This window comes from Bacillus rossius, assembly GCF_032445375.1.
Source record: "Bacillus rossius redtenbacheri isolate Brsri chromosome 4 unlocalized genomic scaffold, Brsri_v3 Brsri_v3_scf4_2, whole genome shotgun sequence".
NCBI lineage: Eukaryota > Metazoa > Arthropoda > Insecta > Phasmatodea > Bacillidae > Bacillus > Bacillus rossius.
Window position 1 is genome coordinate 27,598,705 of NW_026962011.1, and position 119,411 is coordinate 27,718,115.

Genomic DNA, 119,411 nt, shown 5'->3' on the forward strand with positions numbered 1-119,411 from the left:
AACCGAAAAGTTCATGTCCCTATTCATTACATAACAGTGGGGACTCTGAGTTGGACATCTGTATTCCACAAGGCGTACCGCCAACTCAGGATGATGCAGACTGCTTGTTTTGTAGACAACAATTTTCAATGGACTGCAATCAAGAAATGTGAATTCAGTGCGGGATTGTAGCTTGTGGACACACGAAGAGTGCACGGGAAATGAAAGAAATATTTACATCTGTGATTTCTGCCGTAAGTGTCATAAACAGAGGATTGTGGCACTAATAAGTTTCTCACTGCATAATATAATTTACGTTTTTCTAACTATCTGCCATTATTTATGTATTCTTAATGATTTTTCTTTGAATGTTTTCAAGGGGTCCGACTTAGGCAACATTTTGTCAGGCACTCAATATATCACTTTTTTTAAAAAAGTTTATAGAAGATTTATCATGTGTTTTAGATTCACTAAACACTGTAAATCACTTGGCAATGTACGAAGATGATATGTTAAATAAAAATTGAATGTTTTGTTATGTAAAATAAAATGTGGCAAGCAAATAACAAAATGGGGGTCCGACTTTGGTCACTTTCCTCTTAATGTTAAACCATTGCAGGATCATCACAAGAGATATTTTTTTGGGGGGGTACATTTACCATTTAACCTATCCACCTGGATTAATTTATTAAAAAAGGTTTATAAATACAAAATTTTTGCTTTTATTTTGCTTTGTAGGAAGTTTATCAGATTTACAACAAGCACTAATGATAGGTGCATTAAACTTCTCCCAATTCTGCTTACACACGACTGTTCTCACCGAGCTTGGTGCGGGCTGCATCTAGCCGGTGGACATACACACTGTCCGTGGTGAAGCCTGTGCAGCAGGGAGCCAGTCGGGTATGATCTTTTCGTGTATCCTCCAGAGACCGTACTGATTGGCCAGATGCTTCTCGAACACCACATACTCCAGCACGTCCTTCGCCACCAGCTCACTGCCCTGCATCAGCCGGCCGAACCTGTCGTATACTGCCAGCACCTGCAGCACACGCTGACCCTCGGTGTTCTGGCCGTAGTGACATCTGAACTGTTACTAAACGTAAAACATTTAGTTGGTACCTGAAGATATTTACAGTAGAATCTAATCCGACACCCTCCGCTCTCACCCCTCCCTACATCACGCACCACGTATGTGCGCTGTCATCATCGGGCAGTCTAACCTCAAAACGTATCACGTGCGTATATCCTTCCTTGCTGTTTTCAAGTGAGAATAGTCTAGTTAAAAATGTCAAGTAAACGGAAACACAAGACTCTTCTAGCTTTGAAAGACAAATTGGCCATTAGATTATTAAGAAAACATGTGCAAATTGGCAAAAGAATATGGCGTTGGGCGTACTACAATACATGGAATCTGGACCAGGACAGCATAAAACATTAAGAGTTAATAATTGTCCAATAATGAAAAATGCTCTCTACATGTGATTCATGCAACAGCGTTCTAAACACACTCCTGTATCTGAAGAAATTCTGAAAGGAAAAGTAATCAAATTTAATAAAAAAATTACCAGAAAAGATTATTTGTACCAATTAAACAGTTGGGTCATGAGAGAGGTATTCAGTGAATGGTTCCATAAAGACTTTGTCCCAGACGTGAAAAAGTTTATGAAAAAATCTATCTTGCCCATAAAAGCTTTACTCAAACTTAACAATGCTCCAGGCCACCCAAATGAACAGATTTTTAGGTAAACATACCTATTTTGGGTTAATGTTTTCAGGTTGTGCAGTAATTACGGGCTGCACATGTTACGACAGATGTTTTTGGAATGTTCTATAGCACAAGATGGTGCCCATCGTATCTAGTTTCTTTTACAAAAACATTAATGTAGGTTATACAGTACTTCCTTGCTGTGATTATTTTTTTCAGTTTAGACAAACGGTTCCGCGAGTTATGTTATTTACATTTTAAACACAAATTATTATGTGAAAATCGCCGACCACCTGGAAACTAGAGGTACGTCTGTAAGCCGTTTTACGAAAAGGGAAAGAGAATTCAATGACAAAAACTTCAAGATGATGGTAATAAAGTATGCTGCAAGTACAAACAATTGCGCTGCTGCAAGGAAATACAAGAAAAATTGGCAAGTTGTAAATCCACCAGGAAATCGTTTAGTGGGCCAAAGCACTGCCGATTCCACGAAACTGAAAAACAAGTGGTGGACTTTGTGAAAGTTCAACGTGCAAATGGGATGCCGAATTCGTGTGATGCGATTCAACATAAGGCCCGTGAAATCGCAAAGACCTTTAACCTTACGCAACGTGATTTTAAAGCAAGTATAGGATGGTGTGTAAGGATGATGAGAAGAAACGGCTTTTGTCTGCGGCGAAGAACTTCTCTCTGCCAAAAATTGCCTTCAGATTTTGAAGAAAAACTTGTTGCTTTTCAAAGGTATATTATTAAACTCAGAAAGCAAAATGATTATCTTGGCCAAATCGCAAATGCTGATGAAACGCCTGTATATTTTGATATGCCTTCAAATTATACAGTGAATGCTGTTGGAACTAAAACAGTTAATGTGAAGACAAGTGGCAATGAGAAAATGAGGATAACAGTGATGCTTACAGTGTTAGCTGATGGTAGAAAATTGTCCCCTTTTGACATTCTTAACCGTAAAACTGTGCCAAAAGAAAAATTGCCTTCTGGGTTAATAGTGAGATGTCAAGAAAAAGGTTGGATGACAAGTGAGTTGATACAAGACTGGTTAAAGGCAGTTTGGGATAGAAGGCCTGGGGCACTTTTAAAGAAGAAAGGGATGTTAGTGTTAGATGCATTCAAAGGACATTTAACGCCAGAGATGAAATCATGTATTAAAGGTATGAACACCGACCTTGTTAATATTCCTGGAGGCATGACTTCAAAGCTGCAGGTATTAGATGTGTGTGTCAACAAACCATTTAAAGACTGTCTATAAGTGCTGTACTCTGAAAGGCTCTTGGCAGGCAACCACGCTCTTAACACCAACAGGCAAAATCAGAAAACCAAGTGTAGCAGTCTTGTGTCAGTGGATTAAGGCTGCATCATCAAAGGCTTCAATAAATGTGCATTTCTAATGCATTGGATAACAGTGAAGATAGTGTAATGTGGGAAGAAGATGCAATTGAAGCTGAAGTCAACAGCAGTGAAGATGACAACAATGAAGATGATGCATCAGCATAATGAAACTCTTAAAAGTTTCCAACAGTTACAGTACCAGCCATATAGGTATTTATTTCTGTTTGTACATAAACTGTTAACAGTATTTCAAAAGTGGTGGTTGAAATCTTTTGTAACATTCATATTTTCAATTTTATATCTAATTTGTTGGCATGTGTTTAATACAATAAAAATTTTTTTCCCTGAAAACATGAGGCTGTAGTTTGGGGGTCGTCTTAGATTCGGGTATATACGGTAGATCAAGTGATGGGAATATCTAAACCATCTTTCTACCACCAAACTGCACACTTCTATTGCAGCCGATGGATCAAAATGTAATCCAGAAAGTAAAGTCCTTGTATAAAAACAAATTGCTCATCCATATTATTTCTCAGGATGGTGACATAACGCAAAGCCTTAAAGAATTGAATTTGAAGGATGTTGTATTCTCTCTACCTCATGCATGGAACTCTGTCCAATCATCATGGAAAAAGCTATGGCCTACAATGAATGCTGTATCACAGGAAACAGAAGAATGGGATCCAGAAGATAATCTACCTATTGCCGATTGGTTGCAAAATTTATCAGAAAGAGGATTCGAGATAAGTGAAGAATATTTAAATTCTTGGTTTGAAGGGACCAAAGAAACAGAGCAAATTATGACAGATGAACTATGTGAAGCAGTACAAGAAGAAGAAAGCCTTGTAGAAATATTGGAGTCACCTACTACTACAACTGTAAAAGTAAAACCAGATACGGCATTTATTTGTTTCAATACTTGCATAACATGGGCTGAAGAAAACAGCTAAGGATATTATATTATAATTCTTCAAAACATAGGAGAAAAGGTTAACAAGGACTACAAGTTGCAGAAAAACCTACCTTAATCAAGGATTATTTAAAACTATGTAAATTATGTAGTTTTGAGATATGTTTGAGATATAAAAAAATGTGTAGAACAAGAATACAAATACATTATATTCTTTTTATGAAATACTTCATTTTATTTATTATGAATTTTTCTATATAGTAATACAGTAATCCAAACATTCCAATAATCCAGCACCCTCTGGTTTTTAATAGTGCTGGATTAGTGAGATTCTACTATACTTTAAAATGAGAAATCCTTTATAGTATGGTACTTTATAACGAGGTTACACTGTATATTGTTATAACAGTATTCAACACAATTCAAGAGAAAAGAAATAGTTCTAATTACTGATTCATCTCCTACTTTTCTATGCATTAAAGTTCTCTATTCTTTACTTAATCACCTGCAGATTAAGTTGCATATTCCTACAACCCAGCAATAGCAACAGATTAGATAATTGCATCCAGATGCCTTGGGTGAATACTCTAGGGCATAAAGGGCGTGGCCTGACTACCTACGTACCTGCTGCGTGTGGAAGCGCACCGTCAGCTGCGCAAAGACGTTCTCCTTGCTGACGACATCGGTGCAGCGAGCGTGCACCACCCGCGCGGGCTCCAGTGACTGCACAAACTTCCAGTGGATCGTCTTGTCCTTGATGTTGTGCAACATCTCCTGACGCACACAGCCAACAACACCGTGACGCTTCTCTCACAGCTTGAGACATGAACTGCACTCTACAATCCAAATCTGTGGCACATGGCCTGTCTCGAGAGGAATACACAGAGTCCGAGTGTCAAAACTTTCCCGGGGTGTGGAGGAGAGAATTCTCTCGTCCCTGGCTATAATATAAGCAATGATGTACGTAATAAACTGCCAAAACCTTGATACGTTAAATTATGTGTAGTTACAGACACCGACTTACACATTGTTCTACTATCACGATGCTGAAATTAGCTATGGAGAATTATAGACAGTGGTTTTTTTCTGGACTCAGGCTAGCACAGCCATTGTTTATCACAGAATGTAGGAACCATTGGAATGTGTAAAATAAATTCAGTAACTTTGCTAATACGTGAAAGCCAAAGGCACTTCCTAGTGTGTGATCTCTTAACAGTAGGGGTAGTCAAATTTCGTTAATGACGAAATCGCGAAATTTAAAAAAAATCACTTGCACATGAAGTGTAATACAAATAACCTTACTTGGTAGTGATAAGACGTTAATATACTGCATTTCGTTTTAACGAAATTTGCTGTGATGCGCGAAATCCGTAGTTTTTCACGAAATATGACGAAATCGCGATATTCGCGCGAAATTAACATTTTTTATCGCGAAAAATCACGTTGAAACATTCTGGAACCTGCACAAAATGTTTATTATTCCAAGAGGTTATATGTGAGACGCCATCTTTGCTTTTGTTTTTCTCTAGCACCCATAGAGTAGAGTGTAGAAATAAACATTATCACTTAGCTACTGGTGGACAAATCACAGATGGCGTTGGTAGTTACGAGTGTCGAAATGTTCTATGATTTTGTTTTCACGAGTGTGTGTCTGTCGAGTTTAAGTTCTTTATTTCCGAGTGGATGCAATATGTCTCTCTTCCGCATCTATGATCGTTTTCCGTTAAAGTTTTTGTCATTTTGGTCATATTACCATGGTCACTGGATAAAAAACATATAAAATGCCGAAAGTTGTGTTTTCGAAAGAGCTAAAGAATATGACGACAAAGGATTTTACGTGTTCAGTAAAGAAAAAGGCATCATGATGTGCAAGTTCTGTAATGTGCAAGTCGATTGGAAAATAAAATACACGTGTGAAAAACACTGTAAATTTCGAGCATCGCACTGGAACTAAGCGTCAAGTTACTCTAGAACCATATATTTCACGAATGAAAATTATTACATCCAGACGTACGCCTACTCAGTCTCCGTCGTCGCATACGTTCCTACGAGACGTAATAGGCCATAAAACGGCAAAAATTACATTATTTTGCCGACCGCAAATGCGTCTGGTGACGCAATCGTCGATAGGCCTTAACTCAATCTTTGTTCCTTTCTCTGAATCGGCCAAACGCAGTCCAGAAAAATAGCGTCACTTCCATATTAGCCAATCAAATCATAACTGTCAAAATGCTAATTGTTGTATATGGGCGTCCTAGCCGAGGCGACTATTTATTTTCGTAGTTGTCACGGCAATGCACGAAAATAAATGCCGGCCAAGAGTGCCAACATATACATGAACAAATACCGCACACGCAGTTGAGACGGTGAAAAATGTAAACAAAAAAAAAAAACAATACTCTGTAATGTTGAATAAGTACAGTGTTTTGGTGGGGACTAGTTTGCAGGAAATATATAATAGCTGATTTTCAGAGATAGTCAAAATGGACTTGAGACACTAACGTTTCTGATCAGTTTCCGATTTTTTTTGTATGTAATCTTGAGAATTTTAATTACAAATGCAGCGTGCTAAATTTTAGATGTGAATGTACTTCAAAACAATGTTTTTGATAAAATTTGACCAAATAAAGCAATTATTCCATCAAACATATACATGTGTATAAAATTATAATGACGAAATAGTTATTTTTTCTAACTAAACAATTTTTTTTTTCACCGAAATAACTCTTTTTATTCACCGAAATGGGCCTTTTTTATTTACCATTTTTCATTGGCCCTACTTAACAGTTATGGCCAATGATAGCAAAGCTGCTTGTTCTCTCAATTTAGGATCATGATCACTAATGAAACACTCTTCTGTTGCACAAGGCATGAAGTGCCGAAGATCAAAGATGTATTCCCAGCATTTGTCCACTCCCAGTGCTCTGACACGCATCACTCTTTTTCCCTCCCCTTTTCTGGCTTAGCACATGCGTACTGTCATGCCTGCCTATTAAAGGCTGTTTTAGGCATTGTCTGGGCTTCTTTTGGCTTAAGATTTATAGTTGACATTAGTCCTGTGTGAGTCCTGAGGTCGCACTGAGGCAAGTCATGGCAGTACCGTCTCGCACTTAAGTTTGTGGCCTAGCACGTGGTGGACCTGTCCGTAACATAATCTCTGATATCCTTGTGTCTTGTCTAAATTTTGTTCTGTTGCCGCCTTCTAAATTTCAGATAGGCTTAGTGTCGTTTAAACTTGCGTGCGTCAATGTAATATTTTTTTGGCTATTTCTCATCCTGGGTGTGCCTCACGGGGTTGCCCTCAAGAATTTTGAATTGCAGCTTAATAAATACTGTTTGGTTCGCTTTAACAGTTAACCGTGTTAACTACCGATCATAATTTGCTGATCCTCCCATTGTGATAGTTCTTTTTCGTAAAGTATCTTTTAGAACTATAATTTTCTCTCTAGATGTGGGGGCACACATTGTATGATCTTTGTTCACGTATTTTTAGTAAATATCAATTTATGTAATTTTTAACGTTTCAAGTATAATTTTCATTAAGTCCATCTATAACATTCTTTGTGCATTTACTGAGCTTCAACCAAAACTCTATTTAATCTTTTTTTGTTATTATTTGCATGATGAATATGGTAACTATTACTGTCTGTTTTTTTTTCTACTTAACAGAGTTTGCCGCATTATTACATAATAGTTTTGTTAACCAATGCTCTTGTTCTGATGAAAATATTGACTAAAGCAGAACTTATAACCTACTGAGTTTGGAGTAAACCCAGTACACTGCACTTTAAGCTTGCGAGTTTTAGTTATGTCATGCAGAGATGATTTACAAGTAAAACCTACATTTCCTTCTTTAAACAAGACTTATAACATTTTTACTAAAGGAACATGACTTAACCTATTGTAACTAATTACACTTATGTTACATCGTGTAGAATTGCAGAATCCTGTAATTTTTTTTGAGACAAATAAATGATGTTACACTGGGCATTCAGGCTGGTTCAAGGTCATCGTGGTCCCAGTTTCTTTTAATTCATTTTTATATGTTTTTCTCTAGGTTGACTAAATTACTATTTATAGAGTTGTGATTTTCACCATTTCATTTACTAAATGTCATTTTTATAGCTATATGTTTTACATGTGCATTTCATTGTCTGTAATGTTTATTTAACATAAGATAGAGTTCTGATTAAGGAAGGACAGATTTACGATGCTCTAGCACCTACAGAAAAACAGCTTTATCAGTTAAAATAGATATTCTTGGCCTTTTTTTTTTGCATATATTGTTATGATGGGAAAAGCAAGTGTTTGCTCCTATGGGAGACAGCAAATTTATCAGGGACTGTATCAGGATGAACTTTATACTTGTGTTGTTGGTTAATTCTTATAAGTACAATGTATTTTATATGGTATAATGTCCTTGTGCGAAGTAAATGTTTGGTGATTGGCTGACGGAGCCAGGCAGCTCTTTTCCTCCTGTGTGGTTGGACAATGTCGCGTTGCCTTGATAGTTCTCTGCTCGATGTGGGCTACGTAGTCACATTAGGCACAAATTAATAGTTATGCATTAAGAACTAACTTTATAGCTGTGATCCGGGCAGCCCTGATTATAGAACTTTTTTCCTTCAAAAATATTAACTATAAATTTTGTGACAACAGTCAGCACTCAGCCCATGACAGAGCTTTATTAATGTTGCAGCTGCCATCTTAAGGACATGTTTGTCACTGGTTGTACCATGCAAAGTGACCACGGGACTTATTTGAGAGAGATGATTTTATGACAGTATTCAGAATGCTTTTTGCCATCAAAATTAATAAAAATTCCAATTTCAAGCAGGAAAAATTCAATTATGTTGTTGCTATGAAAACTGTGTGGAACTGTATGTAAGCATTGTGTAATGGCAGACAATGTTTTGTTTTTAGGTCGAAACCTAAAAATTAATATGCATTAACATTCTACTAAACTTTTTCTTCAGTACAAATAGTCTACCTGAATTCAAAAAGTAGCATCAAAATTCAAAATATCTATACAAATAAATTTGGTGGTTTATTGTCGTTTAGCAACGCCAATCTACCGTATATACTCGTGTATAGCGCGCCCTTTTTTCCCCTCAAGTAAAGGAAAAAAATAAGGATGCGCGCTATACACGGAAAAAAAAAAATTTGGGGGGGGGGGGGGGAGGCGGGGAGGAGTGGAATTCGTTAACTGACGGGTGACGTTTCTGGCCAGCCCCCACACATACGCACAAGCAACAAGGCCTCTCTTTCACACACACACACGCACGCACACAACCTGGTCTCTCTCTCTCACACACACACACACACACACACACGTGCGCGCGCAAGCACGCAGGTCTCTTGTTTATTTTTAGACCTCCCCCTCTACAGCTAGTAAAATAAAAGAGAGAGAGAGAGAGAGAGAAAATGTTGACACCAGTCCCCCCCCTACCACTTCCTTCGCTTCGTCGCAGCTGCTACCGGTGAGTCATCTAGTCCGTGTCACATTCCTGCCTGCCTCCCTTCCTCCCGCCCACGTACCAGTTGTGACGATACAGCGCTTCATTATCTTGCGTCTACACAGCAGAGTTTAAGTATTTTCCTGACGCATCACCACACATCAATTTAAATAATCAGGTACCACAAAATGTTAGTAAAATTTATTTATGGGAAAAAAAATTTCAAATTTTTTTTTCTTTGGAATTTGTTGCAAAAATCGTGGTGCGCGCTATACACGAGGGCGCGCTATACACGAGTAAATACGGTAACTTGTAAAACTAAGTCTTTAAAAGTTTTCTGCCAGTTTGTGTGGTTTAAGAAATGTTAGCATATGGTAATGGTATATGAAACTGGGGTGCACTTGTGGCAAGGACAGTGAGGTGCACACGCCCCGTCCCGAGGCTGCAGTGGCCGTGTTGATGTCGCTCACCGGGAAGGCTCGCTCCGTCACGAACTCATGCAGCTTATCTTCCTCCTTGCTGTGAACAAGTCACAGTCGCCCGTCACAAGCCGCCCTCCAGCACACTGCATCTAGCTGGACACTGCTTTGTTCCGGTGAAATCTAAATGATAAACCCGGGAGCAGTATTTCATGTACTGTAAGGAGGTTAGACACTGACCTACCCTAACATTGATTCTTTAGCATGGGGTTTTGAGAAGTTAAAAAAAATATTTATTCTTGTGTTATGTTTTGTATGGAAATATTTGTCTCTGCATTCCTTAAATGTTTTCTATAACTCCTTTGTTTCTGTCGGTGATTTCTGGCAGAGATGATTTATAAATTTAAGTTTAAGCCGGGTTTTGGGAAGAAGGAGTAAGGAAGGGCCGTCCAGCTGGCGCCAGGTGTTTGAAAGCATTGTGGCGTGACCTAGTTAGCTGTGATTGGCCAAGTGACGTTTCACTTTATTTGAGACAAAATCGCTGTATGCTGCCGCCATATTGTGCCGGAACTATTTCTTTATAGGTTGCCAGAAGTTATTGTAAGCTGTTAAATAATGGTAAAGTAAATGAATTTGTGGTTTAAAATCTTGTATCTTTTTTTGTTAAACTTATGTTACTTTGAAGTGTATAGTATTTGGTTGAAGTAAGTGCAAATATTGACCGCGGAAGGATATGGAACTTTGTCTTTGGAGGGAGAGAGAGGCTTGTAACGGTGATTTTGGAAGGAGCTGTGAAACATGTGGTGAAAATAAAGTTTTCTTTGTAGTTGGGCGTTATTAAATTATTACTGGAGAGTTACCCACTACAGTACTTTCTTTCTAGCAACACATAAATTAAATTCTACAAATCTAAATGTTAGCTATCGATTACTGAAAAGTCTTTTCTATTAACAACTGTCGTCAACATATTCCAGCTCACAAGTTAAAGCAAGACTCGAAAAAAACTCAAAAGTATTCGGACTAGCTGAAACGTTTGTAGCTTGGGTTAATATCAAATAAGAAATAACTATGAGCACTAGTATAAAAACTAAAAAGAAAACAAAAGCTATTATCTAGCATCTAGTATTCACACTGTGGAGTGTCCAACTGGCGAATGGCGACACCGCTATCTCAGTCCCCAACCTGGCACAAGTCACGCATAGTAAAACAAGTAAGCACTCGAGGTGGAAATGGTTTTAATAAGGCAATATTTTAAAGTAGTAAACACTGCCCTATTTTTTATAAAAGCCAATTTAGGCAACCAGTTAAAAGTGTAAAATAACAATCAATTGCTAGTACTCGAACGACATGCAAAAATAAAACAACTGTGCACAAATGTGATGCTACCTCTGTACCAGCTGGACCAACTTGGTCGAGCATGTGAGTTCCAAATAATGCATTATTTACTTTTAATAGTTTAAGTTAATAACACATGTGTCAGTTGGTAATTTCTTGCACTTTAAATAAAAATAAATGTTTCAAAAGCAAGGAAAATAAGTACCCGTACATTTTCTTGTATATAAGAGTTCAATATAGCACTTGATGGATTTTAATGTTAACAGTAAAGATGAGGATTGTTAACTTAAATAAATAATACTACCTTTAAAGTTTAATAAAAATAGAATTAATTTTTTTTCCCAGCAAGCAAGAGATAACTGCATGGCAAGCCACCAGTGTCTAAATTCAAGTACCATACTCCTCACAGAAGGGTCACACCTGCGTGTGGGTTGCATCTATAATTTTAGGCATAAAAATCTAACATTTTCAGCATTAGGGTCATCATTTATGTCTTCAGTAGAGTTCCATGGATACATGTGAAGTCTTAGTGTTCCGTGCGTGATAAATCAGGCGCTTTACAAGCCCTCTGTCCTTTGTGTGTTTACAATGAGAAGGTGTGAGGCAACAGACTTGAGTCCCCCACCCGCGCCCAAACTATAGTTACCACCACTCCCATTCATGCACTAACTAACAAAAGTGATAAAGGAGAAAACTGCCATTTTTTACAACCCTCTCCTTACCACAGAGAGAGTGGTGGCACAATCGCTTGCCAGCACCGACTGGTCGGTGGCGGACACAGAATAACTGCACTGTTCACAGGGCTTCACACTACTGCTGATATATTTTAGTTAAATAAATTATTATACTAACTTATGGAGTTATATTTATAAAATATCCAACATTGGCTAGTTATTTACCCAATTATTCAAACATACAGTAAAAATGTCAATTTTTATTTTCCAAAAAGATTAAAAAAACTCGCATTAGGGTCACACTATGTTTTACTAATCTAAAAATTCGACACAAAATGTGCAACCCATAATCAGGTGAATATGGTACAACACGTGTGGCTCTCGGAACATTCAGCCATGTTTCCTACTTGCTGGAATGGACCCAGCTGAGAATAGCCGTGCCAGCTGTGGTGACTGCATCGACCACCGTGCACTACGACTGCGCAGCACAGTACCCTTCAGGACTGGCGGTGGACAGTACAGCGCAGTTGGGCAAGATAGACAGCAAACATTTACATGCAAGTCCATGAGTGCTGCTACAACATGTATCTGGGAAGGAGACTAAACTAACCACTAGTTATAATCACTTACCTTAATCATATTTCAGCTACATTAGTTTATGAAGGCACCTTTTGTTAGTGACCATGGCCAACAAATAGTTCTTATTCATTAGAGGAACTTTACATTCAGTAATGTAATACAAATACTAAAAACTAAATTTATCAACACATATGTGTTTTAAGTCTGATTTGGCCATTCCATTTTAATCCAATATAAAGCATAAGTAGAGATGGTGATCTATAGCATTTAAAATAATAACATTTAGCATTTTGAATTTGAAATTTAGCATTTTGTAGCATTTTTAAAAACAAGATTTAGCCAATTCTCTCATTTTACATTACTGAAGAAAAGTATATTTTTAAAAAACATTAAATAATACATATATTCATTATTAACAACCACAGAAATAAAGATCTAGCACAACTACAAAGATAGCCTATCTTGGCAGGTTTCCAAACAACTTTTTAGCACTTATGAGTGCAATAAATTGAATACTTAAAATTACAATAAATATTTTTTAGCCGTGTTCATGGCCATAGTTGATGTAGAGTGCACAAATAATGTTATTGAAACTCGTTTTTTTCAATTTTCACCTTCTTTTGGTTTTCGATCATGCCAGAAACCGTTGCTTGCCGTTTTACCGACTTTTTTTCTTCATCCGATTTCTCGGTGAATCTTTTTATTTTTTTGCAGCCTGATGTCCCTCAGATTTAATGTGCTTTTCAAGTACATCTTTATTTTTCCACTCCAGACGGCGATTACATAAATTGCACATTAAAATATTTGTATCACTTTCGTAGAACTGTTCACTTTTGTATTCATTTATGCAATCGCGAATGGAAATTACGTTTCGTCCCATTTTTACCACGAGAAATAACAGTATACAACACATTCACGAGTATGCACGTATTTGTAAACACACCACCTTCCACAGACTACACAGGAACGCGGCTTTCACGTGAAACACAGCCAGAAAATGGGCGCTGCGAACAAAACTTGTGCTCTGCAAGATGACGGACACTCTTCCAGCTAGTTGTTCTTTGCTTTGTTTACAATCGCGAGGCACGGATGGCCATTTTTCATTCAATATTTACGAACAATAGTGTTGTGAATGACTTGACAATAAGATACCTGTGCTGAATACGCCATAAAATGATGGTTTCTTTTAATACTGAACTGAAACTAAATACAATCGGTAAATAAATTGTGTAGAGTGAAGACGAATCTACGTTTTTTACCTCGATTTCACATTTATCTCGGAATAGTCTAGATTTCGCATTTTAAGCCGAAAAAATATAATTTAGCATATTTTCGCATCTACTTCGCGAAAACGAAAAATCACCATCCCTAAGCATAAGTGTTTATATCAAGTCTATGTATAAAAATTATCTTGGTTAGCCAATCACTTTGGATTTTTATCCAAAACAACTTACCAGTAGGTGCCAAATTTCCTTAATACTGTTTTTACAGATATTTTTCAAACACAATTTGGTTGAAAGCATGGTGCGTGAGACTTTTCAGCAAAATGCTCACTTTCACCGTGTACTTAAAGTACATTAAGGTGATTGGTATGCCTGACTGCAGTTTATTCTGGTGGGGAAAAAAAAAAGCAAGAGAAGAAACCTGGGGCAGGTATGTGTTATCCGTAGGGATGGTGATTTTTCGTTTTCGTGAAATAGATGTGAAAATATGCTAAATTATATTTATCCGCTATAAAATGCGAAATCTAGACTATTCCGAGATAAATGCGAAATCAAGGTAAAAAACGTAAATTCGTCTTCACTCTACACGATTTATTTACAGATTGTATTTCGTTTCAGTTCAGTAACAAAAAAAACCCATCATTTTATGGCGTATTCAGCACAAGTATCTTATTGTCACGTCATTCACAACACTATTGTTCGTAAATATTGAATGAAAAATGGCCATCCGTGCCACGGGATTGAAAACAAAGTAAAGAACAACTAGCTGGAAGAGTGTCCGTCATCTTGCAGAGTACAAGTTTTTAGGCCGCCATATTGCGACATCTCTGCTTCACCACGCTAACAATTCCCATTTTCTGGCTGTATTTCACGTGAAAGCCGCGTTCTTGTGTAGTCTGTGGAAAATGGTGTGTTTACAAATACGTGCATACTCGTGAATGTGTTGTATACTGTTATTTCTCGCGGTAAAAATGGGACGAAACGTAATTTCCATTCGCGATCGCATAAATGAATACAAAAGTGAACAGTTCTACGAAAGTGATACGAATATTTTAATGCGCAATTTATGTAATCGCCGTCTGGAGTGGAAAAAAAAGATGTACTTGAAAAGCACATTAAATCTGAGGGACATCAGGCTGCAAAAAAATAAAAAGATTCACAGAGAAATCGGATGAAGAAAAAAAGTCGGTAAAACGGCAAGCAACGGTTTCTGGCATGATCGAAAACTAAAAGAAGGCGAAAATTGAAAAAACAAAAAAAAATATTGAAAAAACGAGTTTCAATAACATTATTTGTGCACTCTACATCAACTATGGCCATGAACACGGCTAAAAAATATTTATTGTAATTTTAAGTATTCAATTTATTGCACTCATAAGTGCTAAAAAGTTGTTTGGAAACCTGCCAAGATAGGCTATCTTTGTAGTTGTGCTAGATCTTTATTTCTGTGGTTGTTAATAATTAATATGTGTATTATTTAATGATTTTTATAAATATACTTTTCTTTGGTAATGTAAAATGAGAGAATTGGCTAAATTTTGATTTTAAAAATGCTACAAAATGCTAAATATCAAATTCAAAATGCTAAATGTTATTATTTTAAATGCTATAAATCACCATCTCTAGTTATCCGTATCACATTTGCGGTGTCATTTTTAGAGTCTTGAGAACATCAGTCAAAAGTAGCATGAGTGATGCAGTTTGTTGTTCACTGTGTAGTTTTTCAACTAAGCTATAATTTTGCAGGACAGAGATTTCAAAAATTCACAGGTTTCTCAAGGATTTCCTGACGGCAATAAAAAAACCATAGCTTTTCAGGGTTTCTCGGAATGGCCAGCAGGATGGCCACCCTGTTGGATGTTACGGAGTTTTACTGTTGCACCGGGCTCACAGGGGTCTCGAGTCAGCACGGACGGTGTGCGGAGCTAGGGTCCCGGCCGCCGCCAGACACTTGCCTGGCGAGCAACTCGTGTGCCTTCACGTAGATGTCGTGCGCTGCCACCACAAAGTCCCGTGTCTCAAAGTCCTCGTCGAAGGAGCGTATCTTGCGCACTGCCAGCATGCTCTTGCTCTTCTTCTCTAGCAACTCAAACTTCTGCTTCGCGCCCTGAAGCATCCACACACACACACAAACATACGCGTCACTGCTGGCAGTGTTCCTACCTTGCATGAGCATACCTGCCAACTTGTTAGGAGTGCAAGCAGTAAGATTTCCAAATTAACAAATCTATAGCGTAAATCAGGTACGATGTTTAAAATAAGTGATCTGGAAAGCACATGTTTATTTTGCATTGATAACAGCACATTTCTACCCAAAATACGAAAGTTAAATAAAAATTTACTGTAATTTATTAAAACTTAACAGCTTGAATGCAAAATAAATGATTTAATACACATGTACACAAGTTAATGTACGTATATATATATTTTTTTTTCTTACAGAGATAGACCTTTATCATAAGTCCTTTAGTTTCTTCTCTTTGCTTTTCTTTTAATACAGAAATAACATCATTTTTAACTCCAACCATAACTGCTGCATTATCACAGCCAAAACCTATACAATTATGAATTGGCACAATCATACTTTCAAGTTCTGATAGCAATAACTGCCCAATATTTTTACCAGTAGAAGCACCTTCCAATGAAGGTATGGCCAAAACACAACTAGTTACTAGCCTGCAGTCAGGGTTGTAATAAGTTACCACGAGAGGATATAACTTATTACTTGTGTCATTGCTTCCATCAGTAGTAAGTGTATATGGGCCACTTTTCAAGCACTTTACTACTGAAGTAGTAGTATTGGAAGCCATTTCTTTTACTATTGCTGCAGTTTTAGTGTTTTAGTGCGCCCACAGCTGTACATTTTTGCGATATCAGACCCTGGGAACATTTTTCGAAACAAATGCCTGGCGTGGTCGGCGACGCTGAATGGAAGGTTATGTTCCACTAAAAAGCTTGTAAAATAGCATTCCGCCCTAATCACATCACTGTCACTGTTACGGTTCACGGAAAAGAAACAACTGATTTTTCTGTTTTCTTCTGCAAGCTTCGCATTATTTGCATGTTTCAAGCTCTTGGCGTGATAGGAAATATCGTGCTTGCCACCATGGGAAACAATAATGTCGCAACGACAAACACTACAAAACGCAAAAATTAGAGCATTTTTCACTCTTAGTAATGAAAGGAAATAATTCTGAGTAAGATGACCGAAACACCTGTCCATATTGTTTTTACTACTCGTAGCCATTATGAAATCATATTATCTTACATTTCGTACAAGCACTAACTTACAAAATATTTACCGCACTCCTACATAAACGGTTAAAGTCCTTATCACTCGTCTCCAGCCAACCTGCTGTGTACCAACAAAACTCACAACAATTACTTTCATGACTCTTCCGCACAAAAGATTAGCAAGATCAGTTGCCAACCAGCCTGCTGTGTACCAACGAAACTTACAAAAATTACTTTCTTTTCGGAACGATTTTTCTCTGACTCCATTATTCTCATATTATCGCGGACGCCATGTTGTTAAACAATAACAAATGCTGCTCAAACTGTATTTTTATATGGGCACTAAAATATTGAAAATAATATACTGCATTTTTGAACAGACAAAAATCGTAAGATGTTCCGAATTTCCGTACAATCGTAATATGAATTATTTTCCGTACAAATTACGGGAAAATCGTACAAGTTGGCAGATATGCATGAGTACCAACCAACATAAACAGACATTTCAAATTTCCCAAGCTCAATAACAATGGCCAGAGCCTGCCTGTGCTCGGCACTCGTCACACAAGTCTGCACTCCCCAATCATTCAGCCTTCGGATGGTACAGCTGCCTTGATTGCTCGAGGGGTTGGAAAAGATAGCTTCTATCATTTTGTCAATTAGCATCTATTATTGTAAAATTGTCATTTTTTCTTCAACTTGTTTAAAACTTAATATTTACAGTCTAAATTTTTGTAGACCAAATATTCATACCTACAAATACCTACAAATAAAACACTAGTTAATTGGTGTACAAAATTTTTTTTTCCATGTTTTTTGGATTAAAACATTTTAATGCTTATTTTACTTAAAATAAATTGGTAGTGCAATATACTAGCAAATATAAAGTTGCAGGTTTAATTCAGAGAATAATACAAAATTCAAATGGATAATTACATGCGGCTTCAATTTTGAAGTTATTTTAGGATACATGGCAATATCACACATGCTGCTTATGAAAACTAGTGTACATAACTACATATTACCAGAAAATCACCCCATGTTTCAAGAGAAAACATTTAGAAGAACACCAAGTACCTGTAGTCCTGCTCTGGTTTGCTTCACAATAGGCTAAATCAAGATGCAAGAGTGCACCAGTTTTGTTTTTATCTTATTAGCAAATCACCTGAGAAATAAGAAAATCTATGGCAACTGGATTACATGCTGTATTAACTGAGGTACTGGTATAAATAAATAGCACCAAGTGTAAATTAGCAAAAAAATAAAATCCATAGCAAGATGCAAAATTTTTGCAGCTCCTACTAATTGTTCCGTCTCTGTCTCTCACGATCCCTGCTGCTCAGCAGTCGGGCTCTTGAACTAAGCAGGATGCATCTACTTTGCAATAATTGGCACTGGTTTATGCAACAAAATTACCTCACGTTTCCTGACAATCTACACAGCACGACAGAAACTCAGCGAGCACACACATTAAAAACCAGCCCTACTTGTGCAGCGTCATGATCTCTGTGAAAATGCACGCAGTCCGAAAGGCAAGGTCACAGCGAGCGTGGTCGATGCACTCACAGAGGTGGTGATGGGAGACATCTTGCCATCCCCCTCAGGCGGCACGTACGGCTCGAACACGCCCCCCGTGGAGCTGATGTAGACGGGGCGCTCCGTCCACGGACGCACCGGCTGGATGCCCCTCTCCTTCATCTTGCTGCGGACCTGCTCCTGAGTCATGTCCTCCTCCGGCAGCTCGTCGAAGTCTGGCAGCTCCACCTTCACCACCTGCGCTCCCCGCGTGCTCTCTGTCAGGTGGGACGGCAGGTCTCACCCTCGTGCGCAGTGCGCATTTCTCTCTCTCTCTCCCATGCATGTGCGCTCTGATGCTAGATATTCCCAGAGACGAGAGCACGGAAGTTTTAGACAACTTCATATGTAATAAAATGAAAAATTTTAAATTTACTTAAAATATTTTTTATTTTGTTAAGGAAAATTAGGAATGAGAATTTCAAAAATACATTTTCTTACTGGATTTCATCAAGTGAATAATCTAATAATATTCAATTTTTAACTTCTAAAGATAATTATCTGAAAGATGCCATATTGGTTTCAACATTTGTCACGTAATTATTTTTATACCTTTTAATATTAAAATTTTTTGCCTCTGTTCAACCATAGCAATTAATGGAATGCATAGTCATTAACGGTGACCAATTGCAACAAATAGTTTCTCCTGTGAAATACTAATAAATGTTTGAAATCAATATTTTTTCTTTCACATGTATACACTGTAATAATCTCGTGTGACAAGTCACAATTGTGCCCGGCTAAGATGATGACTGTTTCTTGCACAAACATAAACACTTGAAAAAAAATTCTAAAATTGCAAGTAGTCAGGGGTTAAGTTATGTCTATGACTGTTACATGACTCGAAACTGTTAGTAATAATTTTCAAATAAAATTAATTTAGTAATTTATTCTTCTCACAACGCAACCTTACAATTTTTCCGAGCCGAAACAGCACAACCACTCGGCCCAGCTCGCAAACAAGGACTGACGAATCAAAGCACAGAACAAAAACACACAAAAGAGTACAAACTGTCGACTTCCCTGGAAAAGCTGCCTTCCTATCTTACAACTACTATTCTGCGATACCCTAGTCATCTGCTCTGCATGTCTCCAAGCGTGAGACAAGACTGTACCTCTACCACCGAGGGGGGAGAGGGTGTTCACTGACCTTGAGCTTACGGAGTCGCTTGAACTTGGGGTTCCAGTGCTTGTTGATGTGTCTGACAGGCTGGAGGCCCAACGCCGGCAGCACCTGAGGGCGTACACGTCACTACTTCACTGTCACCACTCGGTCCACACCACACACATACCACATGCCCGGCGACAATCAGACAAGACACAAATAAAGCCACAAATGGTGTTGCGGGTGTTGGCGGAAAAGAGCACTCTCTCAGACGTTAGGCGGTTCTGCGGCCTGGCGATTCGTCAGCGCTTTACTCCCTCGACTTGCCGATATTATTTCTACCGGCTGAACAATAACAAATACACACCAACCAGGTGGCAACACTGTTCTGCTTCACAGGATTCCAACCCCCTTTCCAAACCATTATAACGCACATTTTTACTAGCTATTTTAAAAACACATAACTAATGTGGAATCATCCAAGATAAAGGTGCATCTTGAAAGAAAGCAATTAAATAATTAATTTGCATTTTATAATTCCCTGCATTTTTTTCCTCATCATTGCGATAAGAGGCAAAGTTGTTATTGTGGTAAATATTTACTTGGGCGGTATTTCCGAAAAAAAATGTTAAAAATCCGAAAATACCTTTATTTTATGCTCTTCAACTTCCTCTTTTCATTAAAAGTGGTGGAGGTAAGAAATTCCAAATACTTTAGGAGATATCGAATTTTTAAATTTCATCATATGTAGTTGAGCGGTATTTGCGAAAATAAATTTTAAAAATCCGAAAATACCTTTATTTAATGCTCTTCAACTTCCTCTTTTCATTAAAAGCGGCGGAGATAAGAAATTCCAAATACTTTAGGAGATATCGAATTTTTTAATTTTGCAATACAAGACCTGTGGAACCATTCGAGCGGCGCCATTTTTATTTTGCCGTGTGTTCGTGAATACGTGAATCGTGAATGCGTAATTAATAAAATGGTTGATTAGGTCAGGTCAGTTACATTATTAATACTTTCAAACTAAGCCGACATTAAAAATTATTTTGTGAACTAATTTTAATGGCTGTTTAGTTTTGAAATATTTATAATGTAACTGACCTGACCAAACAAACCCGGACAGAGGGTGAACAGTTAATGGTCGATTAGGTCAGGTCAGTTACATTATAAATACTTTCAAACTAAGGTGATATTAAAAATAATGTGAATTAATTTTAATTATTCTTTAGTTTTAAATTATTTATAATGTAACTGACCTTACCTAACAAACCCGTAACAAAGGATGTACAGTAACAACTCACGTAAATTTTTTTGTTACTTATTATTTGCGCAACAATATCAAAATAACAAATAAGACTTTAAAATTAGAAACGTTAAAAACTCACCTAAGTTGGAGGCGGTAATTAAACACCGTTTTAAACAATAATTGAACTAAATAATCACGTATTAGTTCATTTGAATTCTGGCCTATCACGAACAATCACGTGACATCATTTTCCAATAAAAATATAGATACTCGTACGTAAACAAGAAACAATGGTGCATGCACACCACAGGAATGCGCTGGTTTTGTGCTGAAATTTAAAAATTCGATATCTCCTAAAGTATTTGGAATTTCTAATCTCCGCCGCTTTTAATGAAAAGAGGAATTTGAAGAGCATATAATAAAGGTATTTTCGGATTTTTAACATTTTTTTTCGCAATTACTGCTCAACTACATATGAAGAAATTTAAAAATTCGATATATCCTAAAGTATTTGGAATTTCTAATCTCTGCCGATTTTAATGAAAAGAGGAAGTTGAAGAGCATAAATTAAAGGTCTTTTCGGATTTTTAACATTTATTTTCGGAAATACCGCCCAAGTAAATATTTACCGTTATTGTATTATTTTATAACCTGAGAAACAATTATTTTCCAGTAGCATTTTCTCCATGTTGAATACTTGGAACAAGACTTTCACGTATCGTTTTAAATTTGGATATTGTAAAAGGTTGTACATTATTACAAAGGAAAGTTATTTTTTAAAATATGTGTCATCTAAAAAAATAATAATCTAGATTAGTTGCTTCAGTGGAAAAAAAAAAAAAAAAAAAAAGAATTTTAAATATGTTCCAATTCAGTTACACTCAACATTGTAGTGGTAATGTTGAGGCAGGAGCACAAGATTGTGAGAGTTTAATTACCTGCAAACATTTTACAATTAAAGTGTTGTATGTTGCACCTAGGTATGTGTATGTTTTGGCAGTAGTTATATCAAGTGTGGTAATTTATTAATTATGGAAATAGTTTAGGTATGATGTTTTACCCTTGTGTGAATGTTATTTTAGTTTACTTGCATTTGAATGAATTTAAATTGTACAATAATTTGTACTACTGCAAATTTTTGTTTGTATTTTAAAAAGTATTTTGAATCATTAAGTGCTACAACAGCAAGAATCATCAAATTAAATTTGTGGTATGCGTATAATTTGGTATGTTGATAGCAAAGCGAAAGCATCAATTTTCTGGGATCAGAAATGTATGGTCATTCATTCATAGAGAATTTGTTGATTTTGTACTGTTGTATTTTCTGATGTCTGCGTGGCTGGTGTTTCAGTGCGTGTTGCATAACGTGTGCAGAATGTGCATCGTGTGTTTGGCCGAAGTTGAGTACCTACATCACGCAATTCATGTTATGTGAATATCTCCATTTTCTGCTCACAGGAAAGATTTACATGCCTGTGACATAAGCGAAAGATCAATGTTTTAGTTTTGTTTTTAATGTAATACCCAGATCCTGTGCATTTGATTTTGATGGAATGATATCAGAGAAATCTGGGTAAAGGAAAGAGTCTTTTTTATGATAGATGATGCAAAAAGGGCTCTTTTCCTAGGGTAGGTTAGTTCTGCAAATGCTGAATTGATAAAATCAAAGTGCAGGAATAAATTCTCGCGTCGCTGGTTTTCCATAAATACAATAATAAAATTCGGAAAATACATTTTTCTAACACTAAAGACGTTCCCCTATTACCCTGAAAACAGTATTTCTAAGATATCACTGTTCATAGTTCATATTATGCTTTTACAGTAACGTAAACTAGACTATTATCCCCCCCACCACCACGGCAATATTATACTTTACGATACCGTGGTATCGCAAAATAGAATATACTGTATGATACCTGTGACTTTTTTTTTAAATAAAAATAATATTTCATAACCTTAAAATTCAATCTCATTTGTTGCTATTTGTTACGGTTCCATGCATTCAAATGCAGTCAAATTTTTCAGGAGATCCGTCTCTATTTCTGTGTCATAGTAGATCGGGCCTAAACTCACCTGTAACACTTTAAAAGCTGATTTAATTCCCGTAAAGGTAACACCCGCCATTTCCGGCTGTTAGCTTCACAGATATAAGCATAGATATAATCAAACATTCTAGTACGACAATATACGAAAGTCACAAAAATCGGGAGACACGTTACACAGCGTATTCTAGCGGCAGCGCCTGATTCTAACGCATTATCACATAAGTGATATGGGTGTTTGACAATTATAAAAGTATGTTTTTTCCCAGTTTTAAGAAGTTTAGATTATTTATTTTGCCTGGAAAAATGCTTGCAATGTTTAGTTACAACAAATTACGATGTTGCTAACTGCTTTAAGTCATTTTTGAAGTAAAATTTCTTTAGGCGCGTTGGTGACGAAATCATAGAAGTATTGACGGCAACAAAATATTTTATATTCTCTTACATGAACACAAAATAAATCTCTGTAAAAATATCCTGAAGAAAATTTTACAGACATTAAAGGCCCGTCTACAATAGCAATGTCCTAAACTGTGTCCGAAAGACACTCGTCGTTGATTGGTCCACGTGACCCTTTGACGTCATGCGTCAAGTGGACGAAGATCCGAACCTACCTGGTCCGAAGACATTCGTCAATTTGAACTTTTTGTCCCAACCTGTGTACTTCGGACACAGAAAAGAAACAGAACACTCACGATATTTGAATTTCCAGTTCTCGTTTGAAAACGTGGTGTTTGTTTTTGTTATTGAAGGAAATGGAAGGTGTTGTAATTCAAGAAGAGCAAGACGACATTTAAATTAGTGCTGTTCGATTGCTGTGATATGAGTTCATTTTTTAGCATTTACGTTTGCCACTTTGCCTTACTGAATAAATATATAAAATTAAACTCCCACAACTTTCAAAAGTTCAATCTCAAACTACAAAGCATCAAAACAATAAACAAAAACATTTGGTTTGGCACATTTACTGCGCTCTGGTAGCAACTTTATAAATCAATACATTCGGACATCGGACATCGCAATTGTAGACAGGGCAGTTTTCGTTGCGACAATGTGACGTCACTCACATTCGGATAAGGACACGGACCACGCACAGGTTCGGACTATTGTAGACGGTTACGTAGTGCCTACTGGCTGCCTCGTGCAGGCTAAAACTTAGTAGCCGACTGGCTAGGATATCGCGTGAGGCGCCGACGGACCATCTCACAGTCCTTACACAGTACTTACATATGCCGTAGTGCGCTCGTCTTGAAGCACTAATTAATTAAGTTACATACCACACAATAAATCAAAACCGACTACGGGACTGAAGGAAAAGGTTTTAAAAGTTGATTAATCATGGTAAACTACATGTGGGTGAAATTAAAGAAAATGCTGGTCCTGTGATGTGCGGAGGCTGCTGGCCTCTGTGTGCTACGGAAGGATACTGCCACCCTCACCGCGCGCGACCCCCCCCCTCCCCGTCAACCCTCCAGCGGAAAATGCGTGATTTTCGTGGGAAACTGAACCGGCCAGGTTCGGGACAAGGTGCATGGTGAAACATAATTTTGAACGATATAAAGTGTTAAACAATGAAAATAAAGTCTAATACGTCCCTGTGGAAAAAATAAATAAACACTCTTGTAGATCGGCGGAGGGATATGCCACACCCAACAACTGGTCTCCTCCGCCGACGTGGCACTAATTGCGTGGCGTTTGCCTCGTTGCACTTTCTACACTTCGTTGCGCGCCCCAGCGCGTTCGGTGCACACACTTTCGCGAGACGTTGATGAGGCATAGCGGTCTATGCGACATAGAGGAGCATTGGCGGTCGGCTTCATTACATTTAAATATTTTAAGCAAAAATAGTGTAAATCGCTCCCAATTTTTCTGTCCTTATGCAGATAGTTTTGAAATATATTACCATGTTTTTTGTTTGTTCAGGTTAAATCATAAAATTAAATAAAAAAATTTTACGATTTTTTAAGTAATTATTTTACCTTATGATATTTTCAATAATGTTTGATTATTTAGCTGTCACAATAATTTAATCTTTGTTGCAGTTTTTAAGTTACTGCTAAAATAATTTATATTTGCTTTTTGCGCAAATTATTATTAATTTTTTACTGGAGAACTATTCGAACAAGCAGCAATGTTCTCTTCGTGACCTTTATTTTATTTCCGGTTTCTTCATCACATGTTGCTCAATACTCTCTGTAACTGCAAGCGCCTTCCAAGGGGTTACGTGCGTAAAAGTTTAACAGGTTATTTTGTAAGTATTCCAAATATTTTGTTCTTTATTCGAAATTAAACTTTAAACTTAAAAATATAATGTATTAGGTAAATGTTTTTAATTTTGATGCATTTTAAGCGTTATATTTTGTTTTATAATGAAGTATCTAAGTTAGCGTTTCACAAGGTTGTTTTCAACCATTTTCTAGGGTATGTTTTTCATTAAAAATATATGGTTACGGGTATTATTAGCGATGTATTTACGTGTGGATATTTTATTTTGTCTTTGGTACTGCAATTCTGTGTTGCGTGTGACAGCTGGGCATTGACCTTTGTTGGGGAAAACGCCTTTTGTCACTTGTTATATTTGTTTGTTTCTTTTCTATTTTTTTTATTCCCTACATTTTTCTTAAATTTTCTGTTTGCAGCTATTTATTGTATGAGTCAGAAAACAGAAAAGCCAGTGCTGTCAGGTCAACGCATCAAGACCAGGAAAAGAGGTATGTTTACATTGCCACATGCAGTACTTTATTTATACTATAATTTGCGCTAATAGTTTTTAACATCCAGACAGTTTGAAGAATATTTATGGATCTGACTTTCTAAGCCTTTGACTTTAGGGGGTTTTACTTTAGGAGTAAACTGCTTGTAGAATTTTTTTAATATTTTTATTTTGAAATCACTGAGAATATATCAGATGCTTCACATGTACAGCTGTAATTAAGATATTTTAGTTGTAAAAGTGAATGCTTTTATGAATGTAGGCATACTTAAGGAAAAACAAACTAGTTCTGTTAAGATATTGTTTAGCAGTGGTGTAGTGACTGTTGGGAGGGGGGATGGTACAATTTATTTATTTTATTTATTTATTAAAATCCACCACTAGATCCCCTCACAAGCATTACACTTGGGGATATGGGCTTAGTCGAATTAATATAAGTATACATATTTACTATATATACATACATTCCTTTTTCAATACTCATAACAAATTACAGTCACAAATTAAAATTAAAGAATAAAATTTCCCATATTATAGATGTATCAAAAGGCCTGTGTTTCATAATACACTTGGGGATATGGGCTTAGTCAAATTAATAAAAGTATGCATATTTACAATATATACATAAATTCCTTTTTCAACACTCATTACAAATTACAATCACAGATTAAAATCAATGAATAAAGTTTCCTACCTATATTATCAATATATCAAAAGGCCTGTATTACATAATAATAGCATGTTAAAAATCATTGATATCTGATATTGAATAAAAATTTTTTTTAATTATAAAATTTCTAAGTTCTTTCTTAAATACATTATGATTGTTTAGAAGTAATATGTTTTTAGGCAACTTATTAAAAAGCGTAATACCGTTATGTTGAACTCCCTTTGCATATAACGTAGTTTTAAAACACTTAGGTTTGAGTTTATATTGATACCTAGTTTCATAATAATCGATAAAATGAGTTTCTTTAAAATTTTCCACATTTTCTTTTGTAAATAACAGTAAACGATAAACATATTCGGAGTACAACAGAGGAGGAGACAAGCGCATGTCTCTTGTGAGGGCTGGACAAGAGTGGAGTGGGCTTGAAGGAAGGTATTGGAAGTGAGGTGGTTCGGGAAGATCCTACAGAAGAACATAAAAGGAATGTGGTAGTCAAGTAGATGAAAGACTACTTGCTACTGGGTGAAAGCTCATTTGCAGATCAATGTCATTTAAAGTGGACTCGAAGGAGCCAGGCACAATATTTATGTATTGTGCTTCTCAGATCATGCACTAAGGCTACTGCAGTTATTGTCTAATATTATCAAATAAACACATTTGCTTTAAATCAAATTAGGACCTTACTTGCAAAATGATTTTGTGTGTTTTAGATTGTAACACTGGATTTCTTTTTGAATTGATGTACCTATTAATGGCTGATATTTTTACTCAAAATATTATGAACTAATTAGGCCTACAGGTTTTTTTTTGTTAAATAAGCATGCTATTATTGTATAGTATAATTATTAAGGTAAATATGTAGTGTACGGATTAGCGCCAAAACAAATCGTAAAAATATGAAATAACTTTTATTATATGCTCTTTTACGTCCTCTTTTCATAACCGCCTGCTGAGATAAAAAATTCCAATTACTTTTGTAGATATCGCCGTTCTTATTTTGCAATACAAGACGTACATAATCATTCGACCGTCGCCATTTTATATTTTGCCGTGTGCGCATGAATGCCTAAATAACACAAATTTTCCATTAGGTAAGGTTAGTTACATTATAAATACTTCAAATGGAAATTAAAAATAATATCAATTAATTTTACTTGTATAGTTTTAAGTATTTATAATGTAACTGACCTGACATAACAAAACGGGACAAAGGTAGATTAGGTCAGGTCAGCAACATTATAAATACTTTGAAACTGAACGGAAAATAAAAATAATAAAATTAATTTTAATGGTTGTTTAGTTTTAAAGTACCTATTTATAATGTAGCTGACGTGACCTAACAAACCGGGACAAAGGATGAACAGTAGGAACTCACGCAATTTTCTTTTTACATGATGTAGTCGTTCACGTGGGAGATCTAAGATACACATAAAGTTCTGCCATTCCCGATTACACCCGAACATTTAACCTTCAGCCAACTTCGGGATTTGTTTTATTTTTGCGCAGGAAAAATGAATTCAAATATTAAAAGTGGTTGGTTAGGTTAGCTAGATTAAAACACTTTAAAACACTATGGACGGTTAGTTAGGTAAGTATAGCTACATTAAAATAAACAGGTTGAGAAATATAAATATTAATAAATAAACCCGAGGTTGGCCGAAGGTGAATTGTTCGGGTGTAATCGGGGATGGCAGAACTTTATGTGCATCTTAGGTTTCACGTACGTCGCAAAAAAAAATTATACTTGTAAACAAGCAACAATGAACGCCGCACAAGTGCACAGGATGAAAATTAAAAAATTCAATATCTCCTAAAGTATTTGGAATTTCTTATCTCCGCCGGGTTTAATGAAAAGAGAAAATTAAAGAGCACAGAATAAAAGTATCTTCGGAATTTTAAAATTTTTTTTTAACATATTTCGCCCAAATATGATAATTAAAAAATTCGATATCTCCTAAAGTATTTGGAATTTCTTATCTCTGCAGGCGGTTATGAAAAGAGGACGTAAAAGAGCATATAATGAAAGTTATTTCATATTTGTACAATTTTTTTTGGCGCTAATCCGTACACTACATATTTACCATTATTAATTTTTATCAACTCAACAATATTACTTTGCAAAAGGACTTGTCACAGTTCTAATAAAACATCAAAAGAAACATTTTTGTTAATTCTTAATAGCAAGGTTTGGAAGATGCATTGAACAAACAGTAGAAAGAAGTTAAATCCAAAAAATGTTCCAGTAACTGGCCTAATGGTACAAGCTAAAGCAAAACATTTTGCATTGCTTATGGACATTAAAGACTTCCAAGCTAGTTCTGGGTGGTTGCACTGCTTACGGGAACGACATGGTATATCATGGAAGGTTGTGTGTACTGTGTGCGGAGGATAAAGATGCAGATACAGAGGCAGCAACCAGTGGTAGGAAGAAATGCTGGAGAGTATTTTTAAGTCATACTCATTAGACAATATTTTCAATGCTAATGTAACTGCCTTTTTTTCTACAAGCTTCTGCTTAACAGGACAATGGCATATAAAGGTGAAAAATTCACTGGAGGGAAAAAAGCAGAGGTACGGTTGTCTGTGTTGTTCTGTTGCAATGCCACAGGATCAAAAATATTGAGCCCATTAATCATTGATAAATGCAAGACACCCAGGTGCTTCAAGGGTGTTTCTTGTCCTGCGGATTATGCTAGTAACACCCATGCATGGATGTTAAGAGAACGTTTCTCAAATTGGCTAGTGAAAACTGATGAGGATATGAAAAAAGAAGGGAAAAAAATTAATAGACAACTGCGTAGCACACATTGTAGATGTTCGACTGGCAAACTTCAAACTTATGTTTCTGCCACCGAACTGCACATCTTAGTTGCAGCCCCTTGATCAAGGCATTATTCAGAATGCCAAGGTTACATCTTCGAAAACACTTTGTTGAGAGGTTGCGCATTGACATTAGGTTGAAACTGCCCACCAACATCAATGTTCGTCAGCCAATTGAGATAATCACAGGTGGATGGTGGAGTGTTCAACAAGAAACTGTTGCCAACTGCTGGAGAAAGCCTGGCATTGTAAACTGTAATGCTGACCAGCTCACTGCAACTTCAACAGACCAAGATGCAAGCCACACTACAGCACAAACATGAGGAAACATTGACATTGACCCTGAAGTATGACAAAAAGTGTCAGCCTCCATGCAGTTTGATGCTTTTTCATTCACAGACTATGTTTTTGTGGACAATGAAACAACACCAGCATTGACTGACAGCGACATCATTAGTGAAGTCATTCAATCAGTCATTAAAAGCTGAATCAGATGATGATTCTGACCGTGAGGATTCGCCTGTGACAGTTACGGAAGCTATTCTGAGATCCGGAAATGTTTCTATGACACAAAACATTTTATTCAACAGAGAATCATTCAAACTCAAAAACAAACTGATATAACAGATTTATGCAGACACACCAATATTTAAACTGATGTCAGATGTTCGTCAAATGATAATGTTTTATCTTTTAATAATGCTATGTTTGATTTAATTTATGATTTTTCTCTTTGTAATGATGATTGTATTTTTCAGTAATAAGTACTTGCAGTACTAAGTACAATAACCTTGAGGTCCCTGTAAGTACTTATAATGTGATTCTACTGTATAGATTAATCTAAAATATTCTAGGAGTAACATCATTTAACAAAATGACATCCAGAGTGATTCACTACAAAAACAAAATAAATTATAGCTACAGTACCTATACAATAAGTTAGACAACTACTAAACTAGGTAATTGCTAAACAAATATGAGTAAACAAAGTAAAATGTATAACTAATTACAGTTCAAATTTATTGGAAAAATAAAGAATTCAATATTATTAAAGACTAAGTGTACAGCAAAGATTATCCACCTACGGAAAGATGGGAAACTCAATGTTATTTATTATGCTACTAGTTCTACACTAGCGCTCCAAGTTGTCACTCGCGGAACTAACAAAAAAAAACACCCGGCGGCGGGAAATTTGAATGTGGACATATGTGTGGTCTATTTAAAATAATTTTTTTTATGGAAATATTTCAACTAACATGTTTACTTTGACTGATGAATATCTTTTACAAAGGAAACTAAACAAGCAATTCTACAAGTAGAACTATTTGTATAGTTATTTATATGAATATTCAACTGTTAAAGTAAAATTGTTAGTTTTATTTCCTCTAAAAGTTTTGCTTTGTAACATAGTGTGTGTGGAATATAAAAATACGTATACACACATACATTTAATTAAATTTCTAAATTTATAATATATACTCGTTTTAATTACAGTAAATAAACCAAATGTAAAAAATATCAAATAAAAAAATTGCCACCTACTATTAGCTTACCTCATATAAAAAATTAAGATTTTGAATTAAAGCTTTACATTAATTGTTATGAAAAACAAATTTGTATTACTGGGTTATAACTAGGTAAAGGCAAATGGAAAACTATTTTACAAAATGAAAGCACTGATAAAAATATACCAGTATCAAGTCCATTGTTTCTATGCTAGGCAAACAGATGAATCACAGGAATATGTTGTCAATGTATTGCATCTTCAAAATTGGACAAATTAAAAATATAAGAACAATGTGTTCAATTTTTATTACAACTTAAATTGAATAAAAAAACACATTTTTTGAATCTTTATTTATTAACAGCTTTATAATTTGCTAAAGGAAAGAAAATACAAAATAAACATTTGTGCATGTTTAACACCACAATTTACTAGGACTTCATAATTCTCTCCAGTCTCCACTATTACTTTCTTGAGTATCCTATTTAAAATTTGAGAACACCTGATTCGGAATATCTTAAGGAACATTAGTTGTTAACAAAAACACCATTTTCAGAATTTTCAATAAATTTCCTTGGTTGAGCACCTACTCTAGAAAATTACCCACTAAATTTTCAGGGAAGTAGCATTGCTGAGTGTTTATTGCTAAACACTCCCTAGACAGGTATGTTATACACTCTCATAACAGATATAGAGTTAGTTTTCCTAGGCATGACTTATTCAACAAGAATGGTATAATGATATATAGCAAGTGATATAATACATGGTTCTTACAAGTATACATTAAAAAATATATGTATATATAAATTGGTTCTGAGTTAATTCCTCAAACAAAACCAAAATCAAAAACTGAGTGCCTGCAGTTGCATCCTGAATTCTGATGGTAATAGAAAAAAAAATGTATACCTAGTTTTATTCAAACATTGTTTTCATTCAAATTAAAATAGTGGTATCAAGGATGGTAACTAAAGTAAGAACAACTTGTAAAGACAGGCATTTGTTTGTTCTGTCCCACCACAATAATGTTTTCAAAAATAATGACTAGATACTTTATGGCCATCTGTGTTTGTGGTTGTATTGGATACTGTAAGTTTATTTATCATGTGTGCTTATTGGCTGCATTTGGAAGCATCATTTAGTGCAGACCCTGACATCGGCTAATAATATAATAATCCTATCAGCGACATTGCTGAAATACCTTGTTACTCATCCTGGTTTACATGATATAGTAGAAATATAAATGTAGGTATTCTAAAAAAATAAAAATACAATGTGCATAAACATAACAAAAACAGCCAAAATACAAGGGTATACAAATTCTTTGCATTCAAATAACATTTTGAAGAAGTATTACTAAATCAAAATAGCTGCTTCAAAAGCACTAGTATATGGTTATTTCATTTATTGCTCTGAAGTCTAAAGTATCCACCATCCTGTTATTACTAAATTATTATAAAAAAAAACATGTTTTTTCTCACACACACATATATCATTTGAAGCAATGGCAAATGTATGGTGTGATGGCTTCTAATCACTAATATAACCCCTGCTTTACAAATAGATTTTTAATGCTAAAACATTTACAAACAATTTAAAACGTGAATCTTTCCTAATCTATTTCACACACAAAACAGAATTATGATTCTCATGTTCTAAAATACCAAAAAATCAGATACAAAAATGAGAGTTGCTTGCAGCATAGGATTAATAAGTGTTTCACTCTAATATTGTGAGATGTTACATAGGTATTCAATTTGTACAATTCACATCTACTGTAAATTTTTTCAAAGTATTAAGTTTTCATACGCCTAGAAAAATTAAATTAACACTACATTGTGATTATGACTTCTGAGTTATCACGTATATATGCACTGCTGTAATATTTTAATTATAATTTACAATACCTATCATTGCTGTTCAGCATCTTTAAATAATGACATAAGAGACACAAAAAATTAAATATCAATCCTTGTGAACAGTGCTTAAGTTTATGGGATAGTACTATGTGAAAAATATTAAATAATAATAAAGTAAAATAAGATAACACTTCAAATGCAAAACCTCCATCAACTATAAATTACTTTGTGAGAACCGTAACTAATAATATCATTAGCGTAAACCATGTCTTTTAATCAGCTGGTGGCAGCAGAAATGATTGTAAGGATTTAGTACTTGTTTTAGACAACACTAATTTTGGTCAACACATTATATATGTTTGGATGTGCTAAAACATTACAAATGTGGCTTTTCTAAAAATAAATAAAATTTTAAAATGGAATTTTGAAATTAAGACTGTAACCCAAACAAGAATGCCATTTTTGGCCAATATTGTTTTCCTATCACAATGCCAAAGCATTTAAAATGTAGCTGACCTAACCTAACCAACCTTTCACTTCAATTTTGTAGCACAACTTTGCTTGTTTCTTGGCGTTGAATGTGTCCACGAGTCCGAGACGACACTATTTGCAGGGAGAAAATCATCATCCAAGTAGCCAGAATTGTCCTTTGCGACAGGTACTGCTCCAAAAATCAGAGTTGTCTGGTTCTCGTCTCGAAACTGATTCCTTGCAAAGTGGTTCCCACAAAGGTACGAAGATGTCATACTTTGTACATCAAGTTTAGGATTCTTTGCAACGCCAGCCCATTTCTGGTACCTAAAAATATATATTTATACATTGTTAAATGATTACAATTTTGTCATAAAACATAATTTACAGGGGTAAAATTTTATGAGTGAAACTTTCAGCAAAAAAGTTTTAAAAAATTCTCAGAAATGTTTAATGTGCTGGTGGAAGGACATTGCAATATTTAGAGTACTTCATTAATTAAATAACTTTTTTTATGTAAAAGTGATGTTGATTGCTAAGTAGCATGTTTATTAATGTATTTAAAGTGAAGAGTTTGATTAGGTACAGTCAGTGTCAGTAACATTTGAATGCTATTGTCTTATGCTAGACATACCGGAAAAATGCTTAAGTTAGGTGAAGTAAAATGCTTATGCTAGAAAATAGAAGATCTACCCCAACCCGACAAATTTTAATTTCCATGTAACCCACCAATTTTTCCTTTTCATAGAACCTTAAACAACAGCATTCTTAATGTAACTGACCATACATAACCAAACATTTCTCTCTAATGTAAATAAAAAAAAACATAACTATCGAAGAATTGTTATGCCGGAAATAAAATGTACGTCAAGTAAAGAAGTACTGGAAATATTGTGTTACCCTCCGACAAAAAGCATTGACGGTAAGTACAGAAACATAACTGAGGTGAAGTTAGATTCGAATCTCATACGTTTCCGTAGGTACGTAAACAGTTTTCAGATTATTTGGAAATATTTCACCCGAAGTTGGTTTAAAATCAACATTAATTCACTTTTAACATGCGTTAACTTATTCTCGATACCCTCTTAAAGTGAACATACAATCATGAGTTTCACGAGACATTTAGTTTTGTTACCTCTCTTTCGAATTCCTAGGAAAACGAAATAATTTCTAATTCCTGGAAGTGGATGGACATCCCAAAGCAGCACACTTCCTACCATCCAAATAATTATTTTTCATTTCGCTTGAATAGAAAAGAAGGTTAACCCTTTTAAACTACTTAACCTAACATGAAAACCCGCCATTTTCAAATATCAACAGAAATAATAATAATAATAATAAATCGTTGACAGTAAGCGCTCCAAGTTGTCACTCAAGGAAACACAACATCGTGCACAAATTGCACATATAAGTTTCACGGGGCTGGTGTACAGTAAGATGACGTGTAGAAAATAAAAGTAAATTCTAATATTATTTATCTAAATTGCATGTTTATTCTATTAAAGTTTGAAATTAAATAAGATCATTTTTGTTGTGTAGGGTACAAGGAGAAGATAACAGGTGACTTAAATTGGGGGACTATTTATGCCAGTATTCATAAGGACATAATTTCATTTGATTTTATAATTATAACACTTTTGAACACAACAAGCATCTAGTTGAATCCTACAATCTGAAAGAAGAGTACCTAAGAGTTTGTTGTGGAAGCTTCTTTATATTAATTAGTTTAATTTTTTTTTAATGCTTTCTAGTTTGGTGCAATCTGTTGTATTGATATTAAGTAAATATGTAGTTTAGCGGTATTTGCGGGAAAAAAAATGGTAAAAATCCGAAAATACTTTTATTAGGCTATATGCTCTTTAACTTCCTCTTTTCATTAAACCCGGCGGAGATAAGAATTTCCAATTACTTTAGGAGATATCAAATTTTTTAAATTTCATATTTGGCCGATATTTGTTAAAAAAAAATTTAAAATTCCAAAAATACTTTTATTCTATGCTCTTTAACCTCCTCTTTTCATGAAACCCGGCGGAGATGAGAAATTCCAAATACTTTAGGAGATATCGAATTTTTTAATTTCCATCAATACCTGTGCATTCATGCTGCGTGTACCATTGTTTCTTGTTTACGAGTATGAATTTTTTTTTCGTGACATAAGGTGAACAACTACCTCATTTTCTACTAATGGCAAAGGAATTGTACCCGCTTCTAACTTAGGTGAGTTTTTAACGTTTCAAATTTTAATGTTTTATTTGTTATTTGGATATTGTTGCGCAAGTAATAGTAAAAAAAAATATATATTACGTGAGTTGTTACTGTTCATGCTTTGTCCCGGTTTGTTAGGTCAGGTCAGTTACATTATAAATACTTTAAAACTAAAGAACCATTAAAATTAATTCACATTATTTTTAATGTCAGCTTAGTTTGAAAGTATTTAAAATGTAACTGACCTGACCTAATTGACCATTTTAATTAATTAGGCATTCACGAACACATGGCAATAAAAAAAAATAGTGACGGTCGAATGATTGCACAGGACTTGTATATCGAAATAAGAACGGCAATATCTCCTAAAGTATTTGGAATTTCTTATCTCCGCCGGGTTTAATGAAAAGAGGAAGTTAAAGAGCATAGAATAAAAGTATTTCAGATTTTTTACATTTTTTTCTTTGCAAATACCGCTAAACTACATATTTACCTGATATTATTCCAAATAATAGAGCAATATTCTAACTAGGTTCAAATAAATCAAAGTAAAGTAATAGGATTGAATCAGAAGTATTATCATAAAAATTAATGTATTTTAATAGGGCATTTAATAGGTCATAGATTCTATGGGAGGAAAAATGTAAATAGTCAAAATGTTTATGAAAGTATAATTTTGAGTCTACAATGGTTCCAAGATCTTTAATGCACTGTGTTATAGAGATTTTAAAGTTGTTTAGATGATAGTTATAATTGATCGGATGAAGTTTTCTAGTAAATGTAATTATCTTAGTTTTGTTTGTATATAGAGTAACCAGATTTCTAGAACACCAATTATTAACTTGAGTAATGTCATTCTGGAGTAAAATGAAATCATTGAGTGAAGTAATTTTCATGTAGATTTTAAGATTGTCAGCAGAAAGAACGCCTGTTGAGTGATCGAGGACAAATGTGTCATTAATAAAGATGTTAAAATAGAGAGGTGAAAGTGTACCAGCCTGCGGAACACTAGAACTCGCAAGAAATGGAGAGGAATTATGATTATTTAAGGATACACCTATCCCTCACTTAGCACGTCTTCAGATTGCGCGGATTCATTTAGCGCGATGTTAATTTTACTGCCCCAGTCTTGAATAGCACGTCTGTAAATTTCAGTTAACACGAAATCTCCGCGTCATGAAGGCCATTCTTATGTTGGTCGCACTTTAGTTTTTAGCAAGTCAACTGTGCGCACAATGGTACGAAATGACTCATCAAAATTTTATATAAGTCTGATGCTGTTGGTTGTATTAGCAGGAATATATTTGACATTAGATTCCAGATCAGAAATTAACAGATGATTCACATGTAAAAGGTTGTTAAATGAATGTTGCAATGAAAAAAAGTAATCATTGGCCTGACAGGATTGGTGTGAACCAGGTGGTGATACACGAATAAGCACTTTAATTTTTGAAAAAATAAAATGTCATTATCAGGACAGTAATATCGGTTTCACTGTCAGTAAAGGATTGTTTGGAAAGTTACGCGACGTGAGTTGGTCACACCCAGGCGGGCAAGTCAGCCAGCCGACTGACGATAAAGTACATAACCACGTATCTCCTGTTACTCGGTGTCGTATTTGTCATACAAAGTGTGATGGGAGGCATATAAAGATAAATGGTGTGACATATTTATAGTTGAGTTTTATTCTACGCATTAATTTACATAAAGTATATTTTCCTACACAATTTTGGAACACATTAAATAAATTAGCCTTGCTATTTATGGAAACTAATGCTTCAGAATATGCGATTTCGAATAACACAAGCATTTTTAAGAACGAATTAGTCGTGTACATATTGATTTCTATTCTCAAGAAAACTGGAGAAACAACTAACATAATTAACACTTAAATCAAAGTTACTTAGCTTTTGGATTAGCGATGAATGATATATTGTATCAGAAGCCTTGGCTAGATCGAAATAGCAAACATCGGCGTAACCTCTGTTTGTAACTTCACTATAAATGGGATTTAGGAATGTAATAATATTAGAAGAGGTTGCCATTCCAGGTATAAAACCATATTGAGTACTAGATATTTTATTACAGAGTTCAAAATTTAAGAATTAAAATATAATAATAAAAAAATAATAAAAACCATTAAAGAAATTTGTCTATAATTTAAAATAGGTGATTTTGTTTAATTGTTTTTGTAAATATGAATAGTTTTTGCAATTTTCCATTTACAAGGAAACATTTGAGATTTTAGACTAGAATTGTATATATGTGTTAAAAGAGGGACAAGTAAATGATAACCTTTTAGAATGAAATTGGGAATCCCTTCGGGACCGGCTGGTCTAAAAGATTTTAAAGCCCTAATACCCCATAGTGCAAGACTTTGGGTAATATTAGGAACAAATATAGTATCAAGACATGTGTCCATTATAGGAACTTCGTGATTGCAACCAGAAGGTAGAGAAATATAGAGCAAACATATTGATTACACTGCAGAATCACTGATAGTAGCACCACTGGAGTTCAGTGATATCTGTTCATAATAACCATCAGTCATTAATTTTACGTAACACCAACATTTTTTGTGATTATACTTGATATTGTTGGTCGACATTGGATTTTGTGTCTATTAATTGAAAATTTCACTTGTTTGTGAAAATGAGAAAAAAACAGTATTAGTACATGTTACTTTTTGGAGTTAATGAAAATTCTTCTTTGATTTCAAAGCTTGGATTAATTCATTAGATGCAAGATGGTTATTTATTTATTTTTTAATATAAAGAGGGAAGAAGCTGTTTATATTACTGATAATACAAGTATATAATTAATCGAGTTCATTGACATCATTACACTGATAAAAAAATTTGACCAATCATGGTTTTTAATTGAAATGTAAAAACCAAGAAAATTGACATTTTTATAATTATTAGCACAGGAGATATGTTAATGATACAGGGAAACTGTCCACTGTTATGTTGATGGATAAAGGTGTACGATGCGCTTGTGACGAACCACCTCCCGTCAGTTTTCCCGTTGAACTCAAAGGCGTTCTCAGATTTCATTGTGACTGTTTCGTGTGTAGTTTGTTGGTTTTCCGTCTAGCTGAAGGTGTGTGTGTGTGTGTGTGGGGGGGGGGGGGGGGCACCTCCTGGGGAGAGCCAGACTGTATGGATTATATTACATTCCTTATGACCATTTTTTATGTCATGTTCTGTACATTAACCATGAACACAATATGTGGCAAGGATATATGATCCTAAATATAAGTATTATTTAAAAAAATATATAAGAAGATGCTTAAATGAGGAAAGGGTTCTGATATGAATATATTTGTGGAACAATATCGTATAATTTTCTTCTCACAAAGAGGTTTTGAAGACTGTGTCCAGTGGCCAATGAGTGAATGCTGGTGGTTCCGATTATTTCGTTAATTTCCTATGGTTGCGAAAATAATTCCAGCAGGCGGTTCAGCTCACAAATGTGTAGGCACCTTAGGTTTTACTGTTCCCAGTTTCACTCATATGACTAGCACACTTGACCTTCATAACTGCACCGGCCCTCTTTGTGGCAGTGTTCCTATTAAAAGTTCTTGTACGCTGGCTTTCTGCGCCGCTGAGGAAAACTTTGGGAGAGAGAAGTAAGAAAAGTTAAATAAACACAAAATCTTAAAAACATTTTAATAATTGACACTAACTGCCTCTAAAGTGGTATATTTCACTGAATATTTTAGTGTTATATTTGCAATAAAACACTATTATGATAAAATAATTATCAAAATTTTTCTGGGTTAGGACCCCCGGATGACCTGGTTGCACACCATCAAAATCAGTCATAGGTAACTTGGGGGGGGGGGGGGAGGGGGGAATTCACCATCACCATCGGGAGGATGACCACAAGTCACCATCCCAGTCAATTAAGCTCCAGTGTAGTGTAGGGCGGGGCCGTCACTGGTGGTAGTGAGTTGTTGGAATCAATCAGCCATCACTATTCAGCAGTGCGTGACGCTAGTTAATAAGTCAGGGATGCTGCAGTCCTGCAATGTGATTATTTAAAGTTGGTGCCATTTTCACAATGAGGCAATTTTGGCACAATATGGAGAAGATTGTGTACAAATCAGCAACTAAGTTAAACAAATGATCGTCAGCATTTTGGAGAGAGTTTAGTTTGAATGTCTTGGGCCTTGAGTGTTTGAAAGTCTGCGATGGCCATGGTAACCGGCACGAGGTACGCTGGGGCCGCGGGCATGTCTGTGCCCTCAAGTGCCATCACTGGCCATTTCCCTGGCATCGAAAATACATGTGTCTCACAGCTTTGTGGCAATCTGTGTGAAGCTTAGAGATCCTTACGTGCTTGAATATACATGTACTTTAGAAACCATTCTGCCATTGGCCAAGCAACACTCGGGGTGGTGTGGACGTGGTTTGTGGTTTGTGATGCAGATGAAAAAGAGAAGTATGATCCGACGGGCTTCCGAGACGCCATCGTGCAGGGGCTCAACAAGACGGGGAAAGACCTAGATGCTGTGTCCAAGTTCCTTGACTCGGCCGGATCCAAACTCGACTACAGGCGTTACGGCGAAGCTCTCTTTGACATCCTCATAGCCGGCGGACTGCTCAGTGAGTTGCGACTGCTCCCCTAAACACGACCGGCACCACGTCTGTTGTGTTTGTGAATTATTTCATTTGGTTCCTATTTTAATAATTGCAGTTGAGTTCTTACAGTAAATAATCAAAATTGAGTGAGCTTGTTTTTAAAAATTATTTTATTGCAAAAAAAAAATTCAAGATTTTAGTAATATAATCAATTGTTGCCACTTAGTGGCGTGTATGTTTATTGCAGACAACTCATTTTCCGATACTAATAAAGCTAGGATGTATTAATGTTAATGCTAATGCTGTAGCAATGACATTATTGTATCTAGACCTTCATCAAAATTTTTAGTAGGAAAGTTTAGCATTTCCTTTGTTCCTAGTTAGGTGCACATGGATTTTCTGCTAGATGCATAGCCAAACTAATTTCGGTATTAATCTTGCAGTTAACTAAAGTTAATAAACTTCAAGTAGGTTTGAAACTGTTATGTAGTTTCTGCTATTGATATCTAGGCAAGATTGTATAGTGAATAGGGATTAAACTTGACGTCGTCCGGGCCTGCGGCCCCTTTGAGCCCGATATGACACCGCCCAACCACCGTTTCAGTTCAAACCTCCCGCTCGTGCGTGCGTGTGTGCGTGTGTGTCTAGCCCGGCAAGAGGGCGCTTAGCTGCAGTGCGCCGCACCCCTAATTTGCTACGTTTTAATATTATTTGTAAACCCTTTTTGTTTTCATTCGTCTTTGCCCCAGTGTTGTGCAATTTACTTGTGTTTTCTGTAATTTAAATAGGTTACCTTAAATAACTATAGACGTTGCCCGGGCGGACCCGAACAGGCACGGACTTGGACGAGGATAGGAATGCTTTTATATGAATTATCATTAAATAAGTAAATAGTAACAAACTTTCCATTGTCAGTAATTTTTATATATTTTTAATGTTTATCTGTAATTTACTCAACTTTCGCCGGGGCACGGAGTCGTAGAATACAGTAACGGTAATTGTGTTGGCGCGAAGGGCGCCATGTTGCCACCTGCGAGCGATGAGCTCAGCCCAGTCCATCTTCATCACTGACCGAGAGCAGACGCGCCAGCACCCCGGGGACCTCAACCTTTGTTCATCACTGACCAAGTAATTTCTGTATCGTTAATTCTTTTTAAATCGCTTTCGTTCGTCATCCTCGGGGCAGCTCTCGGTCAGCGGGCTGTTTAATTAATTAATTGTCTCAGTCGAGTTTTTTTTCATCACCGTGTAATAAGTATACTTTGCAGCATGGCCACGTGTGTGGACCATGCCCTCACCTAAACCGATTCGTGCCTCAGGCTTTTTAACCGTGTAATGTGTAACGTGTAACGGGCGTGTAGAGAGACGTGTTAGTGAAATTAAATCTGGAGAATAAATATAAAGTGAGTACTTATTTAATCACGTGGTGAGTGAGTCTAGGAGTGTGGCGTGCCCGACGCCTAGAGCGGGCCAGGTCTGGGTAGCTAGGATAGAAAGGGCTGGTAACTCGTCCCCACTTGGGCTACGTCACGCCCTGAGTGAGAGACTCCGCCGGGTCCACGTGCCCTTCCACGTGGTGGCGCCCATAGTTAACATCTCGAAATCACCGGCAATGCGCGATCAGCCCTCAAACTAAAATAACAGCGAAATGAAAGTCAAGAAGCGCAATAACACCATTATACATGGAAAAAAGCAAAAGGCAGCAAAAATTCACCTGAATTACTTAATTATGTGTATTACTATGTAAAATTTAGTTTATTTAATCTTTAGCCAAGGTTTTTATTTAAAAACCTAAATAATTAAATAGTGTATACATACATTTTTATAGTTTATAGGCCTGTGCTAATATCAGTTTTTTAGTTCAAATTGAATACGAACACTAAATTAATTTCGAACATGAATATGAAATTCTAATAGCAAGAATGATACTTAGAATCCTACTAAAAAAGTTTTCACATCAATTGTTGAAGCATTTGGCCAATTCAGGTGTGCTTGATAAGAACTTTATTATTACATGCATTTTAACTTTTAATGACAAAAATGAATTTACAATTTTTAATGAGTGTATTTGCTTTTTTAAAACGCCATAAAATCTATGCTGTAGCTATTATCTGCATAGCCAGGCGACGTGCAGTGACCGTGCGTGCTGTAGTTCCAGGTGGCTCTGTCGTCCAAGATGGCGACAAGACGTGCAAGACAGATGCGTGCGTGTTTGAGTCGGCCGAGGACATGGAGAGCCTGCACAACTTCGAGCAGGTGAGTCGGCACGGTGGTCGCGCTGCTCTGTCACCTCCGTGCCTTAGTTGGGCGCATGGTGGCATTCCATACATACTAGCCTGCGTGGCCAGACAACCACCGACCATGGTTTGGTTTTGTTTACAATGTTCTGTGTTAACGAACTGCGCATGAGGTTATTGAATAAGTTATAGCAAGTTGAAATACTACTCCGTGACTCCGACTAACATCAACATCTGACAAAGCTGTTTTTTTTTACTGTTTGCAAAAAAAATTAGTTTAGTTGAAAACTAAAATAAAAATGACATTTTTTAAGTTAGAGGCTGGAATTGTTAAAAAATATAATGCACAAGTGCATATTACAAATAATGATAAACAATACTGCGATCAAATGTGTGTGTACTTGGCATAATTTACTTTTTATAAGTTTATGTGATTTTAGGTAATGAAATGCTAATACTGTACCTGTTAGACATGTTTATGTATAAAAGGATGTGCAAGAGATACAAATGTGAGCAAAGATTGACTGGCTCCTAACACACTCGACAACTTTCGTAACCCAAACTACGCGCTACCAGCATGTTGCGAGGTGTTGTATGTTGTGTTGGTGAACCGCGCCTCGTGCGCAGGTTTTCATCAAGCTGATGCGGCGCTACAAGTATCTGGAGAAGATGTTTGAAGACGAGATGAAGAAGGTGCTGGTGTTCATCAAGGGCTTCTCGGAGTCTGACCGGGTGAAGCTGGCGCGCATGACTGCGTTGTGGATCTCCAACGGCTCCGTGCCGCCCACCGTGCTGCTCGTGCTCATCAACGTGAGTGACGGGAAGACGTGTAGCACATCCCTATTCCTTACTTTTCTAGCCTAATGCTGGTAGGAATGTTTCTGAACAAATTTCTTTTTATTTATTTAAATTTATGTTTCTAACATAGCAGAAAATAAGAAACCACCTCATAAATAACTAAAAAAATAAAAACCTGAAATTATTGTGAAGGAAACCATAGTGATCCCATAGTTTGTCCTAAATCTTGGGATCCTGCACAGCCCTATTATTTTGGTATTAGTATTTGTTTTATCCCATGCTCTAGTAGCTGGGAAAAAATAAACAAATATCTACTCCCAGGGATCACGACAGAAAAAAAAAACTCCCAATTGCACGCCTCCTTGATCCTGCATCTTTCATCTGTCCCGCCTGTGCAGAGGTTCAGGGAGTCTCGGACTAAAGTGGCATGAGTGATCCTGTTTACAGGCGGAGCTAAGTGGAGGTTCAGGTCATTAACAGCTGTCTAAAGTGATACGTTTAAGAGGCAGAGGCTAAAGTTTTTCATCTAAGCTGTTCCCAATGGCAAAATACAAGTTTGCTATTATAATGCGACCCCAACTTTTAGTTTCCACTGTTTTAGTAAATATCATACCGTTATATTCAGGTAATTACAGTATATCCAGAGATTAATCATGAATACCCAAAGCGCAAATAATTTCATTATTGGACTGTTTACTTATAGAAATACGTAATCGGTGCCTGAATTATTGCAGGAATAGTTGTGGCTCGGTCAACACTAGCAATAGAAATGGTTTGTCGTGGCCAGTGATGAGATGCCGAGGTGTGGATGTGGAGTTGGTGGACGGGCGTGTTGCAGGAACACTTGATCAAGGACAACCTGGCCCTGGACTTCCTCATGGAGGTGTTTGTGACGTGGAAGCAGGAGAAGGGGCTCACCAGCCTCATGACGGCCCTCAAGAGGTCCGGCATCGAGGGCAGGTGCGCCGCTCCACCCTCATCCCACCCCCCGTCCTAGTGTGTGCAGGGGGGGGGGGGACCGGGACCGGGTAGTCGGGGAGATGCACATTGCAGGGAGATGTGTTTTGTTAAGTTTGTGTGATTTTGCTGTTATCCATAAGAAATAACATCCATGCAAATTTCTTGATTCAGCCTCTAATTTAATTAATAGTCGCAGTATTTTTCGAGAATTTATGTCTTAAAAGTAGAGATGTGCGAGAAGTCCTTTTCAAAAACCGAGACGAGATCGAGACACAAATACTAAAATTCTCGAGAACCGAGACGAGATCGAGAATACAGTTTTTTTTTTCTTATTTCAAAATTGCAATTTGGTGTCAGTGAAGTTTTCCTCAACGAGATTTTAGATGCAATAAATTGGGCCCACCCTACTCTTTCCTCTTGAGTTCTTTGTAATTCTTGATGTGCAAATATCAACAGTTTTACATGCATAAGCTATTTAATGAAAGAAATGAAAGGACTACATATATGCTATAAAATATACATTTACAAAAATGAATCCACAAAAATAAATAGTCCTGCACTGTAGTCACATGATCATTTCAATAGCCTATTATTGAAAACAGTCAACTTTATTTGGTAGGTCACATTTAAAATCTGCTGTTTAAAAAGACAAGCTGCTCTATATTTTCGGCCAACAGATTCTCTCTTCTGGATGTAACAGTGTTACCAGCACTGCTGAAAAGCCTTTCGCTTTCCACCTGCGTGGCTGGTATGGCTAAATATTTTCTTGCGACTCTGGCAAGCGCAGGGAAACGTGACTGGTTCTGCTGCCACCACATAAGAGGGTCACTTGATCGGGGGATAACATTTTCACCAAGATAAATGGTAAGTTCATTTTCAACTCTTGGTGACTTTACTGAGGAACAGCTTGATTTCTTCAGATGTTCAAAAGTATTCCACAGAGAACAGCTGGCTTCAACTGTATCTGATGGATTTTCTTCTGGAACAGATGCTGTTTTTTTATCAACAACCACTTTGAGATCTGAAGTAATACGCTGCACACAAATAAGATTTTCGTGATCTTGCAGCAAAATGTTTTTGAAGCGTGGGTCAAGTACCATTGCAATCATGTCTTCTTTTACTGTTGTGTACAACGGAAACCTAGATTTAATACTTTTCTGAAGAAAAATAGCAAATGCAATTCCAGGGTTACTTTGTTCTTCAACATAGTTAGAAAGTGTTGCCTCAATGCCATACAGCAAAGGTATTTTGGAAGAGATAGTGGGAAATTTAGAATAACACAGCTCTCTTGTGGCTTGTTCTATTGGCTGTAACACACTTACTACATTAGCAGCAAGTTTCCACTCACTCAATGTAAAATTTTCTACTGCCATTGAATCTCCTAGATCTGCAGATAAGGGTACCTGTTGCTCAACAAGGCGGGAGAGCATTGTAAACTCACTGTTCCATCTTGTCGGCACCATTGGTAACAGCTCGTGTACAGGTTTGCTCAACTTTAGCTGCAGAGCATGAAGCCTTTCTCGAGCAATATTGCTGTGGCGATAATGTCCCACGATTGCCCGGCCTTTTGCTAGAAGGTCTGCAACATTGTGTTCACTTTTAGCATCTTGAACTGCCAACTGTAGTGTGTGGGCAAAACATCGTGTGTGAATCCATGATGTTTTGTTTATGGCAGCTGTGAAATTCTTAGCATTATCTGTAACTACGTACAATGGAATTGAATTGGTGGGAAAATTCCATTCCTCTATAGCTGCTGTCAACTTCTCTTGGATTGCCAGAGCAGTGTGCGAACTTGAAAAGTGGTAATTTCCAAGGACATGATATTTCAACTCAAAGTCTTTTGTCAAATACAGTAGAACCCGTTTATAGTGAACCCGCCTATAATGAATTCCCGTTTATTGTGAATTTCCGTCTCGGTCCCGGCAAAATGATGTGAGGTTATGTATTAATTTATTGGATATAGCGCACAACTTTTGTCAATGTTGATACGTTTTCCCGTGTACCACGAACAAATTTTGCCGACATAATGCACATTTATCTCAAATATTTTCATATAATTACAAGTATTTTCACAAAACGTCTATTTTGGATCACATTAACGTTTTTCATCGCAATATGCTACTCGATTGTCCACTGTTCATATTATAAACAAGTCGTAATCGAGTGGCCTCGGTAGGCTACGTGTAGCCAGAAATGGTGCTCAGTTTGGTGAAAATAAAAATAGTTTTCCCTGCATAGTTAAATAATGGGCGAACGCGTGTACATTTAATAAGTTATCAAAATTAAACATAAATTACCGCCACACAAATAAGTATGTACATTATAGCAGCAAATTCACGTCTAATTTTTATCGTTCACGTTTCGGACATTTTGATCGAGTAAGGTTCGTAAGACTACCACTAGATAGAACTCTGTGGACAAAATTTTTCCATAGAAAGTAAGAAATTTTCGTTCCAGCTTTAGCAACTGCGATACTAAATGATACGTAGTGATCTTTGATGCGCCAGACTCGTTATTTTTCGTTTATTTACTTTTGACGGTAAAAAGAATTTCGTGTTATTAAGCTGCAAATGTGCTTCAATAAGAAATACGTACATAAAAAAGGGTGAAAAACGCGTTAAAAAATGTAAGGCATTATCTGTGCGAGATAAACTGGACATTATTAAAAAGGTAGACTCCAACCCCACTGTCCCGCACGTGTTCATAGCAAAGGAACTGGGAATTGCAACATCCACATTAAATACAATATTAAACAAGCTGAACAATCTTCTTTCTCAAGCTGCGAATACGTCACAGAGTATTAAACGCCTGAAAAAGGGAAAATACGCCGATGTCGAAGAACCATTAAGAGAAAGTTTGTACATGTGTAGTGTATTAAAAATAATATCTGCATTTGCTCATAAAACTGTTGCTTTGAGTATTTCCATTCGTTCTTTTCTTGGCTTAGGTCTATGTGTAGTTAAGATTATGCTTTTGAGTATGTATTGCCAATATAAAAGTTTTCCCAGATATAAAGTTTCCCCTCTATAGTGAACATATAAACTACTCCCTTCAGATTCATTATAACAGGGTTCTACTGTAGTGACTTGTGAGAGAAATAAAACTGTCCTGCCTTGCCGATGACCACATGTCAGTAGTAAATGAAACAGACTGAAGTCCATCATCAACATCTGTCTTTATTTCTTCTGCAAGTTTGGCTTTTTCTTCACGGTAAATTTTTGGTACAATAGACCTGGAAAATGTAGTGCGAGATGGTACTTCATAACCTGGTTCTAGTTCATTGAGCAGTCCTTTAAATCCGCGATCCTCTACAATGCTGTATGGCTGAAAATCACATGCCATCATTACACCAATTTTCCTGTCAATTATGGTTTTTCTAGCTTCGCTAACTTTTTGTTTCTTTGTGACACAGTCTTGAATTGATAACTGTCTATAAGAATTTTCTTTTTGTTTTGTAGCTTTTTCCTTTGTTAAATCCAAATAATTCTTTTCGGCGGCTGGATGAAGTTTCAAGTGTCATAAGAGACCACTTGTTGAACCAGTAGGCGTCTGAATACGTTTTTTGCACACTTTGCACTCACCCTCACCCTTTCGTTTTTCATAAAATTTCCAAATGTGCGACAATTTACGGTCTTGAACATTTCCAGAACTATCAGCCATTCTAATAATTACATGTATTAGCGCTGAAAATAATAATAAAAAAACTGGCACGATCTTTTATTTCCCGGTAATTTAAACTAAACTTAACCCCAAAAAGAAAATAAACAAAGTATTGAGCTCTTTCCATAGATTACGGGACACACAAACAGTGAGTGTTCACTTCTTGCCGTATCCGTGCCGTTGTTGCTAGCGATCCAAGCGACGTTCTTTCAAAATATGATATATTTTTAAAGTGCGACATGTATTGGTGTTCGTTTGTATTGTGAAACGTCACTGTTTCGAAAAAAATTTACGTGAACGTGGAAAATAAACAATAGAACATACACTGTTTTATGTCGGCATGTGGTGACTAATTCAAGTTTTTATTTTAAGTACCTAGTAGCTCTTTTTTTACGTGTAAGTAAAAACTTTGTTTTATTTAAATGCATAAGTAGACAATCAGAGCTAAGCAATACAAATTCTCGAAATTCTCGGAAATTCTAAAATGTTCTCGAGACGAAATCGAGAATATTTTGATCTCGATAATTTCTCGATATTAACGAGACTCGCACGTCTCTACTTAAAAGTGTGTTTAGAAACCTCAGAAATACTGAAGTGAAAAAGGAAATAGTAGTAGGGCTGGGCCGATTTTAACACATCGGTATTCGTACCGATCTGCAAATTATTTACCGATCACTAGAGATGGTGATTTATAGCATTTAAAATAATATTTAGCATTTTGAATTTGAAATTTAGCATTTTGTAGCATTTTCAAAAACAAGATTTAGCAATTTCTCTTATTTTACATTACTGAAGAAAATATATTTTTAAAAAGCATTAAATAATACACATTAATTATTAACAACCACAGAAATAAATATCTAGCACAACTACGAATACGCCTATCGTTGCAGATTTACAAACAACGTTTTAGCACTTATAAATGCAATACATTGAATATTTAAAATTACAATAAATGTTTTTTAGCTGTGTTCATGGCCATAGTTGATGTAGGGTGCACAAATAATGTTATTCCACTGGAATAGCAGCATTGAAACTTAGCATGGAACAAGTTTCCACAGTTTCTTCTTTCATCCTATTGCGGCGATCAGTCACAATAAGGTTGTATCTGCTGAAGTACCGCTCCGCATCCACACTGTTGGTCGGAGTCCACAAACATTTCAGGGCAGCAGGAGAAAACTTCTCATGCTGCAGCTTTACAGCTAGCAACATTTGCAGACAATCAACTTCAGAACCGTTTCTGATGTTGGTCACAAGGTGAGCATGAAATTTTTCATAGCCTTCAAAAAATTCTTCTCTGTACAACCTTGTGAAAAATGGAATTTTGGTCTTACCGGTACATTCCTCCAAAGATGACAGATTTAAGTTTAACATCTGGCCAGCAATTGTTGGGTCAAACAAGCTACTCACTGCCATGAAGCAATTGTTAGTCTTGTTTCTCACCATGTGCTTTGCTAGTTTTGCTGAGCACTTCTTCATGCACTCTCTCAGTTCTTTTATTTTTTACATGCTTTATATTAGCTTCACCTGTATGTTTGTTTGTCTGTCCGTCTGTAACTCTTTCGACTAAGAGTGAGTGGCTCATCACTGTAAAATGTCCCACCAATTTCATTACGTTCGTTAACCGAGCGGTCTAAGGCGCGCGACTTCTGTGATGTCAGCTTTCGGATTCAGTGATCGTGGGTTCTACTCCCGGCCACGCTGAAAAAAAAAAATGGTTTTTTTTCCGGTAAATTCTAAGATTATATCCATACATCTAACTGTAAATGATTCGGAGAGACTTTACCATTTCTTTGTGACGTTGCAACTCCAAATAGTTATCTCAGATGGTAATACGTAGTGTCGGTAACTCATTTCCCTATGATAATTATACATAAATATAGTTTAAAAAACTAAAAAAAACATGCTTTTAAAGAATATCAAACTAAAAAGTTAAAAATAAATATAGTTAAAAAACTAAAGAAACATGCTTTTAAAGATTATCAAACTAAAAAGTTAAAAATAATTTTAAAATTTAATTTATGACAATAGTATCAGTGGCGAGGCGTGAGGTTTACATTAGGGGAAGCAACAACTCCGTTCACATCAAAACATGGAGGGGGGGGGGGGGAATATGGATTTCAAGGTACAAAATGGTGTTATTTAAGTAGTTTTCTTAAATGAACTTTGACTATTCCACAGGTAGAAAAATTGACATTTTTTTTAAAATAAATTAATTTAAAAAAATAATGTTTGACTTACATTATGCTGATAGTAAAATACCTACTCTACATTACTTATATACTAAGTGGGAGTGTAGTATCATCGATATCAGGTACAAAATATATAAACAGACAACACATGGAAAAGTAAGTTCTTAAGAACCTCAATAAAAATGTACTAGAATAGTACAAATTAAATCTTGGTATTTTTCGTACCAACACAAAAGAAATTATCTTCATGCATGATCAGAAACTCGGTTAACTGGTACGTGTACCATGAAACTGGCACGTCAATCATTCCTGAAACGCCACGATTTTTTTTCCTAGCCTAAATTATTCTAAGTGTGTAAGGGAGGGTCCAGGTTAGGGGAGGACCTAAGTGTGTCTCAGGCCGAAGCCTATACACTCTACCATGCGGGTTTTTAACCATGCGGGACAAGGGCGCGTGCATCGTGTGCTATTGGGGTTTACTGGCCAGCCATGGCTGCGATTGGTGCCATGACTGACGCCCCATTGGTCGCCTAGCTTAAAAGCTAGCTAATGTGACCCAGGTAAAACCTGCATTGACACAGGGAAAACCCTGGGCCGGGTCATGCGGGGATCAATTAACATGCATTAAGCAAGCAGGTAACTACTGGACAAGAGGGAAGAAGGGTCCAGGTAAGAAGAGTTGGAGGGGCTGAAAAATCAACCATGCTGGAGTTGGGTGCTTGGGCCTTGCGGCCCGCATTTAAATGTTGGGTACTCCTGGGTTATTATTAGCCAGGGGCGCATGCGCCCCCAGGGGCGGGCGACTTCACTCGTCAGCCCAGCCCAGCTGCCCAGACAGCCACAGTTAAGACAGATGTGGGAAGACGAGCCAGTAAACCAGCTCGTGTTCAGTTCCGTTGCGCGCGCGGCAGTTCATAGCTCCGCAATTTCCAGCCCGCAGTTCGTCTACACTTCGTATCTAGGGCACATCGAGCTCCCCTGTGGTGCCTTCGCCGACGGAACTGCTTTCTGCCACGCGCCGAGCTGCATTCAGGCTACCTTTCACCCCGATAGCCGTAATAACGACTCCACAGGCCGGCCATTGGTCCGCGGACTGCTATTGGTTATTCACAGTCACCCCAGCGAGATTGCAACTCTCGGGCTGGGATCCCGTATCCGCCAACCGCGGGACGCATACGCCCACAAATCCCCCACGCACTGCCAGCCAACAGCCCGCGGGAGAGATGCGCGCGCCCCGAGAGACGACCGCCGACTGAAACGCGACCTCGCCACCTGCCCTGCCGAACTGTGGCGGACATAGCCGAAGCAGTCGGCGGAAGAATTCTACCGTCTGCTTCGGCCATGTTCGCTTCAGTTCGGCAAGAAAGCGCTACCTTCGTAGCTTCTACCACGTGTTTTTACAGCCAATCCCCTCCCTGAACCTTTGTACCATGCCACCCCCTCTTCCGAAAGAAAACTACTGCGGCAGCCTTCCTGCTGAAAGCGGTCCTACCAGCGCTTCTAAACCTAGCAACGCTTCTAAAACAGCATGTTTTGTGTGTCAACGAGTTCTTTTCTTATAGCGCACAGCGCACAGTACTGGGTCCCAAGAAGATAGTGTAAAAAATACATACACCTAACGGCACGAGCCAAAGTAAAATACTATTCTGAATAAAATAGTTATTTAAAAAATACAATGTCTGGAAACTGCCTGGGCAAGCACTGCTTGCCTTGCTTGCCCTGACGAGACACCACTGAATAGTATATAAGCAATACTAGTATAAATGAGAAAAAAGCATGGGGCGCTTAATATACAAAAAATATGGCACAAAGTGCCTCAAGCTTTTTTCTCATTTATACTAGTATTGCTTATATACTATTGTCATAAATTAAATTTTAAAATTATTTTTAACTTTTTAGTTTGATAATCTTTAAAAGCATGTTTCTTTAGTTTTTAAAACTATATTTATTCTTTGGTGGTTACATTAGTGCATGTGCATGCCTTGACCAACCGCTCAGTTTCTAATGGCAGACAGCCATGAGCATATCTATCTAATGCAGAACTAAGAGCCTTGAGTTCATCCCAAATTTTGTGCCCATATGGATACTTAGACCCTTCAAGTGTATTTATCAATGCAGAAATCTTTAAAGAAACCTCAGATACAAATGAAATCTCTATTTTGAACTGTGCAGCTGACTGTCTGTCTTGGAACATTGAAATCACACTAGCAGTACTGCTGCTGTGACACTCATCTTGAAAAAAGTCAACAAGCACATCAACGTATGTGTTTAAGAACTGCACAGCCTTAAACCATGAGTTCCAGCGAGTTATTACTGGTGCAGGAAACAAGATGGATGGGAGGGAAGGATAGTTCTCCTTAATAAAGTTTAAGTACTTGTTTCTCAATTTCCTGGAGTGCAAAAATGACATCTTAAGTTTTGATACAAGTAGATTTAAACTATGTAATTCCTTCAAAAATATGTCCCCAATTAAGTTCAGTTTGTGAGCAAAACCCTGAAAATGGAGCAGATGATCCCCAACAATGGTTTGTAGTGCTTGGATACTTTTTCCCATATATCTTGCTGAATCAGAAACAAAACCTAGGATATTACTGTACTCAATGCCATACTCCTTGATGCAGTCAATAATCGACTGACTGCATGTTGTTCCATTTGCCTTCTCCAGGAACGAGCAACTCGCCAAATAAACCTCTTGTTCAGCTGTTGGTGTCATAGTCCTAAATTAAATGGCAAATACGCACCTGCCTTTGTTATCAGAAGTTTCATCTGCCACTATTACAACTGGCTTGTCTTTTAGTGCAGCTTTGATTTTGAGCTTCATCTCTTCTCCACAAGCTGGCACATAATTGCTTCTCAGCGTGCTTGCACCAGGCAAGTCTCCTGAACCGAATTCTCTATTGGGACCATTCCGTTTATAAGCCAGTTATTCCGGAAACCGTGAGGGGTCGCATCAGCGGGATTATACTGTAATCCTTTTATAATGTGCACTAATTTTTGTGCCGTTTTTGTCATTAACTCTTGATTTATTGCTTTGAAAATGCTGCAAATGTTTACGATTTTTGAATTTATTCCTGTATCAGCCCAATAGCAGTGCCTGCCTGTTGCATGTAAGTAGCCCAGTTGCACATGCACAACATATACAGTAGAACCCCTGTCATACACTTTTCAACGGAGGGCACAAAAATGGTGTATGATGCGGGAAAGTGTATGAAAAGGGAATGGCAATAATAAAAAAAAATTTCAATCTAGCATACCAGCCCAATGTCAGATTAAACTTAAATACATAATGTGTAAATAATTGCATCATATTAATGAAAGATATGAATTCATCATTATATATACATATAATAACACTACCAGAAATGTAAAATACAGTCCATAATCAAGTAAAGCAGTCCTTTCTTGGAGAGGGGAAAAGTCACCAAGCCTAAATTAGAAATAAAAAAATTAGGCTATTGTAAAAAGAAAAACAGAAATTTTTGCTGGTTTGTTTCATTTTACAAACAACTTTATGCAACAGAACAATTTTCAATAAAATTTTAACTTGAGAAACGTAAAATATAAAACAATCCGATCGTAAGAAAACAATAACAAACAAGTATATTCAGTTCAAAGATTAATGAATGCACAAAATATGAGATCCGTGCCTTGGTAAATCGTGTGCACCATTTTCAATATCATTCGCGCCACTAGTCTCTCTTGGTGCTGGCCATAGATGCTAATAGCGAAGTGCACAGTCTTCCCGATACTATCCATATCTATGGTGCGATAAAGTTATTTTCTTACGTTTGCAAAGGTAAACAATGAACGTTTTTCAAAATAAAAGCATTAAAACGTAGTTTATCAGGAGGAATATAACAAAAAAATTTGTGAATTTTAGGACTTTTCCGCTTCGTAAAAACGTATTGTTACGATTTACCTGCGGGTTCGTAAGGATAGCCCAATTAATAGATTTTATTTCACACACACAGTTTTATTTATTACCACTACTTGACACTTACAAATAATCTTCTAAATTAGCAAATAATTAATTACAATTAAAGAAATGTCAATTCCCCAGTCACTTGTTTCACACACCTCGCTGGGCCGCACTTCCGGCGCAACTCTCGCCGCAGCACCCCTCGTGGGTCTCCGCCGCGGGACTCCGTCGCCGCTCTCCGCCGCCGCCGTCACACCCTTCGCCGAGATCCCACATGACGACTCGCTCGCAACTTCACTCGGTACTCCGTCGCGCCCGCGACTCTATCGCCCGGAAACTCCCGACTCCACTAAACTCACTCACTCCCTGCCATGGAACCTTCGTCCAAGGACTTCGCCACTCTGCCGCACCCGCGGCACTATCGCCCGGAAACTCCGCCGTGGGAGAACTCCCCACTCAGACTCTCTGCCCTGGAACCTTCGTCCAAGGACTTCGCCACTCTGCCGCACCCGCGGCACTATCGCCCGGAAACTCCGCCGCGGGAGAACTCCCCACTGAACTCATCTCGAAGGTCGGCCCAACCTCCTTATATAGCCCTTGGGTTCCCGTCCAGAACAATCGGGCATGTCTCCGAGATATCGCGCGACCTTCGCCGTCGAAATGCCCAGAAACGCGTCGTGAGTCCTCGAAGGACGCGGCGGCTGCTCAAAGAACGCCGATAAACGCAACATGCATTGGGTTCCCACAAAACGCGCCGATAAACATGTCCAAGTCCTTTTATTCCGCAGTGCGGCCTCTTTTAAGTAATTCTATCTGAGGCAGGTGCGCGCTGCGACGGTCAGGATGTTGCGAGACAGTATGACACGAGATACCAGGGAGAGGATGCGGGTGGAAGGGGGCGCAGACAGGCCGAACGAGCGCGGCGACGCCAAGCACTGCAGCCAAGCGCGATCGTAACATTGCCCCCTCCTTAAACCTGTTCGTCCCGAACAGGTAATGCATCTCCTTCTGGAGATGCTACTCCAGGAGACGCCCATGCTACTCGAAGTTTAGGCCTCCTGCCTTTCCTCCATCGCGGGCTGTACAGTCTCACCAGATAACCCTCTCTCTCATTAGATGTAGCTACTCTTGTCACCCGGCGACACTTCTGCGTCGCAGATGCCCCATGTCGTTCAGCCAGCTGCCCGAGACGGGCCGACCATTGCCTTGGACGGACTCGATACTCTTGAGAGCATTGCTCGTTGCCTCCCAATGGTTCGCTTGTTTCTTCCCTTTTTCTCTCTGTTTGTTCTCTCGTAGCTACTCGTTCACAAAGCATTTCTTCCCAGCTCTTCTTCGTCTCTTCTTGGTTCCTCATTCCCTCTTTGTTCTTATGAATATCGTCTGGACTGCACTCAGTTACTCCTTGCACCATCTTCTTCACTCTTTGTGTTCTCATTTTCTCTTCTCGGTCTTTCTTCCCCTGTTCTTGGTCCTTCTTCACCTCTTCTTGGTCTTCCTGTGTCTCTTCTTGGTCTTCCTTCGTTTCTTCTTTGCACTTCTCTATCTCTTCTTGACTCATGTACATCTCTTCTTGGCTTTTCTTCAGCTCTTCTGTGCATTTAGCCCTCTCTCTTTGGTTTATCTTCATTTCTTCTTGTTCAATATTCCTTACTTTGTAACTCATCTTCACTACTTCTATGCTATTCTTCAGCTCTTCTTTCATCTTCATGTCCCGGCTGTTCTCCTCTCCTTGGCTAATGTCCTCTTCACAGTGTTCTTCGCTGTTCTCTTCGCTGTTCTTTTCACTGTTCTCTTGACTAGTCTCCTCTCGGCAGGTCTTCTCTTCGCTAGTCTTCTCTTCACTGTATTTCTCTTCGCTGTTCTCTTCTTGGCTGGCCTCTTCTTGGCTGGTCTCTTCTTGGCTGGTCTCTTCTTGGCTGGTCTCCTCTTGGCTGGTCTTCATTTCTCTGTTCTTCTCTTCGCTGTTCTTCTCCTGACCGGTCTTCTGTTCGCCGTTCTTCTCTTCGCGGTTTTTCTCTTGGCTGTTCTTCTCTTCTATGCTTATCTTCACTTCGGTCTTCATTTCATTCCTCATTCCTTCTTGGCCATGCTTCAGTTCATCCTGACCCTTCTTCATTTCCTCTAGGCTATTATTTGACCTGCTCTTCTTTTCTTCATGGTGGTTCTTACTCTCCTTCCTTCCACTCTTCATTTCTTCTGTAAAGTTCCCGATTTTGGGTACCATTTCTTCCGTATAGTTCTTTATACTGGCTAACATTTCTTTGTTATAGTTCTCCCAAGTGGCTCTTATTTCTTCTAGGGCAACCATTATCTCCTTGTATTGCTCGTCAGTAAGCTCTTCAGTAGCCATCTCTCTTTAAATCATTTACTAATAATTAAACAACCTAAATAATTATAATTTTTTGAATACTGTTCTTAATTTTAAATGACTTAGACGAACCTTCTAATTAAAATAACAATAACTCTATTACATTCAAAACTATCACTGACTACAGTAAACTCAAACCAGCTCTAGAAAATTACAAATTCACTAAATTTCTAAATGCTAACTTTACTCTCGAAAAACTAAATCCTATTTCTTAACTGAATCCTAAATCTATTAATTAGGGCTATCCCACTTCTGACACCAAAATGTTACGATTTACCTGCGGGTTCGTAAGGATAGCCCAATTAATAGATTTTATTTCACACACACAGTTTTATTTATTACCACTACTTGACACTTACAAATAATCTTCTAAATTAGCAAATAATTAATTACACTTAAAGAAATGTCAATTCCCCAGTCACTTGTTTCACACACCTCGCTGGGCCGCACTTCCGGCGCAACTCTCGCCGCAGCACCCCTCGTGGGTCTCCGCCGCGGGACTCCGTCGCCGCTCTCCGCCGCCGCCGTCACACCCTTCGCCGAGATCCCACATGACGACTCGCTCGCAACTTCACTCGGTACTCCGTCGCGCCCGCGACTCTATCGCCCGGAAACTCCCGACTCCACTAAACTCACTCACTCCCTGCCATGGAACCTTCGTCCAAGGACTTCGCCACTCTGCCGCACCCGCGGCACTATCGCCCGGAAACTCCGCCGTGGGAGAACTCCCCACTCAGACTCTCTGCCCTGGAACCTTCGTCCAAGGACTTCGCCACTCTGCCGCACCCGCGGCACTATCGCCCGGAAACTCCGCCGCGGGAGAACTCCCCACTGAACTCATCTCGAAGGTCGGCCCAACCTCCTTATATAGCCCTTGGGTTCCCGTCCAGAACAATCGGGCATGTCTCCGAGATATCGCGCGACCTTCGCCGTCGAAATGCCCAGAAACGCGTCGTGAGTCCTCGAAGGACGCGGCGGCTGCTCAAAGAACGCCGATAAACGCAACATGCATTGGGTTCCCACAAAACGCGCCGATAAACATGTCCAAGTCCTTTTATTCCGCAGTGCGGCCTCTTTTAAGTAATTCTATCTGAGGCAGGTGCGCGCTGCGACGGTCAGGATGTTGCGAGACAGTATGACACGAGATACCAGGGAGAGGATGCGGGTGGAAGGGGGCGCAGACAGGCCGAACGAGCGCGGCGACGCCAAGCACTGCAGCCAAGTGCGATCGTAACAGTATGAAACGGGAAATTAAAGATTTTATAAGTGTATGTTCCGGGAAAGTAAACCATTGTAAATATAGAACTTTCGGCGGGACCAAAATTAATCGGCGTATGACACGGGAAAATGTATGAAACGGGAACGTATCATCGAGGTTCTACTGTACATAGGGCCTGGAAAATTTCGGTGTTTTCAGTATGCAAAAAGCGGTACTTTCAAATTAGAAAAGCGGTGGTTTAAAGTCGGTATTTTCGTTATGCAATGGAAATTTTACGGGTATTTTAAATGTTGACTAAATTGTGCAGTTATTGAATATAATAGTTTACATATTTAATAAACAATCCATGTATACTAGGAATAGACTAATATGCATAATAACAGCCAATTAAATCCAAAACAGTTACACAAAACAGACACGTTGCTATAGATGTTTGTAACTACAAATTTTCTTCTTTTTTTTCGGCTGCCGATGCCACATGCTTATACGACTTTAGGTGTTTGTCAATGGAATCTTTTCTTTCCCATGAAACTTTACAGTTGCAAAATTTGCACATCACTGTGCTATTGTCAGTACAATAAAATCCGTGTTTCTGATACTGATATGCTCGTATTTAATGGAGTGGAGGAACACGGGGTTGCCACTTGAACAAACCCCAGCGCACAAATGAGAAGAAACTTAGTGCGAACTATACCCCAGATCAATTTTGAGCATCAAAACCATACACGAACACGGCTTATGTAAAAATAAGGTAATTATGCTGAAACACAAGACTTGGGTTAAAGGATACTTTAACCTTGTGTGGATCAGGTAGAAAACATTCGGCTATAAATGAAAGAAATAAGAACAATGCTATCCTGAAATGCTGTGACATGTTTTTGGAGTAGATAATCACAGCGACAGACCGACAGGATACGCTCCTGCCCTTGCTGTCAGCGATGTTTATTTTGACAGCTCAAGCCATTATCTTTTCCACGTCCCTTCGCAGCGTAAAAAAAAAAAAAAAAACACCCTGACAGTTTCTCACGCAGAAGGTTGAAATTAGGGAGGGAATGTGTTGAAATGTTAGTTGGAAAAGGAAGGGGGGGGGGTGTGTTGTTTTTACATGGTTTGTGGCTCTGGGAGGGATGAGCCTTGAAGAATTAGCAGGGGATGGGAGAGGCAAGCGTCACGTCACGTATGACGTCAAGCCGCCGGGCGGGTAAGATAACATGACAGCTGAGACGGCTTTTCGCGAGCTCGGCTAGACACTGCCGCGTGGACAGTCTAGAGGGGTGGTATCTATTTTTAGACGTCTATTGTATGCCTGCCTGCCTGCTTACAGTACAGCTCTCGCCAAGATAAACGTGAACACAGTGCCCAACAAAGTGTAACAGACTTGTTTTTCAGCCGATTTTACTCAAATTTTCGACTTTCTCTGCTCAAATTTTTCATGTTTTCTCAAAAAACGGTCAAAAAAACGGAATGTACGCATCAGAGGGGGGGGTCGCATCGGCGGGATTCTACTGTAATGGTACTTTTCGGGGATATATTCGCAGTGTAATATAGAAATGTTGTGGTTTTCGCGAATGTACTTACTTTTCGCGTTTTCATGCGAAATTCGCGCGAATTTTCGCAAAATTCGCGATCGCGAAAAATTCCAGGCCCTACATATACATAATTGTAAGCTACGTTTGAACACAACACAAGGCATGAGCGCAGATTCTGGAATCGGAAAACCCTTCACTGTGTGTTTGAGATGAAAACATTTCAACTCTCTCTCTCTCTCTCTCTCTTTCTCTCTATCTCTCTCTCTCTCTCTTTCTCTCTATCTCTCTCTCTCTCTCTCTCTCTCTCTCTCTCCCTCCCTATCTCCCCCCCCCCCTCTTTCACCATGCATTATTTCCTGCTGTCAACATGTTCAGTTTCAAGCATGAATATTTTAACTACCTATTATATGAAGCAACTGTATACCTAATTTCAAGCATTTAATTACTCTTTGTTTTTACAAACTGCATTTTTTTGTAGATTATTGCCCTCTTAGCATTAACTTGCATAATAAGTAGGGGTGTGCGGGATCCCGACGCTTCGGGAAAAAAGTCGGGAAAATAGGCTTCCCGAAAGGCCGGGCGGGAATTTTATTACTCCCGAATTTTTCGGGAAATTGTTTAAAAATTTACAAATGTTTATTAATCATGTGAAAATGTTTTCTATCAATTCGAACTGTTTTTACAACAATATTTTTTATGGATTCGTACATTTTTGAAGGCTTTCCGTACTATTTAAACGCAAAACATCCTTTAAACGTATGCCGATCGTAGCAACAGCTGTGGTGTGCAGTGAATTATGATGATCGTTTACACATATCTAATTGGAATATAAAAAACGTACATGGAGTACCTTAAATATTGTATGCGTTCATAAATATATTTCTTCAAGGGTACAAATTTGCAAGATACGTGAATAGTCAGTTATATAACGTTATTGCCGTCACCATCGAATACTTAACCTAAAACCAGTGTGTGTCCTTAGACACAAACAAAACACATGCGCAATCAAACCTTATCGCCAAAGATATAAGAAATACTAGACTTGCGTTACATAACAAAGCGTAACCGTTCTCATTACTTGATATCAGTGGCAATGTAGAGAACTGTATTGGCACTTTGAAAAATATGAAATCACGTAGTTTCACACAACTGCTCACGAGTATCTAAACATCTATGATTTTGCTTTGGGAGAAAAAAATAGTTGTTTACTGTTTAGTTTGGCGGGCTTTGTCGGCTGACGTTACGTTATTAAGGCTTGTGCAAAGTATCTGTTCCTATTTTCGATGCCGTTGAATATTAAAACAAACTAGCAGCTTACAAATAATGGATGTCGCAACCGATCAGCTTGTTACTTGTAAACCATCTTCTCATATTATAATTAAAATTTTGTTTTTTTTTTTAATTGTCCTATTTCCCGCGGGAATAATTTATTTTTCCCGAAAATTTCTCGCAGCACAAAAACCTATTCCCGCACACCCATAATAATAAGAAATAACTTGATTCAATTTATGGTGCAGTAAGCTAAAATTTTATTTTCTGGAAAATAACGGAAGTGTCAGGAAATTAATTAGGAGAACTTCTTTCGTCACCCTGACCGTCCAAACAATGCTTTTTGTTCGTATTTTATTGATACTTATTAATACTGTTGCACAACTAAATTGTGGTTTTTATCAAATAAAACATATTATAGTATCTTGTAGGAAGTTTCAAAAGCCTGTCATCCCGTCTCAAATATTTTGAAATGATAAACTGTATTCCAGATGATATTTATTTTATTTATTTATTTATTTAATATTTGTTGCATGCCTACCTACAGCTTATGGCCTTGGGTGGTAGGCACGATACAAACAACACATATACATACAGACAGAACAAAACAATACAAAATACAAGACAACAAAACAAAACAAAATGATACACACAACATGCAACATTTAATAATTAGTAAATAATTTATTTGTAAATTTTATAATGTAGAAAATAAGAATAACACAAAAAAAAAACTAACTTGAAACAATATGATTATTCACCACAAGAGAAAAAAAAAATTAAGTTAGGAATAGTTGTATTTTTTTAAATTTAATTTTGCTATCAAATTCAGGAAATAACCTTGCATATTTATTGTAATTTTTAGTTATTCTGTTTAATAGATCATTAGTTTTATTTAACGTACAAATTAAAGATTGATTACGACTATTGAAAGTAGGTATTCTAATTCCATTGTTGTGAAGAAAATAGTTACAATTAATTGTATTTTTGTAACAATTGTGTACAAATAATGCATCTAATACTTCTCTTCTTAATGGTAAGGAACCAAGAAGGGAGTGTAAATCTACATTTAGATTAATGTTACTTTTTAGGTTTATAATTTTGATCAGTTTGAATTGTATTTTATCCAATTTGTCACTATCTGATTTATTAATGTTATTCCAAATCAAAGAACTATATTCAAATTTAGATCTCACCAAGGATATATAAAGACTAAGTGTTGAATCTAAATTAGATGCATTAAATGTGATATATTTAATCAACGCTAACATTTTATTAGCATTTGATCTAAGTGTTTCAATATGATTGTGAAAGAATAATTTTGAATCTAGCAAAATACCTAAGTCTCTGACACAGTTTGATTTTGCAATAGTACGATTGTCTAGTTTATATTCAAATACAATAGGATGATATTTTCTTGAGAAGGTTATTGTGGTGGTTTTACTGTAGTTAAGTTTAACGAGATTAGTCTTACACCATGCAACAACAGAAGAAATGTCATGTTGAAGTAAGTGACAGTCATTTAATGAAGTAATTTTTCTATATATTTTTAGGTCATCTGCAAATAACAGACCAACAGAATAATTTAGTGCTTTGGTTATATCATCAATAAAAATGTTGAAAAGAAGGGGAGAAAGGGTACCACCTTGAGGTACTCCAGAGTTTGCCATATGTAAATCAGATTTAGTTTTATTAATAGAAACAAAGTATTTCCTATCTTTTAAATAGCCGCCAAACCATTTGATATATTTGTCGCTCAATCCCATAATGGATAATTTGCTAAGTAATATCTGATGGTTTACTGTATCAAAAGCCTTTGCTAAATCAAAATAGCAAGCATCCACTTGGCCTCGGGTTATCACTTCAGAATAAATTGGATTTATGAAAGTTATCAGATTGGTAGTAGTAGATTTTCCAATTCTGAAACCATGTTGACAATCAGATAGTTTATTTTTGAGATTGAAATCAAGGTCCTTAAATATTATTTTATCAAAAACTTTAGCAAATCCATTTAAAAGCGAAATAGGCAGTTTATTTTTGAGATTGAAATCAAGGTCCTTAAATATTATTTTATCAAAAACTTTAGCAAATCCATTTAAAAGCGAAATAGGCCTATAATTTGTGACATTAAATTTACTACCTTTTTTATGTATAGGAATGACCTTGGCAGTTTTCCATATATTGGGGTAGATGCTGTTTTTAATACTGCTATTGAATATAAACTGAAGGATAGGAACAAGAACCAGAGAGCATCCTTTTATTATGAAATTAGGAATACTATCTGGACCTGTTGACATAGTAGATTTCAAGGATTTGATCCCCCAAAGTACAAGACTCTCAGTAAAAGTGGACATAGGAATGGAGCAAGCAGTATTATCAGATATCAAAGGAGTGCTGTTATTGGCTGGAGTTACATATTGTAACACAGCTGTAGGTCCCCTTGCCTGGAGATGCATTAACAGGATTAATGTCATGTTTCTGCTGCGTTACCGCAGCATTAGTGAGCTGCGATAATTCACTTCTTGTGTCATTCAATAATGTTTTTAAAATACAATTTTCATTTCTCACTTCTTCCATTTGTACTGTGAGTACATCCAGCTTGGCGCATATTTTTTCTAGTAAAGATTTCGTTCCAGGAATTACATTATTCAAAGAATCATCAGTCTGAACGCCTATCTCACAAGCAGTTACACACATCTTGAAAGATAAATTTAGGTCAGTGCCCTTTGCAGCGGCTGACTTCTGTTTCGATCCTTTATCTTTAGTAGAAAATAAAGCAGAAAGCGATCCAGCAGTGGAACTTGGATTCATGGTTTGAACAGTATTAGTAGTTTGGCATTGAGAGCATAAAAACGTCTTTAAACCGTTATTTATATTAAGAGTCCCTGCTCGTTCAGCACAGTTTTCATGACATTTAACTGAAGTGCAGCCCGCACAATTGATGAAAGGATTATATTTACCTTTTCTATTGGTGTTGCAAACACAACATATCAGTTCATTTTCACATGAAAACCCCCGGAAATCTAGCGAATCATCGCACAAACTAACGTTGAGCATGAATTGCCAGTAACCTAATTGCGTAACACGAGCTAGAAGCAACAATACCGTGGAGCTCGCACTAAACACGTCCGTCCGCTTGGGACACACGGCCGCGACTATGAGAACTCTGAAATACTCTGTTACAGCGACGTACTGTTATTTAGTTAGTTGTCGAGCGTAGAACGCACGACAAGGTTGTGTAGCTGGAGCTCCCGTGCTTGCAGACTGATGGAGTTCGTGCCTATAAACAAGCGGACGGAGGAGAACTTCCGTGCTGCCTTCGAGGAGAAGGGACTGGCGGACATCGTGAAGCTGCACAAGGCTCAGGTGAGCGTCGTGACTCGATCCCGAGACCCTGCGAACTGCACGTGAGCAAACGAGCATTTGGAGGGGTGTTCGTGCGGCATGCCACTCTGCCGTCACTGAGTCGTCGCACTGCTGTTCCAAAACCAAAAAAAAATGTTGTCTTTTATGTTTATGTTAGGTTGATGTAAGCTGGGATTGGATGTAAACTTGGCAGTAAAATAACATTGTGGTAAACAGTAATGCAAAATTTATATCGTTGAGCCTTGCTATTGCAATTCTACCAATCATTAATATATGAATGAATAAAAATGTAGTCAGTCAGTTTAAAGAGAGTAGAAATGAAAACAAAAATAAAAAAATTTAGCTCTTCATCTAAATACCTAAAATTTTACCCTTTTTTATATAAAATTATTCTGTTAATAAGTCTAAAATACTAAGTACCTTGAGAACTTCTTAACAGCAAATTTATGTATATTCTTAAGAAAGGTTTACTGTATCTTACCTGTGATAAAAAATAGTTGTGTCAGAGAAGTACCAGCAGTGGTGTACACATTGGTGGGAGGGGGATATGCCCCCTCTTTCCAAAATCTGTCATTCCCCGCCCACGAAAGAAAACGAAATGAATGCAAAACAGTGAGCAAAGTGGTTTTACTCCCCTCCCCCTCTCCGAAATTAACTTATGTACGGGCTCCATTGTACCAATATGACACGTGCTGAGATGTACATACCATACATGCTGTAGTTACTGAGTGGCTATGAATAAACCTGGTATGTCATAATTATCAGGCGATGGTCGATGGTTCATACAGAGAATGTGAGGACTATTAGTTTCTGAACCAGAATCTGTATAAAATTCTTCCTATTTGTAAGAACCATTGCTATTGCCGCGGCGGTGTGAGCTCACGCCCACGGGCGGGTTGCAGGCGAGCCAGGAGGCCAAGAAGGACCTGCAGTCGCAGCTGGAGGAGCAGCTGGCCGAGAGCCGTCCCATCAAAGACATCGTCCTGGAGCTGAAGGAGGTCGCCCTGAAGAACGCCATCCCGGAACACGAGGTCACCCCGCTGGTCAGTTCTCGCTCCCTCTCCGAGCCGGCCCTGTACTTGTTCGCCTCCGGAGTGGGTACTTGATGCGGGGGTGTCTGCGCAGGTGTGGACCACGGTGATGTCCCAGGTGGAGTGGAACAAGAAGGAGGAGCTTGTGGCAGAGCAGGCTCTGAAGCACCTCAAGCAGTTCACACCGCTCTTCGAGGCCTTCACCACCAACGCTCGCTCCGAGCTCGTGCTGATGCTCAAGATACAGGAGTTCTGCTACGGCAACATGAACTTCATGAAGGTGTTCCAGAAGATCGTCCTGCTCTTCTACAAGAGTGAGTGCCGTCACACGACGTTGGTCCGTTTGCAGATGCATTTCGGTCAGACAGGACAAAGTACAGCTGTGTAAAATATGTTTTCAAGTTACAATATTCAGTTTATATTTACTTCGGAGAATTTAAGGAGAATGTCGGTAACCAAAACACACATACCGTGTTTTCTCGCATAATCGTCGCACAATTTATTCTAAAATCAAGTTTGAAAAATGTTCTCTTTATCCTCTCTCACCGAGCCCTCTTGGGTGAGAGCCAGGTATCCTGTAGAGAAGGTCGAGCTGGTCTTGCGGCAGGATTCACATTCTCTTGACGGTGGATGCACTGATGCTCGGAAGTGCGGTCTGCTGGCGTAGGTGAGTGGCGAGAGGGGTGAGGGACGGGGCTAGACTATTCATTGAGAATGGCGGTATTTTTACAAGAAAACTTTAATTGACCTGAATGTCAAACAGTTCAATTGGTCGCCTGCGTCAGCTTTCACAACATACACTGAATTATACACAGTGCACCCTATCGTCAAGGAAGGGGGGGGGGGGGGACAAATTCCCTATGCCGAGATAGGTACTCGGATGCCCTGACTTGCGAAGGAGGGGTGCGAGCTGCAGAAAACGGATAGCCAGTTGTTCTGCTAGGATCGTCCTGTGGTCAGTGGGCGGATTCCAGCCTCACTGGCCGTCGGCCGATCAACTGACTTTAGGTGGATGACCTCGCCTTTATATAGGGAGAACGAAGAAAAGGAAGGGCGGGGCGCACTAACTCCTCTTTGGAAGGGATGAGATGCGCGCGCATAAATCTCGCCGAAATTTCCCTGCCCTGGTGGTGGAAGTATAAACTAGATATTAATAATTAAAAAGAAAAGATAAATGTGGCATAAATAATTATATGTACATACATATATATTAGAGGTGGACGGGAATAGCATTTTTACTTCGGGACGGGATTCGGTCGGGAAATACATTAAATTATCGGGATCGGGAGCAAGATCAGTTAATTGTCTCTTGTACAGAAAATTACATTTACTTTTAAAATGTGCGTATTTTAAAGTATTTTTCTTAATAAACCATCCACATTTATAGTCCAAATCAGTGGAAATGGCACTGCCTATTTTAGCATTCAAACTGTTGACAGTTTCTTCGTACAACTCTGGAATTATTTTCCTGCTGAATGTTTTGCATGATGGCAGACTGTACAGAGGCTTAACCAATTTTAAAACACTTTTTAGGCCTCTTTCATCAACAATGCTGTATGGATGGCAACCATTTACTAACCATTTACCTACTTCTTTTGTCAAATCCTTTTACTTGGGGTGGTCAATACCCCAGGTGACAAAATTAGCTAGCTTGGGCTGATTTGTTTGTACATCTGATTTAACTGACTTTTTCTCACTTCTGCTTGATAATTTGAAGGATATTCTTCCTGAAGAATGGCCAACTCATTTTTTGCCTTCGGATGTTGTGTTAAGTGTCTGTGCATACCTGTTGTGGAACCATATTCCGTTTTCAGGACAGAAGGGCACAAAGTACATTGCACCTTGTTATTTAGTAATTTCTTAATGAACTTCCAAATAGGCGCAGAAGGCACACCTGGTTCACTTTTGCTACTGCCTGGAATGCCAGGCTCCATCATTCACATACGTGTATAAACTACCCTTTTTTATTAAATGGAATTTACTGGAAATAATTATCTCGTTTACTTTAAAAATACCACTTGTTTTTAATTGTTCACTTTCATTCTTACATAATGACCAACTACTAAAACGTAAAACCCTCTGATGTTTATGAAAGACGTTTATTATGGCATAAACATGTGAAACCAAGATGGCGTCTTTCAGTTTATTAGCGTTTCGAATATTACGCGATTGGCAACACTGCTTATTGTTGCTCTTGTTAATTTTCAAGACAAACCTACAAATACGGCAAAGACGTTAACATTCGCCAAACTTAAAAATAATATTCAACATTGAGTTCTTTAATTAGTCAGAGATTTATTTTAAACTATGTTTATGAACGAGTGTTGAATTTACGTTAATATTTATAATTAATATGCAATTTATTTTTTGTGATGTCTTTGTACTTTGTTTAATACGTACGTATACGAAGTTTTTACGGGACGTATGTATACATGACGTAATTTTATAATATAAAAATTAGTACGACGATGGTTTTTACTATTTAAAAAAACTTGTTTTCCCGAGATATTATCCCGAAGAGAAAAATTATTTTCCCGAAGTTCGGGAATGGTTTTTTTCCCGACTTTTATCCCGAATTTCGGGATCCCGTCCACCCCTAATATATATTCAATCCTATGTATTAAAAAGTATTTAAACTTGCTTTCACAACTTAATTTTATACTTTTATAAAATATAAATATAGTTGGTAGATCGCCGTTTACAAGATGGCGTCCCAATGTACATGTTCAGCTGTGGCGAAAGAAAAATATCCATTTGTATACATAACTCATTCATATTTACTATTATGTTCCGAAATAATTAAATATGTGTGGTTATAGCGACGTGAAAAATAAAGGGCGAAGATGGTTGGTTGCTTTAATGAATTATTCTATTGTTCGTCGCTTTGTTTATAACCTACGACGTCACACAGATTCCTCGCCGCATATTACATGAGGAGGCCTATTGCCGAAATACCTTCTTCCCTGAATTGCTTCTGAGCTTATTAAAACTCGTTTTGGGTTTACATGGTTGCTACAGGACTAGAAAACCGGGAAAACCGGGAAATGTTAGGGAAATTAAAATGGTCAGGGAATTCCGGGAAATGTCAGGGAAAATTCTACGAATTCTGGAAATTTTAAAGTTGCTTATAATTCAAACAAAGCTTTGTTTTGATGCGCTCGTACCGCTACCGAACGACTCCGCTGAAAAGCTGCTGCTTAAGTCACACGGCAACTGCAACTTTTTGTTTACATGGTCTACGATTGTCCGTTGCAATAGGCTGTTATAACCACCCACTATACCTTCTGGCCAATCCAGGCACTCGTTTGTTCACTAGCGTACCCGGCCTTCATTTGTTCGTGTTTTGATCCTTTTTAATTTGCCCTTGAGACTTTGTGTTTTGTTCCGTTCCATGCAGTGAGTTACAGAACGGGCATGGCGTCGTTTATCTTTTGAAGGCTATTTTCACGTGGAATAAGATGAGTACAAAGCTTATTACGTGAATTTAAAGGCGTTGTTTCAGGTGAAGTTAGTTTTTGATGCGATCATAAGAAAATAAAGTGCATTTTGATAAAGAAGCATTACCAATTCTCATTTTGAAAACTACCAAGCTGATTTGAAAACACGTGGCTTTTGTGTGCGGTTATGTTTTTGCATTTTTTCTAACTATTTTTTTTAATTACTTTTTTTTTTTCAACCGTTATACCGTGAGTTCTGTTGTGTGACACTTACATTGTGTATAAAAAAAAAATGCATAACTGAACATGTTTTTCCCCAGAATCATTAGTTAACATTGTAAGAATGTAAGAGTATTGCATGTTGTAATGCTGCTATTGTAATTCTCTAAGTAGGCCCGTTGTATTGCTTGGTGTGAATTTGTAATAGTTTTTGTATTTGTGTAGTAATATTTTTTTAAGAATTCATAAACAATAATTTTTTAACCTAACCTGAAAATATTATGTACTTTTTTTTAGCTTAGAGATGTCGAAGAAAATTACTTTTAAGGAGAATTGGCTCAAGGAGTTACAGTTTCAGCATATCAAACCCTCTGCTAAAGACATAAATTCTGCGTACTGCTTTTTGTGCTACAAAAGTATTCAACTCAGCAATATGGGCCGAAGAGCTCTCACCAGCCATGTCGAAGGAAAAAAAACACATTCGCAATTCTGCCGTCAAAATAACACAATAAAAAAACCTTATTTTACCTCATGTTGAAAGTTTTATATTACATTTAATCATATGCACGTTAATATTTATGGTATGTACTTCATAAGAAAATCAGGGAATTTTTCTCTTAAATTTCTGGAAAACAGGGAAAAGTCAGGGAATTCTAAGATTCTATTTCTGTAGCAACCATGCTTTAATTATAACGTAAAGTAACGTGATAGTTTATATAGAGAGGGTGGGCAAGCGTCAAAAATAGGGGTGCAACGATTATGCAGAAAAAAATTTTTTTTTGTTGGATAAAGTATTCATAAAAACAAAATGCATTCATGGAAAGTACGTTTATTTACAAAGTGAAGTATAAAAGAGCACGCCAAACAATTTAATTTAATAAGTCATGGAACAAAACCTTTCTTCAACTTCAAATAGAAAAACAAAATATGTGATCCAAATGCAAGCCGAAAGAACGCGTAACTACCATAGTAAACACCACGATAGAGCGGAATATCAAATGTAGTTAAGTTGTTACCGGATAGAGAGCGCGCGTTGCATGCAATTGGCGAGATATCGATATTCGACTACGTGTGAGTGCTCTATAAGGGAAGCATAATAACCAAACAGTAATGATTGCAACGAGCGCTGGCTACATTTTTGTAAGCAGTACACTGCGGTGACGCAGACGAACAATGAAGGTTACGACATTTAACAAGTCTTTAAAAGAAAATTTACACATCAGACAGCTTCGTATTTCTGTTATTTAAATAAGTACACGGTAATTTCTTAATAAATATTATATTTATACTTTAAAATACATTTTTTATATCGAAAGATACGTACACAAAGCGCTTGGCATCTAATAGTGGGACCAAAAACATCATGTAATGTTTACGCGATAGGTTTTTTTTATCCAAATTTTGACGTCCTAAAATATGGGTGCGACGATTATGCGAGTGTGACGATTATGCGATAAAAGAGGGTAAGCTGAAGTATTATGTGTATAAATGTATATAGATAGTTAGGACCTGGAATTTTTCACGATCACAAATTTTGCATGAAAACGCGAAAAGTAAGTACATTCGCGAAAACCACACCATTTCTATATTACACTGCGAATATATCCCCGAAAAGTACCATTACAGTAGAATCCCGCAGATGCGACCCCCCTCTTATGGGTCCATTCCGTTTATACGACCGTTTTTTGAGAAACCGTGAAAATTTTGAGCAGAGAGTGTCGAAAATTTGAGTAAAATCGGCTGAAAAACAAGTCTGTTACACTTTGTTGGGCGCTATGTGTTCACGTTTATCTTGGCGAGAGCTGTACCATAAGCAGGCAGGCATACAAAAGAGGCTAAAAATAGATACCACCCCTCTAGACTGTCACGCAGCAGTGTCTAGCTGAGCTCGGCGCGTCACTATCGCACGAAAAGCCGTCTCAGCTGTCATGTTATCTTACCCGCCAGCACGAAAAGCCGCTGTGGTAGCTTCTGCGAGAGCGTAAGAAACTCGTCCGGCCAGGCTGGCGGTAGCGGCGGCTTGACGTCATATGTGACGCGACGCTTACCTCTCCATCCCCTGCTAATTCTTCAAGGCTCATCCCTCCCAGAGCCACAAACCATGTAAAAACACCCCCCCCCCCCCCCCCTTTTTCCCTTTCCCAACTAACATTTCAACACATTCCCTCCCTTATTTCAACCTTCTGCGTGAGAAACTGTCAGCATCTTCCTCCCCTCCCACACCACGTGCGTCAAAAGCCAGGTTGTGTAGTCCATTCACGGTAAAATAAATATTTTAATGGGCTTATAAGACTGTCCTTCGCCGTTAATAAATACTTTAAGTTATTATGATACAATTTGTTTATTAGTCGCACAGCAGTTTCTGCTGAAAAATAACTAATACCTCGAATTTTATTGAATAGAAAAATTTAGCAGGGCCGTAAATATATCTATTTTACTGCATAGTTACTTTTCCATCTGCATTCGACGTGTTTTTTTTTTCCTCTTTTTTTTTACGCTGTGAAGGGATGTGGAAAAGATAATTGCTTGAGCTGTCAAAATAAACATCGCTGACGGCAAGGGCGGGAGCGCATTCTGTCGGTCTGTCGCTGTGATTATCTACTCCAAAAACATGTCACAGCATTTCAGGATAGCATTGTTCTTATATCTTTCGTTTATAGCCGAATGTTTTCTACCTGATCCACACAAGTTCCTTCGCCATGTTTTGAGCGAAAATAACCACCAGCCGGCTAGCATAGCCGAACTCACATGACGCAAATTCACTTAGCGCGAGTATTTATCGGAACCCATTGCTCGGGGTATGCAAGTCTGAGGTGTAATATGAATTTAAAAAGTTGTCTTTTTTAAACCATAGACTATTTGAATATGAAATCTATGCGAACAAAGGCGATTTTTTATGTATTTGGATATATTTGTGTGAGGGGGGGGGGGGGGGGATTGGTCCGAATTCTCTATTGCGACCATTCCGTTTATCCGTTTTTTCGGAAACCGTGAACCGTGAGGGGTCGCATGAGTGGGATTCTACTGTATTTGCAGATCACTAATACTCACGCAAGGTTAAAGTATCCTTTAACCCAAGTCTTGATTTTCAGCATAATTACTGTGTTTTATCGCAGAATCGTCGCACGCGCGTAATTGTCGCAACCATATTTTAGGCTGTCAAAATTGGGATAAAAAAATTCTCGCGTAAACCTCGCATGAAATTTTTGGTCCCGCTAGTAGATGCCGAATGCTTTGTGTAGGTATCTTTTCTGTATAAAACAATGTATTTTAAAGTATAAATCTAATATTTATTCGGTCATTACCACTTAATAAATTAACGGAAAAATACGACGTTCTTTGGCGTGTAAATTTTCTTATAAAGACGTTTTTAAAAGTTATTTCCTTTATCTGATCGTCTGCGTCGCCGCGGTGTAGGTGTAATCTAAAATTTAATTTCGGTCATTACCACTTATTTATTTAATAAACGGAAATACAAAGTTGTCTGGCGTGTAAATTTTCTTTTAAAGACTTTTTAAACGGTATTTCCTTTATCTGATTGTCTGCGTTACCGCGGCGTACCGCTTATAAAAATGTAGCCAGCGCATCATTCATGTTTGGTTTTGGTTATGTTGCTTCCCGTATAGAGCGCGCGCACATAGTCGAATATCGATATCTAGCCAATTGGATTCAACACGCACTCTCTGTCAGGTGCCGAGTTAACTACATTTGATAGCCCGCATTCTTTCGTGGCAAGTATGTACGACACGTCAGATTCTAGTGGCTTGCGTTCGCGTTAGAGTTTTTAATGTTGAAGAAAGGTTTTTGTTTAAGGAATTATTAATATAGATTGTTTGGCGTGCTCTTGTATACTCCGCCTTTTTGTAAATAAACGTACTTTCCATGAACGGGTTTTGTTTTTATGTATAACTTTACCTATCAAAAAAAATTTTTCCCACACTACTTTTCAAACTTGATTTTAGAAAAAAATCTGCAACGATTATGCGAGAAAACACGGTACCTTATTTTTACATAAGCCGTGTTCGTGTATGGTTTTGATGCTCAAAATTGATCTCGGGTATGGTTCACACTAAGTTTCTTCTCATTTGTGCGCCGGGGTTTGTTCAAGTGGCAACCCCGTGTTCCTCCACTCCATTATGCCAATACCGTATTTATTGAATGCAAGCAAACTCAAACTTTTGCACTCTACGAAGAATAAAAATAATATGATGCCGAATTCTAAACTACCGTGCACACTTGGCCGGATATGGTAAAGCGTTTATTGTATTTTGCGAAAAGTGTATAAAATATTATATCAAAGCAAAAGAATAATCTAATATCTTGTATTTATCCAAGTTGCGTCATATACCGTAAAATGTAAACAAAACAAACCTGGTCCGTCCAGGTTAGCCAACATAGCTTCTACTAACTTCTCACGTAAGCGAATGCTTCCTTAACGAAGATCATACATTTCCCAGACTGTGAGAAGTTTTGTTTTGTGTAAAGCTAAACACATATGTTAGCGGCTAACGAATTTATCTTACCGTAGTTGTTTATTTTGTGTAACTTCGTAAATAGCAAGAGAAAAAGCAAATAATGATTTTGCAGGTACAAAATTAGTCTGCTCAGCGAGACTGGGAGTGTGCGGGCATGCGTGACTATCATGCAGCCAGCATCTGTTGTTGACGTCACGAGCCGCGACAGCGTTTCCAACGTAGTGGCATTCCACTGCTGATATTTATTCGCGCGCCAAGTTTAGTTGATTGTTTTCGTAACAGCCTGTATGTAGTATGTTGCAACATATTTCTGGTTAGAGTTTGAAAATGCCGAATAATACTTTGAGTGCTCGAGACTGAGCATCTCAGTATCAGAAACATGGGTTTTATTGTACTGACAATAGCACAGTGATGTGCAAATTTTGCAACTGTAAAGTTTCATGGGAAAGAAAAGATTCCATTGACAAACACCTAAAGTCAGCTAAGCATGTGGCATCGGCAGCCGAAAAAAAAGAAAATTTGTAGTTGCACACATCTATAGCAATGTGTCTGTTTTGTGTAACTGTTTTGGATTTAATTGGCTGTTGTTATGCATATTAGTCTATTCCTAGTATACATGGATTGTTTATTAAATATGTAAACTATTATATTCAATAACTGCACAATTTAGTCAACATTTAAAATACAGGTAAAATTTCTATTGCATAACGAAAATACAGACTTTAAACCACCGTTTTTCTAATTTGAAAGTACGTACCGCTTTTTGCATACTGAAAACACAGAAATTTTCCAGGCCCTATGGATAGTTTATTTATGTTGATTGCAGGATTTCACAGCCATTGTTTAATGAACTACCTTGGCTTCCAAGGTTGACCCGCGTCGCTGTGTTAACAAAGTCAGCCCCACACAATACCCATTTCCTTAGCAGTTTTCATACCTCTTTTCTTTCAGTGCACCTACTCTCGTGTAGGTAATATTCCAGCTCCCTTCAAAGGGGTCAGGCTCTGGGTATGAAAGTTTTTATACCCTAAATCTTAGCCGAGACCGTAATAGAATGTATTCTATTTTCATGTTGTACTCACGAGCCAATGTCGTCAAGATGGTGGACCCACATGTAGTATCATAAACCTATATATAGTCATCACTTCGTGAACATTGCGGAACACACCAAACGCATTGGTGCACCAAATGATACTTTGATAGTAAAACTACTCTAACATATGTACTTTTGTTAAATTAAACAGTCATAGAAACAAATAGTAAAAAGTAGGGATGGGCCGGTCGAATCCTCGAATCTCTAGATTCGAAATTCGAGGGAAATGATTTGGGATTCGAGGAAAAATATTTATGTAAACGTAGTACTTTAAAAACTTAAATGCTTACAATTTACTTGGCCTGTTTACGTTTTCCTTGGAACACATCCTATTGAGGTACAGTAGAACCTCGTTAATACGTGATGGTCAGGACCGAGATAATCACAGATTACTGAATTTCACGGACTAGCGATTAAAATCCCGGAAGGTCTTGTCAAGCTTCTCAGACACCGGCGTGCAGCTGGGTTAAGGCCAAGGTCATGTGTCGTAACATCTCTCGAGGCTTACTGCGCCTTGGCAGCAGATGGATAAAAAATAGTAAATTCCCCATTATTCGTGTTAATTGGGACCCGCCGATGCCCGGATAGTCGAAATCCTGTAAAAAAATTAATAAACCCGGATAATCCGTTCACGGTAAGGGCCGGGCGTCTTCGAATTAGTGTCTCGGCTTAATAATATACAGCACTGCCTATCCATTAGTTCACGGTCATTTACAACAGCCGAAGAGAGAAAGATAAGATTGTGTGAACCTTGCACACATAAAATTTGGGTAGTCCCCCCCCTCCCCCTCGTACAGCCGAATGCCAGCCAGACACGTCACTCGCCAGGCGCCTGCCGTGGGTTGGCGGGTGGCAACAAACAGAGGGAAATGAGAAGCAGAATTCAGGACATCCCCCTCAAGTTTAAAGAGTGACAAATGTGACAGCTGAATGGGGGGAGACACAAAGGGTCGGTACAGACAGCGTTGCAGAGTTTGGCGGCCCACGTGATGGCTTGCAGTGTTCGCCGGCCCGCGTGACGTTAATTTTAAGCGCTGACAATTTTTACTTCTCTTTTAAATCGTCCCGGATTATCCGATTCCTGAATTAGCGCATCACGGAATAACGAGGTTCTACTTTATTGTACTTTTAATTCGTTATTATATAAAAAAAATATGAAGCATGTACTGATTTGGGAAACTTACTTTATATTCATGAACATGGATGCATTGTCGCTACATTAGCATTAAATAAGGCATAAATCACAGATGTATTCTCAGAATATGCTAAAAAATAAATTAAATCACATTTAGGATATAGACTAGTAATATGAATCTTGTTTTTTTTTTATTAATAACTTTACCGAGAAATCTGTTACTTAGTAATACAACAATAATGCTGACTTTCATCACAACTTACGGTCGCACATGTAGTAATAACAATAAAATTATGAATGACAAAAATTAATACATTATACAATTATTATTTTAATCGTGATTCAATTTTAAATATTCTGATACACGTTCTATTTATGAATTTTTTTAGGACCAAGTTTGGTTTGTGTAGACTACCAATGTTAAAATAATGTATTATCTGATAATTCCATGATGGCCAACCAATGAATTTGTTAGCCAATCATTTTGAGCAACACAAAAAATAACTAATATTAATATAAGGAATTTTAATGGGTAAACTAGGGAAAACACCCCGTCACTTTTAACTTTGGGCATGTTAATCACTATGCTTTAGTGAGGCTTAATTTTAAAAGACGCACAACAATATTTCTTATTGCCTAAAACCATTGAAACCAAGATGGCGCCTTTCAGTTTCCATTAAATATTTCAGGAAAGCGTTTATCTTCATTTGGGACTTTAAACAAATATCAAGTTGGTAACTACAAAATATTGTTCCGTCGGATGTTGAATTTTTTTTTCTGGTTTCCGTGGATACATGAATCACTGTACTCGCAGATAATGCCTGGATGCCTTAAATCCACCAAGTCGGATTCTACAGCAATTGATGAAGTGACCAGATTGTTTCATGATCCTACAGTTAATCCAGAAATAAACATCCTCGAATACTGGAAAACTCAGTCTGCGTGTTCACCCAGGCTACATAAACTGTCCAAAAAATATTTGTGTTCACCACCTGCGACAGTGTTCTCTGAACATTTGTTCAGCACTGCAGGAAACATGTGTGACCAAAAACGTAATCGTCTTGGTCCAGACAGTGTCAAAATCCTTGTTTTTTTAAATAAAAATTTAAAGGGTTAAATAATTATGCATAATGTTTAATTTTTTCTCTTAACTTATAAATTATTTTATAATTAACCCTTGAGATCTGGATTCGGATTCGAGGTACTGTTTGGGATTCAAATTCAAGATTCGGATTTGGGAAAAATGGGATTCGACCCATCACTAGTAAAAAGTTTTAAAATACCTAAAACAATGGCTTTACACTGTTATTTTATAGACTACAATCTAAGTCTGTGTAGCGCTGTGAAGCTCAAGGGTTACTTACCGACATGGTTTAGATCTCATCACTGGAAAAACTACTGTCTTTTCTATTGATAACAGTTTCCTGGTTTTTTATACAAATTGTGCTTTAAGCAAATATGTATTAATGCAATATATTTGTTTATATAATTGCTATTATATTATTAAATACATAGCTAAATCCATTGGATATATTATTTCTAACTAGGTGTTATAGGCGGGAAAATGTTACAAACGGGAATGTTATAACCGAGTTGTACTGTATATATATTGTTCGATTTAGCTTGTTGAACTGAGTAATATAATATTATATCGTAAACTACATTAAACCAAACCCATATTCCCTTGTATTCTTTAAATTTTATGTTACTACATTATGAAAATAACCTACCAATCTCATTTGATCTCATTAATTTCAAAATTGCTCTGTATTTGTTAGTGAAGTGTAGAAGATAAAATATCAAAAATCATTCACTAGGCTACATAATTTCAAAATAAACGTCTGGATTTTCATGTAAATTTAGTTAAATGGACAGTAAGATGTTTATCCTTCCCCAATGTGCTTGTTTTTGTTGCCTGTTAACATTCTAGGTGTTGTGTGTGGAGTAACAAACTCTTCTTTTCTGTTGCTATACAAACTTGTATGCCCACTTTTATACCCGTGGGTATCATGTGGGATGGGCTTATTTCACTCTGCTTTACAACAGCCATCTTTCCCATCTTCAGAGTGGAGTGCTGTGAGGTGTAGGGCCGGGGGTTTCAGGTCGCTTATCACGAGAGCACTCCTGTTAGCTCTTGTCTCATTGGCTGTTATGGGCGAATAAGAGTTAGACCTTGTGTGGATTCTCTCCTGCTTTCTGCTAATAATTTTTTTCTTCTTTTTAATGAGTGGTTTCCATGTTTTATTCAGCTTATAACAGTTATTGGTTGTTTTAATATATCTCTCTATGCTTCTCCGACTGTCCTGTTCCGTAATTCTCTCTGTTGGGTATGTATGCAAGTTCAGATAGAAGCGATTTGTGGTTGTCTGGTTTGAAATACATGAATGGTCTTTGATTTCTTGCAGTTACCCTTCTTCCTATCAGGAATGTGCAAACAAAGCCACGGAAAAAAATGGTACTTTGTAAATTCCAGCAAGTTGTTTGGCTGGAGTTTAATTCTTTAGTGAGGTTAGACATTTAGTAGTTTTCTTTTTGTTTTGTGTGGGACTTGCCGGTTGGCGACTCTTGCACTATGGCATCAGGCCTGTCGGTAGCTTTTATGGTGAGTTTGTTTAAGGTCCCCTGTTTCTAAAAGTATAACTTCTTTAAAGGTGGAAATTATACTTTAAAAGTAAAAAGTACTCTAGATTGAAGTACTTTTTTGATTTTTTACTGTTGGTATTTTTCCAAGGATTATGCTTAGTTATTTCATTTTGGTTGTTTGGTGTGAAAATAAACTTTGATAGAAGATGGATAAGTGGGATGTATTTTAATATATGTCTTAAGGTGTAGAAATAAGGGAGCAGGCGTTGACGAGGTGACATTTGACGTGTTGCAGCTGACGTTCTGTCAGAGGAGGTGATCCTCAAGTGGTACAAGGAAGGTCACTCTGTCAAGGGCAAGATGATGTTCCTGGACCAGATGAAGAAGTTTATAGAGTGGCTGCAGAACGCAGAGGAAGGTAAGTTCCTTCGTTGTTCGTGCTCAGAACCACGGATTGTGGTGTCGTTGACGTACTGACATTGTCTTGTTGTTGCAGAGTCGGAGTCCGGGGAGGACGAGGACTAGATGCCGGTGCCTCTGGTGTGTGCTAGGTCAGTGAAGCTGCTGATTGGTCCACTGGTCACCCGCGTCTGTGCCGTGCAGTGTCTCACAGCTGTCTGTGTCTGTTGCAGTTGCTCGTGAGCGCTGCAGTGTCCGCGCGAGCCACCGTCATGAAAGCCTTTTTTTATTGTGCATTTTACTTTTTTTTAATGTGGCTGGGGAGGCAGTAATATCATGTGTATGACAGAAGCAGGACTTAAAAACTCTTTGATAGTTGATCATCATTAAATGAAACACATGAAATATATATATTTACCAATTTTTTATCAGCAGGGGGCTTCTTCTTTTCATTTCTTGTTTAGCTGTGGCTGATGAGACAACGATACAGGTAGAGTCACCTCTGGCCGCCCTGGTGCCTTATTCGTCCTCAGACCGAATCGGACAAGCGTCGAGAACAGGTCCTTCCCACTGATCGTGCTCCGTCAGCGACCTTTGGGTCGCCGTTCATTTTTGGGGAAAAAAACTGAATAGAATGAGTTGGAAAAAAAAAATAATTCACAGCCAGAGGTGGTTCTACTCCAAAATGTTCCATGTTTAATGGTGTAGTTTTAGAGTAACCTCTTTCACTTAGGGCGATGGATGATCCACTAATTTCTCACTCACATAAAGTGTTTAATTGTATTGATTAATTTATTAACTTCTCATTTGTTTGCCTGTTTACTTTTCAAGTACATATTTAAAAGAGTTGTTTGTTATTGTGCTGGTGTTGTCAATGATGCTGCCAAATAGTTCACAACATAATGAAAATAAAATAACCTTTTTCAAAATAAAATTTATTTTATCTACAAGGGGTTGGGCCAGATTCCCCACTCCTCTGCATCAAGTAACAGTAAATTAAACAAAATGATTTCTGAGGATCAGTGCAGTTGTACATGTGCATTGAAATGTTGAAATCTCTTGAGCTGTAGGTGTTTTATCAAGCTGTCATGTGGTGCATTGTCCCTGGAGACTTTTTATATGTATGTATGTAATTGGTTTCTCGTATGTTGAAAAAAAAAAAATTGAATAAACTGAACTGAATGAAGTATCTGTTGAGAAAGGAAGTGTTTGATATTGTCTCCTGCATGTTGATCAGTAATTTTGAATTATATTATGAATGTTAAGTGGTTGCTAACAATTTGTTGGTGAAATTTTAATAATTTAAAAATACGGTACTGTTTCCCAACAAACTATTTAATACTGTAGAGAGAGATACATATCTACAATGTCTTTCATGGCCAAACGAAGCTTAGACATTGAGTCTTTACTGATTTATAGTCTGTTGCAAGAAAACAAGTGATTTTTTTACTCTTATCATTCACATCTTCTGAACAAAAAGAATAATATTGTTGCTAAAAACTATCTAGATTAGACAGTTACATAGTTTCATAGGCTTCGAATATAAACTTTAATCTAGTTTTTAGAGAAGTCATAATATAGGCAAGTCATCATTTTTCAATTTTTTCACCTGCTTTGACTTGTTTTGTTAGTGGTTGCATATTTATCTATCTTGTTTGTTGAGGTTTCTTATGAATAGGGCCACCTGAAAGTGATAAATAAAAATGAGGAATTTGATTATTATAAACAGGTAAAAGCAGTATAAAATAATGTCAAAAACAAAAACATTTTCTGGCAGTGTTAAAAATTTGCAAGAAAAATTACCAACAAAAAAAAAGATTCATCTTGTTTGAATACTCATGTATACACTTTATTGAATTTAGAATATCATGGTAAAACAAAACACTCAAGTATAGAATGTATTTACATATATTTGAGCAACTTTAGTGAACATGGCTTGCAGTAAATGAAAAAATTGTGTCCCTAATTTATTTTATATGTGTATTCCCTAGAATGCTTGAAATGTTTGGCCTGTATAATCAGCCTGCAGTTTACAAGATTTAAATTGTTTTAGCTCTTTTCATTTATATCTTTACACATTTTCGAAATAATGATAAAATTAAGCACAGCCATTGAAATATTGAGCCGGAATAATTTTAATGTAGCTGATTTTTAAACCACTAGGCAGGTTGAAAATATCTGATCATATAATAAAAATGCCAGCTCACTGTTTTTATTAGAAACCAGTATCCATGGCACTGCTAAAGTTTGTGACACAAAGTTGCTGTGTTCAGTTTGCAATCCTTACAAGATCTGGCAGATCGTCCAAAACATTGGAAACTTGCATCTGCTGTGCAAGATAACCTAAAAATTCCTTCTTGGTAATAGTATTGATAAGGCAATATGATTAGCAGTTGCTAACAGCTTCTCATCAACATTATTGCTTGCAATGTTTCAAGCAGCAGACAGTTTCCAAACTGTGCTAAAGAACTCTTTACCTTTATCTTTTTCTCTAAGGTTTTGTAGCTTGGTGAGACATTTCACTCCTAATCTCTTCAGTTCATCTTTCCTATCACTGCTTACAGCTGAAGGGAGTTTTGAAAGGGCAGCAGATGTTTTGTCTCCAAAAACCCCCTGCTAACCAACAAGAAGTTTTTTTATAAGTCATACAACTTAAACTAGAATTTATAACTAAGAGTAACAAGAATCTTCAAGCTCCAGGATGTTATGAGTTTTTTTGCAGTGTTCCACGAGAAATTCAGCAGATCACAGAATAATTGTAGGCTGGCAGTCACTCAAGTTCTTAAACTAGTCTGTTGAAACACCTCTATCTTCTCTGTTGAGAAATTCCATCAGATCATCTACCGTATTTACTCGCATATAGGTCGCACCCATAATTTGAGGTCTTGAATTTGGTATTTAAGATTCCCCCCATATAGGTCGCACCGGTAATTTAATGACGCGAACGGCCGGCGCGCCGTGCACGAAATAATAAAAAAAATAACAAAATAATAATAAAAGTTTTAGTAAATTTAATTACGAATAAAAAAGGCCTATTATGATTTTTTTATATCTACAGTGGTTTTCATTATGGGTTCCGATAAATACTCACGCTAAGTGAATTCACGTCAAGCGAGTTCGGCTATGCTAGCCGGCTGGTTATTTTCGTTCAAAACGTGGCGAAGGAACTTGTGTGGATCAGGTAGAAAACATTCGGCTATAAACGAAAGATATAAGAACAATGCTATCCTGAAATGCTGTGACATGTTTTTGGAGTAGATAATCACAGCGACAGACCCGACAGGATGCGCTCCCGCCCTTGCCGTCAGCTATGTTTATTTTGACAGCTCAAGCAATTATCTTTTCCACGACCCTTCACAGCGTAAAAAAAGAAAAAAGAAAAAAACACGTTCGAATGCAGATGGAAAAGTAACTAAGCAGTAAAATAAATATATTTACGGCCTTGCTAAATTTTTCTATTCAATAAAGTTTGAGGTATTAGTGATTTTTCTGCAGAAACTGCTGTGTGACTAATAAACAAATTGTATCATAATAACTTAAACTTATTAAGTATTTATTAACGGCGAAGGACAGTCTTATAAGCCCATTAAAATATTTATTTTACCGAGAATGGACTATACAAACTGGCTTTTGCCGCACGCGGTGTGGGAGGGGAGGAGGATGCTGACAGTTTCTCACGCAGAAGGTTGAAATAGGGAGGGAATGTGTTGAAATGTTAGTTGGAAAAGGAGGGGGGGGGGGGGGTGTTTTTACATGGTTTGTGGCTCTGGGAGGGATGAGCCTTGAAGAATTAGCAGGGGATGGGAGAGGTAAGCGTCACTTCACGTCACTTCACGTATGAAGTCAAGCCGCTGCTACCGCCAGCCTGGCCGGACGAGTTTCTTATGCTCTCGCAGAAGCTACCACAGTGGATTTTCGTGCGGGCGGTTAAGATATTAGACAGCTGAGACGGCTTTTCGTGCGAGTGGACGCGCCGAGCTCGGCTGCCGCGTGGACAGTCTAGAGGGGTGGTATCTATTTTTAGCCGTCTTTTGTATGCCTGCCTGCTTACAGTACAGCTCTCGCGAACGTGAACACATAGCGCCCAACAAAGTGTAACAGACTTTTTTTCAGCCGATTTTACTCAAATTTTCGACTTTCTCTGCTCAAATTTTTCACGGTTTCTCAAAAAACGGTCATATAAACGGAATGGACGCTCAGAGGGGGGTCGCATCGGCGGGATTTTACTGTATTGCAAAAAAAATTCCTCAAAAATTTTTCTTCACATATAGGTCGCACTTCATTTTTCCCCCATCAAATCTGGTAAAATTGCAGCAACCTATATGCGAGTAAATACTATGTATTCCACAGTATATTCTACAGACTGGAACCAGGAATTCCACCTGGTCATAACAGGTGCTGGGAATATTCTGACACCTTGTTCTTGGTAATTTTTTTTTCAGATGTGTGGCATATGTGTGTTTTAGTTTTATTGAATTCAAAAATACATGCTTGACATTACTAACAAATGTATTCAGCTCTGACAGAGAGCAATGACCAATGAGCAATTCACAACAGCAACTACATTTCCAAACTTGATGTTGAGTTGTGCAACAATTGATAAATTTGTGCGGGAGCATTCCGTGCTATTTGCACTGTCCAGTTCTTTCACACCAGCCACAAACCACTTCTGGTCACTGGGACTTGCGAGAATACAAATTAAAAAACCTTGTCCCTTGTCAGTACATATGTAGTTTCATCAAACACAAGTGCAACTTTCTGGTTTTCCACTGCTTTTTTCACCTTGTCAGAACTGGCCTCACCAATTCTGGGTAGATATACAGTAAATCTCTTAATGCCTGAGCAGTACCTGTAATTATGAAGGAATAAATGTAATGTTGCAACATTTAAGTACAATAAAAATATTTTTATGATATGAACAGTTTGGACTAAATCAAATATTTTAAGAAAAATCTTTGTCTTACCATAGTTAAACACATTATGCATATCTATACCCACTTACTAAGTACATATTATTGAAGCCAAACACAGTCAGTCATTATCTGCCTTTTCTAGTGGTATGTTGGCAACTATAACATGTTCGTGAGGTCCACAATTCATTATTGTTTATTTTCCTCAATGTATTCAATTGCATTAATAATCCTCAACTGCTTCACGTTGTATTATTTTTCAAGTCTACTTCCTTTTTCTGTTTGTGGGATTCTCTGTGAACATAGTTCTTGCAGTGTCTGCAGCCACTGTACATGACTGTGGCAATACTTGCACATCATTATTTTACTTCATCAGATATAAAAATACTAAAAATAGCCATCACTTTTAAATTCCTTCACATGTTCATATAATGTTAAAAATTTGGGCTTGTTCGACTAATCAACAATTATCTGCAGTAAAACATACATTCACTTGTGATACAATGTAGCTAAATTATAAAGATAAAAAGTGTTGAGTTTGTTGTCAACACTTAACATTCTCACAACAGCGCTATTTTGGAATGGTGGCAATATTGCCTTCTTAAAAACATTGAGCTGTATCTGATGGGGTAACATACAGTTCAAAGCAATAAAAGCAACAGTTCACAAGTAAAAGTTTAAATTGTCAATGTAGTAAATTATAGTTTTTTTTTGTCTGGGAGGAACTAATATGAAAGATTAGTTATATAAATCCTATATCCTTACGGTATGGTGTTTTTTCACAAGTGATTGGTAAATTAACAGAGGTCTGTTGGAATAGTATATTAACACACTAATTTAGTTTTAGTGATGTAGGGCTACAAAAGTACTTGGAAATACCTACTGTTAATTTTAGATGAGTTTGTAAAGTGTATTAAGCCTGTGTTATTTTTCCCTACTACACGCCCAAGCCAACTGTGTTCCCGGGAAAAATGTGAACTACCCAAGGTCATACGGACCCCTCCCTCCGCCGTAATCCTTTACGCCACACTGTCCCCTCCCTTTCCCTAGTCCGCCTCAAGGGTCGAAGCGCGTCATGTCGCGGGTGGGACGGCAAGTAGAGTTGTTACCATAAGTCACGACACAGTGCGCGGATACGGGAGTATCGCTGTTCAAGTATTTCACGGATCCTTTGAAAGCGGAGCAAGGTTTCGAAGCGTGCGTGACTGTAATATAACGTGTATTGACAAATGGCATCGGGCAGTACAACAAAACACAAAACTATACATAGCCAGTGCAGGGAAGTGATTAGCAATGTGATTGCATTTTGTGATCAGGAGAAGGCATCAGGCAAACTTACCCATCCATTATGTAATGCAACAAAGCGTGCGGCCGCAGCGACAGGGAAATCAAAAGGAACAATATGCAAAATTAGAAAAGAAAGTGAAGAAGCCGCTATCAGTGGGGGAATTTTGCGCACACCAGGAAAGAAAAGAAAAGCAAATAGTAACAAGATATCCGTTGATGAGTTTGAACTTGGGGTAATACGGCGCACCGTACAACAGTTTTATACAGTGAAAGAAGAGATTCCAACACTTAATAAGCTTCTTACAGTGTTACAAGAAGAAATAAATTTCCCTGGACAAAAAGAAACTTTGAGAAAAATCCTGCATAAATTGGGTTTCCGGTTCAAAAAATGCAAGAATAAAAGGAAAATATTAATGGAACACAATGACATTGTTGCTTGTAGGGGCAAATATTTACGTCGAATGAAAGCAAATGAGCAGGCTGGTGAAAAGAAAAAAACAGTTGTGTACATTGACGAAACCTGGATTCACCCGACGTACACAGTAAGCAAGTGTTGGCAAGACAACGAAACACCCGGTGTTTTGAAGAATGACAGCGCTGGTCAACGTTGGATAATCGTACATGCAGGTTGCGATCTAGGTTTCATTCCAGGTGCATATCTCATTTTCAAGTCCAAAGGTAAAAGTGGCGATTATCACGACGAGATAAACTTCGCAAACTTTTCTAGATGGGTGCAAGACAAGCTTATTCCAAATCTGCCTGCTAATTCGTTGGTTGTAATGGATAATGCCCCTTATCATTCTGTTCAGTTAAATAAGCCACCAGCAGCCGGTACAAGAAAACAAGATATCATCCAATGGTTACAGAACAACATTCCGCATGACAATGATATGACAAAATGTGAACTCCTCCAGCTCGTTCGTGGTCGACGTCCACCTCCCAGGTTTCACATAGATGAGATGTTAGAAGAACATGGGCATGAAGTAATAAGATTACCACCATACCACTGTGAGCTTAATGCTATTGAGTATGTATGGAACATTGTGAAATCACATGTTGCTGGAAAAAATGTCGCTCAATCATCACGTACCATTGAAAACATCACAACAGAAGCAATAAATAGAGTCACCAAAGAAGAATGGCAAAAATGCTATTTTACATGTAAAACATACAGAAGCAGAGTACTGGAAAGGTGACTATCTAATGGAGCACGAAATTGAGAAAATTGTTGGCGAGTCCAGCTCAGACAGTGAATGGGACTTTTCGGCAGCACATATTCCAATGGTAACATATCAGGAATTGAAGAACTAAATGGCTGAGTGGGCGTTTGTTACGTGCACTATGCACAAAACTGTGTTGAAATGTTTCTTGTATTTTTTTCATTAATAATCACACAAACAATATTTTCTTTGATTATAGGCAAATGTATACCGACATAAATGTTAAATATGGTTGAGTGAAATAATTATTATAACACAAACGGTACGATGTGATGCTGTGACACACTTTGGTACACACTGTGACATCTTCGTAGACACTGTGTTTCGCTGTTTAATACGACTGTACCTTCACCTTATCACAACATTTCTTACTGCACGACTGCGCTTCATGGCCATCGTTTCATCCAGGTAATCATGCTTACATGTTGCGTACACTTATGAACGCATGTGTATACTCCTTGCTTCCACAGCTAACGGTATTCCCCTACTGCCAACCCCTCCTCATTCCCCACCCCTCTCTCACTGCGACACTAGCGCTCCCGTCACTCCCCTCCTTGGGACCATAGAAGGCTTGGGCGTGTAGTAGACAGGGTGTCTACTGACCCTGGAAAACCTGGAAAAATCAGGGAATATTGTAATCAGGGAAAAATCAGGGCATTTTTGTTTGGTAGGTTGTAGTTGGCAATACATTTTTTGTTTATCGATCTGCTTGCATTGACGCAGCATCAAGTGTATCGCGTCCCATTTTTTTATATTTTTGGATGGAAAATAACGAACAGTTCCCACGTCCATTTTCTTTTATTTACCATCGGATTCGGAAGTGGCGTTAAATCACGTGATACAAACTGGTTCAAGCTGGTCTGTTATCCTGCTGACGTACGTACTGCAGCATGTGCTTCCCATGTTCGGATTATACCGACAGGTGCATTTAATTTTAAGTATCTATGGATGCCCTCAACGTACAGTGGGCATTTTTGTTAGCTTTGAAAATACATATCACAGACACTTTTGGTGAAGCTTCGCCATCGTTGCTAGAAATTGGTAGATGTGGGCTTCATACGGTCCATGGTGCTTTCAAAACTGGAATTTCTGCTATACAATTGGACATTGTTAGTTTTTTCAGGCACAGTTACTATTTGTTTATGCATGTACCTGCAAGGAGGGCAGATTACATTAGAATAACTGGATCAGAGCTTTTTTCCCAAGAAATTTTGTGCAATCAGATGGAATACTGCAGTTGCTGAGCGTGCCATGAAAATGTTACCCCACCTAAAGAAATTTGTTAGTGAAGTTTCTATTTCATCTGTGTCTTTCAGTGTAGTGAAAAGTGCTCTTGAAGATAATCTTCTAGAAGTAAAATTGACATTCTTCTACTCTTTGGCATCAGAGCTGGAATTGTTTCTCACAATGTTCGAAAGTGAAGCACCCATGGCACATTTTCTCTATGATTTACTGGTAGACATATTATTAGCTTTGGCAGGAAAGTTTTTGAAACCAGAGGTACTGAAGAGCTTTAGGGAGAAACGCAATGTATCTCGATTGGATGTAGATAACCAGGAAAATCTATTAACTGCTAACAATATCAAGTTGGGTTATGCAGTACGCCATGCCATCAAGAAAGAGAAAGTACCAGTAAAGTCTGTCCTGTTACTGAAAAATGATGTTAGGACTTGTCTAAAGGTTATGGTAAAACAACTTCAAGACAAAAGTCCCCTGAAGTACAAACTTACCAAGGGAATTTCCTGCTTATGTTCGTCTGTGGCTTTCAATTCGGGTGTGAGGAAACAGCGTGTGAATTACAGTTTAGAATGTTGTCTTCAAAACAAGTGGCTATAAGGACAAGAAGCTGATAACATTGAGTGATCATATCAGTTGGTATGTTCCTCGCAAGATTCTGAAGCACTGTTCTCGTCTTTTTCTCGAGAAGACTGGCGCCTTGATCACTTGTGGATGCTCATTCTTAAGGCACATACAGTAGCTGCCAAAACAGGCCTTCTAAAGTTTGTGAGGATGATGTTGGTACTTTCCCATGGAAATGCATCATTGGAAAGAGGATTTTCAGTGAATTCTAATCTGCTGACTGAAAACATGCAGGAAGAAATACTGACCTCACAAAGACAGATATACGACTTTGTTCAACGTTCTGGAGGTGTAGAGCATGTTGATATCACCAAGTCCATGTTACAGTATGTAAGAAATGCTAGTTGTAGTCGTAAGGAAGCCCTGCAAACAAAACAAAAAGAAAAGGATGCTACAGACAAGAAGGCAGAAAAAGAAGAGTTGAAGAAGGCTCGAGTGTTGGATTTGGCTCGTTCTGAAGCAAGTGCAATAGACGCAAAAGTTGAGTCACTGCGAAATTGATGGGAGCTTCCTTTTACTTATGTTTTTGCAAAATTAAGTGTGTGAAATATTTGTAGCAGCATGTTTTATTTGCCATCAATTGAGTTACTTAGGCCACGTCTGGAAGAAGGTATTTTTTTTTACTAATTTAAGTGAGTTGAAATACTTTGAAACACGTCAATGCACTGTTAAGCAGTTTTTTCAGTTTCGTGGAATGTCGTAATTGTGTTACAGAAAACCTGGAAAAGTTCAGGTTTAGACCTGGAAAACCTGGAAAAATCAGGGAATTTCATTTACTAGATCTGGTAGACACCCTGAGTAGATCTATTTTTACTTGAAATGATCATGTATCTGCCAGTGAAAAAAAAAAAGTGGGTAGGTGGGACCTCTGCACAAAGAAAGAAGTCTTTACTGTACATTTCGACACTTTTTGCCCGTGTTACTTCTCCATCTGGGCAGGCAAACCTGTTGATGTTGCCAGCAATTTTCAAAGATTTATGAAATTTCACTTGTCACACAAGACTTTCAGTAAAGTTAAAAAAGACGTGTGAATATTGGTAGCCTGCAATATATCATGGTTTTTACTGTAAGTCCATGGTTCTGGTACCGCGATCAAATTTACGGTTCTCGGTGCCATTTAATTTGCTAATGGGACTGAAGACAGGGACAACACATCGCTCTGCTTTTAGAATACACTACAATCATACTGCGTACACAACACACTCATACAAAAATATTTCCTAATTGGAGGATAAAATACTTTTTTTTTTACATTTTATTTTTAAAAAAAGTAAATATTCTGTACATACATTGCCAAACAACATGAATGCAAACACAAAAAAAAAGTATGGTTGTATTGATACCACAAACCTAGTTTAACAATACAGAAACAGCAGTACTGATATTTCTGCAGCTAATTTTTTCCAGTCAGCGTCACCTGTGACGCATGCATGCACACGGCCTTCGACACCCATTTCACGGAGCCATTCAGTATCCTATATTCAGCCATACCTGCCAACTTTTATAGTTTTCCCGTAATTTGTATGGAAAATAATCTACATTACGGTTGCACAGACATTCTGAACATCTTAAGCTTTTCAAGCTTACAATTTATTTTGGCCTATTTTTCCCTGGTTTATTTTTATTGTTTGCTATAATATAGCAGCTCAACTTGATGTATTTTGTCACATAAACAAGTAAAGGTGAAAAATATTGAATGGAACTAAATCGAGCTAACCAACCATACCATTCCGCCCCTCTTTTTTTCTCTCCGTTAAATAACCTAAAGGAAATTTATTCTTATCTTGGCGAAAATGGCAGCGTGTTTTGTTAGGTTGTATTGTTATCCATGTCTTCGAAAGTTTAATGCTTGTGTATGAAGATATTTAGTATTCGGTGAGTTTGCTTGTGCATACCAACATAATGTTTAAAAAACAAAACAAAAAAAACAGTATGAACATGTGCTTAGATCAGCATATTTGGAAATGTTTCCGTGTATCAGAGTGAAATGGCCCAAACTATGCGTTTAGCAGCGTGTACCATTGTGATTTAAATGTTTCACATTATGTAGAGTATGTGAAACATGTTAGTACTGTAAAATCTTCAGAGAGAATTAATCAACCGTTTCTTTTCAACGAGCTGTGCCAGTATCACAGTTATGATTCAAGCAGAATTCTATTTCACCCCCCCCCCCTCTTTTAATAATAATAATAATAATAATAATTTAGTGTAGCAGATGATGCTATAAATTTTTTTTTTCGATTAATGCTCCTGACTTCAGACAGAGTAAAAAAGTATAGTTGAGAGAAAATTACTTCGTCTCTTGACTGCAATTTCTTAAGAGACCAGTAAGAATTTACAAACGCTGTGAAGTGTGTCTTTAGTATTAAAATAAATATTTTTAGAATTTTATTATTTTATTCACGGAAAAGCAGCTACATAAGAATGTTACCATAGACTTAAACAATATAGATTCCACTTTTTTTTTGTTGTACTTGTGTACATGCATGTGACTTTTTAAAAATATATATTTTAATTGTAATCCAAAGCAATTGATAATATCTCTTGGTAAGTTCACCTATATTTGAATCAATTACGCTCTGGTTTTCTATAGTTTTGTTTCTTTTAATATGTACTTTAATTAGTCCTTTAGGTTTTAAGTTGATTTAATACAGGTACGCATCCATTAAACTATTGATGTGTTTAGGATGTTGCTTTATTTAGGGTGCATGTTTCACTAACACTGATTGAATCAATGCATATTTTGAGTTTTATTCAAATATTACTGAAGGTGTTCTTGTAAAGTTGGCAGGTATATTGCGCTGTCTGTATTTGGTTTTCAAAGTAACATTAACATCAGTAAAAATTTAAGAAAGTACTGATAATAATACTATCAATTTTAGTGATAATTAGTATAGGTGCAACCCAACTGAAAAATTGGTAACTATCTGGCAGTTTCAGTAACAATATCATACACTGAAAAGTTATAGTGTAAAAGAAAAACCCATGTTTAGAAAAAACACTAAAAATTAACGAAAAAAAAAAAAAAAAAAAAAAAAACATTTTTGCGCATAACGTAAATAAATAAAAACTACAATAATTCAGAAATACGTAAGTATTCAGTGACCAAGTAAAACTAATGCTTGCATATTTCTTTAGTGTTTGAGTTTATAATACCTCAAAAGGTGAAATCTTTGTAGCAACTTGAGCGTATTTTGCCCGAAACCACCCACACTAATCGTCATCGTGTGAAAATCACTATATCGCTTCAGTAAAAATGCAGTTTCCCATCTCGCACTGCGAGCCGGAGTCAGGAGCCAGCAGGCGTCACGCGCTGGTGCGCTGGTCAGGGGCTAACAAGCGTCGCGCGTCGGTGCGCTAGTCAGGGGCCGACCCGGGTCAGGGCGCTCAGAGGCCCAGGTCAAACAGGTTGAGAGGCTCCTCCGAGTCGCTCGCCAGCGACAAGTCCTTCTTGTCTTCGTCCCCGGAGCTGGCCTCCCAGTCCTCAGCCGGTTCGTCCTTCAGCTCCAAGTCGTCGGTGCTGCAACACAACGTGCTTCTTGACGTTTTCACCATTTTGGTACAAAATTTGAAAGAAGGCAACTTTTTCTGTCTGGACTGCAATATTTTGATAGTGCTGCTCACTGCAGTTTATGTACAGAGGGCGGTGCACAGTGTCACTGACTCTCCTACCCACAACCGTGACTGCTTCACGACTTCGCAACACACGGAGGGATGGAGGTGGATCTCCTTCACACAGTCATTAAGGACTATGTCTGTGACGAGATGAGTGGGAAAAGGAAGGAAGTATCCTGAGATGACCGCTGCTACGTTTCCCATTTTCAAAATAATTAATGCTTAACTCCAGATAGCCTCGGTGGGAGGCAAGTATACAAACTCCAAATATAGTGAAATTCCGTTACAACGTACTTCAGAATAACGTATCTTTCAGTTCAACGTATGATTTTAAATTCCCGCTCAAAACACCAATGTAAACAATGTAAAAATATTTCACTTTAACATTAAAAACGTATCGTACCTTTCATTACAACCATTCTTTTCCAGTTATCAGGAAAATTTTACATAATTGTTACTGTGTTTGCGGCGGGGTTCTTTAATATAAATGTACACTATGATCGCTTTCAAGAATTGTTAACAAGTACAATTGTTTTTAGCTGCGCAGCTTTTGGTTATTTGTAAAGCACATTCTAAAAGTTTTTATTAACGCAGATACAAACGTTAAATAAAAATTATATTTTAACCTCTTGCATGGTTGCTACAGAAATAGAATCTTAGAATTCCCTGACTTTTCCCTGTTTTCCAGAAATTTAAGAGAAAAATTCCCTGACTTTCTTATGAAGTACATACCATAAATATTATCGTGCATATGATAAATGTAATATAAAAAATTCAACATGAGGTAAAATAAGGTTTTTTTACTGTGTTATTTTGACGGCAGAATTGCGAATGTGTTTTTTTTCCTTCGACATGGCTGGAGAGAGTTCTCCGGCCCATATTGCTGAGTTGAATACTTTTGTAGCACAAAGTGCAGTACGCAGAATTTATGTTTGTAGCAGAGGGTTTGATATGCTGAAACTGTGACTCCTTGAGCCAATTCTCCTTAAAAGTAGTTTTCTTCGACATCTCTAAGCTAAAAAAAAAAAGAACATATTAATATTTTCAAGTTAGGTTAAAAAATTATTGTTTATGAATTCTTAAAAAAATATTACTAACAAATACAAAAACTATTACAAATTCACACCTAGCAATATAACGGGCCTACTTAGAGAATTACAATAGCAGCATTACAACATGCAATACTCTTACATTCTTACAATGTTAACTTACAATTCTGGGGGGGAAAATGTTCAGTTATGCATATTTTTTTTATACACAATGTAAGTGTCACGCAACAGAACTCACGGATTATAACGGTTGGAAAAAAAGTAATTAAAAAAAATAGTTAGAAAAAATGTAAAAACATAACCGCACACAAAAGCCACGTGTTTTCGTATCAGCTTGGTAGTTTTCAAAATGAGAATTGGTATTGCTTCTTTATCAAAATGCACTTTATTTTCTTATGATCACATCAAAAACTAACTTCACCTGAAACAACGCCTTTAAATTCACGTAATAAGCTTTGTACTCATCTTATTCCACGTGAAAATAGCCTTCAACAGATAAACGACGCCATGCCCGTTCTGTAGTACACTGCATGGAACGGAACAAAACACAAAGTCTCAAGGGCAAATTAAAAAGGATCAAAACACAAACAAATGAAGGCCGGGTTGGCTAGTGAACAAACGAGTGCCTGGATTGGCCAGAAGTTATGGTGGGTGGTTGTAACAGCCTATTGCAACGGACAATCGTAGACCAAGTAAAAAATAGTTGCAATTGCTGTGTGCCTTAAGCAGCAGCCTTTTAGCGGAGTCGTTCGGTAGCGGTACGAGCGCATCAAAACAAAGCTTTGTTTGAATTTATAAGCAACTTTAAAATTTCCAGGATTCGTAGAATTTTCCCTGACGTTTCCCGGAATTCCCTGACCATTTTAATTTCCCTGACATTTCCCGGTTTTCTAGTCCTGTAGCAACCATGGTTTGGTATCACAACATGGCCGACACGCTTTATTTGTACTGCCATGAAGATAGGAATGTTGTCTGGCATAGCCATGCTCGCGACGCGCGCGACTAATGTGGTGCTATCGTTATCTATGGATGCGAGGTTTGCTTACGTTTGACATGGCACAAGGCAAACAATAGGTATTGTTGATTGAATATTTTAATCAGGATGGATAGCAAAAAAGATAAAAAGAAACACAAGCAGTTTACTTTGAAAGAAAAAAAGTGGAAATTTTAAAGGAAGTTGACAAAGGCAGGAAAAATGCAGATGTGGCACGGTCGTTTGGTTTGGTGCCCACTGCACTGTCAACAATAATAAAAGACTACGAAAAAATTATTAAATTGTATGAACAGTCATCTTTATCTGCTGGTCGCAAGAGACTTCGCCTAGGAGATGACGAGGGAATTCTATCCCAATAAATGTACATATCAGCAAAATAGTTTAACCCATTTGTCATTTTGTGTTCGACAGATATAAATTTTGTATATGAAGGCCTAGAATTTAGACTACTGTATTAAGTTCAGTATTTTTTTTTTAATTCTTGTTGTTTTAAAATAATTTGCTTCCAAGCTAATATAACATTTGATCCCCTACTACACTTTATTTTTAAAAATTCAAAAATACTACGTTTTAAAGGTAACTTTCAGAATAAAGTACTTTCATTACTAAGTATAAAAGTGGAGGCTTTATTGATGTACTTTATAACAAGAATCTACTGTAATACTATCTAGAATACAAGCTGACTTCAGTGCACGGGTGGTCCCAGTTTAGAGCTGAGTTAAGTACTAGTCTCCAGCCTTATTTTAAAACTCAAAAAATCCAAGCAGTCCACAAAAACACCAAAACAAGACCCCACTGATACAAACCTGGAATAAATGTAGATTGATAAATGCAGATTGGAAGAAACAGTGCTTTGTTGATGCAGAAATGGTTTTAAAAAAAGGGCATTCATTACAATTTAAGTACTTCAAAATAGGAAGCTTTCTTGTCCCACCATTTCATTCTTACAATAAATAATGTAGAAAGTTAAACATTAAAGTTGTTAGCAATGTTAGTTGGATTGCATTATCTTGTACTGTAATTATGATATTCATTTTGTTCAGAGAAACATATGTTTCGTGTTATTTGTTATTTAACATATCTTTCTCATATTTTGCTAACTCATACTGCAGACACAAAAGTTCAAATCCTTTTTAAGTGCTAACTCAAAATTTTGTATAATTCAATGCCTTAACAACTGTTTCTTAAAATAGGCTACAAATATCCTTGTTACACGTAAACATTATTTGAACAGAACATTTTTAAAGAGTTACAACAGAATCACCTCTAGTTGGAAATAATGGCACAAGTGAAGTGACAGACTAACTCAGATTGCAGCACACAGTTACCACAAAAGGCCATATATGTATCAGGTGAGTTAAATGATATGGCACTGCCGCTTGATGCAACAAGCATACACCCTGGATTGGCGTACAAACACTCCGAATATTCTTGTACCAAGAGTATAAACTATAGTTGGGCAGTTTACAGGCAATGGCAAACTTTAATATTTAAAATTGCAACTCAATGTTAGCACTGTCAAAAATTTAATTAAGTGTTGTTTATAAACCTAAATTAAACATTTATAACTGCAAAGCAAATACACAAATAGAGTTTGGTTTCCTTGTGTTCCATGTTACATTTGGAGTAGTTAATTCAATTATTTATTTATACAGTAAAGAATCTAAGCAGGAATATAAATATTCAAAAAGACATAACTACAAAAAAGCAAATTTTAAAAAAACTTTCGGTCCTACATTTACACACACACATATATAGAAGACAAAAACATCTTAAGATTTTTGAAAAAAATTATGAACAATGAACTTTAAAGATATAACCATATTAAAAAAAAATTATCGAAAGGCCATGAGTACAAAATTAAAAAATCATTAAAAAAAATTCCCAGTGACGCAACCTTGGAATCCTAAAAAGGAAACTATTTCCAACATTTTTGTTTAGAGCCAAACTTTCATATATACAGTAGAACCCTGTTATAATGAATCTGAAGGGAGTAGTTTATATGTTCACTATAGAGGGGAAACTTTATATCTGGGAAAACTTTTATATTGGCAATACATCCTCAAAAGCAAAATCTTAACTACACATAGGCCTAAGCCAAGAAAAGAACGAATGAAAATACTCAAAGCAACAGTTTTATGAGCAAATGCAGATATTATTTTTAATGCACTACACATGTACAAACTTTTGTTTGAAATTTCATCTGTACTTAAATATAAATGGAATAAGTACATGTATATACTGTATGTATGTGTATTTCTGAATTAGTTGCATTTACAAATCAAAAATTAATTGTAAGTGTTCACGTTTATTGTGTAACATGTTCATCATTCTTTTTTATTTTTTAAAAGTCACCTTTTTTCTTCTGTTTGGCAGTTTTCAATGACTGTGAAAACAGAAACTGCTCCAAATTGAAAATACTTTTCCACACATGATCTCGAACATTACTAACTGCCTCTATATAACTTTGGACAATCCCCAAACTGTCCAGAGCATTTGCACTTGTTGGTCGTGGTGTTTCTTGCTCTTCTTCATCCTCTTCTTCTGCTTCACTTTGGTTCTTCTGTCCATCACACAGCTCTTCAACAGTCTGCTCGTCACATGGCAAAAGATTATCATCAACTGCCACATAAGCCTGGAAGCTGCAAACATAATTCAAGTTTTCTTGCAATCTATTCCATGCAACAGTATGATCACCATCTTCTCCATCAGCATCATCATCATCCTCATTGTCACTATCAGGTTCACTTACAGACGAAGAAACTATGTGAAAGCCAGCCTTCCTAAAACAATTAGCAATTGTTGCTTCTTCAATGGAATTCCAGCTAGCGACTATGTAGTGCATTGCATCAAGTATTGACAGTTTGTACAGAGAGGATCCAGGTTTCATCTTTAGAATTACTTTGCATACAAGCCTTTTGCGATATTGTTGCTTCAACACTTTAATGATCCCTTGGTCCATTGGTTGAAGAACTGATGTTGAGTTTGCTGGAAGAAACCAAACTGTAACATTTCGCAATCCAGGAACTGATGCTGGGTGGGCAGGGCAGTGGTCCATGAACAACAAGATTTTTCTATTCTCGCACCCCATTTTCACATCGAGAGATCGCAAGTACTGTTCAAAAATAGCACACGTCATCCAGGCAGTCTTGTTACTTTCATACTTGCATGGCAAGGCTCCCGTATTTTTGAAGCACCTTGAACTCTTTGGTTTACCAATGACCAGGAGTGGCAACTTCTCAGAACCATCCATGTTGGCTCCAGCCAAAACAGTTAATCGCTCTTTGCTCCTTTTCCCATCATGGCTAGTTTCTCCTTTAAAAGCAAAAGTCTTGTCTGGGAGTAGATTGTAAAACAAGCCAAATTCATCTACATTAAAAATGTCTTTCTGCTCATAGTCTGAAAGTAGGCCTGGTAGTAACTTTTTCCACACATCAACCTCTTCCTGCCTTACACTTCCTGCCTCTCCACTTATTGTTTTGTACACAATATTGAACCTGTTTTTAAAGCGATCAAGCCAGCCATTAGAAGGACGAAAGTCAATGTTGAGTCTCAGTGCGATTTGTTGCGCTTTTTCCCGTATAATGCAACCATTCAAAGGTATATTTAGTGCTCTTTGTTGTTTGAACCATTCTATTAATGGTTCTTCGACATCGGCGTATTTTCCTTTTTTCAGGCGTTTGATATTCTGTGACGTATTCGCAGCTTGAGAAAGAAGATTGTTCCGCTTGTTTAATATTGAACTCAATGTGGATGTTGCAATTCCCAGTTCCTTTGCTATTATCACGTGCGGGACAGCAGGGTTGGAGTCTACCTTTTCAATTATGTCCAGTTTATCTCGCACAGATAATGCCTTAGGTTTTTTACCGTGTTTTTCATCCATTTTAATGTATACTTATTTCTTATTGAAGCACATTTGCAGCTTAATAACACAGAATTATTTTTACAGACAAAAGTAAATAAACGAAAAATAACGAGTCTGGCGCATCAAGATCACTACGTATCATTTAGTATTGCAGTTGCTAAAGCTGGAACAAAATTTTCTCACTTTCTATGGAAAAATTCACAGAGTTCTATCTAGTGGTAGTCTTACGAACCTTACTCGATCAAAATGTCCGAAACGTGAACGATAAAATGAGACGTAAAAATATTGAATTGGCTGCTATAATGTACATACGTATTTGTGTGGCGGTAATTTATGATTAATTTTGATAACATATTAAATGTACACGCGTTCGCCCATTCTTTAACTATGCAGGGAAAACTATTTTTTATTTTCACCCAACTGATCACCATTTTTAGCAACACATAGCCTACCGAGACCACTCGAATACGACTTGTTTATATTATGAACAATGGACAATCGAGTAGCGTATTGCGGAGAAAAACTTCAATGTGATACAGAATAGACTTTTTTGAAAAAAGTTGTAATTATATGAAAATATTTGAGATAAATGTGCATTATGTTGACAAAATTTTTTCGTGGTACACGGGAAAACGTATCAACATTGACAAAAGTTGTGCGCTATATCCAATAAATTAATACATAACCTCACATCATTTTGCCGGGACTGAGACGGAAATTCAAAATAAACAGGAATTATTTATAGGCGGGTTCACTATAAATGGGTTCTACTGTATGCCTGTTTAGTAACTATAAGCAAAGTTATTTGTAAGGCAGTACTTTAATTTAATAATTAAGGTATTTTCCACTTATGTAAATGTATTTCAAATGTTACTCTATTGATACACTTCCATTTTATGTTTTATACACATCTCTATGGAGTAAGCTCATATTTGTGCTTCATGATGTTGCTCCAGGCATACATATCTCTCAATGAATGAGTGACGAGCGTAACTACATGAAGGATAAAGATTTTTTAAATTAACAGATATCGCTATATTTATCATATACAATATTTTTTAAATGTATAATCCTTGGCATCCTATGTCAATCCAAGATGTTAAAAAATGTGCTTTACTCCTAGCACATAACAAAGTAATTGGTACCTTTTGATATTTACATTGAAGTTTACAATTTAGGTTTTTTTAAATTTAAATGTGGTATACTTAAGCAGTTAAAATTTTTAAATTTAACTGTGGTACCTTTTACTATTAACTTTTTTTTTATTTAAATGGGGAGACATTTACCAGTTACGTTTTTTAAAAGTTAAATTGTGGTGACTTTTAGATGTTTGTATTTGGCTCCAGCAACTAGTAATATATATAAAAAAAATAGTGGTCTCAGACACACTAGCAGACGATCACATGATTTGGGCCCTCTGGTTATTTTGAATTTATAACCAGTGTTAAAATTAAAAAAACGGTGGCTTCATTATTTTGAATACCGCCAGCAACTATAAAAAAAATATGGCAGCCTCTGACACCCTAGCAGACGACAGTATTTCATAATTTAAACATAGCTTTTTAAATTTGGTGCCACAAGTATAAAAAACGATAGCGGTGTCTGACTGTAGCAGACTACAAAGTCATTGGTACCCACTAGTTTATTTTGAATTTACTGTCAATACAAAAAATAAATATAAATAAATATGGCGGTGTTTTAACTTGGTGCGCTTCTGGTGTTCGAATTTTGTGCCAGCAACTATAAAAAAGAGATGGTGGCCTCTTTCTCCCCAGCAAACAACAGTATTTTAGAATTTTTTTTTTCACAGCCGAATATGTATAGTATATATTCTTTTTTTAGTTCTTTATCCCCCAACAAGTCACTCTGGTCTAGTTGCTAACGTCGCGGCTTGAGGATTTGTGACCTTTGAGTCGGCTGCTCGCCCGCCGCAATACAGATTTTTATTAGTAAAAATAACACCAGTGCTACCTAGTTACCAAAACATGAACCCAGATGGCCACCGCCGACCGTGACGTCAACTGCAGAGGGCACTCCCCGCCACGTGGTATTTAAAGAACCACCACCACCTGATGACCTCACACGTGGCCGGGCGGCCATGCTCACCTGTAGAGTAACTCACCTGTTGCTTCGTTGTGGTTATTACTAGAGCTGTAGCAAACCGTATGTATTCGTTACTGAGTAACGGGTGCGCCGTCTATATACGAGTAACGAAACGTTACACACGGCTGCATTTCGTTACTCGCATGTTTCGTATGTTTCACGCATGCGCGTGCATATTCGATGAATTTACGTTACAAAGAACGATGTTTGTTTATTAAGTAAAGCATATATTTGGAAATTCGTCGTCCAAGTTTTTTACTGTTTATTAAAGGTATTGTGTGTGTAGACAAACTTTGAGATTGGAACAGAAACAACGAAAGAAAGTATTTTTTACAAATTAGAAATGTGTACGTTTTTGTTTTTTATTATCGCGAATTTTCACGTTTTTTTTTTATCTTAAAAGAGATAATATAATAAAGCCGCTCTAATGAGATTTAATTGTTTCTTGGTTAACAATAACTGTTAATTATCAAATATTGTTAATTGTATATATTCTATTTATTATTATTTACGCTACGTCATACTGTACGCGTACGCAATACGACTCGATTCGTTGCATGTTATGCGGTACCAGAAGTAACGAGTAACGATACGACAGTAACGAGTACTGATAGTTATAGTAACGAATACATACGAGTACGCTTTTTTTCGTTACTTTTACACCTCTAGTTATTACCTCGTTCTCCCCTTGTGACTGATGCAGTATTCCCCCGCTCCCCTTACCCACGACAATTCAATTAATTGAATAGGTTTGTGTTGAGGGCCGGAGACAGACAGGCGCACTCACGTGTTCTCGGAGGGGGAGTCCCAGAGGTGCAGCTGCTGACGCCAGATCCTCACCATGCCGTCCCACGCCCGCCGGCTGTACTTCATGTACTTGGGCGGCGTCCTGGGGTGCTGCCGCGTCCGGCTCTGCCTGCCACAGCCACAACCACGACCACTCTCTGGAGAAGTTCCACGTACACGTCCAAGTACCATGCCAACTAACACACAATTCAACTTCAAAATCATCATAAAATATTCAGGTAGGCGTGTCAATTAGCAAATCCCTAGCTCCAACTCTACCTCGTTTCCGCTCTTCCCCGTGTGTCTTCCAGCTCACATGGACTGTGTACCGCACACACGCAAGGGCTTGCGAGTGTGGCCAGGCCTCCGGCCAAAATTTTCCATTGGCTGTTTAAGACCATTTGGTTTTAAAGCCTTTTACTTGTAAACAATTTGTTGTTAAAAATTTGTTTGTTAATAATTTTGTGGCTGCGGTCCGGGCGGCACCAATTGATAAAACATTTTCTGACTTTTTACCTAGAACTCGTTGACTGCATCCCATAACGAGGTAAACATGAGTCATATCGTCGTCGTCCAAGTATATAAGCACTTGACTTGTACCATGAGTTCATGTGAAATTATGGTATTTAATAGCAGTAATAAATAATCTTTTCATCAAACATTTTGGTACCATTTATTTTAAAGTAAACTGTCTTTCTAGAAGCAACGAGCTTTTGTTTATGTTTTTACTATTTTTTGTGAATTATCTGGAACAGTGTTGTGGTCGGAAGATGGCGGCCTTTTGTGCTAATGTGAAATTTCATTAAAGGATAATAAAAAGCAGTAAAAATTTGTTTCTTCTTGAGAAACTTTTATCACATATAATTTAGATTCATGTTTTTTTCAAAACTTAAACAGTATTTTCGAACCAACAAATTCAGGTACGTATTTTTATGTACTGCAATTCAGACAAAATTTGAGCTAGTCAGAAAGAACTGGGTTGTAACAACTGCATTAAAATTTTTTTACTATGAAAGGATCTTTGTTGGTTTGATTGTCTGCATCAGAGTAGACATTGTTTGCATTGGTACATCTGCACACATTCATTTGCCGAAGCACATGATTGGACCCACACATCCCCTACTGGTTCTCTGTACGTATCGACTGCACTAGTCACGGGGCAGTAAATGTTATAACATTTCATTATTTAAACAATTGGCACCTGTTTACTAACATGTCACTCAGATAGAAAGTTTTAATGGCAAAAAAAGTAGTGAAACCTCTATTCAACAAATCTGAAGGAACCAAAACTTGTTGTGTTTGTTGTAAAGGGGTTTGTTAAATGGATGTTTCGCACGATATATTTCTAGTCATCATAAAGCTTCACATAAATGATTAGAACTGTCTTTCTGACTGTTTAATACAATATGAGGAATTAAACATGAAAAAGTACATAGAATACACTTGTTTAATGGCCAACCATTTGATGCTTGGAAATTATCAATTCCCATCCCCAGTGCTTCCTGGCGTGCCTTTTCTTGTAAAATCGGCCTAGAGACGTCGATGTTAGATGCCCTAGCCTCCATTAGCCAGTCAAAAAGTATCTTGTCCAAATCATCATTTTTACATACTTTCACACGTTTTTGATTTGTTCCTACCAGAGAAGCGTTGTTTTCGATCTGTTCCCGGTTGGATAACATGGTCGAAAGTGTAGACGCCGGGATGTCGAAACGTTTAGCTATATCACTTTTTTTTCCACCTTCATCAACTGCATTTAAAATTTCTAATTTTATTTTAACGTCAATCTGTCGCCGCTTTTTAGGATTAGAATTCATTTTACAGTAGTACCGTGTTGGTTTACGTAACTACGTGTGGAAATAAATAAACAACAGTGAAAACTGAAAAAACGGAAATTGTATTACACCATAGTTAAAAATATTTGCGTGTGCGCATCTTTAACCATAAGAACGCAAAATATACTAATTGTTCGTCTTGCCAGAGCGATGGTACGAGAGGTTTCCGCCACTAGCGCTAAATGTACCTGCCATTTTGAACAAAGTGTGGCATGTATACATGACGTGTTTTATCCATGATGCTTTGTTTATTTATTGTCTTCTGCGATGGTGCATATTATTTTAAGGTTATACACACATATTTTTAAGCAGTGAATGCAAAAAAATTAGTGGATGTCTTGTAGGAGATGTTTATTTTTGCGTGTTTTTCAAAAGCGGCAGTTCGTTGTATAGGGAATTTCACTATTTCGGAACAAATAAAATTTGGTATTTAGAGGTTAAAACAGCATTGATCTTATGGAGGTTCGGCGGGACCAAAATTTTATTTCGTTGCATGGGGTTTTTCGTTAAATAGAATATTCGTTAATGGAGGTTTTACTGCAGTTGGATTATTAAAGAGTATTTTGTGAAAAAGCACAAATAATGTGTGTTACGTGCTTACTGTTTGAAGACACTAACCATAAACTAATAAAACAACTTGTGAAACACTAGCACAGCAGAGCAGGGCTGGGTTAGCAGTGAGAAGGTACGCGCTCGGACCCAGTGCAGACACTCCACGCGACCGAGACGCGAACACACTCACTTGGGCACCTGCTGCAGGTAGTTGTCGTAGCCGACCGTGTTCTTGCCGTAGTCGATCTGCTTCTGGCGGCGAGCCAGTATCACCGGGTCCTTCTCGTACTCCACCGGCTTCCTCTGCTTCTTGGTGTCGAGGCTGCCGTGACTGCTGCCGCTGCTCGAGCTGTCCCTGGGCACCACCACCAGCGTTCACGTCCTCTCCGCTACTCGTTACACACTGCTGTTCGCTACCTTCTCACTCACGTGAACATGAGAAGTGTGACGACGGCCTGAGCCAAGTGCGTGACCCGGTAGCGGTGACGTGGATTCATCATGTTTGACCAACACATTCTCGGCCATGACTAGCAAATAAGAGGCCTAATGCTTATAGGTAAAGGTTTGAAGGTGTTCAATGCAGGAGAAAGTTTTTGGCTGGACATCATCATCATCATCATCATCATCATCATCATCATCATCATCATCTCTCACACAAGTGCCACGCCTCTCAGGACTGTGTGTGGCCAACATTTTAGACAAAATTTAGAAAGTTTAAAATAAATGAGATCTGATAAGCTAGCGCACATGGTATGGAAGTTTTATTTTTTTTTATTCCAACCACTTAGTTTGTTTTATAAAAATGATAAGATTTACAAAATATTTGAACGAATTCGATGTTGTGCCAATGAAGGGAGTTATGATTATTTTTGTCCTCCAACACTTGTTTTTTCAACTCTTTGTAGTTATGGTTGGTTTGTATCAAAAATATATTTAGACAAAAATGTAATTTTATACATATACAAAGACACAAACTCTTTTGAGATGATGGTTTTGGGGTCTAACGACTATGAAACAAAAACTATATAAAAAGTTTCCGGAAGTCGCACAATAGTAATAGCTACTATGAGTAGTCTTTCTTTGAAATCTACCTAAAATTGAACTACATGAAGCACATAGCAGGCACCTTCTCAGCAGCATTGTATTTAAGTACCTACTATCTATACAGCTACGATTTTACTTCAGAGATTAATAACAATTTTAACAATTTATTCAAATATAACTAGACCAACAAAATTGATTCTTTGCAAACTATTAACTGTAATAGATTGTAAACATATTTTAATGTTAATAAATATTTAACATTTTATTAAATCTTTCCATTGAACAATCCCATCATATATCTGAAATTGTGAGATATATGTACTATACCCCAATCACATGCCTGGAGAAGTTTTTATCATCTATTTAAATGCTTTGCAGTTTTATTTCAAATTGTGCTATGGTTTAACGTAATATTCTCTTTGCAATTGTATTTTTTTTTTTTTTTTGGATTTGCTGAATTAACATCATATGTATTTACTCTTTGCACTAAAATATTTTCATTTTAACATAGAGACTAATCAGGCGTATGGTATGTAAGCAGTATAATTTCATAACTGTCGTGTTTTAATACAGTCATTAGCACGGCGTAGATCCTGGGGGCCGTCTGTGGATGGGAATGGTCAATGTTATCTGCGGGCCCCCCTAGGAATCCTACCATTTTTGCCAGTGGTCATTAGTGATTTAAGCAGAAAACAGCTCCCAAATTTTTAGTTTTAATTATAAAACTATTTGGTACTATCATTTCTGAGATTGAAAATAAATGTTAATGGTATTGAACTATTTTGAATATAATGTAAATTTTTAACCAACAATTTGATTGGTCAGCAGCTAACAGCCATCGATGCCATGAAGTCTGTTAGGAAGAAGAGAGTCAAGCCTGCACCTTCAACAGTGACTTCTCGTTACAAATGGTGAATATTTTCGATGAACGTTATAAATATATTTTATTAGCAGAGCATACTTCCTACTTGAGTTATATGATTAATAAATTAATAGAATTGTGTGTACTAATATTTTATTATTTTGAAAAGATGATAGGCTGATTGTCTTAAGAAAGACCATCATATCGCAGAATACCATTGACAGTTGAATTAGTAATTCAAGAAATGTAAAACAGTCCATTCCAGTTGCAAATTATGAGAATTATAAGGAAATAGTTCCAAGGAAGAAGTTGAATATTGTGTGTGAACTCCATGGCCAGTCATCACTACCAGAAGAGGACTAAAGTGATCAGCAAATTTCAAGGTCACTACCACTGAACCTTCAGTGTTCCAGCAATTACTGGACAACGATAGAGTTCCAGTATCGAGACGCGCGAGTCGGCGTCAACCTCACGAGACTTTCACGAGGTACACATTGGGATACCGCTGCCGAGTCATTGTCTAAGACATCAGATGTGAAGGACCGAATAAGTAAGTAAAATACATTCAAGGCTATCCTTTTGTACTCCTTTAATAACTTTGAGTGATAGTCTCTATGTAAATATTGATTATAATTGCCTTGTTAGTATTCAAACAGTTGCAGATTGCAGATTAGAGTACCATTTACTTTGTAAGTCTAGCTAAATGACTTTCTTGACTATTTATTGGTTATTAACTTCATATGGATACTTTTAATTATTTTGATCCAGTTTTGTCCTTACTTTTTTCTCTCTCTTGCTTTTGCTTTCCTCCAGAGGTCCTGTATGGGCTACATAAAAATCTTAAATTCTACCCAGTGATGTTAGTAGGGTAATTAAGTTCAGTAAAATTGTGAAGACAACTTACCAAAGTAAAAGAAATGTAATTATTTTTTATTTGAAGTCTCTCGTAACAGCTAATACCATTTGCGAAGAGCAGTCTCTCTGCTACACCTGCTACAACTGGTGGTTTCAACACTAATTCTATGAGGAAATTCAAAACTTTATTTTCGTGTCCAAGTACTGCATGCTTCTGATCAACGTTTATTTCATTGTTAACAACGTAAAGTAAATACTGAGTAAACGCAAACTATCAAGTTTATTCAAAGAGTCAATAAACTGTCTTAAGTTAATCTTGATTTTGAATCTAGATTTGCACAGTTATTTTATGAAATTTGATTTTATAGCACACAAAATTCATACTTATAGAAAATTTGCATTATTTAAAAAAAATATAATTACGCAATGACTTGTTAGCCGCTTATTACGTAAGTGATTATATGAATTATATCACGCAATAAATAGTAATCGGGTTATTTATTTAGTGGAGAAGCAGTGCTACTGTGACGTTGTTCAAGAGATCCGTACGCCGGGGAGCGGCCAGTGGCGTGTCGAAGTGCTGCTTGGAACGTACAGCACGTGTGGTTTACGGACAGCTCATGCATGAAAGCTGAAAGACTCTTCAGTGTTTACCGGCCTGCAGACAGGGCAAACTGCACATTCACACATTCTCTCTGGCGGCGGAAAAACCAATTTATCAACGTAAATTACATAATAACACAATAATTTGCAATTCAACAGCTATTATTATTATATAACTTGTGATAAATAAAATACATAAGAAACTAGGCATGAGAAAATTTGGCCAGAGCTAGTGACTCAAGCGCCACCGTGATTCCAGAATGCATGACTAGCTCACGCATGACATGTGATGGGCTGAGAGAAGTAAACTCACCTGTGTGTTAAGTTCCTGCGCTGCTTCTTGGCTGCATTCTGACCCTCCCAGTAGCGTGGGCCTTGCTTGTGCACCTCGTCACCGTCTGGGTTCCTCCTGGGGTGACGCCTCTTGCGCGCAGTCTCGAAGTTGAACAGCAGCTCCGCCGGGTGGCCCTCATCCTTCTCCTTCTTGTCGACCTGTCCCGGCCCCGGCTCCCGCCTCCAGCTCCCGGCCGCGAGGTCCCCACGGCACCGCCTCTTGTCGTCCTGTCCCAGTTCCTGCTCCCGCCTCCAAGCCTTAGCGTCCTCGTCGTCTCTGTTTGGCGGCCGCGAGCAGCCGCGACTCTGCTCCTGCAGGGTCTCTTCCGTCTTCACCTCCGCACCACACGGCTCTCGCTTCACCTGCGCCTCGCACTTCACACTCGCCACTTCCTCCGCCTCTTCTCCATCGCTCTTCACCTCCTGCTTGATAAGTACGGGGCTAGGGCCGGCGGGCTCGCCACTCCGCCCGGGGCTTTCAGACTTGCAGTGGGGCCCGGGGCTTTCAGACTTGCAGTGGGGCCCGGGGCTTTCAGACTTGCAGTGGGGCCCGGGGCTCTCGGACTTGCAGTGGGGCCCGGGGCTCTCGGACTTGCAATGGGGCCCGGGGCTCTCGGACTTGCAATGGGGCCCAGGGCTCTCGGACTTGCAATGGGGCCCAGGGCTCTCGGACTTGCAGTGGGGCCCGGGGCCCGGTGGCTTGTAGTCCATCGCGGTCGTGACTTCCGACATGCCCATGTTCTCCTCTGTGCCTGCGGGACGCGCCCAGGGGCCGCGACTGTAGTCCTCCATCTCCTCTTCCTCCATGAGCTCCACCCAGCTCTTGTTGGACGCGTTCAGCTTCAGGCTGTCGAAGTACGACGTGCTGTTGAAGCTGTCCTCCTCTACCACCCCTTCTACCATGGACCTGCAACACAGCCGTCACTGCAGTAGTCCTCGGTCCAGCATGACCCCACCCCACTGCCTGGGACCGGTTGCCCTGGGCGTGACGAGGAACAGTTCAAACAGCACTATTCTACAGTGAGATGTTCACTCTACCTGTGCCCCTTCTGAAGTATCTGCAGCAATTCAGCAGTGTAACTTGCCTACCACGTGTAGTTCCTTATACCCTTACACCCTGGAATTAACTAAATGCAACGATTCTGGTCACAGTAAATGTTGGGATATTCCATATTTTGTTCAGTGCTACTGTTCAGAATTGAAAATCTTATGTTTAAAACTGAGTGCTTATGTTAGTAAAAGGATGCAATGTTTAATGGTTTTGTATTTAAATTTGTAAGTATTAAAGTTATCTCGATGTTTATTCATTTCTTTTTCCTTGGATATAATTGTTATCTAGATAGTTCTGTGAAATAAATTTTTTTTTGCTGTCTTTAGTGAATTCTAAAATAAAAAAAGTTCACTTATGAATTTATCAAAGCTTATAATTTATTAATGTATAGAAGAAGAATCATGTACTGTCATAATACTATAATATAAATGACATTATTTTATCAACATGAAAATGGTTCAAGAGCATATATTGAAGTAAGGGGACTCAGCTTTAAATAAAAGTGAAGAAGTAAAATATCAAAGGAGTATCGCAGGCTTCCATGGTCATTGGCTGAAGTTGCTTGGCTTGTGGATCCAGCCGTAGTAGCAGGAACCCTGAAGATGGTGAATGCAAGGGGACCAAAACGTCTGTGACATCTTCACCTTCTACGTGGCTAGAGCCCAAAAGCCAAGCAATTTCAAGATCCATGAGAGCTCATAAATATAAGTTATACTGACGTTTCTTTTCCAACATGTCCGAGAACTTATTTCTGAAAGAAAATAACAACCTACCATCCTAAGAGACATGTCTAATGATATAGTAAAACTGTCATATTGGCAATTGGTGTCTCTTTCTGGAAGTTTTCTTCTAAAAGTGTGGTATTTATTGAAATTCTACCTTCGACAGGATCAGACAGGACTTAAAACATCCCCACAGCTGTTCATAGTTGGTACATAATGTCACCTAAAAGCTTAGAAAAAACTCACAAGAACTCGTATCTGCAGTAGCCTCAAAGTCAAATTTTAAAATTTTCTTATACATCCATGCTGAATTGTCTTTTTGAAAACACAATCTGTAATTTGATTACAATGTGTAATTCTTCAATAAACTTATTCATAGACTGGTATCCACATGTTGGCTGATAAGTGCAAGCTTGCACACAAACACTGTGGCCTGGTTCGCGTGGGCTGTCTCTCCTACGACTTCTGCAGCCAAGCAGCTACCGGGAGCAGTGCTCACGTCCTACTGGAGGGTGCACATCTACAACTTCTGCACCTTCTCGAGAGCAGCATAAATGGTGAAAAGAGAGGTGGCATGAACTGTGCAGAAGGTGTGGGTGGGTGGGAATTATGAATTTAAACATGCTCACTGATGACAATTATGCATAACAAATTTAAATGAGAAAAAGAGTTTCCTATTACTTTTCAAGTCATTTTCTAAGAGGGCGTTGTGATACTTCAAGTTGTTTGACATTTTGAAGGCATAAAATGTAACAATGGTTGGTTAGGTTAACTTAGCTACATGAAAAATACTGCAAAACTGTGTTAACAGTTGTTGGTTTAGTTAGCTACATTAGTTACAATACTTTGAAATTGTGTGAGTGGTTGGTTAAGATACACTAAAAATTCTATGAAACAGCAAAGAAGGTTAGTTAGATAAAATCTGATACATTTCAAATTAGTGATTCCTAACCAACTGTTCTAATTATTTTATATTACATTTGACTCTCTTTTATCTGACCTTCGATTGTCTTGATATTCCGTAGTATCTGACGTTTCACCGACATCCCAGGAAATCTCTGTGAATTATAGGACTGAACTTTTTAGGTACTGAATTTAACTTCAGACAAATTTGTAATTTTAAGTTCATTTATTAGTTAAATTTCTCTGTTGTTTTTGATATTAAGGACGTATTATGTAAAATTATAACACCTTTTGATATTTAATAGATTTATTCATAACACATCCTTTTTATCCTATGTTTTTGCTTATTCGAGGTTCTACCCACCCATTTATGTCAAATGAGCATTGCTGTATAAATGTTGCTAACCCAACCTGAGCTATCTTTCTTACAATATTACAATATTTGTAATATACCATACATTAAAACTATTAACTACTGAAAAACTTCTTGAAGGATCATAACACCCTCTTAGAGAATAACTCAAAAACATTTCAAGAAGTAAAAAAAGGATTTTGAAATTTTTTTATTTTCCATTTTAGAAAAGTGCTATCATTCAGAATAACCTTTTAAAATGAAATTTTAACATATTTTATACCTTACAATATTCTTTATCACAAAGTAATTTAGAGCTTATAAATTATTTATTTTTCATAGGTAGCAAACATAACTATTTAACTAGCACCTGTGCATTCGGGTGGGAGAAGTTATAGCCTCAATACTCACTACATTCATTACTTCTTTCTGCTTCCACTATGCTTGTGGGTGCATAAGTGACAGTTCCATATCACGTATACAATCTCATCCCTTGATCTTGATGGCACATGCTTGCTGTTTTAACTTAGTACATCGAAATATCCTGGACATAACAAAAACTTGTGACATAACAATAAATTATGATTGTAAGTTAAATATGTACCAAAGAAAAATTTCCACAAGATGTGAAATAATTTGTTTGTTGTATTGTGATATTCAAGTTTTTGTTTGGCCAGGATTTTTCAATGTACTAAATTAAAACAGCAAGCATGATGTACCACAGGATCAATATATACACGATGATGCCATCAGGAACAAGGACATGTGATACAGAATAAATACCCCTAAATTTATTTGGTAATTGTTTACTGAGGGTAAGTAACTCAAACAAAAAAGAAACACCCAAAAATAGATTTATTCAGTTCCTTGTTTTATTTCTAATCTTTCTGGGCACGCGCATACATATATTTCAAGAACTTCACATGCCATTAACAATTTTAACATTCGCCTGTACAGTAATGCAGGCGTGCTGTGCGGAGTCCCTACTGTGATTGCAAACAGCTTGCTTCAATAATGACAGGGACATTACAATCAGAACCTCACATGTAGCAACAGCTATTAAATGACATATCAAAGATACTTGCTGCAGTTTTCTCATCAATATTTTTCTCGTTGTTAAGAGATTTTACCCCCAATTTCCCTCAACTTCGTGGATCTCTCTACTAGATGGTTTTTCAGAATCTGGTTATAATTTCAAAATACTTTGGATTCAGGCTAAGCACAAAACAACTGTAGTGCTAGACAAAAAAATCTTTAAGATTGTGTGTGCTGGCGGCTTTTCCGCAAAAAAAAAAAAAGAAAATCTGAAAATGGTGAGTAATTATCTTAGGTTGCTGCTTTTTAGAACAGAAAGAAAATAAATCGGGAAACATGGTTTTCACACACTACACTCGTCGCTAAACTTACTCCCAAGGAATGGTTTCGTAATTCCTACTAGTTTGTTAAAAAATTAAATTTTATATCTTACATTACAATACTTGTGCTTTTACGCTGCTGCTAACATTCATTTACCCCCGATAAATATATTTTCCATATATTAGAGTTAGAGATGTTCCTGAATTAACCCTATAAGGAAGGTTTCTTAATTCCTACTGAATTGTGAAAAAATAACAGTTATGTATTCACGCAATCGCCGACATATATTGTTTATATTTACCAGTGTAGTTTTTTTTTTTGAGAACTTGAGTCAATGTAGCTGTTGTAATAATGGAATTTGTTTAAATGACTGTATTGCAGTTGTAAGGAATTTTTAATGCTTCTATTTCAAGTTTATTGTTTTACTAGAATAAGTATGTAATTGTATTACGAAATGTTTGGTTTGTTACATTGCATTTAAAGTAGGTATGTACTATTTTAAGTGACATTGTAATGAATGAGTCTAATGGGAGCCTAAAATGTGAATTGAATTGTTAACGTCGTTCATTTTCTGTGAGGAATTCAAGCTGTGCACTGAAGTACAATAAATTTTGCAGTCTTTCCAGAGAATTCTTTGATTACAGCTGAAAGCCTAACGACGCCTACACAAGTCGGGTTATGGACATGGCTCTCAACTGCCGGGACAAAATACCAAGCTGTATTCTATTATACAGTGGACAGTGGATGGGTGTGAATAAAAACTATAAAACTGAAAATCATGTGTTACAGTGTGTGGATGGCTTTAATAAAGTCAGACCCACAATGGATGTTAACGGAAATAAATCATCGAAATTTTATAACAAACTGCCAAACAAAGCATAAATGATTAACTGCAGATAGCTTAAAATACATCTAAGGTTATAAAAGTTTGTGCCATAATACGGTAACAAAAATTACCAAACAAAATGCCTTTAACACAGAAATATGCATCAAATATATAGTATAATTGGTAAATACAATTATAAAAAAAGAGGTTGCACGCACACGAGCATTTTGATTATAAATTTAAAGGTGTATGTATGCATGTGTGTGTGTGTGTATATATATGTGTGTGTGTGTGTATGTGTGTGTGTATGTATATATATATATATAATATATATAATATATATATATAATAAAACTTACTAACATGATTAAACGATCGTGTCTTAATGGGATTTATAATTAACGCAATTTTCAAAACACATAATGAGTTGCTAAGGTAAGAATACCAAGGAATAGCTAGCAGTGGAAAAACATGCAGCGTAAAGGTCTATTTAGATTTGTAGACTGGGGCTCGGCCCAAGGCTACACAGATGACAAATGACATACATTAAGATTCATACCAAAACACTTTAAATAAAAGGCAAATTTCCATCTAAGCCTATGGGGGAACTCTGAATTTAGCATAAAACAAAATTGTCACAAAAAAAAAGAGTGATCACGGACGCGACAACCTCGCAGGGCAAAACTACAAAGTTAAACATAATCAAAAACCAAAAACAAATGACATGCACAAACTAAGCTAAACCCGAACATAATATCCAGGGTGTCGGCCAAAAAGGAATTTTGAAAAAAAAAAATAAAGGTAAATAGAGAGGAATATAAACTATATTATGATCAGCGCCACCGCCTAACCTGCACAAGGCAACAAAACACTTACATTTCCCCCCCGAGTTCCGTCACTCGGCCTATCGTAGAAGTACCTACTACCTCAAACTACAATGACGATCAGCCTCAAGACCAGGCAATTCAAGTCTTAAACAGACTACGCGCATGTTACTGCACGTGTGCCAACCTCGGGGGGGGGGGGGGGGGGGGGGGGGGGGGGGGAACTGAGCAAACACAACATGCAGGGGGAGAGGGAGAGAGAATGATGTAGCAGCCCAGGCACGTGGTTCAAATCTTGCGGGACCTGATTGCTGCACAGCCATTGTATATTCTGTGTTCATTATTGCTGGTGTTTCATGCAGCTAAGTTTATCCCTGGATCCTGATGGCATGATCCTGTAGGCTTCATCCTGTGGTACATGATGCTTGCTGTTTTAGTTTGGTACGTCAGAAGATCCTGCACATAAAATAAATTACTAAATAAGAAAGAATTATGATTGTAGATTGAAAAAAAAAAATCTTTTTTAATCAACTTACGATCATAATTCATTATTATATGACAATTTTTTTTATGTAAAGGATCTTTCGACATATTGAACTAAAACAGCAAGCATCATGTAAGTTACCACAGGATTAAGCCAACAGGATCATGCCACCAAGATCAAGTCACCAGGATTCAGGGATAAACTTAAGTATATGAAATGGAAGAATTAGCATATTTTTAATTCTCCATAGTTGGCTACAGCTGTGTTAAATAAAGAGATACACTATCACTGGTAAACAATGAATGGCGACAGCAGTGTGAAAACACAGGTATTGTAATGCAAGTTTTAAATTGTTATTTTTCACGAACCAGTAGGAATTAAAAAACCATGTTGTCAGGGTACATTTAGAGTGTCTCTATTACTTGAAAAAGATTTTTCCGTTTTTATATGCGTTCTGTTCCCTGAAGCCGCAACATCCGATGCTGGTATGGTAATGTAAGCTATAACTATTATTTTTTTCACAAACTAGTAGGAATTAAGAAACTATCCCTTCAGAGTAAATTTAGGTGTTGTGTAATAAGTGAAAACCATGTTTTCAGATTTTTTCTTTCCATTCTAAAAAGCTGCGACGTCCGATAATTAACAATATTCTGACAGAGCAGCTCTTCCGAGAAGCAATAATAAAATTCTGAAAATACTTTTTTTGAAAACTGGAGACAATCCTTTATCTACCCTGAAAACAGCATTTCTTAATTCCTACTGGTATCTGAGAAATTTCCGTTTGTAGGTCACATTAGATAGCCTATGCAGTGAAGCGACCGTCGCCATGATATGCTTTAATTGCATTGCCAATCCTGTGGTGTTCCATTAAGAACATATATATATTGTATTTGGATATTTTGATGCAATGGAAGGTAAATAAAAATAAAAATAAAAGTGTGTCCGTACTGTGCATTCAAACCTAAGTGTCAACACTTGATAGGAATTTTTTGTCATTACATATATGAAACGTAATAATTTTTTCTTGTACGTCATGTTACATGCTGTTACACGTAACAAGTTATCACTTCACGTCACCATCCTGCTAAAAAATTTTTTGTCTAGGGTTGACATTTGGGTTTGAGTGCAAAGTTTCTATTTACCTTCCACTGCATCACAAAATCCAAATACAAAATATACACACACTTATACATAGAAGGCCAAGGAATAAAGGTGCTGCGGTAATACACAATGGTGGGGGCCACATATCTGCACAGGCTACCAAATATATAAACTACAATCAGTAAAAAAAACAATGGCAACAGCCAAATAAATGCACAGGTATTTAAATGTAAGCTAAAAATTTTAATTTCTCAGAAACCAGTAGGAATATTAAGACACTGTTTTAAGTTAAATACAGGAACTTCTCTTGTGTTCGAAATAAGTATTTTTGAACATATATTATAACTTCACGGAAAAGCTGCGATGCAAGAATATTATCAAATGGCGTTTTTGAGCACTACAAACGAGCCAGTATTTTCACGTTACTGCACAGGCGAAACTACACTAAGACATCGCCCAATTTTCGATTCAAAATTTTTGATAGTTATGATGAATAAATGATAAAAATTTGGATTATTTTATTTGTGTCATTATATTTTAGTTATTTGTTGCATGATAGCTAATGTATCGAAACTGTAAACAAGACTAAATTAGAAAGTAAATTTTCATGTATACCTTACTGTCTCATAGCCATCACGAATTTATTGTTAACGAAAAATGTATGAAATTTTCATAAACTTACGTCATCTTCTAAAATACAGTAATACTTCACACTACTGTACCTATATCATTTAATAGTTTACGTTTTAGTTACATTCACAAACACAAGCAAACACTTCGCTTAAATTTTGGTTGAAGTGCCCTATAATGTAAACACCGCAGAAAGTGCATAATAGTGTTTACGCGGGAAATAAATTATTATTTCATATTACGTAAAAAATAATTACTATAAAAGAAATAACTTTTAAATATATAGTAATATTTCGTAGGAAATTATTTTTAAAATATATTTCACACATCCCAGGTTTAAATGCTGTGTTTAATAATTTAAATCTTTAATCTTTGATCAAAGTGTTCATTGCGGTAATCCGTAAGTGAACTACAGAATGAACAAAGGTTGAGCGAAAAATCAATGATAATCCCAATTTTATTATTTTATTATTTATACGAACATTGGGCTAAGAATTCAAAATCTCATATATATTAGAAAAAAACTTAAAGTTTAAAAAAACTAAAACAAAAACTTTTATAACTGAATGAACTAAAAATTAAAATTTAATTTTTTTGTCCAACAGCTAAATAATGCATTATAACTATGTATAACTAAAAACTTGAAATGCCTGATATCATTAATTGTATGTACACCACGTGTGCCGAAATCAATACGGACTGATGTGCATATCATACTGACGCCGACCGCCAATGCTCCTCTATGTCGCATAGACCGCTATGCCTCATCGTCTCGCAAAAGAGTGTGCACCGAACGCGCACGTGCGCGCAGCAAAGTGTAGTTCGTGCGACGAGGCGAACGCCATGCAACGAGTGCTGCGCCGGCGGAAGGATCTGGCCGGGTGTGGCACAGGGGCGTAGCCAGGGGGGGGTTTTAGGGGTTCAAACCCCCCCCCTTAGCACCAAATCTTTAATTAATTTCTTATTCATCACTCAAACAAATTTCATATTAAAATTAATAAAATTTTTATTATTACAATATTTAAATTTAAGAACCGAAAACTGCTAAAATAGCACTATTTTACACCTTAAAATCCAAATTTTCCCGGGGGAGGACCCCCGGACCACGGCTTTAATGCGGGGGGGGGGGGGGGCATGCTTCTTAACACCCCCCATACACAAATCCTGGCTACGCGACTGGTGTGGCATATCCCTCCGCCGCACTACAACAAATTAATTTATGTATATTTTTCGCCAATAATTAACCACAGTGTTAACCTATATAATTTACCTCCCTGTTTTTACTTGCAAATAACCACTGAAGTAGTCGACAAGTGACAGAAAGTCTCCAGCTTGACTTTTTATTTTCAAATATAATTAATCTATATTTTGTTATGTATTATTATTATACGCCTTGCGCCAACTAATTCAGACAGATGTCATTACGATACGAGTGACCTATCAATAATAATGACTAATTATGAATATAAAATTGGAATAACGGCGCATTAGAAAGTTTGACACGTCATGACGCGTCCTCCTCTCCCAAGCCGGCACAAAGCGGCAGTAGAGTTTTACTCACGGGCCGGGGCGGACGTGTGATCCCGCGGGAAGACGTCAACTTTTGTGCTTCTGATTCGTCATTCTGGTAAATATTATAATTCACTAAAACCTCTTTCCTCTCCCCGCGTGCCCCCGTGACCTTTTTCCGGTGCAGGGCTTATACCAGTGTACTGCAACTATGTATATTTCCAGCCCAGATTAAGTTATAATTTATTTTAATTTATATTTCTTCGTTCCATGTATATATTTCTATTATTTGATAACACTTTGGATTTAATATGTATATCTATGTAGTTGAAACTCTATGACTAAAACTTGCCATCGTCCGGGGTCTCGGGCTCGAGTCCCGGTGTGGCTCCTAGTGGGAAAAGGCGGTTCTTGATCTGTGTTGTCCGGGTGGGCGCCAGACTAGCTCGTTTCTAGTCGTGAATTTGGGGTCGTGGATGTATGTGCCCCTGCGTGGCCCACTAGGGCCGGCGGCGGTGTTGCGTGAGATGATTTTAAATAAGAGACGTGGAGTTGAGGTGGTGGTGTCGTACCTTTTATTCAGAGGAGCGAGTCGTACACAATACAACACTCTACAGAGGTCCCCGGGGGGTTTTTACTTGTTATTCCGTGGCGCCTTATTGTTTGTGTTCCGCGTTACGTGGCCTCGGATGCTGTAATGTCTCAGACGTCTCACTGGGTACGTAGGTAACGTAATTTCGTAACACAAAGGCGGGACACAAAATACACTGAATTAAGGGGGCACGTACAGGTTACGTGGCACTCGTTACTCGGGTAACGTAAGCTAGCAATACAAAATACGGGATACAAAAATACACTGAATTAAGGGGGTGCGCACAAGTTACGTGGCACTCGTTATTCGGGTAACGTACGTTAGCAATACAAAACACGGGATACAAAAATACATTGGATTAAGGGGGCGCGCACAAGTTACGTGGCACTCGTTACTCGGGTAACGTAAGTTAGCAGTACAAAATACGGGATACAAAAATACACTGAATTAAGGGGCGGGCGATTGGAGACGGCCAATCCCGTATGCAAATGTCTCGGCGCGGGTGTTGTGCCCACTGTGGTGAAACACGCACCGCAATTAAGTTTGTCCAAGTTCCCTTGCGGGTTTGTGGTCAGCGCCGTGCGCGTGACCTTAAACAAAGTTCTGTACGTTGCGGGAGACGGCCCGTGCCGTATGCTGAAGAGCAGCCCCACTGACCAAGTGTGGTGCGGGGTATCCTTAAGTTGATGCGGCCGGATTAGGTCCTGGACCGTAAAAAGGGACCGGGTACTCACGGAGAGGTTAAGTAATAAAAGGGGTTTGGTTAATTAGTGACTATATTTACCGGACGTTACTTTCAATGTAGACAAAGGATGTTGCCTCTCCGTGGGACGTAGGTCCGCCCCGGTCCATGAGCTGCGCTGAACTGCCGAACTGGCATGGCGTCTGAGGGAGGCTCGGCCTCTCTCGCGCCAGGCGTGACCTCATTACGCTAGACTCCAAACGGGTGTGTCTGGAAGAGATTTTATTGTCGCTAAAATCCTAATTTAATGTTTTAGGAGGAATGGGTACGGTTCTTCTCTTGTCTACTCAGGTTTCCGCGGCTTTGTCTTTGATTGCTGTTCCGGTCGCCTGACTCGGGTGGGCCATGGCCAGGGGTGTGTTCTGTTAGCGGGAGCGTATACTGGCGGGTGCAGGTCGGGCTCTGGGGTGGTCGTCGGCCAGACGACGTCAAACGCCCCCCCCCCTGTGAAGCCCGACCTTGCGCCGCTTATGGTCCCGCTAACATGGGGCCACCCCTAGCTCCGGCCGCTCCATCCCGGCGTGGTTCGCGGCTCAGCAGCTGGTTGGCTCCGCGTACTGGACCTGGTGATCAAGGCCGACTGGGCCAACGTGCGCGCCGCCCCGGTTGCCGTCGTGGCAGGCGTGCCGGGGGTGGCGTCGTGGCGTCTGGGTGGGGTCAGCGGCTGATAGGGTCAGCGCACTGGACCTGGTGAACGTGGCCGACTGGGCCAACGTGCGCGCCGCCCCGGTTGCCGTCGTGGCAGGCGTGCCGGGGGCGGCGTCGTGGCGTCTGGGTGGGGTCAGCGGCTGATAGGGTCAGCGCATTGGACCTGGTGAACGTGGCCGACTGGGCCAACGTGCGCGCCGCCCCGGTTGCCGTCGTGGCAGGCGTGCCGGGGGCGGCGTCGTGGCGCCTGGGCGGGGTCAGCGGCTGATAGGGTCAGCGCACTGGACCAGGTGAACGTGGCCGACTGGGCCAACGTGCGCGCCGCCCCGGTTGCCGTCGTGGCAGGCGTGCCGGGGGCGGCGTCGTGGCGTCTGGGTGGGGTCAGCGGCTGATAGGGTCAGCGCACTGGACCTGGTGAACGTGGCCGACTGGGCCAACGTGCGCGCCGCCCCGGTTGCCGTCGTGGCAGGCGTGCCGGGGGCGGCGTCGTGGCGCCTCCTAGCTCCGGCAACAGCTCCACCCGGGTGGTGCTCGCGGTGGCCGCAGTTGGTAGGGCCCGAGCACCTGTCCCGGGTCGTCCCACGCCGAACATCCGGGGGTTGACTCGTCGAGGTAGCCTTGTGGCTGACAGGCCCTGCGCCCTGTTCCCAGGTCGAAGTCGGCCAGGCGAACTGGAGGTCTGTGGGCCCGTCGGGGTCGTTCTGCGGGCTCGCTGGCGGGTTCGCTTGTCCCCAGTCGATGTTCCGGTCCGCGGAGGTCCTCCTTCGGCGGCGGTTGACAGTTCGTGGACTGGTACGGAGTCCGTTCCCGTTCGGGTATGGCGGCTGATGCTGAGGCGGCGATCTCCGGGTCGGTCTCTCCGGGTTGCGTGACGATCGGCGTTGGCCCGTCGTCGTTGCCCGCATCGGATTGACCTATGCTGTTGCGACAGCTCGGCGATCTCCACGGCCTCTGCTTCATCGCCCCGTGGGTAGCATTGCGGTGGGGGGCTCTCGTACACCCCGCTTCCCTCCCAGGGTACCACTGCCGTCTCCGGTGCGTTCTCGTGGACCTCTTCTGGTTCGTCTGGCACGTCGTGGGCGGGGTCGCCCCCGGTGTCCCCCGTGGCCATGCTAAGGGCATAATCGTCGAGGTACGTGGGCGGGCGCCGCCACCGCCGTGGTCGTGGCCTCGCCTCGTCGCCTGACGCGGCCTCTGCGGGAGATGTCCCGGGCGTGTATGCAAGTTCGTCGCGGGGCCTGTTGGACGTGGTGTTCGTGAACACTAGGGTGCGGTATGGGCGCGGTTCGGGTCGGCTCCTAGCGGGGGTCGCTTCTGGCGAGTTGTCCTCTTCCTGGACGGCGTCGCTCTCCGGCGTACGGCGTCCGTTGTCGTCCGGAGTGGGGAGTCCTGCGTCCCCGTCTGGGTTCCTCTCCCCAGGCACGGCGGTGAGCCGGATGTCGTCCCTGTGCACCTTTTTCAGGCGCCGTCCCTCCGTGCAGACTAAGTACGTCGTCCTGCCTAGTCGTCGCCGTACTGTGTATGGCCCGCCCCAGCGCGGGGCCAGGCCCGCGCAATAGTTGCGGGGTGCGGCTGAAAGTGGGTGTAGTCGCGCGAACACCTGATCGCCGACCTGCACGGCGGGTGGAGGATGATCTGTGATTGGGGTGATCCGGTTGGCGTACCTCTCCTGCCTACGTCTTGCCTCGTCGTGCAGAGTCACCCGTCGTTGGTCGCGTTCCTCCGTCGTCTCGTCGGGGTGTGGAGTGCCGTGTGTGGCCCATTCTCCCGGTAAGGGCAGGTTGTGGCCCTGTATCATTTCGGCCGGTGTGCGGCCGGTTGCGGCGTTGGTGCGGCGTCGTACACAGAAGAGGGCGTCAGCCACGTGCAGGTCCCACTGCGTGTGGTCTGCCCCCAGCCGGATTCGGAGCTGTGCCTTCAGTTCCTGGTTCCGGCGCTCTGTCAGGTTCGCTCTCGGGTGGTAGGCGGGCGTCGTGTGGTGCTCGATCTGGTGTTCGTCGCACCAGCCCTTCCAATGTCGCCCCAGGAACTGACTGGCGTTGTCCGTCAACACCGACTGGGGGTATCCCCAACGGGACAGGAATTCCCTGGTCAGCAGGCTGATGATGGTAGGTGTGCGCACGTTCCCGCATGGATACGCCTCCGTCCACCGCGTGAAGAGGTCCGTCACGACGAGGAGGAAGCGTTTGTCGCGCGGCGTGCGGGGGTAGGGGCCCATTACGTCTAAGGCTATCGTTTGGAAGGCGGTGGTGGGTTCCCTGGGTCGCTGTTGCTCCTCGCCGTCACGCCGCCTCGCTTTCCTCGCCTGACAGACCTCGCATTCGCGCACGTACGTACGTCGTACGTGACGCGGGG

At 38.2% G+C, this 119,411-nt stretch overlaps 3 protein-coding genes across 7 annotated transcripts; 1 reads left to right on the top strand and 2 right to left on the bottom strand.

Moving 5' to 3' along the window:
* Positions 1–677: 677 nt before the first annotated feature.
* LOC134542243 (large ribosomal subunit protein mL45) lies at positions 678–22,952 on the bottom strand. The gene is made up of 7 exons (XM_063386340.1): positions 22,861–22,952; positions 19,584–19,667; positions 18,425–18,631; positions 15,580–15,731; positions 9,865–9,913; positions 4,563–4,712; positions 678–1,018 (listed from the first exon to the last, which is right to left on the bottom strand). Exons 1-7 carry the CDS (start codon positions 22,909–22,911, stop codon positions 821–823), a joined length of 891 nt encoding a protein of 296 aa, XP_063242410.1. The 5' UTR covers positions 22,912–22,952; the 3' UTR covers positions 678–820.
* A 2,022-nt stretch (positions 22,953–24,974) lies between these two features.
* On the top strand, positions 24,975–78,747 carry LOC134542246 (protein krasavietz). 2 transcript variants are annotated; one of them, XM_063386348.1, is made up of 12 exons: positions 24,975–25,080; positions 25,469–25,540; positions 39,502–39,678; positions 41,807–41,910; positions 42,519–42,701; positions 43,528–43,649; positions 63,072–63,174; positions 64,077–64,217; positions 64,300–64,519; positions 77,443–77,565; positions 77,644–77,698; positions 77,780–78,747. In XM_063386348.1, exons 2-11 carry the CDS (start codon positions 25,480–25,482, stop codon positions 77,670–77,672), a joined length of 1,263 nt encoding a protein of 420 aa, XP_063242418.1. In that variant the 5' UTR covers positions 24,975–25,080; positions 25,469–25,479; the 3' UTR covers positions 77,673–77,698; positions 77,780–78,747. The 2 variants fall into 2 exon arrangements, with proteins under 2 accessions (XP_063242418.1, XP_063242417.1); XM_063386347.1 differs by having other exon boundaries at positions 24,993–25,080; positions 77,443–78,747.
* An 11,108-nt stretch (positions 78,748–89,855) lies between these two features.
* Positions 89,856–113,888, bottom strand: LOC134542245 (uncharacterized). Of its 4 annotated transcripts, none has more exons than XM_063386346.1 (5): positions 113,618–113,882; positions 105,297–106,223; positions 101,810–101,974; positions 99,237–99,365; positions 89,856–90,343 (listed from the first exon to the last, which is right to left on the bottom strand). In XM_063386346.1, exons 1-5 carry the CDS (start codon positions 113,620–113,622, stop codon positions 90,211–90,213), a joined length of 1,359 nt encoding a protein of 452 aa, XP_063242416.1. In that variant the 5' UTR covers positions 113,623–113,882; the 3' UTR covers positions 89,856–90,210. The 4 variants fall into 4 exon arrangements, with proteins under 4 accessions (XP_063242416.1, XP_063242412.1, XP_063242414.1 ...); XM_063386342.1 differs by lacking the exon at positions 89,856–90,343 and adding an exon at positions 93,994–95,123 and having other exon boundaries at positions 113,618–113,888; XM_063386344.1 differs by lacking the exon at positions 89,856–90,343 and adding an exon at positions 94,761–95,123 and having other exon boundaries at positions 113,551–113,622.
* Between the last annotated feature and the right edge of the window lie 5,523 nt (positions 113,889–119,411).

Bases quoted from the DNA above. Each gene is read 5' to 3' on its own strand.
- LOC134542243 (XM_063386340.1), bottom strand. From the start codon at position 22,911: ATGGCGGGTGTTACCTTTACGGGAATTAAATCAGCTTTTAAAGTGTTA. The intron at 19,668-22,860 runs GTGAGTTTAGGC...GTACGCCCTCAG, and splicing joins CAGCTTTTAAAGTGTTACAG to GTGCTGCCGGCGTTGGGCCT. The intron at 9,914-15,579 runs GCAAGTGTCTGG...ACTTGTTCACAG, and splicing joins GCACACGAGTTGCTCGCCAG to CAAGGAGGAAGATAAGCTGC.
- LOC134542246 (XM_063386347.1), top strand. From the start codon at position 25,480: ATGAGTCAGAAAACAGAAAAGCCAGTGCTGTCAGGTCAACGCATCAAG. The intron at 63,175-64,076 runs GTGAGCGTCGTG...GGCGGGTTGCAG, and splicing joins TGAAGCTGCACAAGGCTCAG to GCGAGCCAGGAGGCCAAGAA. The intron at 64,218-64,299 runs GTCAGTTCTCGC...GTGTCTGCGCAG, and splicing joins AACACGAGGTCACCCCGCTG to GTGTGGACCACGGTGATGTC.
- LOC134542245 (XM_063386342.1), bottom strand. The intron at 99,366-101,809 runs GTGAGTGTGTTC...TGGCTGTGGCAG, and splicing joins TACCTGCAGCAGGTGCCCAA to GCAGAGCCGGACGCGGCAGC. The intron at 95,124-99,236 runs GTGAGTGCGCCT...TTATGTTTGCAG, and splicing joins GACTCCCCCTCCGAGAACAC to CTTCCAGGCTTATGTGGCAG.